Here is a 112,363-nt window from a genome sequence, read left to right as displayed (position 1 = left end):
CTCTGTTTCAGTCACAAATCTCTGCACAGTATGATGATCACTTTTAAGATTTCTGAAATATCTAATGTTTACATCCCTTGTCCAAGGCATTGCACTATTTAACGCTTTTCAACAGCAGAGCGATCCTTTTTATTTCCCATATTGCTTGAAACCTGTGGCCTGCTGTGGAATGTGGAAAATCATTTTCAAAGTAGTTTTCCTTTAATTAGAATCACTTGGAAAACTAATTATCACATGTGTTTAACCCCTTCCCGACATGTGACGGAATAGTACGTCACATGTCGGGACCCCCGCTTTGATGTGCGCTCCGGCGGTGAGCGCACATCAAAGTCGCGACATGTCAGCTGTTTTTTACAGCTGACATGTGCGCGCAATAGCGGCGGGTGAAATCGCGATCACCCGCCGCTATTAACTAGTTAAATGCCGCTGTCAAACGCAGACAGCGGCATTTAACTACCGCATCCGGCCGTGCGGCCGGATATGAGCGCATCGCCGACCCCTGTCACATGATCGGGGGTCGGCGATGCTCCTCCATTGTAACCATAGAGGTCCTTGAGACCTCTATGGTTACTGATTGCCGGTGGCTGTGAGCGCCCCCCTGTGGTCGGCGCTCACAGCACACCTGCATTTTAGCTACATAACAGCGATCTGATGATCGCTGTTATGTAGCAGAGCCGATCGGGCTGTGCCTGCTTCTAGCCTCCCATGGAGGCTATAGAAGCATGGCAAAAGTAAAAAAAAAAAGTTTTTAAAAATGTGAAAAAAATAAAAAAAACATAAAAGTTTAAATCACCCCCCTTTCGCCCCAATCAAAATAAATCAATTAAAAAAAAAAAAAACCTACACATATTTGGTATCGCCGCGTTCAGAATCGCCCGATCTATCAATTAAAAAAAAGCATTAACCTGATCGCTAAATGGCGTAATGAGAAAAAAATTCGAAACGCCAGATTTACGTTTTTTTGGTCGCCACGACATTGCATTAAAATGCAATAACGGGCGATCAAAAGAACGTATCTACACCAAAATGCTATCATTAAAAACGCCAGCTCGGCACGCAAAAAATAAGCCCTCACCTGACACCAGATCACGAAAAATGGAGACGCTACGAGTATCGGAAAATGGCGCAATTTTGTTTTGTTTTGTTTTTTGCAAAGTTTGGAATTTTTTTTCACCACTTAGGTGAAAAATAACCTAGTCATGTTAGGTGTCTATGAACTCGTAGTGACCTGGAGAATCATAATGGCAGGTCAGTTTTAGCATTTAGTGAACCTAGCAAAATAGGCAAGCAAAAAACAAGTGTGGGATTGCACTTTTTTTGCAATTTCACTGCACTTGGAATTTTTTTCCCGTTTTCTAGTACACGACATGCTAAAACCAATGATGTCGTTCAAAAGTACAACTCGTCCCGCAAAAAATAAGCCCTCACATGGCCAAATTGACGGAAAAATAAAAAAGTTATGGCTCTGGGAAGGAGGGGAGCGAAAAACGAAAACGGAAAAACGGAAAAAGCTCCGGGGGTGAAGGGGTTAAGATTGATTTCAGTGATCCATTGAGCCCTGAGACACAATACCATCCAGGAGTTTATTTGAAAAACAAAACAATTAAATCTTTTTGTACACTTAAATCCAATTTACATAATAATTTGGAACACAGTGTAGTGTAGTGAACGTCTGCTTTTTTTAATCCAAACTTTTTTTATAATCTGATTTTTCACATTTTTTATTCTACATTTTACCTCTCTACTTTTTTCTGTTTTGTTATAATAAAGATTACCCTATACACAAGCCCCACACATTACACGTGTAAAAGCACCACTTACATACACATTCCCAGGGTTTGGGAAAAAAATTAAAATGGCCCATTCGTCAACAAGGCACTATTCACCAGAGGAGGGTTACGCCATCCTTGCGTTTGATACAGATACAGCCAGTGAAGAAGATCCCACATTCCTCTATTCCTCCTCCTCCTCCTCCTGAAAATTTTCAGCCCGTCATTCCGGATTTCAGCAGCAGCTCAGTAATCCAGTTTGACACCACTGGCCTCACTGAAATTGACTTCTTCAAATTCTTTTTCAGTGAGGAAATAATAAATCTTATGGTGGCCCAGACGAACCTGTATGCCCAGCAATTTTTCACCCAAAATCCCACGTCATCATATGCCAGATGGACCCCCTTAAATGCAGCAGAGATGATGACATTTTGGGGAATTGTGCTGCCTATGGGCATAATAAAAAAAACAGATTCGTCAGTACTGGAGTATTATTCCGCATGGCCATGAAAAGGACACGATTTGAAGGGATCCAAAGATTTTTGCATTATAGTGATAATGTGCAGTGTCCTCCCCGAGACGATCCTAACTTTGATCGTCTATATAAAATTCGACCAGTGGTTGAACACTTCAGCAGAAAATTTGCTTAAGCGTACATACCCCAGAGGGACATCACCATTGATGAATCTCTTGTTCATTTCAAAAGGAGGCTAAAATGCTGACAATACCTGACCAGTAAGAGGTCCAGGTACGGAATAAAGCTGTACAAACTGTGCGAGTACCTCAGGGTACACCCACAGATTTAGGGTCTACGAGGGGAAGGACACCCAAATTAACCCCTCCTGAATGCCCCCCATCCTGGGGGTGAGTGGGAAAATTGTGTGGGAATTGCTGCACCCACTGCTGGATAAGGGTTATGACCTCTACATTGACAACTTTTACACCAGCATCCCACTCTTCAAGGCTCTCTCTGCCAGAGGTACAGCTGCATGTGGCACCATGCGAAAAAATCAGCGAGGCCTCCCTAAGCCGCTAATTGAGCAAATGCTGAGAAAAGATGAAAGCAGATCCCAATGCAGCAACAACATGCTGGTGGTCAAGTATAAGGACAAAAGGGTTGTCCTTATCCTGACCACCATACACTGCGACAACAGCACCCTTGTCACTGTTCGTGGGACCACAGCACAAGTCCGAAAGCCAGATTGTATCTTGGATTACAATCGGTACATGGGGGGTGTGGATCTTTCAGATCAGGTCCTCCAACCATATAGTGCCATGCAAAAAGCCAAAGTATGGTACAAAAAATTGGCTGTGCACATTGTACAGATGGCACTGTACAATGCTTTTCTGCTGTCCCGATCTGCAGGCAATACAGGGATCTTCCTTCAGTTTCAGGAGGAAGTCATCAAGGCCCTAATGTTTGGTACTCGGGGAGGTGAGGGCCCCAGTACTTCTGAATCTGATAGTGCCCGTATTGTCCCAGGTCAACATTTCCCAGGACAGGTTCCCCAAACAGCGAGGACAGGTCGATCACAAAAACGGTGCAGAGTATGTTCCAAGAGGGGAATCTGAAAGGACACAATTTACCATTGTGAAACCTGCCCTGAGAAACTTGGCCTTTGCATTAAGGATTGCTTCAAAGCATACCACACGTCCACAAATTAATAAAATTTGTTTATACCCTGTTGACACAACACACTTTAATCTGATGTACCCCGCACATCTTACATATAACACCACATTATAAATTCATACACCAGTAAAACAAAAAGCATTATAATCTATACAATAAAACTATGCCTCTAGATAAATAAATTCCGGGGTGTAGATTCCAAAATGGGGGTCACTTGTGAGTGGTTTCCACTGTTTAGGCACATCAAGGGCTCTGCAAACGCAACATGATGCCAGCAGACCATTCCATCAAAGTCTGCAATCCAAAACGGCACTCATTCCATTCTGTGCCCTGCCATGCACACAAACAGTGGTTTTCCCCCACATATGGGGTATCGGCGTATTCAGGAGAAAATGTGCAACAACCTTTGAGGTTTATTTTTTCCCTTTACCTTTGTGAAAATAAAAAAATTGGGGCTAAAATATCATTTTTGAGGAAAAAATGTGATTATTATTTTCACGGCTCTACGTTATAAACTTCTGTGAAGCACCCGGGGGTTCAAAGTGCTCACCACACAGCTACATAAGTTCGTTAAATGGTCTAGTTTTCAAAATGGGGTCACTTTTGGGGTTTTTCCAATGTTTAGGCACATCAGGGGCTCCGCAAATGCAACATGATGCCCGCAGACCATTCCATCAAAGTCTGCAATCCAAAACGGCACTCCTTCCATTCTGAGCCCTGCCGTGCGCACAAACAGTGGTTTTCCCCCACATATGGGGTATCGGCGTATTCAGGAGAAAATGTGCAACAACTTTAGTGGTGTATTTTTTCCCGTTACCTTTCTGAAAAAAAAATTGGGGCTAAAAGATAATTTTTGTGGAAAAAATGTGATTTTTTTTCACGGCTCTATGTTATAAACTTCTGTGAAGCACCTGGGGGTTCAAAGTGCTCACCACACAGCTACATAAGTTCGATAAAGGGTCTAGTTTCCAAAGTGGTGTCACTTGTGGGGGGTTTCCAATATTTAGGCACATGAGGAGCTCCTCAAACGCAACATGGCATCCACTCTCAATTTCAGCCAATTTTGCAGTCAAAAGGCGCTCCTTCCCTTCCGAGCCCTGCTGTGCACCCAAACAGTGGTTTTGCCCCCTCATATGGGGTATCGGCGTATTCAGGAGAAGTTGCTCAACAATGTTTGTGGACCATTTTCTCCTTTTACACTTGTGAAAATAAAAAAATCGTTGCTAAATGATGATTTTCGTGACAAAAATGTGATTTTTTTTTTTCACAGCTCTACGTTATAAACTGTGAAGCACTTGGGGGTTCAAAGTGCTCACCACACAGCTACATAAGTTTGTTAAAGGGTCTAGTTTCCAAAATGGTGTCACTTGTGGGGGTTTTCCAATGTTTAGGCACATCAGGGGCTCTTCAAACGCAACATGGCATCCACTCTCAATTCCAGCCAATTTTGCGTTCAAAAAGTCAATAGGCGCTCCTTCCCTTCCGAGCCCTGCTGAGAGCCCAAACAGTGGTTTTCCCCCACATATGATGGCCCCCTCTGCCCCCCAGTAGCTACGCTACTGCTCACAGGACATCATACCAAGAGGATTAAGAATAAAAAAAATCCCAACCACGGTATATAATGATGATTTTGTGTCTGACTGGAACACCATATCATCTGAGTACTCCAAAAAACTGATGCAACTTATAGTAAAGTATGAAAATAAAGAATGGTCTACTATTAAAACTAACCTGAATAAGGATCTAGTGTCTCTAAAATCTACTGTCACTGTGGAGGAATATGAAAATGTTCAAAAAGATCTAAAATCTAAGATACATTCCCTAGAAGAATCCATTATCGTAATAAAGAAAAAGAAATTTAGTAGGGATGTATTTGACTACACGAACAATCAAGTTTATGAATGGGGAAGATGGGAAAGGCTGCACCCAGATCGCTATTAAAGAAACGCACTCGTACTATTTTATCTTCTGCACATCGAAATCAAATAACTTTCTTCTTCGGACCTAGAATCAGATGTTTTTGCAGAGTCTTCTAATAATCCTGATGATAACATGCACCAAACAACTCATGGAAATAAATCTCAAATGAGTTATTATCACAAGCAAAAAAGATTTAATAATGTGTCGAAAAACCTACCAGGAGAAGCGTCAGGAAACACCGCAAACATTCCCTCTATATTCAAGAACCGACTGAGAAGTCATTCCAAGACGTCTCGTTAGACGTAATACATTTATCTTCTGTTGTTTTATCGGAAACTGAAACTAGAGTGTTATCATTAGGTTGAACTTTGCTCCCACAAACACAGATCCAAATATTTTTTTTTTAATTTGTTTATTAGTTTCAGAATAAATCAAGCAATGCACACATTTGCATTTGTGTCCATCATTAACAGCTAGAGCATGAAGTACAATAATTACAGTGCATCATCACATCTGAAATATTGAAAGGATAACAAATGGTGTATGTTAATCACTAATGCCTTATAAAGATCTAAATATTTTTTCTACTTTAAAAGACATTAATACATTTGTCAGGGATCGGACAGTGAAAAAACATTTCTTCACAGAAGAGAAGACGCAGGTCCCAACACCAGCTTGTGTTACTAATGAGTTTACTGGAAAGTGTTTTCGGAACAAAATGGACTGTTATCTCTCATGGACTTGGATACTACCGATATGATTGCAAAGGACATTAATTTAATTTCCACCTTTAAAACCAGAAATCCATCTTTTTATCCGGAACATACTAGAACTGAATCCATGGAACGTTTTCAGGACAATATATAATGGGATTTGCGTAATCTTGCATCAGAGGCTGCATCTCGTTCTCACAAATACAATCCGTCAAAAGAAGAACGAAATGCTTTAACTAAACTAAAGACAAATACTGACATCATTATTAAGATGTCGGACAAAGGTGGATCTGTAGTGGTTCTTAATAAATCTGATTACGCAAATGCCATTCATGATATGTTATCAGACAACGACATTTATCATTTGCTGTAATCGGATCCCTCAGTAGAATTTTCCAAAATTTGCAAATGTATGATCGATGAGGGACTCAGCCAGGGTTTTCTCACTGAAAAACAAGCTGAATATTTGCACATACAAAATCCAGTCATTCCGATTTTACATGCATTACCAAAAACGCATAAAAATATCTTCCCACCTCCTATGCGCCCCATAGTGTCGGGGATAGGATCTTTCAGTGAACACATAGGGGAATGGTTAGACACAATTTTACAGCCATTAGTTCAGAGAACACCTGGCTACCTGAAGGATTCCAAGGACGTACTAAGCATGTTCAATAGGGTGATTTGGGATCCTGAATGTCCATGGTTAACGTGTGATGTAGTTGCCCTATACACATCCATTCCACATAGGATTGCATAGCATGCTGTCCAGTTCCATCTACATAAATATAGTGCATATTATTATCATTTATAAATGTATATTATTTCAATTCTTGCTTTTCTTTTATCTCACAATTTTTTTTTGTTTGATAGAAAATTTTTTCTCCAAAACAACGGAGTTTCAATGGGAGCTAAATTTGGTCATGGCATGGTGGGAGGAGCAGTACATTTTTTTTCACAGATAACCCATTTTTATCAGTATTAAATGGTATTCTAGGTACATAGATGACCTGCTACTAGTGTGGCAGGGAGGTTTAGTCTCTTTAGAATTATTTCAAATTTATATTAATAACAATCCTTTCAACCGTTAAATTTACCCATACATTTGATAAAAAAAGCATAAATTTTTGAGATCTATGTTTGTCCAGTACTCCTTTTACTACTATCAGTAGTTGCACTTAGCGCAAAAAGACGGCAGGAAATACCATACTTCATGCACGCAGCTTCCACCCACCACATACGATTCATTCAATTCCAGTGGGTGAGGTCATTAGAGCAAAAAGAAACTGTAGTGACAATGTGACTTTTGTCAGTGAAAAAAGGAATATCAGAGAACGCCTTAAAAATAGGAAATATCCTGATTGGACTGTGAACCGTGCCTATAATATAGTTGATAAAAAATCGAGAGCTGAACTTATTACACCGATTTCTGAGTCAGATTCAGGTCAATTTCTGATACAGTTCACCGAAATGTGAACATTTTAAGAAACGATGACATTATGGACACTTTATTAAAAGATGGTATTAGGATTGTGTCCAGACGTGCTCCACCTTTAGCTAATTCATTATCCCCCAGCCTTGGTTGTCCACCACAGGGTTTTTCAGATGCGGGCAATTTCCCTGCAAAACATGTTTACGCTCCAAGAAAATGTTTTTTCCTGCTCAAAAAATCAAAAGAAGTTTAAAATAAAAAAATTTCTCAAATGTAACTCAGATCACGTAGAATACATAATAGAATGTTCAGCATGTGAACTATTATATGTGGGTTCTACAATCGGGAGATTAAAAGACAGGATCAGGGAGCATCTTTATGATATTACCCAGCCCACAACTCGTCATGTATCTAACGCATCCAACCATTTCATAAAATCGCACAACAGACAAATTGCACACTTTACTGTATTTGCAATAGAACAAGTGCATAGAAATATACGTGGTGGAGATAGAGAAAAGAAAGTGCGGGATAGGGAAGCTTTTTGGATTTACCCATTAAATACTCGAGTACCTCTAGGTTTGAACTTGAAGAAGGAAATTATGTTGCATTATTGATTGATTATAGTTAACATTATTTGTAATTGTGTGTGGTGTGTGTGTTTTTTTTTTCTCTTTGTGCACATTGCATGTCATGTTATTCAAGTGTTAATTTCATTCTGTGGAGCAATCATTTTCACTGTTCCCCACCTGTTTGGGGCGTAGTTTAACTTTTGGCAAGACTGCTCATTGTAAAACTGAGGACTAAGAACACTATACGTGTTCGAAACGCATCCAGTTATTCAAGACATTCTTCCCCCCGGTATGCACTGGTTTGTCAAGCAGCTTACTTTTTATTTTTCTCCAAATAAAGACTTTTGATTTTATTTCCGGAGCTGGATACCTTAATTTTCACGCACAAGTACCTGGCGTCAAGCAGAGACGTTTCCGTGCTCGGATCAAATTTCTCATGGGCTGTGACAATACCATCATAAGGGTGAGCTGAAAAATTTTCTTTTTTCTGTATACGGGTGTATACAGAGTACACAGGGGGGTCTGTGACCGAAGCTGGGGGTATACGGGTGTATAGTGTACATGAGGGGTCTGTGACGGAAGCTGGGGGTATACGGGTGTATACAGTGTACACAGGGGGGGTCTGTGACCGAAGCTGGGGGTATACGGGTGTATACAGTGTACACAGAGGGGTCTGTGACCGAAGTTGGGGGTATACGGGTGTATACAGTGTACACAGAGAGGTCTGTGATGGAAGCTGGGGGTATACGGGTGTATACAGTGTACACAGAGGGGTCTGTGACTGAAGTTGGGGGTATACGGGTGTATACAGTGTACATAGAGGGGTCTGTGACCGAAGCTGGGGTATACGGGAGTATACAGTGTACACAGAGGGGTCTGCGACCGAAGCTGGGGGTATACGGGTGTATAGTGTACAGAAGGGTCTGTGACCGAAGCTGAGGGTATACGGGTGTATACAGAGTACACAGGGGGGGTCTGTGACCGAAGCTGGGGGTATACGGGTGTAGAGTGTACATAGAGGGGTCTGTGACCTAAGCTGGGGGTATACGGGTGTATACAGAGTACACAGAGGGGTCTGTGACCAAAGCTGGGGGTATACGGGTGTAGAGTGTACATAGAGGGGTCTGTGACCGAAGCTGAGGGTATACGGGTGTATACAGAGTACACAGAGGGGTCTGCAACCGAAGCTGGGGGTATACGGTTGGTCAGTACACAGGAACCCATACAAAGAGGGCTCCGCTCTTTACACGACCGGCTCTACTCCGTACACACACGGCTCTGCTCCGTACACCTCGTACACACACGGCTCTGCTCCATCCACCTCGCACACACACGGCTCTGCTCCGTACACCTCGTACACACACGGCTCTGCTCCGTCTACCTCGCACACACACGGCTCTGCTCCATCCACCTCGCACACACACGGCTCTGCTCCGTACACCTCGCACACACACGGCTCCGCTCCGTACACCTCACACACACGCGGCTCCGCTCCGTACACCTCGTACACACGCGGCTCTGCTACATCCACACTGTAAACCCTTCCTGACCCCACACATAAACTTCCCCTCATCCAGCACCATGACAACCAGCACAGCAGAGTCCTGCATACACTGAGGCCCCTGATCATGTGACCCCTGACTCCTCCCCTCCTGTGACCTCATCACAGGTCCTGTGCGCACAGAGCAGCCGTAGAAATCTCAGGCCACGGTGGTCTCCCCCAACTTCTGCTCTTTCTCCTTCTTTTCTTGCAGAGGCCGCAGTGGATTTCGTCCTGGATCCATAGAGCCGAGTAGAGGAGCGATGTTCCTTCAGTCTGATGGTAATTGATGGTGATATTTGTCCAGCGGCCACTGTACCGAGTAAATCCCACCAGGACTGTAGCAGGTAAAGACCCCAATATCCACCGGTGTCCCTTCTAATGGGGGAAATGTTATGGTTCTCAATGGCAAGAGAACATAGCCCAGCAAACATAAGTACTAGCTCTTGGAAGGATGGAAACTAAACTGACCATGAACTAAACCTGCCGCACAACTAACAGTAGCCGGGTAGCGTTGCCTACGTTTTTTATCCCTAGACGCCCAGCGCCGGCCGGAGGACTAACTAATCCTGGCAGAGGAAAATATAGTCCTGGCTCACCTCTAGAGAAATTTCCCCGATAGGCAGACAGAGGCCCCCACATATATTGGCGGTGATTTTAGATGAAATGACAAACGTAGTATGAAAATAGGTTTAGCAAAATTGAGGTCCGCTTACTAGATAGCAGGAAGACAGAAAGGGCACTTTCATGGTCAGCTGAAAACCCTATCAAAATACCATCCTGAAATTACTTTAAGACTCTAGTATTAACTCATAACATCAGAGTGGCAATTTCAGATCACAAGAGCTTTCCAGACACAGAAACGAAACTACAGCTGTGAACTGGAACAAAATGCAAAAACAAACGAGGACTAAAGTCCAACTTATCTGGGAGTTGTCTAGCAGCAGGAACATGCACAGAAAGGCTTCTGATTACAATGTTGACCGGCATGGAAGTGACAGAGGAGCAAGGTTAAATAGCGACTCCCACATCCTGATGGAAGCAGGTGAACAGAGGGGATGATGCACACCAGTTCAATTCCACCAGTGGCCACCGGGGGAGCCCAAAATCCAATTTCACAACAGTACCCCCCCCTCAAGGAGGGGGCACCGAACCCTCACCAGAACCACCAGGGCGATCAGGATGAGCCCTATGAAAGGCACGGACCAGATCGGAGGCATGAACATCAGAGGCAGTCACCCAAGAATTATCCTCCTGACCGTATCCCTTCCATTTGACCAGATACTGGAGTTTCCGTCTGGAAACACGGGAGTCCAAGATTTTTTCCACAACGTACTCCAACTCGCCCTCAACCAACACCGGAGCAGGAGGCTCAACGGAAGGCACAACCGGTACCTCATACCTGCGCAACAATGACCGATGAAAAACATTATGAATAGAAAAAGATGCAGGGAGGTCCAAACGGAAGGACACAGGGTTAAGAATCTCCAATATCTTGTACGGGCCGATGAACCGAGGCTTAAACTTAGGAGAAGAAACCCTCATAGGGACAAAACGAGAAGACAACCACACCAAGTCCCCAACACAAAGCCGAGAACCAACCCGACGCCGGCGGTTGGCAAAAAGCTGAGTCTTCTCCTGGGACAACTTCAAATTGTCCACTACCTGCCCCCAAATCTGATGCAACCTCTCCACCACAGCATCCACTCCAGGACAATCCGAAGATTCCACCTGACCAGAAGAAAATCGAGGATGAAACCCCGAATTACAGAAAAAAGGAGACACCAAGGTGGCAGAGCTGGCCCGATTATTGAGGGCAAACTCCGCTAAAGGCAAAAAAGCAACCCAATCATCCTGATCTGCAGACACAAAACACCTCAAATATGTCTCCAAGGTCTGATTCGTCCGCTCGGTCTGGCCATTAGTCTGAGGATGGAAAGCAGACGAGAAAGACAAATCTATGCCCATCCTAGCACAGAATGCTCGCCAAAATCTAGACACGAATTGGGTTCCTCTGTCAGAAACGATATTCTCCGGAATACCATGCAAACGGACCACATTTTGAAAAAACAGAGGAACCAACTCGGAAGAAGAAGGCAACTTAGGCAGGGGAACCAAATGGACCATCTTAGAGAAACGGTCACACACCACCCAGATGACAGACATCTTCTGAGAAACAGGAAGATCCGAAATAAAATCCATCGAGATGTGCGTCCAGGGCCTCTTCGGGATAGGCAAGGGCAACAACAATCCACTAGCCCGAGAACAACAAGGCTTGGCCCGAGCACAAACGTCACAAGACTGCACAAAGCCTCGCACATCTCGAGACAGGGAAGGCCACCAGAAGGACCTTGCCACCAAATCCCTGGTACCAAAGATTCCAGGATGACCTGTCAACGCAGAAGAATGAACCTCAGAAATTACTTTACTGGTCCAATCATCAGGAACAAACAGTCTACCAGGTGAGCAACGATCAGGTCTATCCGCCTGAAACTCCTGCAAGGCCCGCCGCAGGTCTGGAGAAACGGCAGACAATATCACTCCATCCTTAAGGATACCTGTAGGTTCAGAGTTACCAGGGGAGTCAGGCTCAAAACTCCTAGAAAGGGCATCCGCCTTAACATTCTTAGAACCCGGCAGGTAGGACACCACAAAATTAAACCGAGAGAAAAACAACGACCAGCGCGCCTGTCTAGGATTCAGGCGTCTGGCGGACTCAAGATAAATTAGATTTTTGTGGTCAGTCAATACCACCACCTGATGTCTAGCCCCCTCAAGCCAATGACGCCACTCCTCAAAAGCCCACTTCATGGCCAAAAGCTCCCGATTCCCAACATCATAATTCCGCTCGGCGGGCGAAAATTTACGCGAGAAAAAGGCACAAGGTCTCATCACGGAACAATCGGAACTTCTCTGCGACAAAACTGCCCCAGCTCCGATTTCAGAAGCGTCGACCTCAACCTGAAAAGGAAGAGCAACATCAGGCTGACGCAACACAGGGGCGGAAGAAAAGCGGCGCTTAAGCTCCCGAAAGGCCTCCACAGCAGCAGGGGACCAATCAGCAACATCAGCACCCTTCTTAGTCAAATCAGTCAATGGTTTAACAACATCAGAAAAACCAGCAATAAATCGACGATAAAAGTTAGCAAAGCCCAAAAATTTCTGAAGACTCTTAAGAGAAGAGGGTTGCGTCCAATCACAAATAGCCTGAACCTTGACAGGATCCATCTCGATGGAAGAGGGGGAAAAAATATATCCCAAAAAGGAAATCTTTTGAACCCCAAAAACGCACTTAGAACCCTTCACACACAAGGAATTAGACCGCAAAACCTGAAAAACCCTCCTGACCTGCTGGACATGAGAGTCCCAGTCATCCGAAAAAATCAAAATATCATCCAGATACACAATCATAAATTTATCCAAATAATCACGGAAAATGTCATGCATAAAGGACTGAAAGACTGAAGGGGCATTTGAAAGACCAAAAGGCATCACCAAATACTCAAAGTGGCCCTCGGGCGTATTAAATGCGGTCTTCCACTCATCCCCCTGCTTAATTCGCACCAAATTATACGCCCCACGGAGATCTATCTTAGAGAACCACTTGGCCCCCTTTATGCGAGCAAACAAATCAGTCAGCAGTGGCAACGGATATTGATATTTAACCGTGATTTTATTCAAAAGCCGATAATCAATACACGGTCTCAAAGAGCCATCTTTCTTAGCCACAAAGAAAAAACCGGCTCCTAAGGGAGATGACGAAGGACGAATATGTCCCTTTTCCAAGGACTCCTTTATATATTCTCGCATAGCAGCATGTTCAGGCACAGACAGATTAAATAAACGACCCTTAGGGTATTTACTACCCGGAATCAAATCTATGGCACAATCGCACTCCCGGTGTGGAGGTAATGAACCAAGCTTAGGTTCTTCAAAAACGTCACGATATTCAGTCAAAAATTCAGGAATCTCAGAGGGAATAGATGATGAAATGGAAACCACAGGTACGTCCCCATGCGTCCCCTTACATCCCCAGCTTAACACAGACATAGCTTTCCAGTCAAGGACTGGGTTATGAGATTGCAGCCATGGCAATCCAAGCACCAACACATCATGTAGGTTATACAGCACAAGAAAGCGAATAATCTCCTGATGATCCGGATTAATCCGCATAGTTACTTGTGTCCAGTATTGTGGTTTATTACTAGCCAATGGGGTGGAGTCAATCCCCTTCAGGGGTATAGGAGTTTCAAGAGGCTCCAAATCATACCCACAGCGTTTGGCAAAGGACCAATCCATAAGACTCAAAGCGGCGCCAGAGTCGACATAGGCATCCGCGGTAATAGATGATAAAGAACAAATCAGGGTCACAGATAGAATAAACTTAGACTGTAAAGTGCCAATTGAAACAGACTTATCAAGCTTCTTAGTACGCTTAGAGCATGCTGATATAACATGAGTTGAATCACCGCAATAGAAGCACAACCCATTTTTTCGTCTTAAATTCTGCCGTTCACTTCTGGACAGAATTCTATCACATTGCATATTCTCTGGCGTCTTCTCAGTAGACACCGCCAAATGGTGCACAGGTTTGCGCTCCCGCAGACGCCTATCGATCTGCATAGCCATTGTCATGGACTCATTCAGACCCGTAGGCACAGGGAACCCCACCATAACATCCTTAATGGCATCAGAGAGACCCTCTCTGAAATTCGCCGCCAGGGCGCACTCATTCCACTGAGTAAGCACAGCCCATTTACGGAATTTCTGGCAGTATATTTCAGCTTCGTCTTGCCCCTGAGATAGGGACATCAAGGCCTTTTCCGCCTGAAGCTCTAACTGAGGTTCCTCATAAAGCAACCCCAAGGCCAGAAAAAACGCATCCACATTGAGCAACGCAGGATCCCCTGGAGCCAATGCAAAAGCCCAATCCTGAGGGTCGCCCCGGAGCAAGGAAATCACAATCCTGACCTGCTGAGCAGGATCTCCAGCAGAGCGAGATTTCAGGGACAAAAACAACTTGCAATTATTTTTGAAATTTTGAAAGCAAGATCTATTCCCCGAGAAAAATTCAGGCAAAGGAATTCTAGGTTCAGATATAGGAACATGAACAACATAATCTTGTAAATTTTGAACTTTCGTGGTGAGATTATTCAAACCTGCAGCTAAACTCTGAATATCCATTTTAAACAGGTGAACACAGAGCCATTCCAGGATTAGAAGGAGAGAGAGAGAGAGAGAAAGGCTGCAATATAGGCAGACTTGTAAGAGATTCAATTACAAGCACACTCAGAACTGAAGGGAAGGGAAAAAAAAAAAAAAAAATCTTCAGCAGACTTCTCTTTTCTCTCCTTTCTCTGTCAATTAATGTAACCCTTTTTGGGCCGGTCAAACTGTTATGGTTCTCAATGGCAAGAGAACATAGCCCAGCAAACATAAGTACTAGCTCTTGGAAGGATGGAAACTAAACTGACCATGAACTAAACCTGCCGCACAACTAACAGTAGCCGGGTAGCGTTGCCTACGTTTTTTATCCCTAGACGCCCAGCGCCGGCCGGAGGACTAACTAATCCTGGCAGAGGAAAATATAGTCCTGGCTCACCTCTAGAGAAATTTCCCCGATAGGCAGACAGAGGCCCCCACATATATTGGCGGTGATTTTAGATGAAATGACAAACGTAGTATGAAAATAGGTTTAGCAAAATTGAGGTCCGCTTACTAGATAGCAGGAAGACAGAAAGGGCACTTTCATGGTCAGCTGAAAACCCTATCAAAATACCATCCTGAAATTACTTTAAGACTCTAGTATTAACTCATAACATCAGAGTGGCAATTTCAGATCACAAGAGCTTTCCAGACACAGAAACGAAACTACAGCTGTGAACTGGAACAAAATGCAAAAACAAACGAGGACTAAAGTCCAACTTATCTGGGAGTTGTCTAGCAGCAGGAACATGCACAGAAAGGCTTCTGATTACAATGTTGACCGGCATGGAAGTGACAGAGGAGCAAGGTTAAATAGCGACTCCCACATCCTGATGGAAGCAGGTGAACAGAGGGGATGATGCACACCAGTTCAATTCCACCAGTGGCCACCGGGGGAGCCCAAAATCCAATTTCACAACAGGGAAAGTACCAAAGAAAACCATCATATCCGGAGAAAGAGAAACCCCGTACATGGAGACATTGGCCTCAGATATCTCCGGTCTTGTTCTTACCAACCCATACCTCCCAACCATCCCGTATCCCGCGGGACTGTCCTGATTTTGACAGTCAGCCCTGGGATACTGGACGGGACATTAGTTGTCCCGCACTACGTGCCTAGGGTGGGGACAATGCAGAGGGCGGCACCTGAGTAACTTAGGTTTGTGGATTTTTTTTTTTTTAATAAAAGCTGGGTCACCTCCCGACCGACCCCGCCCCCTGTGCGGCGCTGCGCTTCCACGGTGAGGGAGAGAGAGATCCAGCAGCAATCAAGATGAAAGGTCAGAGACTCACTACCTCCTGTGTGTGCACGGAGCTCCGGCTTCTCCTGCTCTTATCTGGTATCCCGGCAGAGAAGGAGAGACGGGGGAGGTGCCGGACAGTGCAGAGCTGTGTTGTGAATTAGACTTTTTGGCTCCCTCTTGTGGTCACTAGTGATATCACTCTGGGATTGTCTTTCCCCTGCTTGGCACCCACCTGTTCGTTAGTCCAGGGGTGTTCCTATTTAAACTTCCTGGATTCTCAGTCTGGTGCCTGGCATCATTGTAATCAGTTCCTTTCTGTTTGCTCCTGTCTGCTGGTCCTGGTTCTTTGCAAAATAAGCTAAGTCCTGCTTCCTTACTTTTTGGTTATTTGCATTGCTCTTATTTTTGTCCAGCTTGTACTAAATGTGATTCCTGCTATTGCTGGAAGCTCTGGGGGGCTGATATTCTCCCCCCGCGCCGTTAGACGGTTCGGGGGTTCTTGAATAATCAGCATGGAAACTTTGACAGGGTTTTTGCTGACCGTATAAGTCATCTTCCTATATTCTGCTATTAGTTAGTGGGCCTCTCTTTGCTAAAGCCTAGTTCATTCTTACGTTTGTCTTTTCTTCTTACCTCACCGTTATTATTTGTTGAGGGCTTGTATCCAACTTTTTGGGGTCTTTTCTCTGGAGGCAAGAAAGGTCTATCTTTTCCCTGATAGGGTTAGTTAGTTCTCCGGCTGGCGCGAGACGTCTAGAATCAACGTAGGTACGTTCCCCGGCTGCTGCTATTTGTGTGCTAGGATTAGGTATACGGTCAGCCCAGTTACCACTGCCCTATGAGCTGGTTTTTATGTTTGCAGACTTGACTATAACCTCTGAGACCCTCTGCCACTGGGGTCATAACAGAGACCCCCTGATGTACCTAAACAGTAGAAACCCCCCAATTCTAACTCCAACCCTATCCCCAACACACCCCTATCTCTAATCCCAACCCGATCCATAATCCTAATCACAACCCTAACCCCAAAACAACCCTAATCTCAACCCTAACCATAACCCTAATCAAAACCCCCAAATCTAACACGCCCCTAATCCTAATCTCAACCCTAACCTCTAACCTAACCCTAATCCCAATACACCCCTAACCCTACATGTTACATCGGCTCATCTTCTTCTCATTCAGGTCTCTACAATATCGGATCCTCTCAGTGAAAATCTTCTATATAAGAGAATTTTCCTGATTTACCCATCAAAGATGGATATGGACAGAGACAAGATGGCGGAGAGGATATTACACCTCACCCTAGAGATCCTCTTCCGGCTTACTGGAGAGGTGAGAGATTCTGATGACGTCACATTACATCATTCTTATCTATGGGAATAACAGATGGACAGAACTGGAGAGGTGAGGATTCTGGAAATGTCTGTAGTGAGATTTATTAATGTGTCTCTCCATAACCAGGATTACACAGTGGTGAAGAAGACCTCTAGTGAGCGCTGTCAGGACCCTGTGTCTGAGGGATGGGGAAGACCCCTGAGCCCAATCACGGGGCCTCCACCTCACCCCCTGATACATGAGGACATCAATGACCAGAGGATCCTAGAACTCACCTACAAGATGATTGAGCTGCTGACTGGAGAGGTGACACTGCTGGGAATGCTGGGATATTATAAAGTAACTCTATGAAGGGATCGGGGGATGACGGTATCATTGTATGTGTCAGGTTCCTATAAGGTGTCAGGATGTCGCCGTCTATTTCTCCATGGAGGAGTGGGAGTATTTAGAAGGACACAAAGATCTGTACAATGACGTCATGATGGAGGTTCCCCAGCCCCTCACATCACCAGGTAATGGACAGGACTAAATACATACGGCCTATAATTATCTGTATGTAAAGAATGAATTCAGTCCCTGTATGTGTTTCCTCCAGATCTATCCAGTAAGAGGACAACACCCGAGAGATGTCCCCATCCTCTTGTTCCACAGGACTGTAACCAAGAAGATCCCAATGTTCCTCAGGATCATCAGGTAGATGGAGAGAAGGTGTCATGAGATCTCCCTTAGGCCAATTTCACACGTCTGTTTATTTTCGGTCCCGGAAAAACCAATACCGGAGATATCCGTGTCCGTGTGTGTAATACTTGCGGCACATGTGTGGCAACCGTGTGCTGCCTCAGTACCACACAGACGGCCGCCGGGGAAGAAGCACTACTGTAAGCGCTATTTCCTCGGTGGCGGGTGCTGAAGACGGCTCTCATCGCTCTTCCCTGCTCTGCCGGCGATCGCCAAGAGCGGAAGAGAATGATGAGTTATATTAAAGTCAGAACGATGACCAGCAGTTGGGGGCTTTTGGGGCTCTTACTCCCATCATCTGACCCTTGCTGCCTCTAATAACAGTGACAGCAGGAGCAGATGATCAGGGTATTCCTCAGCCGCCACTTGCGATATAATGAAATAAATGAATGAAATACCTGGTGTGGGTTCCCCCCTATTTTCTTGAACCAACCAGGCAAAACTCACAGCCGGGGGCTGCAACCCTCAGCTGTCAGCTTCAGCAAGGCTGGTTATCAAGAATAGAGGGTGTGAAGATCTGAGGTTGTGGTTATAAAAATCACCTAGGCAGGTTATCAATGCAACTAATTTTTTTATTCCATACATCCATGGTTGTACAACAAATCCAAGTAGATGGCCAACATACAATGCCCTCAGTCCACAAGTTCCCAATCTGAGATCAGTAGTTCCACTGGCCCCATACCAGGTGATACCCACTGTCTCCCAACTTTTGGTTGGCCCACAGATTTTGTATCTCCAGCTGCTATAGTGTGCAGTCACAGCCTATGTTCCTCCAGACGATGGCTATCCTGACCATAGCTCATGGATACCCCTCCAGCCAACAATCTCCAAAGCTCCATAGATCATCTATCCATTCCAGCTTGGATCCTCTTCCATCGAAATCCCTTCAACAACTGCCTGATTCAACCCTATGTCTTTTTCTACCGCCCCCTTAAACATTTTCCTTTAGCTCACAGAACAAGGCATATTCCATCAGGTGGGACTGTATGTGAGACCTCCCGTGGTGATGGCTCCCCTGAGTCTACTATTCCCACCCACACAGTGGGCCTAGGTTTGGGAGTACAATGGGAATGAGACCTTGATACAAATGAGACTGATAGTCTATCCTTAGGTTTACATAAGCTCTAGCCTGCTCGTCTTCCTCTGCTGACTGCCACTGAATAGAAACATTGATTCCTGAGCATGAACTGACGAGCACAAATAAAACACACCAAGCAAATTAACTATTGAAGTACAATAATATTTATGTAACCGGTGCTCCATGCTGGAAAAAGTCTTAATGTCTTAGAGTGGTAGTCTCCGCTTTATGTCCATTTGTCCTATAGTCTTCAGTAAGCGGCCATATCCTCACACTGGGGTCCCCACGCTATGTTTGTTTTTAAATACTTTAATAAATAATTTAAAAAACGGCATAGGGTCCCCCGCATTTTTGGCAACCTACCTCGCTAAAGCTCACAGCTGGGGGCTGGTATTCTCATGCTGGTAAGGGGTCATTGCTTTAGGCCCCCTCCAGCCTTAAAACAGCAGCCCGCAGCTGCCCAGAAAAGGCGCATCTATTAGATGGTTCCATCTTGGCACCATCCAGGTTGAAAACTAATTATCCCCCAGACATGGATTACGGCGTGGAACAGAATGGCAGACAGTTATGGTATATTGTTGTTTTGTTATTTTATTTTTATTACAGGAGATCGAGGGCTTCGGTGGAATTAGGCTAGGTCGTAAGTATGGTTTAATTGAGAATATTAAAGGAGTAATTTTTTTAATTAAAGGACTTTATTCTGGCTTTTTCTTTATTTACCATATAACTATAGGAGTTATAGGTTAGTTGTCTTAAAGACACCTCTCCATTACTAAACTGTGGGCTTGATGTCACCCGACAATACAAAGATGAAATCAACCCCACAAATATTAACCCCTCTTGCCACCGCTACAGGGCAAGTGGGAAGAGTCTGGCAAAGCGCCAAAATTGGCGCTTCTAATAGATGCACCTTTTCTAGGCAGCTACAGGCTGCTGTTTTTAGGCTGGGGGGTCAATATCCATGACCCCTTACCAGCCTGAGAAAACCAGCCCCCAGCTGTGAGCTTTAGCAAGGCAGGTTGTCAAAAATGGGGGGGACCCCACACCATTTTTTTTAATTATTTATTTAAATAAGTTTAAAAAATAGCATGGGTACCCCTCTATTCTTGAGAGCCAACCTTGCTGAAGCTGACAGTTGGGGGTTGGAGCCCCCAGCTGTGAGGTTTTCTTGGTTGGTTCAAGAAAATAGGGAGGAACTCACACCGGGTTTTTCATTAATTTATTTCAATATATTGCAGGCGGCGGGTGAGGAATACCCCAATCATCCACTCCTGCTGTTATTAGCGAAAGCATGTGTCAGATGATGGGAGGAATAGTCCCCAAAGCCCCCACCTGCTGTCATCGTTTGGACTTTAACCCCTTCGTGACAGAGCCAATTTGGTACTTAATGACCGAGCCAATTTTTACAATTCTGAGAAAAGCCTCTGTGCGGACTGCATCCAAAAAACTATTCAGGATGAATCCCCTGACTTTGCCGCTAGCCTCAGGGCCATGATTAGAGCAGAGGTTAAAGGGTCTTTAAAATCAGTCCTAAAAAAGAAAAGTAGCAAGATCTTAGAGACTGTTTCAGATTCTGGTACCCCTCAATCTGAAGAATATCAAGAAGGACCTCTCTCCATGTTCGTCCTCTTCCGTGTTCTCTGGCTCCTCTTCGGATAGTGATGTTGGGGGCCGACCATGCTTCCTAACTGAGAATACAGATAAACTGGTTAAATCAGTTAGGGCTACAATGGGCCTTAAAGATGAGAAGGAGTCCAGATCAGTAGAGGACGTTATGTTTGGTGGTTTGGAGGAGAAGAGGAAGCGTACCTTCCCAGTAAATACTAGAGTTAAAACCCTTATAGAGAAAGAGTGGAAGAAGCCTGAAAAGTCTGGTAGTCTTCCCTCAGCTTCTAAGAGACGTTATCCTTTTGAGGAAAAGGATTCAGAAGTATGGGATAAGACCCCTAAAATTGATGGTGCGGTGGCTAGGTCATCTAAAAGGTCATCCCTACACTTGGAAGATTCAGGCGTCCTAAGAGACCCTTTAGATAAAAAAGCGGATGCTTTTTTAAAACATACCTGGGAGGCAGCCCCCGGAGGTCTAAAACCGGCAATAACTGGAACAGGTGTTGCCCGCTCCCTTATTGTCTGGCTGCAACAAATAGAGGATCAGTTGAAATCTAGAGTGCCGAGAGACGAGGTCCTAGCCAATATGGCAATGGCACAAGGGGCGGCATCCTTTATAGCTGATTCGTCAGCAGACTCTGTAAGACTTGCAGCTAGGGCAGCAGGATTGTCTAACGTGGCAAGACGTGCCTTGTGGTTGAAGGGGTGCCCAGGGGACTTACCCTCAAAAAATAGACTCTGTTCCATTCCGTGCGACGGCAAATGTTGTGAATTTACCTTTTTGGCTCCATCTAGTGGTTACTAGTGATTTGACTCTGGGAATGTCTGCCATCCCTTGTATGCTCACCTGGGTCGTTAGGTCAGGGGTGTTGCTATATAAGCTCCCTGGACCTTCAGTTCAATGCCTGGCAACGTTGTAATCAGAGCTAATCTGTTGTGCTCTTGTCTACTGATCCTGGTTCCTGCTAAATTAAGCTAAGTCTGCTTTCTTGCTTTTTGCTATTTGTTTTTGTTTGCATTTTTGTCCAGCTTGTACATAATCTGTATCCTAACCTTGCTGGAAGCTCTAGGGAGGCTGGAGTTCTCCCCCCGGGCCGTTAGACGGTTCGGGGGTTCTTGAATCTCCAGTGTGGATTTTTGATAGGGTTTTTGTTGACCATATAAGTTATCTTACTACATTCTGCTATTAGTAAGTGGGCCTCTCTTTGCTAAATCTAGTTCATCTCTGTGTTTGTCATTTCCTCTTACCTCACCGTTATTATTTGTGGGGGGCTTGTATCCTACTTTTGGGGTCTATTCTCTGGAGGCAAGAGAGGTCTTTGTTTTCCTCTTCTAGGGGTAGTTAGTCCTCCGGCTGGCGCGAGACATCTAGCGACCAACGTAGGCATGTTCCCCGGCTACTTCTAGTGTTGGCGTTAGGAGTAGATATATGGTCAACCCAGTTACCACTGCCCTATGAGCTGGATTTTTTTGTACTTTGCAGACTTACTTGTTCCTCTGAGACCCTCGCCATTGGGGTCATAACAGTTTGCCAGGCCAGTATTAAATGTTAAATGCATTGCAGAAGCGGGATTATAAGAAAGAAAATTCTGAGTTGTTTTTTTTTCTCTCTCTCATTTTTTTTTTTTTTCTTTTCCCCTTTACCTCTGAGTGGCTTGTGTTTGCTGCAGACATGAATGTCCAGACCTTGATTACAAGTGTGGACCAGCTTGCTACTCGTGTGCAGGGCATACAAGATTATGTTACCAGAAATCCTATGTCAGAACCTAAGATACCGATTCCTGAACTGTTTTCCGGAGACCGATTTAAATTTAGAAATTTCAGGAATAATTGTAAATTGTTTTTGTCTCTGAGACCCTGTTCATCTGGAGACCGCTCAGCAAGTAAAAATTGTTATTTCTTTTTTACGGGGCGACCCTCAGGATTGGGCCTTCTCGCTGGTGCCAGGAGATCCGGCATTGGCTGATATCGATGCGTTTTTTCTGGCGCTCGGTTTGCTTTATGAGGAACCCAATCTTGAGATTCAGGCAGAAAAAACCTTGCTGGCCATGTCTCAGGGCTAGGACGAGGCTGAAGTGTATTGCCAAAAATTTCGGAAATGGTCTGTGCTGACCCAGTGGAACGAGTGTGCATTGGCTGCAAATTTTAGAAATGGCCTTTCTGAAGCCATTAAGAATGTGATGGTGGGTTTTCCCATTCCCACAGGTCTGAATGATTCTATGGCCTTGGCAATTCAAATTGACCGGCGGTTGCGGGAGCGCAAAACCGCAAATTCCCTCATGGTGTTGTCTGAACAGGCACCTGATTTAATGCAATGTGATAGAATCCTGACTAGAAATGAGCGGAAAATTCATAGACGCCAGAATGGCTTGTGTTACTACTGTGGTGATTCTACACATGTTATCTCAGCATGCTCTAAACGTCTTACTAAGGTTGTTAGTCCGGTCGCCATTGGTAATTTGCAACCTAAATTTATTCTATCTGTAACTTTGATTTGCTCACTGTCATCGTATCCTGTCATGGCGTTTGTGGACTCAGGTGCTGCCCTGAGCCTTATGGATCTGTCATTTGCCAAGCGCTGCGGATTTGTTCTTGAGCCATTGGAAAATCCTATCCCTCTTAGGGGTATTGATTCTACGCCATTGGCAAAAAATAAACCGCAGTTTTGGACACAGGTTACCATGTGCATGACTCCCGAACATCGGGAGGTGATACGTTTTCTTGTTCTGCATAAAATGCATGATTTGGTTGTTTTGGGTTTGCCATGGTTACAGACCCATAATCCAGTCTTGGACTGGAAGGCTATGTCAGTGTCAAGTTGGGGCTGCCATGGAATTCATGGAGATTCCCTGCCCTTGTCTATTGCTTCTTCTACGCCTTCGGAAGTTCCGGCGTATTTGTCTGATTATCAGGATGTCTTCAGCGAGTCTAAGTCCAGTGCACTGCCTCCTCATAGGGAATGTGACTGTGCAATAGATTTGATTCCTGGCAGTAAGTTTCCTAAGGGGAGACTGTTTAATCTGTCGGTACCTGAACATACCGCGATGCGTTCATATATCAAGGAGTCTCTTGAGAAGGGGCATATCCGTCCTTCTTCTTCCCCTCTTGGTGCGGGATTCTTTTTTGTGGCCAAAAAGGACGGATCTTTGAGGCCTTGTATTGACTATCGGCTTTTAAATAAGATCACTGTCAAATTTCAGTATCCTTTGCCGCTGTTGTCAGATTTGTTTGCCCGGATTAAAGGTGCCAAGTGGTTCACCAAGATAGACCTTCGTGGTGCGTACAACCTTGTGCGCATTAGGCAGGGCGATGAATGGAAAACCGCATTCAATACGCCCGAAGGTCATTTTGAGTACTTGGTGATGCCATTTGGGCTCTCTAATGCACCTTCAGTTTTTCAGTCCTTCATGCATGACATTTTCCGGAAGTATCTGGATAAATTTTTGATTGTTTATCTGGATGATATTCTGTTTTTTTCTGATGATTGGGACTCGCATGTGGAGCAGGTCAGGATGGTTTTTGAGATTTTGCGTGAAAATTCTTTGTTTGTAAAAGGCTCAAAGTGTCTCTTTGGTGTACAGAAGGTTCCCTTTTTGGGGTTCATTTTTTCCCCTTCTGCTGTGGAGATGGATCCAGTCAAGGTCCGAGCTATTCATGATTGGACTCAACCCTCGTCAGTTAAGAGTCTTCAGAAGTTCTTGGGTTTTGCTAACTTCTACCGTCGTTTTATCGCAAATTTTTCTAGCGTTGTTAAACCGCTGACGGATATGACCAAGAAAGGCTCTGATGTAGCTAACTGGGCTCCTGCTGCCGTGGAGGCTTTCCAGGAGTTGAAATGCCGGTTTACTTCAGCGCCTGTTTTGTGCCAGCCTGACGTCTCACTTCCCTTTCAGGTTGAGGTGGATGCTTCGGAGATTGGGGCAGGGGCCGTTCTGTCGCAGAGAGGCCCTGGTTGCTCTACTATGAGACCTTGTGCCTTTTTCTCTAGGAAGTTTTCGCCGGCAGAGCGAAATTATGATGTGGGCAATCGGGAGTTGTTGGCCATGAAGTGGGCATTTGAGGAGTGGCGTCATTGGCTCGAGGGTGCTAAGCATCGTGTGGTGGTCTTGACTGATCACAAAAATCTGAAGTATCTCGAGTCTGCTAAACGCCTGAATCCTAGACAGGCCCGCTGGTCATTGTTTTTCTCCCGTTTTGACTTTGTGGTCTCATATTTACCAGGTTCTAAGAATGTGAAGGCCGATGCTCTGTCTAGGAGCTTTGTGCCTGATGCTCCTGGAGTCGCTGAACCTGTGGGTATTCTTAAGGAAGGAGTTATCGTGCCAGCTATTTCTCCTGATCTGCGACGTGTGTTACAGAGATTTCAGGCTGGTAGGCCTGACTCATGTCCACCTGACAGATTGTTTGTGCCTGCTAGATGGACCAGCAGAGTCATTTCCGAGGTTCATTCCTCGGTGTTGGCAGGGCACCCGGGAATTTTTGGCACCAGAGATCTGGTGGCCAGGTCCTTTTGGTGGCCTTCCTTGTCAAGGGATGTGCGGTCATTTGTGCAGTCCTGTGGTACTTGTGCTCGAGCTAAGCCTTGCTGTTCTCGTGCCAGCGGGTTGCTCTTGCCCTTGCCTGTCCCGAAGAGACCTTGGACACACATCTCTATGGATTTCATTTCTGATCTTCCTGTGTCTCAGGGCATGTCTGTCATCTGGGTGATATGTGATCGTTTCTCCAAGATGGTCCATTTGGTTCCTTTGCCTAAGCTGCCCTCCTCTTCTGATCTGGTTCCTGTATTCTTCCAGAACGTGGTTCGTTTGCACGGCATTCCTGAGAATATTGTGTCGGACAGAGGATCCCAGTTTGTTTCCGGGTTCTGGCGATCCTTTTGTGGTAGGATGGGCATTGAGTTGTCGTTTTCATCCGCTTTCCATCCCCAGACTAACGGACAAACGGAGCGAACTAATCAGACTCTGGAGGCTTATTTGAGGTGTTTTGTCTCTTCTGATCAGGATGATTGGGTGACCTTCTTGCCGTTGGCTGAATTTGCCCTTAATAATCGGGCTAGTTCCGCCACCTTGGTTTCGCCATTTTTCTGCAACTCTGGTTTCCATCCTCGTTTTTCCTCGGGACATGTGGAGCCTTCTGACTGTCCGGGGGTGGATTCCGTGGTGGATAGGTTGCAGCGGATCTGGAGTCATGTGGTGGACAACTTGAAGTTGTCACAGGAGAAGGCTCAGCGTTTTGCCAACCGCCGACGCGGTGTGGGTCCCCGACTTCGCGTTGGGGATTTGGTATGGCTGTCTTCTCGATTTGTTCCTATGAAGGTCTCCTCTCCCAAATTTAAGCCTCGCTTCATTGGTCCTTACAAGATATTGGAAATCCTTAATCCGGTATCCTTTCGCCTGGATCTTCCGGTGTCGTTTGCCATTCACAACGTATTTCATAGGTCCTTGTTGCGGCGGTACGTTGTGCCTGTGGTTCCTTCTGCTGATCCTCCTGCTCCGGTGTTGTTTGAGGGCGAGTTGGAGTACGTGGTGGAGAAGATCTTAGATTCTCGTCTCTCCAGGCGGAGGCTTCAGTACTTGGTCAAGTGGAAGGGCTATGGTCAGGAGGATAATTCCTGGGTGGTCGCCTCTGATGTGCATGCGGCCGATTTGGTTCGTGCCTTTCACACCGCTCATCCTGATCGCCCTGGTGGTCTTGGTGAGGGTTCGGTGACCCCTCACTAAGGGGGGGGTACTGTTGTGAATTTACCTTTTTGGCTCCCTCTAGTGGTTACTAGTGATTTGACTCTGGGAATGTCTGCCATCCCTTGTATGCTCACCTGGGTCGTTAGGTCAGGGGTGTTGCTATATAAGCTCCCTGGACCTTCAGTTCAATGCCTAGCAACGTTGTAATCAGAGCTAATCTGTTGTGCTCTTGTCTACTGATCCTGGTTCCTGCTAAATTAAGCTAAGTCTGCTTTCTTGCTTTTTGCTATTTGTTTTTGTTTGCATTTTTGTCCAGCTTGTACATAATCTGTATCCTAACCTTGCTGGAAGCTCTAGGGAGGCTGGAGTTCTCCCCCCGGCCCGTTAGACGGTTCGGGGGTTCTTGAATCTCCAGTGTGGATTTTTGATAGGGTTTTTGTTGACCATATAAGTTATCTTACTACATTCTGCTATTAGTAAGTGGGCCTCTCTTTGCTAAACCTAGTTCATCTCTGTGTTTGTCATTTCCTCTTACCTCACCGTTATTATTTGTGGGGGGCTTGTATCCTACTTTTGGGGTCTATTCTCTGGAGGCAAGAGAGGTCTTTGTTTTCCTCTTCTAGGGGTAGTTAGTCCTCCGGCTGGCGCGAGACATCTAGCGACCAACGTAGGCATGTTCCCCGGCTACTTCTAGTGTTGGCGTTAGGAGTAGATATATGGTCAACCCAGTTACCACTGCCCTATGAGCTGGATTTTTTTGTACTTCGCAGACTTACTTGTTCCTCTGAGACCCTCGCCATTGGGGTCATAACAGGCAAATTCCTCTTTGGTCAGAAACTGGAGGACATTTTAGAAAAAGCTGGCGACAAGAAAAAAGGGTTTCCTCGTTTTCCAGTGGATATCAGATGGCCTTATTTTCGGAGAGGAAAATTCAATAGAGGTCGACCCCCGGGAGATAGAAGAAACTGGGACTATAGAGATAGAAAAGGATCAGGGTACATGTTTAAGGGCCCCTCCACATCCACAAAAAAGCCCTCCCAATGACGCCAAGCTGGAAGTAGGGGGAAGGCTTTCTTTCTATCTTCACGCCTGGTTAAATATTTCCCCCAGTCGTTGGGCGTTGGATGTTGTCAGCGACGGACTAAAAATAAAATTTATTCATCCACCTCGACAGACTTTTGTGTTGACACCATGCAGAAAACTTCCAGAGGAACAACTAGCTCTGGAAACAGAGGTATTGGGGCTAGTTCTAAAAAATGTCCTAGTAGAAGTTCCAAAGGAAGAGGAAGGAGAAGGGTTTTATTCCCCTCTCTTCTTAATACGAAAGCCAGATGGCTCACTAAGGACTATTGTCAACTTAAAAAAACTCAACCGGTCAATAAAAAATTACTCCTTCAAGATGGAGTCGGTAGGCTTAGCAATAAAGATACTGTTCCCGGACTGCTTCATGGCAGCTATAGACTTAAAAGACGCTTATTACCATGTCCCAATTCATCGGGACTATCAAAAGTTTATGAGAGTAGCAGTGATTGTCCAAGGACAACTCAAACACTACCAGTATGCGGCCCTTCCATTTGGTCTATCAATAGCACCGAGAATATTTACAAAATTAATGTCGGAAGTCATGTCCTTCCTCCGTTCCCGGGACAGGAGTCATTGTTCCGTACCTAGACGACTTCCTGGTAATAGGCAGGTCAATAGATCACTGTCTTGCACAAATAGAAGAAGTGACTACGACCCTAGCAGTATTAGGTTGGGAGATAAATGTCGCCAAGTCGAGATTAACACCAGAGAAAGTTCAGTCCTTCCTGGGGTTGGTTCTGGACTCCACGCGTCAACTCTGTCTCCTGCCAGAGAGCAAAATATCCAAAATACAAAGTCTTGTGGAACTGGCGATACCTCAGCCTGTGATGACGCTAAGAAAGGCGATGTCTCTGCTAGGGTCACTAACATCCTGTATTCCCGCTGTAAAATGGGCACAGTTCCACCTGAGGCAATTGCAGTGGGAGGTCCTGTCAACACAAAGGTTGTTAAAAGGGCATTTGGAGGGAAAAGTTCATCTCTTGTTATGTGTCAGAGATTCCCTAGTCTGGTTATCAGTGAGGGATCACTTAAGCTCAGGGGTTCAGTGGCTAACTCCGGTAGAAGACGTGATCACAACGGACGTGAGTGGTACAGGATGGGGTGCACATCTAGGGACCCTTTCCATACAGGGGTCCTGGTCCCATACAGAAAAATATCAAACATCCAATATAAGAGAATTATGGGCTGTAGAAAGAGCAGTAAAACATTTCCTTCCAATCCTTCAGGGTCGTCATACCAGAGTGATGTCCGACAATTATGCAGTGGTTGCCTATATCAATCACCAGGGGGGACGAGGTCCCTTTCCCTCATGAGGGCAACATCGGCGCTTCTTCAGTTGGCAGAATCTCACCTACTGTCCCTCACAGCTCTGCACATAAGGGGGGTCGAAAACACAAAGGCGGACTACTTAAGTCGCAAAAAGCTAAGACAGGGAGAATGGTCGCTGAATTCCAGGGTGTTCCAACAAATAGTGCAGGCCTGGGGCGAACCGGTAATAGACTTGTTTGCCACGCTTCACAACAGGAAGGTGGAGAGGTTCTGCTCGTTAGACCCGAGGGGGAACCCGGTTTCAGTGGATGCCCTCCGAATACCGTGGAGGTTCAGCCTCGCTTACGTGTTTCCACCGATATCATTAATTTCGGTTGTAGTGAGGAAGATCAGGATGGAGCAGGCAAGAGTGATACTGATTGCTCCATACTGGCCGAAAAGACCATGGTTTTCTCTCCTAAGACAAATGTCGGTAACCGATCCATGGATCCTACCAGAGGTCCCGGACCTGCTTACCCAGGGTCCAGTATGCCACTCTCAAGTGAAGGGCTTCCATCTAGCAGCCTGGAATTTGAGAGGGCATTACTGAGCCGACAGGGATTCTCGCCAGGGCTAGCCTCCACCCTGCTGAAAAGTAGAAAGCCGATTACATTGAGAATTTATGGTAGGACATGGTAGAGGTTTCTAGAGTTTTTAGGACAACCTTTGTCGGATGAGGCTCCTGTGGGTGCTATTTTAGAGTTTCTGCAAGCAGGCTTACAGCTAGGATTGGCTACCAATACACTTAAGGTTCAAGTGTCAGCATTAGGAGCTTTATATCATTGTAATTTAGCCTCCAATAAGTGGGTTGCCCGTTTCATTAAATCATGTAGTAGGTCTAGACCTGTAGTAATTCAGAAAATTCCTCCCTGGGATTTAAATCTGGTTTTAGATGCTCTGACTAAGAGTCCTTTTGAGCCTTTGCAAGAATTATCGATAAAATTTCTCACTCTAAAAACGGTACTATTAGTAGCTTTGACATCCGCACGTAGGGTGAGTGACTTGCAAGCCCTGTCCATTTGTCCTCCATACACTCAGATATATGACGACAGGGTGATTCTAAGACCAGATCTGGCTTATCTACCTAAGGTAGTTTCTTAAATTTCATAGGAGTCAGGAGATTGTATTACCCTCTTTTTGTGTTAATCCAAAAAATCCAGGTGAGGAGAGGTTTCACACTCTTGATGTAAGAAGGTCTATGTTACAGTACATATCCTTAACCAGTCAGTGGAGGAAAGATCAGTCTCTATTTGTAGCTTTCCAGGGTAGCAGGAAAGGTCATGGGGTGTCCAAAAGTTCTATTGCTAGGTGGATTAGGGAGGCCATTAGCTTATCCTATGCTGCATGTGGCGTTCCGATCCCTGAAGGCATCAAGGCTCACTCCACCAGGGCCGTGGCTACTTCCTGGGCTGAAAAAGCAGAGGTCTCGATAGATCAAGTTTGTAAGGCCGCTACCTGGTCCTCTCCGTCTACCTTCTTTAAACACTACCGACTGAATTTATCTTCCTCTACTGACCTTACCTTTGGTAGAAGGGTGCTGCAAGCGGTGGTCCCTCCCTAAGGTGTTCCTTTCTCCAAAAATCTCTCATGTGTGCTGTCATGGGAGACGGGAAAACACCAAGGTTACTTACCGGTAGCCGGTTTTTCCGGAGCCCATGACAGCACCTGTATATTCCCTCCCTTCTTTTTTCACCCTTTGGTGCGCACTTTTAGCTGGGTGTTTTTTGTTGTTATTATAATGTGGTGGTAGATTGCCATATGTACTAACCAAGGGGGCCTCTCATGCTCTGAAAACCTACTGAAGCGAGGGAGAGGTACCGCCCTTTTATTTCAGTAGGTTTCCTGTCCTGACTGGGCGGATCCCCTCTCTCATGTGTGCTGTCATGGGCTCCGGAAAAACCGGCTACCGGTAAGTAACCTTGGTGTTTTACAATTCTGACCACTGTCACTTTATGAGGTTATAACTCTGGAACGCTTTAACGGATCCCACTGATTCTGAGACTGTTTTTTCGTGACATATTGTACTTCATGTTAGTGGTAACATTTCTTCGATATTACTTGCGATTATTTATGGAAAAAAACGGAAATATGGCGAAAAATTTTTAAATTTTGCAATTTGCAAAATTTTTATTTTTATGCCCTTAAATCACAGAGATATGTCACAAAAAAATAGTTAATAAATAACATTTCCCACATGTCTACTTTACATCAACACAATTTTGGAAACAATTTTTTTTTTTTTGTTAGGGAGTTATAAGGGTTAAAAGTTGACCAGCAATTTTATCATTTTTACAACACCATTTTTTTTTTTTAGGGACCACATCATATTTGAAGTCAGTTTGAGGGGTCTATATGATAGAAAATAACCAAGTGTGACACCATTCTAAAAACTGCACCCCTCAAGGTGCTCAAAACCACATTCAAGAAGTTTATTAACCCTTTATGTGCTTCACAGGAACTGAAACAATGTGGATGGAAAAAATGAACATTTAACTTTTTTTTGCAAACATTGTATTCAGAACCATTTTTTTTTATTTTCACAAGTGTAAAAACAGAAATTTAACCATAAATGTTGTTGTGCAATTTCTCCTGAATACACCGATATCCCATATGTGGGGGTAAACCACTGTTTGGGCTCACCGCAGTGCGTGGAAGTGAAGGAGCGCCGTTTGACTTTTTCAATGTAGAATTGGCTGGAATTGAGATCGGACGCCATGTCGCGTTTGGAGAGCCCCTGATGTGCCTAAACAGTGGAAACCCCCCACAAGTGACACCATTTTGGAAACTAGACCCCTTAAGGAACTTATCTAGATGTGTGGTGAGCACTTTGAACCCCAAGTGCTTCACAGAAGTTTATAATGTAGAGCCGTGAAAATAAAAAATATTAAAAGATTTTTTAGCCCCCAAGTTTTTATTTTCACAAGGGTAACAAGAGAAATTGGACCACAAAAGTTGTCCAATTTGTCCTGAGTATGCTGCTACCCCATATGTGGGGGTAAACCACTGTTTGGGCGCACGGCAGAGCTCGGAAGGGAAGGAGCGCCGTTTTGGAATGCAGACTTTGATATATTGGTCTGCGGGCGTTATGTTGCGTTTTCAGAGCCCCTGATGTACCTAAACAGTAGAAACCCCCTACAAGTGACCCCATTTTGCAAACTAGACCCCCCAAGGAACTTATCTAGATATGTGGTGAGAACTGTGAATGCCCAAGTGCTTGACAGAAGTTTATAATGCAGAGTCGTGAAAATAAAAAATATTTTTTTTTCCACACAAAAAGATTTTTTTAGCCCCCAAGTTTTTCTTTTCACAAGGGTAACAGGAGAAATTGGGCCCCAAAAGTTGTTGTCCAATTTATCCCGATTACGCTGATGCCCCATATGTGGGGGTAAACCACTGTTTGGGTGCACGGCAGAGCTCAGAAGGGAGGGAGCACCATTTGACTTTTTGAGTGCAAAATTGGCTGTCGTGTTTGGAGACCCCCTGATGTACCTAAACAGTGGAAACCCCCCAATTCTATCTCCAACCCTAACCCCAACACACCCCTATCTCTAATCCCAACCCGATCCATAATCCTAATCACAACCCTAACCCCAAAACAACCCTAATCTCAACCCTAACCATAACCCTAATCAAAACCCCCAAATCCAACACGCCCCTAATCCTAATCTCAACCCTAACCTCTAACCTAACCCTAATCCCAATACATCCCTAACCCTAATCCCAACCCTAACCCTAATCCCAAACTTAACCCTAATCCCAAACGTAACCCTAATGCCAACCCTAACCCTAATACCAACCCTAATCCCAACTCTAACCCTAACTTTAGCCCCAACCCTAGCCCTAACCCTAACTTTAGCCCCAACCCTAACCCTAAATTTAGCCCCAACCCTAACCCTAAATTTAACCCTAACCTTAGCCCTAACTTTAGCCCCAACCCTAACCCTAGCCCTAAGGCTACTTTCACACTTGCGTCATGTGGCATCCGTCGCAATCCGTCGTTTTGGACAAAAAACGGATCCTGCAAATGTGCCCGCAGGATGCCTTTTTTGCCCATAGACTTGTATTGCCGACGGATGGCCACACGTCGTGTCCGTCGTGCACTGGATCCGTTGTGTTTTGGCGGACCGTTGTCTCAAAAAAAAAAAAAAAAAAGTTCAATGTAACCTTTTTTTGTACGTCGCGTCCGCCATTTCTGCTCATGCGTGGCCATAACTCTGCCCCCTCCTCCCCAGGACATAGACTGGGCAGTGGATGCGTTGAAAAACTGCATCCGCTGCCCACGTTGTGCACAATTTTCACAACGTGCGTCGGTACGTCGGGCCGACGCATTGCAACGGCCCCATACTGACGCAAGTGTGAAAGAAGCCTAACCATACCCCTAACTCCGACTCTGGGGGGCGCTATTCACTTTTTCCACAGTGCCGTTAATTAATGGCACTGTGGTTTAAGTACCCTTAGCTGCCGCCGTTAAAAGGCGTATCGGCGGTCGTTAAGGGGTTAATATAACTCATCATTCTCCTCTGCTCACTGGCAGAGCAGGAGAGAATGATGAGAGCCGTCTTCAGCAACATGTGTTCTCCATGTGCACGTGTGCAGTACGTATTGCCGTCCATGCTGACAGTAAAAAAAACGGACATGTCTACGTGTGGGGCACACGGCCCATGGAAACACACTGACATGGGCACAGACCCATTCATTTGAATGGTTCTACGTGTGTACGTGTCTCCGGTACGTGTGAAAACTGTCACCACACATACCGGAGACACGGACGTGTGAAAGAGGCTTTATGATGTTGTGGTAGTTCACTCACGTGGCAGCACACAGAGGTAGGAAAAATGGGAACACCGTCTACATCATCGTTGATGTATTGTAAGGCAGCATAAACCAACTTGTGGGGAAAACAAACTCAGCCTTCTTGGCTAAAACGGGAACAAAACAACAAAAAACAAAATGCTGCAGCACAGTCTGGAGTCTGGAGCAGGACAGGTTCAGTCTGTGCTCGACGAGCCACAAAGCCTCTGGAGTCCTCTCTCCAGGCTAGCTGAGCCCAGACTGCCTGTAGAGCTCGGTTATTTCACCCCAAGCCTGTAACTTCCCCATCATGTGACTGATCACATGATCATGTCCTCATGCAGGTCCTGGCAGGTCTGCCAGGGGAGATAAAGTGGTCCTTCTCCCACCCGCTCTGTGAAGGTCCACATAAAACCAGCCCTATTTATGCAACTTAACCCTCACAACACGTAGTGTGCTGGAGAAAAAATGCTCTGGTTTCACATCACTGACGCCGATAAGCGCAGTGACACATATCTCCCCTCTGTCACCTTACCAGTGACTCTGTCACAATGTGTAGACGGCTGAGAAGGTCTTGTGTTCAGTGTTGTTTTATCCCCCAGTATTATATATTTTATACTTATGTAATGAGAACGGTGGAGATGGCAGGATTAGAGCTGATCATAGATGGGACTTCTCCATCTGTCTGTGACTTTTACAATATTTGTTTCAGGGTGAAGATCTGACCCATATTACTACTACAGAGACATATGTGAGGGGTGATGAGCGGTGTAAAGAGGAGATTCCTACATATGACTACCCAGGTGAGTAGTAACCACTAAATGCAGAGAAGTCACAGATTGTTCTCAGTCACCGGCTGTGGCTGCTTTATCAGTGGTGTAGTCCGGTCGTATCACAATCGTGTGATCACTATTTTACCTCTAGACCACAACATCCTCCTCCACCCAAAACTGTCCAAGTGACTTTGGGCATTGAAAGCCCTTTTCTATAGAACTTACAACCCGGAGGATCCACCTACCTCCTGAGATTAGAAGACTCTGACCGTTACCTGCCCAGATCTGTAAACTACAAAGCCAAGTGACAGCATACGTAGAATGTGCTGAGAAGGTAGAAAAATATTATGATGAGAAAACGGAGAGTAATGATGCTGTTGGCTTCCAAAATCCCTGATATGGGAAGAAGGAAAAAATCAGGGCTTTGAAAAGCGCTGCCAAGTGCCGAGCCATAAAGTTGGGCATCAAAACGAATGAACATAAAAAACCCCCAAACTTTTCATTTTAATATTCTACCCATTTCCGATGTGAACCAGCTCCTTCCTCAGGCATATACTAATGATACATTGTGGATGTTTTATATCCTCCAGAACGGCGTCACTGATCCAATTGCTTAATTCATTAATTAAACCGCGCCTATGGTGCAGTATTTTGTATAGAAACCTTTCTCCGTATACAAAACTATACAAATAGATGTAAAATACATATTGGATGCACAATAAAATCCATATAAAGAACAATATATGTACATGGAAAATCCTCCGGTTTAAGTGTGGAAAGTTTAAAAATCCAATAGGATTCTCTATTCACAAGTCTTTGGGACCTATTAGACACATGTTCTGATATTTGTTCTAATATAATGAGTCTTAAACTGGTGGGATCTCGTTTATATTCTACAACAAAATGCCGAAACAGACAGATTACACCTTTCCTAATATTATGTCTATGGCTGGTCATCCTATTATGGATCACTTGGGTCGTTTTTAGATCCCTGATATTGGATGGATCTACCTTCTCTCCCTTCTGTGCTGGTGAATGTGATTGCAGCGCCCCAGAGTCCTGGTCGTTGCAGTACTGTGGCTCCGCCACTAAGGGGAGCCATGGTACGTTCGATGGCACCGAAGGAGTTCCTCCAATCAGGTATCACAGACACCAATATGTTTCACAGCTGGGCCTCCGGGGGGAGCTAAGGGTGCTATTCATTAGGCCACTCCCCACCATAGTGGGTAAACTGGGGGTCAGGCAGGAAGTTAGAGGGAGAACGCTGACGGGATTGAACGGAGCAACACCCTGTGGCAGGGGGTGTTGTGAAGGGAGAGACTGTAGGGTCTCTGCCAGGGGTGGGATCCTGGCAGAGGCTTGGCATTGAAAGAACGTAACGGGACCGTGCCTGCTCAGCATAGCGGCGGTGCCCAAGAAAGGACTAGAAGCGAGACAGATTGTGCTGAGTGAGAAACGAGATCAAGCAGAAGGAGAATACCAGCAGGGGTTTTGTTGAAAGAGGCAGCACCTTGCTGAGGCGCAATACCGGTGGCCGGAACGCCGAGGGAGTGGATTAGAATACAGCTTCAAGCCATACTCCAAACAGCGGCAGGACAGTCGGTCTCAGGCGGGCTGTCTACCACATATCACCTATGAAGTCTTGGGGGGCAATTGCGGGAGAGGGGCGACTCTAGGGTCCCGGAAGAACTCCAGGCCTACCTGACAAACGGGTGCCATTCCAACCTGAATACAGGGAGGGGTGGATTACAGAGGAACATCAAATCGAGTTGTGAGGGAACTTAAGAAACAGACACAACCGTTGTGGGGTTACTTTCCGTGAGCACAGCAGGGAAGGACTACAACACATAGCGCTAGAAGGAAGGCACAGATTTCCACCTGAGAGGAGAACTCTGGAGGTGCCATTGGACCGGCCGGACTTGCGCAGCCTGGTGAACCGTATTCTGGACTGAGGACTCAGAGATCTCCAGTAAAGAGGTAAAGAGACTGCAACCTGGTGTCCTCGTTATTTACCGCGACTTACACCCCACAACTGCACCGCTACATCGCTACCATTACTACCACCTATTACACCGGACGTCCCCCACTGACGGACAGGGCCACGGACCGGGTCTAGCCACCGTGACAACCCCGAGACTGAGAACTAGAGGCCCGGCTCCGGGTACCCCTCGGCCCTGCGGTGGTGTGGGGGCGCTCCAAACTTGGCGTCACGAACAGGATCTACTTAAGCCTGAAGAATCAGGTCATGTGTGCCTTGGAACTGTGATTTGTTGTGCTTGGACTGTACTTTATTGCAAGACTGTGTGCTGTGCCAGTTACCGCCAAAATCCGCCGCCATTGCAGCGCTGAGGAGAGCGCAGGAAGAGAAGAGGGGCGTGGAGTGGGCGTAGACAAGCTGAAGAGCGCGAACAACTATGGCCGCCCAGTCTAAATATTATTGCATCTTAAGGGCGGGCCCGTCGACAGGGGAGATCCGCCTCCTGATCTTCTATGGCGGGCGGAGGCCGAAGAAACGAAACTATGACTCAGATAGGGTGGGACTGGAGACCAGAACAGGCTTACAGAAAAGGATGGCCCCGCATCGACCCCCATCACCAATGGATTATTCTGACATGCCTCCGTTGGAGGATTTGGATCCCTGGGAGTTGCCGACGGAGCACCCGGGGCCTGGGCCGTCCCCGGTTCGTGCACCCTTCCCGGGAGGAGCTGCCGCGAGTGGAGGTATCCAGTGTCGCGATCCCCGGGACGGTCCCCTCACTTCCGCACACGACCCGATCACCGCTGCGACCGGTGGCGCCCCGATGTTCCCGCCGTCTAGCACCAATGCACCGGGGGGGCATGACCTCGGGCCCTTCCCCTGGGGGGAATATCGAAACCACCTGATCGCGGAGTTCCAGCGTGAAGTGGAGCGGGAAGCGCGAGGTGAGCTGCTGGAGGGCTCCTTGCCGAAGTGGGGTGTGGTGGTTGTATATCTGCCCCAGACGGAAAAGGGCTTCGTGCAGGAGATCGGGACCGGCCTGAGAGTCCGCATCACCCGGGAGGAGGTGGAGCCTTGCCTGAGTGGAGACGGCGCCAAGTCCGTCCTAAAGCCGGGGGATGTAGTTTCCTACCGCCGGCACCTGAAGGGGAGCGGATGGTGGGCTCGGGACATGCAGCGCTGCACTGCCGTTCTGGCGGTATCCCGCACTGAGGGGGAGGAGCTTGCCGCTGAAGCCGCCGCTGCCGCTGCTGCTGCTGCCGGCCGCATCCATCGGCCCACACAGACCATCATTGCGGCGCACGACCTGGTCGTGCAGAAGACCCGAACCCACGAGGTATCCCTGGCTGCAGGAGTGAGCTTGGAGCCCAGTGAATCCAGCCAACAGAAAGCCACTTGCCAGGTCAAGCCTCGGTGGGGGCTGCCGCCTGAGTAAAAGGAATAAGCATGACCGCTTAAGAGGATGTAAATAGTTTCCTTTAACTGTTCCTGATTGTTTGCTGCTAAAACCCGTCCAGGGTTAATTCCCTAAGGATCCCTTTGTTGACCCGGGATCCCTGTGTTTGTTCCTATTTCCCCTGAAGTTGCACCAAGTTACACAAACTGCAGTAATCATGAACTGTGCATGATTCGAACTTTCCTGTAAATAGTTTGCACCTTCTTAAAGGTGCTCCCTACTGGTTTTAGTCAAAGACACTTTGCGAAGATACCTTTCCTACTGGTCTTAGTTAGAGACACTTTGCGAAGATATCAATGCTGGAACCTTTGCATGGACTGGTAGGCTGAGAGGACGAGCTACCTCAGTAGGACTTGGTCCCCTCTTAAAGGGGATGTGAAGAATTGAACTTGAAAGTGATACTGTGGTAGAACAGTACTGTGATAATGATGCTTTGAAAAGAAATGTAACTGTTTTACATGAAAAGTTAAATGTGTTTAACCTGTTTAAAATGTGAAGTATAGATAATGTTTGTAAAAGGAAAAGATGCAGAGAGCCCGTAGGGGTAGAAGTAGAGATCTGCATAGCTGAAAGTAAAGAAGTAATGATGAAGGTGAGGATAGAAGGTAAACCCTGCGTCCCCATAGAAAGTTACTTTGTTACTAAGGACAGAAAGCGAACCCGTAGGGGTTAGAGAGTGAGTCCTTAAAGGAGCCGAGTAGAGCGGGCTCAGAGTTCTTTAAACGAAAGGAATGTTATGTCTATACTATGTATAGTAGCGAAAGGCAGTAGGCCCTGGCTGAACGGGGCGGTCCTGTAAAAGAAAGGAGAGGCAGTAGGTCTGGTGCCATAGGGACAGGCGGTCCTGCAGGTTCAAAGTAGGAGAATGTGAAGTTACCTTACCCTGTAATGTGATTATAGGAAGGCCTTTGGTAAACTAAGAGTGTATGTTTCTTAAAGGCAATGTTAATTTATTGTTCCAGAATTTGCAATAAGTAGAATACCCGGTTGGGTAGCAGGAGTTATGTATAGCCTGTAATTTATAATGTTGACTATGTTTGTAACGTTAAAGTGTCCTCACCTCCCATAAAGGGAAGCCTGTTCAAGTATACTTATTGTTTTGCACTCAACAAAATTGTATGTCTGTTTACTAATCTGTATTGTTGTTTTTCTTCCCAGTCCCGGAGTACTGTGTTTAACCAGGGGGGAGTGCAGCGCCCCAGAGTCCTGGTCGTTGCAGTACTGTGGCTCCGCCACTAAGGGGAGCCATGGTACGTTCGATGGCACCGAAGGAGTTCCTCCAATCAGGTATCACAGACACCAATATGTTTCACAGCTGGGCCTCCGGGGGGAGCTAAGGGTGCTATTCATTAGGCCACTCCCCACCATAGTGGGTAAACTGGGGGTCAGGCAGGAAGTTAGAGGGAGAACGCTGACGGGATTGAACGGAGCAACACCCTGTGGCAGGGGGTGTTGTGAAGGGAGAGACTGTAGGGTCTCTGCCAGGGGTGGGATCCTGGCAGAGGCTTGGCATTGAAAGAACGTAACGGGACCGTGCCTGCTCAGCATAGCGGCGGTGCCCAAGAAAGGACTAGAAGCGAGACAGATTGTGCTGAGTGAGAAACGAGATCAAGCAGAAGGAGAATACCAGCAGGGGTTTTGTTGAAAGAGGCAGCACCTTGCTGAGGCGCAATACCGGTGGCCGGAACGCCGAGGGAGTGGATTAGAATACAGCTTCAAGCCATACTCCAAACAGCGGCAGGACAGTCGGTCTCAGGCGGGCTGTCTACCACATATCACCTATGAAGTCTTGGGGGGCAATTGCGGGAGAGGGGCGACTCTAGGGTCCCGGAAGAACTCCAGGCCTACCTGACAAACGGGTGCCATTCCAACCTGAATACAGGGAGGGGTGGATTACAGAGGAACATCAAATCGAGTTGTGAGGGAACTTAAGAAACAGACACAACCGTTGTGGGGTTACTTTCCGTGAGCACAGCAGGGAAGGACTACAACACATAGCGCTAGAAGGAAGGCACAGATTTCCACCTGAGAGGAGAACTCTGGAGGTGCCATTGGACCGGCCGGACTTGCGCAGCCTGGTGAACCGTATTCTGGACTGAGGACTCAGAGATCTCCAGTAAAGAGGTAAAGAGACTGCAACCTGGTGTCCTCGTTATTTACCGCGACTTACACCCCACAACTGCACCGCTACATCGCTACCATTACTACCACCTATTACACCGGACGTCCCCCACTGACGGACAGGGCCACGGACCGGGTCTAGCCACCGTGACAACCCCGAGACTGAGAACTAGAGGCCCGGCTCCGGGTACCCCTCGGCCCTGCGGTGGTGTGGGGGCGCTCCATGATCATATGGTCCCTACAAGACCAGGTCCAGTCTTTCTGACCAAACTTCACTTTTATGATCGACAACATTGAATGTGCAGTGAGGCCAAGTGCGAATTTCTGTACAATAACAGCAGAGTTTCCCTTTATCCTGACTTTTCAATTTCTTCTAAAACTGACTAAGTTCATACAGGATTGTGATAAACTGCATAGTAAACAGTACACCTGTGCCATGATATATCTCTAAGTTGTGCATGTCTGATGGCTGTAATATACACTGGGTACGGAAAGTATTCAGGTCCCTTTAAATTTTTCACTCTTTGTTTCATTGCAGCCATTGGGTAAATTCAAAAAAGTTCATTTTTTTTCTCATTAATGTACACTCTGCACCCCATCTTGACTGAAAAAAACAGAAATGTAGACATTTTTGCAAATTTATTAAAAAGAAAAACTGAAATGTCACATGGTCATAAGTATTCAGACACTTTTCTCAGTATTGAGTAGAAGCACCTTTTGAGCATGTACAGCCATGAGTCTTCTTGGTAATGAGGCAATAAGTTTTTCACACCTGGATTTGGGGATCCGCTGCCATTCTTCCTTGCAGATCCTCTCCAGTTCCGTCAGGTTGGATAGTGAACATTGGTGGACAGCCATTTTCAGGTCTCTCCAGAGATGCTCAATTTAGTTTAGGTCAGGGCTCTGGCTGGGCCAGTCAAGAATGGTCACAGAGTTGTCACAGAGTTGTTCTGAAGCCACTCCTTTGTGTGCTTAGGGTCATTATCTTGTTGGAAGGTGAACCTTCGGCCAAGTCTGAGGTCCAGAGCACTCTGGAAGTGGTTTTCATCCAGGATATCTGTGTACTTGGCCACATTCATGTTTCCTTCAATGGCAACTATTTGTTCTGTCCCTGCAGCTGAAAAACACCCCCATAGCATGATACTGCCACCACCATGTTTCACTGTTGGGATTGTATTGGGCAGGTGATGAGCATTGCCTGGTTTTCTCCACACATACCGCTTAGAATTATCACCAAAAAGGTCTACCTTCGTCTCATCAGACCAGAGAATCTTATTTCTCATAGTCTGGGAGTCCTTCATGTGTTTTTTAGCAAACTCTATGTGGGCTTTCATATGTCTTGCACTGAGGAGAGGCTTCCGTCAGGCCACTCTGCCATAAATGCCCGACTGGTGGAAGGTTGCAGTAATAGTTGACTTTCTCCCATCTGCCTACTGCATCTGTGGAGCTCAGCCACAGTGATCTTAGGGCTCTTCTTTACCTCTCTCACCAAAGCTCTTCTCCCACGATTGCTTAGTTTGGCTGGACGTCCAGGTCTAGGAAGACTTCTGGTGGTCCCAAACTTCTTCCATTTAAGGATTATGGAGGCCAATGTGCTCTTAGGAACCTTGAGTACTGCAGAAATTATTTTGCAACCTTTGCCAGATCTGTGCCTTGCCACAATTCTGTCTCTGAGCTCCTTGGCCAGTTCCTTTGACCTCTTGATTCTCATTTGGTCTGACATGCACTGTGAGCTGTGATGTCTTATATAGAAAGGTGTGTGCCTTTCCAAATCAAGTCCTGTCCTTGAGTCCTGTCACATGATCGAGGGTCACCGGTGTGTTGGCATGTCAACCTGAGGTCTCTTGGAGACCTCTATGGTTGTTAGTGCTGGCTTCCTGTGAGCACCACATAGTGGTCGGCGCTCATAGCAAGTGAGTAAATCTGCTATATAGAGGCGATCTGATCATCGCCTCTATGTAGCAGAGCCGATCGGGTTGTGGCAGCTTCTAGTCTCCTATGGAGACTATTGATGCATGCCAAAAGTAAAACAAAAAAAGTTTTTAAAAATATAAAAATAAACAAATATAAAAATTCCCCTTTCGCCCCATTCAAAATAAAACAATAAAAATAAAATCAAACATACACTTATTTGGTATCGCCGCATTGAGAATCGCCCGATCTATCAATAAAAGAAGGATTAACCTGATCACTAAACGGCACAGCGAGAAAAAAGTAGTTTTTTTGATCGCCGTGACATTGCATTAAAATGCAATAACGGGCGATCAAAAGATCGTATCTGCACCAACATGGTATCATTAAAAACATCTGCTCGGCTCACAAAAATAAGCCCTCACCCAACCCGAGATCACGAATAATGAGACGCTATGGGTATCTGAAAATGGCGCAAATTTTCTTTTTTTTTTTTAACAAAGTTTTTCTCCTTTGCCACATTGGGGGACACAGGACCTTGGGTGTATGCTGCTGTCACTAGGAGACAAAAAAAGTTAGCTCCTCCCCTGTAGTATACACCCTCATGCTGGCTTCCAGAGACCCAGTTCAAGCTTAGTGTCCGTAGGAGGCACACTGGATTTAAACCTTCTTTTCTGGACGAAGGGGCGACGGATTCTTTCATGTTCCGATCTCCCCGAACCAACAACAGGCGAACACGGGAGGTTTACCTCTCCGTATCCTCTCCTGTGACGTGGGATGCCACTGCCTGAGCTGACCTTTTGGGCGACAGGCCCCTTCAAGGGCACCGATCTACCCCCTACTTTACAGACGAGCACTGGTGTGTTACCTCCAGTATCCTCTTCTGCAGCCAGGCATTTTTTGCCGGACATCTGCCCTGCCCACCAGGTCTCACCCTCGGCTGTTCAGAGGCACTCTTCCACTGTGGCGTCCGTGCAGCCCCCACTGCATCACCACTGAAAAAGCGGATGATGGAAGGAGGCGGATGGTTCCTCTCCACCCCCCTTTCATGGGGATGGTGGATGGAGGCTCCCCCCACCCTGCACCGTCCTATTTTCCCCGGGCACCTTCATTTTGGGGTAAGTGCACTAGGGGTCGTTTTTTTCTGCCGGTCACATGTTTTTTGGGGGGCTCCATAGCGGCAGGATTTTCCCCTTAGCGCCGCGATTCTTTTCCCTGCTGTCCGTGGGTGTGCGCCGGCCGAGGCCAGAAATTTAGTCCCTGGCTTCGGCCTTGTGTAGGCCGCATTCCGGTAGGCTCCGCCCACCTCACGCATCATTTCTGCGGCTCCGCCCACGCTTCTAGCACTTCTCGCTCCCTGCGAGACTACCCACAGACTCTCGGCAGCCATCTTCCTTCGGCAGCACGCAGCGCCGGCCGGCTTCCCTTTCTCCACGGAGGTTTCCTTCTCCCACTCAGCACCACCTATCCAATTGCGGGGCACAGGACCGGGTAAAGAGACGGCACTAACTGCTTCCCTGCAGCGTTACCCTTCAGCTTCCATCTAGCAGCTTTTCATTACATTGGGGTACAACATGTCCCAGTCAAGGGGTAAAAAGTCCACTAAGGTACATACAACCTATTTCTCTGCATGTACCACCTGCCAGGCTCCTCTCCCTCGGCCTCAAAGCTCCCCCCTCTGCCCTGCCTGTGATGCCCAATGTGCCCAGGAGCCCTCTGCCGCTACCGACCCCAGTGTTCCTAGCCCCCCTGGGTGGGCCACGTCACTGTCACAATCCATGGCTTCGCTAGCCAAAGCGATTGAATCCCTTCATGACCCCTCTGGGGAGCGGGGCATTCATTTCCCTGGGTTAAGAGACCCCTCTATAACAGGGAAATCATCATCCAGCAGGGGCCGCTCTCACCCGAAGGAGGTTCGGTCATCAAAAAAACGGATCCGCACTACCTCTCCTGAGCATTCACCACACCATTCAGTCTCGAGTAGCTCCACTTCTCGCTCACCCTCTCCAGGGGCTCGAAGCGATCATGACTCTGAGTATGAGTCTGAGGCGTCCATGGACCCAGATTCTCCGGAGTTCCAATTAACTGTTGACTCCCTCATTGAGGCTGTCAATCATGCGCTAAAGGTTAATGATGACCCTAATTCAGCTCCGAATCACGCAGTTTACTTCACGAGAACCAAGCGATCCCATAAGGTGTTCGCCTCCCATCCGGATTTCCTAGAGATAGTTCGGCAGCACAGGGAGCGACCAGATAAACGCTTTACGGGGAAAAAGGTCATGGAATCAAAGTATCCCTTTTCCGCAGATCTGGTCAAGGATTGGACGGAACCACCGCTAGTAGATCCTCCGGTATCGCGTTTGGCTACCAAAACGCTGTTATCAGTACCTGACTGGGCTTCAATCAAAAATCCCACAGAACGCCAGTTAGATTCTCTGGCGCGCTCAGTGTATGAAGCCTCAGGTTCCTCCCTATCTCCTTCCTTTGCTGCGGCATGGGTCGCCAAAGCAACCGTTTTCTGGGCAGATGCTCTTGCAAAATCCATTCAGGACCAGGCTCTTCCGTCTGAGGCGGCGGACCTCGCCAAACAAATTGCTATGGCTGCAGATTATGTGATGTTCGCATCATTAGACGCAGCAGACTGTGCGGCAACTGCGGCTTCAAACGCCGTCACCATCAGAAGAGCTATTTGGCTTAGAGAGTGGCGTGCGGATTCCTCCTCAAAAAAGTCTCTGATTTCTCTTCCCTTTCAGGGCGGATGCCTGTTTGGAGAAAAATTGGACCAACTAATTTCCGATGCTACGGGGGGGAAAAAGCAAGTTCCTCCCTCAACACAGGCCAAAAGCTGCTTTTCAGCGCCAACAGCATTTTCGTTTTCGCCCCTTTCGCGGTGGCCCTTTCTGGTCCAACTCCACAGCATCGTCCAGATCAGAACGATCTACACGCACAGACAGAGACTCTCTGCCTTCTTACAGACCGAATCAGTCCTGCGAGGAAAACCTAGACAACCCAGAACCTGAGGTTCTAGGCCTTCCAGATTTCCTTCACAATGACTCGGGGAGAATTCCAGTCGACACCACCGAGGTAGGCGGACGCTTGCTTCTTTTTCGACACGCCTGGCTTTCCATCATCCACGACGAGTGGGTCAGAGACCTGGTGTCTTCTGGTTACAAAATAGAATTAATCGCCTTCCCTCCAGCTCGGTTTTTTCCCTCTCCCAAGTTCGGGAGCTCAGTCTCGCGCTCTTCACTGCGCCATCGATTCCCTTCGCCAAAACGGGTCATTTTTTTCGGTTCTGGAACGCGAGAGATTCAGAGGTTTTTACTCAAACCTCTTCGTCGTGCCAAAAAAGGACGGGACGGTGCGCCCCATTTTGGACTTGAAGCTCCTAAACAAGTATGTAAAGGTACGGCACTTCCCGATGGAATCCCTCCGGTCGGTCATCTCCTCGATGGAGAGAGGATAGTTCCTAGCATCAATAGACCTCAAAGATGCTTATCTTCATATCCCAATCTTTCCGCCACATCAAAGGTTCCTCCGCTTCGCCATCCTAGAGGACCATTTTCAATTCATGGCCTTATCCTTTGGTCTTGCCACAGCGCCCAGGGTATTCACGAAAGTCATGGCCATTCTACACTCCCGGGGAGTGGCCGTGTTGCCATACTTAGACGACCTTCTCATCAAAGGTCCATCTTTTCATGCCTGCGAAGCAAGCGTCCGCATTACTTTGGATTCCCTTTCGCGCCTGGGCTGGTTAATCAACTTGGACAAGTCCTCCCCTGTTCCAGCTCGAAGGATCTCCTTCCTAGGCATGATCCTGGACACGTCCAAGGGGCTGGTCTTACTTCCTCGGTCCAAGGCCCAAGTGCTTCAGCAGGGAGCCCGGACGCTCTGTCGCCCTTGTCCGCAGTCCATTCGGTTTGCCATGAAGATCCTGGGGAAGATGGTGGCCGCACTGGAAGCAATTCCCTTCGCCCAACTGCATCTCCGTCCCTTACAACAAGCTCTACTGGACAATTGGGACAGGAGTCCCTTAACCCTCGACCGGCCATGTCCTCTGCCCCCGCGGACCAGGCAAGCGCTCAAATGGTGGACTTTGGAATCATCTCTCAACCAGGGGAGGTCTTTTCTCCCGATCCATTGGCTGGTGGTGACCACCGATGCCAGTCTCCTCGGTTGGGGAGTGGTGTTTCACCACCACACTGCCCAGGGGCGTTGGACGATTCGGGAGTCGAAACTTCCCATAAACATTCTGGAGATCCGAGCTATCAGGTTTACCCTGAGACGCTTTCACTTCCTGCTCGTGGGTCACCCAATTCGAATTCAGTCAGACAACGTCACAGCGGTGCCGTACATAAACCATCAGGGGGGTACCCGCAGCAGGGCGGCGATGCAGGAGGTCTCACACATTCTCCATTGGGCCGAGGCCAACCACTCCACCAGTGCACATTCTGGGAGTCGAGAACTGGGCGGCGGACTTTCTCAGCCGTCAGGGTCTCGCCTCGGGTGAGTGGGAACTCCATCCAGAGGTTTTTCATCAAATCTGCCTTCGCTTGGGAACTCCGGACGTGGACCTGATGGCGTCCAGACTGAACGCCAAGGTCCCCAACTTCATAGCACGTTCTCGGGACCCCCGGGCCGTCGGGGTGGATGCACTGATATCCCCATGGCACCAGTTCCAATTCCCGTTCGTGTTCCCTCCACTTCCTCTGTTCCCGAAAGTGATCCGAAAAATCAAGATGGAGGGGGTTCCAGTGATTCTTATCGCCCTGGATTGGCCACGTCGCGCATGGTATGCAGAACTCGTTCATCTCGTATCCGACGTCCCCTGGCGGTTCCCAAACCGCCCAGATCTGCTGCGCCAAGGACCAATCTACCACCAGAGCTCAGGGGCCCTACGTTTAACGGCTTGGCTGTTGAAACCTGGATCCTAACTCAAGCAGGTTTCTCCCAGCAGGTCATCACCACCATGATCAGCGCTCGCAAGACGTCTTCCGCTTGCATCTATCACCGCACCTGGAAAGCCTTCTTCTCATGGTGCAGGCTCCGCGGTCGCCCCCCTCTCGTTTTCTCCATTCCTTCCATTCTGGAATTTCTCCAGTCCGGCTTGGATTCCGGCCTGGCGCTCAGTTCCCTCAAGGGTAAGATCTCAGCGTTATCTGTGTTGCTCCAGGGTAAGATTGATGCTAACTTGCAAGTCAGGACCTTTTATTCAAGGGGTCTCCCACGTGGTACCCCCCTACAGAATGCCGTTAGAGACCTGGGATCTCAATTTGGTCCTGAGCATCCTTCAGGAATCTCCATTTGAACCTCTGCAAGACGTCCCGCTGACCATCCTCTCCTGGAAGGTTGCCTTCCTTGTGGCAGTAACATCTATCAGGTGCGTCTTGGAGTTGGCTGCACTATCCTGCCGGGCGCCTTTCCTTTCCTTTCACCAGGACAAAGTAGTCTTACGCCCATCTCTGGCTTTTCTCCCTAAGGTGGTTTCATCCTTCCACCTTAATGAAGATATCATTCTTCCCTCCTTCTGCCCACAGCCGAGACATAGGGTCGAAAAGGCCCTTCACACCTTGGACGTGGTACAGGCCCTCAGGAGGTACGTTTCTAGGACTGCTCCTTTCCGCAAATCAGACTCCCTCTTTGTCCTCCCGGAGGGTCACAGAAAGGGTTCAGCCGCGTCTAAGGCCACAATAGCCAGATGGTTCCGATTGGCTATCCAAGAATCTTATCGGGTCAGGGGCAGGCCTTTCCCGGCAGGGGTTAGAGCACACTTTACTCGGTCAGTGGGTGCTTCCTGGGCCAATCGGCACCAGGCAACGGCGGAGCAGGTTTGCAAGGCCGCAACATGGTCTAGCCTGCATACTTTCACAAAGCACTACAATGTCCACACTCAATCTTCCGCGGATGCGGCCCTTGGCAGACGTATTCTGCAGGCAGCCGTTGTGCACTTAGTCAGATGGTACACAGAGTTATTTGTTTGTATTGTTCCCCACCCAGGGACTGCTTTGGGACGTCCCATGGTCCTGTGCCCCCCAATGTGGCGAAGGAGAAATAGGGATTTTTGTGTACTCACCGTAAAATCCTTTTCTCTGGGCCACTCTTTGGGGGACACAGCACCCACCCTGTTAGCCTTTGGCTCGTTACCTTTTTGGTTCTTCCCTTTCTCTCTTTCAAAAAACATGCCCTCACATGGCCATATTGACAGAAAAATAAAAATGTTATGGCTCTGAGAAAAAGGGGAGTTAAAAATGAAAACGCAAAACTGAAAAAGGCTCCGGGGGTTAATTAAACACAGCTGGCCTCAGGGGCGAACATACCGCCGGTTCAACCGGTGCAACTGCACTGGGGCACAGAGTGGGAGGGGGCCCCAACGGAGATACAAAGCAATGAGGTGAATGACAGCCGGCGGCAGTATTATTGCTAACAGGAGAAGCAGGGGGCCCGCTCTACTGCGCACATGTGATATGACGGTCAAAAGGGGACCTCTTACTGACCTCACCTGTTATTATTATTTATTATTATAGCGCCATTTTTTCCATGGCGCTTTACATGTGAGGAGGGGTGTACATAATAAAAACAAGTACAATAATCTTGAACAATACAAGTCACAACTGGTACAGGAGGAGAGAGGACCCTGCCCGCGAGAGCTCACAATATACAAGAGCATACATTACGCTGCTGTCCGGGCTAGTGTGTGTGTGTATACTGCTGTGTGTGTATATAGGGCTAGTGTGTATACTGCTGTGTGCGTGTATATAGGGCTAGTGTGTGTGTATATTGCTGTATGTGTGTATACTGCTGTGCTTCTATATAGGGCTAGTGTGTGTGTGTGTGTGTGTGTACTGCTGTGTGTGTGTGTGTACTGCTGTGTGTATATAGGGCTAGTGTGTGTGTACTGCGGTGTGTATATAGGGCTAGTGTGTGTGTATGCTGCTGTGTCTGTATATAGGGCTAGTGTGTGTGTGTGCTGCTATGTATATAGGGCTAGTGTGTGTGTGTGTATGCTGCTATGTATATAGGGCTAGTGTGTGTGTATATGTGCGGCTATGTATATAGGGCTAGTGTGTGTGTGTGTGTGTGTGTGTGTGTGTGTGTGTGTGTGTGTGTGTGTGTGTGTGCTGTTATGTATATTATTATTATTATTATTATTTATTTATATAGCACCATTAATTCCATGGTGCTGTACATGAGAAAGGGGTTACATACAGAGTTATAGATATCATTTACAGTAAACAGGTTTACAGTGACACACTGGTACAGAGGGGAGAGGACCCTGTCCTTGCGGACTTACATTCTATACATATATATATAGGGCTAGTGTGTGTGTGTGTGCTGCTATGTATTTAGGGCTAGTGTGTGTGTGTGTGTGTGCTGCTATGTATATAGGGCTAGTGTTTGTGTGTGTGTGTGTGTGTGTGTGTGTGTGTGCTGCTATGTATATAGGGCTAGTGTGTGTGTGTGTGTGCTGCTATGTATATGGGGCTAGTGTGTGTGTGTGTGTGTGCTGCTATGTATATAGGGCTAGTGTGTGTGTGTGTGTGTGTGTGTGTGTGTGTGTGTGTGTGTATTTTCTGCTGTGTATACACATATGTTATTATAGGCATTTTATACGCAGTGTACATGCATGAGGGGGCCCCCGACGTATTTCCTGCACAGGGGCCCATTGCTGCTTGTGTCTGCCCCTGGCTGGCCTCCAATGAAGGCGTAGAACCATCTCAAGGAGGATCACAAGGAAATGGACAGAATGGGACTTAAATCTAAGTGTCTGAGCAAAGGGTCTGCATACTTATGACCATGTGATATTTCAGTTTTTCTTTTTTTATTAAATTTGCAAAAATTTCTACATTTCTGATTTTTTTTCAGTCAAGATGGGGTGCAGAGTGTACATTAATGAGAAAAAAATAACTTTTTTGAATTTACCAAATGGCTGCAATGAAACAAAAAAGTGAAAAATGTAAAGGGGTCTGAATACTTTCTGTACCCTCTGTACATTTATTCACGCCTGCAGGAGATGTGTTGTCTCATAGCTCGTGCCCTGGTTTCATGGATTCACTTCACGTCATAAATTCCATTATGTTTTCGATCCTAAGGAATTCAGATTACTGCACAATCTCTCCTGAAATGGGGGCGCTATTAGTTTCTCTACTCTTCTGGTCAGGACTCAGTATCTCCAATGGTCCACCATAAATGAGTGCAGCTCTGGTTTAGTGTTGGAGTTCTCCCCTCATACATACGCTGTTGTTGAGGATGTAACGTTTTTTTACCTGTTCATTCTGTATGATAGTTTGATTGTGGTGGGATCGGCCTGTCTCACTTATCTGAGGCTGTAACTCCCTGGGAGTGTTTAAAAAAGGTTTCAATTACCAAATGCCTGAGATCTAAATTGAAGATCCCTCAGCTCTGCACTGTTATAAAAAGTTCTATTTAAATGTCTAATATTTCTTCTTGACATTCATCTGACAGAAAATACTGGTCCTTACGATAGTTTACATTGCTAAGGCTGGTTTCACATTTGCGGTTGTGTCCGCAGCATTTGTGCCGCAATTTTCTGCATGCGTGGTGTAATCCTATCTTTAACATTAGGGATGCAAGTGTCTGCGATCGGTTGCGTTTTGCCGCGTTTGACGACACATGCGTTGTTTCATTGTCTGCGACTTGGCGCGTTTAACACTACATGTTGTAATTTCAGAGGCGTGAATTTGCCGCCTCGAAACGTATGCGGTTGTTAGCGGAAGTAATGTGACGAAAAACACATTTCAGTCTATGTGAACGCATGCCTTCGCAAGCACATGCATTTGTTTGTGGAGCGCCCCCTCACCGCCGCAGGGCCGAGGGGTACCCGGAGCCGGGCCTCTAGTTCTCAGTCTCGGGGTTGTCACGGTGGCTAGACCCGGTCCGTGGCCCTGTCCGTCAGTGGGGGACGTCCGGTGTAATAGATGGTAGTAATGGTAGCGATGTAGCGGTGCGGTTGTGGGGTGTAAGTCGCGGTAAATAACGAGGACACCAGGTTGCAGTCTCTTTACCTCTTTACTGGAGATCTCTGAGTCCTCAGTCCAGAATACGGTTCACCAGGCTGCGCAAGTCCGGCCGGTCCAATGGCACCTCCAGAGTTCTCCTCTCAGGTGGAAATCTGTGCCTTCCTTCTAGCGCTATGTGTTGTAGTCCTTCCCTGCTGTGCTCACGGAAAGTAACCCCACAACGGTTGTGTCTGTTTCTTAAGTTCCCTCACAACTCGATTTGATGTTCCTCTGTAATCCACCCCTTCCCTGTATTCAGGTTGGAATGGCACCCGTTTGTCAGGTAGGCCTGGAGTTCTTCCGGGACCCTAGAGTCGCCCCTCTCCCGCAATTGCCCCCCAAGACTTCATAGGTGATATGTGGTAGACAGCCCGCCTGAGACCGACTGTCCTGCCGCTGTTTGGAGTATGGCTTGAAGCTGTATTCTAATCCACTCCCTCTGCGTTCCGGCCACCGGTATTGCGCCTCAGCAAGGTGCTGCCTCTTTCAACAAAACCCCTGCTGGTATTCTCCTTCTGCTTGATCTCGTTTCTCACTCAGCACAATCTATCTCGCTTCTAGTCCTTTCTTGAGTCCCGCCGCTTCCAGGAGCCTGCGCGGACCCGTTACGTTCTTTCAATGCCAAGCCTCTGCCAGGATCCCACCCCTGGCAGAGACCCTACAGTCTCTCCCTTCACAACACCCTCTGCCACAGGGTGTTGCTCCGTTCAATCCCGTCAGCGTTTTCTCTAACTTCCTGCCTGACCCCCAGTTTACCCACTATGGTGGGGAGTGGCCTAATGAATAGCACCCTTAGCTCCCCCCGGAGGCCCAGCTGTGAAACATATTGGTGTCTGTGATACCTGATTGGAGGAACTCCTTCGGTGCCATCGAACGTACTATGGCTCCCCTTAGCGGCGAAGCCACAGCACTGCAACGACCAGGACTCTGGGGAGCTGCACTCCCCCCTGGTTAAACACAGTACTCCGGGACTGGGAAGAAAAACAACAATACAGATTAGCAAAAAGACATACAATTTTGTTGAGTGCAAAACGATAAGTATACTTGAACAGGCTTCCCTTTATGGGAGGTGAGGACACTTTTAACGTTACAAACATGGTCAACATTATAAATTACAGGCTATGCATAACTCCTGTTACCCAACCGGGTATTCTACTTAGTGCAAACTCTGGAACAATAAATTAACATTGCCTTTAAGAAACGTACACTCTTAGTTCACTAAAGGCCTTCCTATAATCACATTACAGGGCAGGGTAACTTCACATTCTCCTACTTTGAACCTGCAGGACCGCCTGTCCCTATGGCACCAGACCTACTGCCTCTCCTTTCTTTTACAGGACCGCCCTGTTCAGCCAGGGCCTACTGCCTTTCGCTACTATACACAGTACAGACATAACATTCCTTTCGTTTGAAGAACTCTGAGCCGACTCTACTTGGCTCCCTTAAGGACTCACTCTCTAACCCCTACGGGTTCACTCTCTGTCCTTAGTAACAAAGTAACTTTCAATGGGGACGCGGGGTTTACCTTCTATCCTCACCTTCATTATTACTTCTCTTACTTTCAACTATGCAGACCTCTACATCTACCCCTACGGGCTCTCTGCATCTTTTCTTTCTGCAAAACATTATTTAGATTTCACATTTCAACAAATTCAACACATATAACTTAGCATGTAAAACAGTTACATTTCTTTTCAAAGCTTCATTATCACATTACTGTTCTATAACAGTATCACTTTCAAGTTCAGTTTCTCACATCCCCTTTAAGAGGGGACCAAGTCTTTCCGAGGTAGCTCGTCTTCTCAGCCTACCAGTCCATGCAAAGGTTCCGGTATGATATCTTCGCAAAGTGTCTTTAACTAGAACCAGTAGGAAAGGTATCTTCACAAAGTGTCTTTGACTAAAACCAGTAGGGAGCACCTTTAAGAAGGTGCAAACTATTTACAAAGGAAAGTTTGAATCATGCACAGTCCATGATTACTGCAGTTTATGTAACTTGGTGCAAAAACTTCAAGAAAAAGAAAAACAAACAAAGGGGATCCCGGGTCAACAAAGGGATCCATTAACCCTGGACGGGTTTAGCAGCAACAAGAACAGTTAAAGCAACAAAGTAGCAACTATTTACATTTTTCATGGTTTCCGAGGTTTATTCTTCTTCCGGTGGCTGGGGCTCCGGGCCCCCGGCCACTGTAGCGCCAGTGTCCTCGGTTCGAACATGCAGATGGACTCGACTGGCCAACTCTGGGGCTGCTACTAGACGTACCGTTGCGATGGTGACAAGTTCAGGTGCTCCCGGGACCAGGTCTGGGGTAGCAAGTGCCGCGGCTCCAGACATACACCGCCGAACATTCCGTGCATACCACCCGAGTGGGTTCAAGTGGCGGCTGTAGGTCACTGGATCCCCCTTTTGTAACGGTTCTCCGCTTCGGCCACAACAGGGAGCCCTCACGTTACAATGCGCAACGAAAACATCAGTATCCAGTCCCGGCTCGTGTATGAGGCCCCACCCCCTTTTTACATGGTAGGCCAACACAGTGCCCCGCCTTACCGCGTCTCTGTCATCCCATGCCGGGGGGGGTTGTTGTACTTTCGATGGGCCCATCGACTCAGCTCCTTTCCGTCCTTTCCACTGCAGAATCAAGCACTGTCTATATTGTTCCCATGTAAGCACTGCAAGAGTGGACCCGTTCTCCCGGGATCCATCTGCTCTAAACCAGGGGGTGTCCCACCGAAGAACTACTCCATCTAAGCTCACATCCACAGGCTCCCCCACTCCAGTCGACAGCGGTGGCACCATCCTCCCCAGGTCATCGGGGGATAGCACCATTAGCCCTGCCGAGATAAGTCGCTCCCTACTGCGATAGAGGTGGGTCATGGAAGCGGGCTCGCGGAGGGGAGCAGGGACGTCGGCCATACCTGCGCCTAATATGGTTCCATCGGTGTCGCTCCGGTCCGTTAACGAGGACGCTGGAGTCTGCTGCAGCCCGGACCGGGGCTCCTCCAATGGGATGCTCGGATTCGGCTCCGCTGGCTGTGGTTCCTCCTCCTCTAACTCCGAGGTCGGGATTGGTGGACGTAACTCCGCTGTCGGGTCCGCAGGCCTCCGGTCCATCTCCGGTGAAGAAGGGCAGGCCGGAACTGCTTCTTCCTCGCTCAGGCACTCGCCGTTCATCATCGCTGCCTGATAGTCGGTGGCAGTGCATGCACCTAACTCCGCCATTTCTCCGAGGTCGGGCTTCTCCGTCACCCGCTTCCCGCCGTTGCATATCAAGGGGTGTTTCTCTTCTGCTTTGGGGCAGGTCATTCCTCTGCAGCCAGAAGTGCAGGGGGCGGTAGCCATTTCTCGCGCCACACTGGGGGTCTCCGCCCATAACACGCCCTCCTTCCCCTTGGGTGTAGCAATGGCGGCGCCTTTTGGCGGGAACTTTTGGCGGCTAGTGGCGCAGCACAGTCTTGCAATAAAGTACAGTCTAAGCACAACAAATCACAGTTCCAAGGCACACATGACCTGATTCTTCAGGCTTAAGTAGATCCTGTTCGTGACGCCAAGTTTGGAGCGCCCCCACACCGCCGCAGGGCCGAGGGGTACCCGGAGCCGGGCCTCTAGTTCTCAGTCTCGGGGTTGTCACGGTGGCTAGACCCGGTCCGTGGCCCTGTCCGTCAGTGGGGGACGTCCGGTGTAATAGATGGTAGTAATGGTAGCGATGTAGCGGTGCGGTTGTGGGGTGTAAGTCGCGGTAAATAACGAGGACACCAGGTTGCAGTCTCTTTACCTCTTTACTGGAGATCTCTGAGTCCTCAGTCCAGAATACGGTTCACCAGGCTGCGCAAGTCCGGCCGGTCCAATGGCACCTCCAGAGTTCTCCTCTCAGGTGGAAATCTGTGCCTTCCTTCTAGCGCTATGTGTTGTAGTCCTTCCCTGCTGTGCTCACGGAAAGTAACCCCACAACGGTTGTGTCTGTTTCTTAAGTTCCCTCACAACTCGATTTGATGTTCCTCTGTAATCCACCCCTTCCCTGTATTCAGGTTGGAATGGCACCCGTTTGTCAGGTAGGCCTGGAGTTCTTCCGGGACCCTAGAGTCGCCCCTCTCCCGCAATTGCCCCCCAAGACTTCATAGGTGATATGTGGTAGACAGCCCGCCTGAGACCGACTGTCCTGCCGCTGTTTGGAGTATGGCTTGAAGCTGTATTCTAATCCACTCCCTCGGCGTTCCGGCCACCGGTATTGCGCCTCAGCAAGGTGCTGCCTCTTTCAACAAAACCCCTGCTGGTATTCTCCTTCTGCTTGATCTCGTTTCTCACTCAGCACAATCTATCTCGCTTCTAGTCCTTTCTTGAGTCCCGCCGCTTCCAGGAGCCTGCGCGGACCCGTTACGTTCTTTCAATGCCAAGCCTCTGCCAGGATCCCACCCCTGGCAGAGACCCTACAGTCTCTCCCTTCACAACACCCTCTGCCACAGGGTGTTGCTCCGTTCAATCCCGTCAGCGTTTTCTCTAACTTCCTGCCTGACCCCCAGTTTACCCACTATGGTGGGGAGTGGCCTAATGAATAGCACCCTTAGCTCCCCCCGGAGGCCCAGCTGTGAAACATATTGGTGTCTGTGATACCTGATTGGAGGAACTCCTTCGGTGCCATCGAACGTACTATGGCTCCCCTTAGCGGCGAAGCCACAGCACTGCAACGACCAGGACTCTGGGGCGCTGCATTTGCGTTTGTGAACGCATGCGTTTTACCACAGGAAAACCTGTCTAGACACTGATTAGCCTCCCCCACATACAAGGTGATAAAAAGAGGGAGTGGGCATTGTAAGGTTTCTCTTACTGAGAGTGTTGGGGGACACTCACTTGGCCGCGATATTCAAGCACACGGGCACGGGTTTATAAAACAAAGCAGTCCATGCGGTTTATTAAGCGTCATAAACCGGGTTACGCACAGTTCAAAACATGAAACACAACAGGCACCAACTGGTGATATTAACTTGCATCTTCAAACACTTCAGTGTATGGCTTTGTCTCACGGACACTAACGTGCTGGGCCTCTCACTTCGCCCAGTTACCAGGGTGTCCGTCGTACGCCGTACACTTCACCAACGTCCCAAGTCACAGACAGCACATGTGACTCCGGGTTGCCGTCTCTAAACACGCTGGTCCTCCCTTAACCAGTTCCCAAGGGAGACCACACAGTTCATAGGGCTTCACAAGCACTACCGGCCTGTATCGTACCTGACGGGAGCTCCGGCTCCACCTGCTGACTCCTTGCCAGTCCGCACCTCCGGGTAAGCTGCCTTACAGGGATCACCAACTTGCCTGGCCGGCACACACTAGTCAGTCCAGAGCCACTGAAGGATTGTAGCTTCCCCAGTTCCACTGTGCACTGCTCCGGGATCCTAGTCATTCCTAGGACGATCCCAGGCCAGCAGGTGCTTTCCAGGAAGCCTCCTCTCAGGCTTCCAACACAGGAACACACCGAGCCCTCAGGAACTCCCTCAGGGATTTTACACTTGGACCCTTCAGGTCCAAACACTGGAACCACACAGGAACATGTGACCCACACTCTGGTCATGTTATGTACCTGTAACCACACCCACAGTAATGGATCACATGGGCTGGTCACGTGATCCTGACATCACTGCAGGTCAATTCTCACGGCTTCAATACAACTCCGTGCACATCCCGGGGAGACCATGCAGCGCCCCCTACCTGTTACAGGGGTTACTGCATCACATATATCACATATCCCCCCCCTCTGTTCACACCTGTAGGGTTGAACACCTGTCATACACGTGGGATCACGGGATATGTCATGCACGTTGCCTTGCCCTACCTGTCGAGAGAACCGTCTCAGTCGGTTTTGAGCATCACCCAGACCCATCCAGTTGTTGAGTTTACCCCGCCCCCAGCGGTCAACATGTAGGCCTTGAGCTTTGGCCCTTAAGTTACAGTCTGTCCGTGACACCAAACCTTTAGTCAAGTTTGTCTCTTTACTCGACCTCTCTCTCCAGGGTCGCCACCCACGGTTGGTACGGACATTGGTCCCACTTACAGTCGAGACTAGCAACTGATCAGAGTCTGACCCTCCATCACTACGTCTACTACTGTACATGTCCTTTTTGTTTCCTTTTCGATGGGAAGAAGGCGGCTGCCACCTTGTGTTCTGCAGCTGTTTATTGACCTGCCGTCTGTACAGTCTCAGCTGCTCTATTTCTCTCAGGTAGGCCACGCGATACTTCAGGAGCATCCGGATATTCGCTAGACTCTCCTTGGACCCGACAACCAGGAATGACACCATTCCATCTTCACCCACCTGGGCCTCGTCTTCAGCCGGAATCCTCAGTCTCTTCACACCTGACACATCCACCATCTGCTGCATCGCTTTTCCAAATCGGCCAATGAGCTTCGCTACCAGAGCTCTGGGCACTTGGACTGTGTCCTCTACCAAGCCCAGACGACTTTGAGCTTTCCTGGCTTGCTCCAAACAACGAGTGGCCTCACCATTCTCCCACAGGACCCTCTGCTTCGTGCGGAGGCACCGTAGGTGCATGTCCCTCAGGACAGCCACCCTCTTCACTGTGACTTCCTTAGTAGACAGTACCACCAACTGTTTCGTCTCCAGTGCCCAGTGCACACTAGACGCTTCCACTGCCTTTTTAAAGGCCTCATGCACACCCTCGCGGGTACATGCATCTTGCGCCTCTATGGGTACATCTATCACGCACTTGAAGAGCGGAGTCTCACTTCCTTCAAGAACAGATGGCTCCTGCCTTGCCATGGACCTTTCCATCAAGACACCTGTCACAACCGGGTGACCATCTTGTTCTGCTTTTAGCGCCAACTCCTCTTCAGCTTTACTCTCATTACCACTCTGGTACTGGCACGAGAAGTCTGCGACCACCACCTCTTTTCCTTGTAGAGGGCCTTTCAGTGCTTCTCTAAGCACTACAATGTCTTCCTTTAGGGTCTGATACACACTTTGCCACCTGAACAGGTGGCCTCTGAGCTCCGAGACTTCCTTCTCCAGCTCATCCACTCTGCGCTCAGCCGCTTGTTTCAGGACCCTTTCTTGTTCGACATGGTCGTTCACCGTCTCTATAACCAATTCCATCTCGCTTCCCCCATCCTCCGGATTGGTGAAACATCCATCACTTGAGGAGGTATTCACTTCCGGCACCATCTCCTTGGTGGCCTCCTCCACTTCCGCACCCTCCGACTCTGCACTGTTAGGGTCGGCCCTCTCTTGGGTCTCAGCGGTGACGTCATTAGGTTCGTCCCTTTTCCCTGGGACTACAGAGTACTTCATACACCCCAGGTCCTCAGCATCTTCCGTCAATTCCTCACACGGAGCAACTGGTTCAGCCCCTTTGGCTCTTTTACGTCTCCGGCGACGGGAGGAAGAATTGCCTGAGTCAACCTTATTACACTCTTTTCCACTGGCGTCACCGTCTGAATGGGAGTCGCCACCAATCGTCACCACAGGTCCTGGACCCCGTCCTCCACCCGTCAGCACAGGTCCTGGACCCCGTCCTCCACCTGTCACCATAGGTCCTGGACCCCGTCCTCCACCCGTCAGCACAGGTCCTGGACCCCGTCCTCCACCTATCACCATAGGTCCTGGACCCCGTCCTCCACCCGTCACCACAGGTCCTGGACCCCGTCCTCCACCCGTTACCACAGGTCCTGGACCCCGTCCTCCACCCGTTACCACAGGTCCTGGACCCCGTCCTCCACCTGTCACCAGGGCATATGCGCTTGTTACTGGCCATGACTTGTCACAGTCACCCCCAGAATCTGTGTCACACCCCACAGTCTGATGACCCTGCAAGTCACTCTCTGTCTGGGTGTCAGCTCCACATGTTTTATCCAGCAGACCACTACCAGTCGTATTGTGGCACACTTCAAGTGACGTCAGGTCAGTTAGTTGGGCAGTCGAACCTTTCCCTCTGGTCAGGCCTGCCTTCTCAACCTTACTAACTGACATCCACATTATATCCACAAACACTTCAGCCTTTTCCCACAGTGCTACCAAATCTTGTCCTATTACCATAGGATACGGCAAGATCGGGTCTACAACCACCTCATGGTATGTGGAAACCTCCGCTGCGACAATGTAGATAGTGGCTACCTGGAGATATTCAGTGTCGCCAGGTGACACAGAATCTCCTGGACGGGTTCTCAGCACAGACGCTTCTCTCCCCGGGTCTATCAACCCTTGCACACACTTTCCATCCAGCCAAAAAGGACACAGTCGTGACACCTCACTGATTGCCGCCCCTTTTTTGGCTCCGCCCCCTTTCTGGGCAAGTGCTCCGCTTTTTGATACCACCCCGGTTCGAGATTCAGCCCCCCTTCGGGATTCCACCCCTTTTTGGGCCATTACCCCTATTTGGGTTACCGCCCCTTTTTGGGTCTCCGCCCCCTTTTGGGCAACCATCCCCGTTTGGGCCACCGCTCACTATTAGGGATACTCCCCTCCCTGGGATACACCCCGTGGACTCCCCCACAGCACTCAGGCCCCAGTTCGCACAGTACACCCCTTGTCTCTGGGCTTGTACTGGCCCTTTAAGAGTCTGCACAAAAAGAGAAAAAAATTTTTTTTTTTTTTTTCCTCTATGTCACTTCACCAGCTCCCGCTGCAGTCACACACAACCGGCACCTCCAGGTGCTGCCAACCACAAGACACTACAGCTCTGCCTGCTGTGGAACCTCTCGCTGCAACCACGGCTATGCTCCACACGGCTCTGCACGGGTCCACCGCTGTCGCTTGTCACCTTCGTGACCCCGCCGAGTCACAGTCGACGCTTGTCACCTTCGTAACCCCGCCGAGTTACCGCTGGACGCTTGTCACCTTCGTGGCTCTGCCACAGCAATTAACTCCACGTGTGCTAGCGGGATTGTTGCCAAAATTCTCCACCAATTGTAAGGTTTCTCTTACTGAGAGTGTTGGGGGACACTCACTTGGCCGCGATATTCAAGCACACGGGCACGGGTTTATAAAACAAAGCAGTCCATGCGGTTTATTAAGCGTCATAAACCGGGTTACGCACAGTTCAAAACATGAAACACAACAGGCACCAACTGGTGATATTAACTTGCATCTTCAAACACTTCAGTGTATGGCTTTGTCTCACGGACACTAACGTGCTGGGCCTCTCACTTCGCCCAGTTACCAGGGTGTCCGTACGCCGTACACTTCACCAACGTCCCAAGTCACAGACAGCACATGTGACTCCGGGTTGCCGTCTCTAAACACGCTGGTCCTCCCTTAACCAGTTCCACTGTGCACTGCTCCGGGATCCTAGTCATTCCTAGGACGATCCCAGGCCAGCAGGTGCTTTCCAGGAAGCCTCCTCTCAGGCTTCCAACACAGGAACACACCGAGCCCTCAGGAACTCCCTCAGGGATTTTACACTTGGACCCTTCAGGTCCAAACACTGGAACCACACAGGAACATGTGACCCACACTCTGGTCATGTTATGTACCTGTAACCACACCCACAGTAATGGATCACATGGGCTGGTCACGTGATCCTGACATCACTGCAGGTCAATTCTCACGGCTTCAATACAACTCCGTGCACATCCCGGGGAGACCATGCAGCGCCCCCTACCTGTTACAGGGGTTACTGCATCACATATATCACAGCATTTACAGGTCACAACTATGCAGACTGGGAAGAAGATCAGACGCTGGAAAGAACCTGGGAGGAATCACCACTTTGGACAATGTGAGTGTCAAAGCCAATGTCTGTATTTTCTTTTTTCTCTCTCTATATGTCCTAATAATTTCTGTCTCTTTTTTTCTTGCTGCATGCATCAGAATGTCATCTTCTTCTTCTGAGGAGCAACGTCTCGGGCCTGAACAAGGTGGAAATGACAGTGAAGTGACTACTCACCTCCTCAGATTGGTAAGTTTTCTGTCACATCTACACATGTGACAATTTTTTTTTTTTCTTTTTTAGAAGTTCTTCAACTGCGGCAGAGGCCGAGCAGGAGCAGCGTGTGGCAAGGAGGCGTGTAAGTATACCTGACTGATTGTACCCTGTTTACGGTATCCTGACTTTACTATTCTTGACTGTTCACTTATTTACTTTGCTCTTTCTTTACCTTTTTCTTCTTAACTCCTTTTTTTTTCTTTACTTTGAATATACTTGCCTGTTTTCTGTATCTGTTGTTTTCTATCTTTTGCTTATGTTAATGTCTCCAACATTAATGTATTTATTTATTTTCTAGGTTCCAGAACGGGATGAGGACCTCATTGATAACGATATCCTCATCTCACTGGTCCATGAGCGAGTCCCGTTGTGGGACACCCGGGTTCCGCAGCACTCGGACAACATGACGATCCAGCGGCTATGGAATGAGGTGGCCCAAGCGATGTGGCATGGCTGGGACAACGCCCCGGCTTGGGTCCACAAGGCATTTCGTAAGTATTGCAATGCGGTGTGATGCAGCAGTGACCTTGGCTGGGATCACACAACTGTGTGTGATGAGAGGAACTCCTGAGAGTTTCTCTCATCACACACAGTTGTGTGTTCCCGGCCAAAAGTGCATTGTCTAACCATTATTATTTTTTCAACAGTGCTCACTGTCAGAACACAATGGCGTTCGATGAAGGATCGTTTCAACAAGGACCTTCGTCAAGAGAGCCGGGTGCAAGGATCAGAAAAGATAAGCATCTGCTGGCATTTTTGAGACCAGTCCTTGCCCAGAGAACGTAAGTATTTTTGAGTTGCATTGGATTGTGTTGTATTGCCTAATCTGTATTTTTCAATTCCACAGGAGTTGGCGCTTTTACTATTATAAATGTTTTGTACTAATGTTTTTTTGGGTTTTTTTGTTCACAGCACCTGGAACAGCACTCTTGACCCTAGTTCTAGAGCAGTCCTTCATCAAACAGCCACGGACCCGTCACAGCCATCCAGCAGCGCAGCAGCAAGTGGGCATGAAACACAGACTGGAGACCAGGAAGCTGGTCCATCAGGTGTTTCCCAGTCCTCTGCCTCTTTTTTGGGGGCTCTTCCCAGCAGCGGCAGAGGGCCTCGGACAGTTTTTGCACCTGAGCTCGATCTTTCACGATGGACTCCAAGGTGATGGGTGATAGACTGGATCGTGGCTTAAACCATATGAATACACTTATTCAGGATGTCACCAGAGACCTTCACCAAGTGAAAGCCGACCTCCAGAGTCCAGCACATCATTTTTTTTTATCAAATAGAAAAGGGCATGTCGGAAAACCTTACTCCTGATCTCCTTCTTAGTGTCATGCATGAGTCCAATGCTGCTTACGTGCAGGCTATGCAGCAGACTCGATATTTTCAGCAGCCAGTGGTGGCATTTCCACCTATGCCAACACTGTCACGCTTGACCTCAATGCCGAGCTCTGCTGCATACCACTGCATGGCCACAACCATTCCAAGCACTGCCGGACACCACTACAGCGCCACCATCATGCTGAGTGCTGTTGGACATCCCACCGCCACCACCATGCCAACTGCTGCTCCTGCTTGGACATCCTCCCCTGCCACCACCATGCAGCAGCAACAGCATCCGGATCAGGACAGGTTGGCCACCATCACCAGGTCCCAGCTGCAGCAGCAGCACCCGGACCCTGGCATGCTTTTCACCATCACCAGCATGCAGCAGCAGCAGCACCCGGACCCTAGAATGGCTTTCACCACCACCAGGATGCAGCAGCAGCACCCGGACCCTGGCATGGCCTTCCCCACCAGCACCATGCAGGAGCTGGACTCTGGCATGGCCTTCCCCACCACCACCATGCAGCAGCTGGACCCTGGCATGCTTTTCAGCACCACCACCATGCAGCAGCAGCACACGGACCATCACAGGTCGGCTACCATGACCAGGCCGCAAGAAATGAGTCCACCGAGGCTCCCCAGACCGCATCGCCGATCCCAAAAATGGAAAGAGAAATAGAAAAAGCGGACTATTGAGGTCCCTCCCCCCTCACCTACCAATGTGTCTGTGATGTCAGGTTTGTCTCGCCCTTCTAGTGTCTCTGCCTTCCCATGCCTCCAGTACCATCCCTGAACTCCCTGACGCCACTAGTTTAATTGCCCCTTCTCCTGCAACCCCTGCATCGTCTTTAGTCAGCCAGGCCTGACAGCTACACACACCCCAGTTCCGTCACTCTACCCCAAGGCGGCGCAGTTAATTTTATTTATTTTTTAAATAAATGTTAATGTTTTTTGCCCCAATACTGTTTGGTTATTTGTGTTTTTCACCGCCGGCAACACACACCATGCGCTGAATACTTTGTTTTTTGGCCACCTCATAGCTCCAGGAGTTATTAAGTAGAACACTGCAGCTTTGTGTGTTTGGTATGGAGCTATGAGTTGTCAAAAAATAATATTACTTGTATTTTCTCCATAATCTCTTCACGCTGCTTAATCTATGTGACGCAGACTGAAGAGACAATGGCGGTAATACAAAGCAGATCTATACTCAACAGGTTGTGTCATAAATAGTGAGTTCATGATGCACAAAACTCTGCATCTTGAACTAATTATTTATGACACCTGACTTGGTGAGTAGAGAACTGCCTTGTATAACCTCCCTTTTCTCTTCAGTCTACATAATCTATTTTACACAAACTGAAGAGATAATGGAGGTCATACAAGGCATATCTATACTCACCTGGACAGGTGTCAGAAATAGTGAATTCATGAGGCTGGGTTTTGTGCATCATGAAGTCATTATTTCTCACACATGAACTGGTGAGTATAGATCTGCTTTGTATTATACCTCCATTGTCTCTTCAGTCTGCGTCCAATAGATACCGCAGAACAGATTCAGGATGTAAATGAAGTCAACTACCTTACCACTAACAACATAAGTGGTTTTTAGAGGATAGACATAGGAGATTCGGTACAGGTATCAAAACACGTTGTTTATTAACAAAAAATATTAGTAACATTTAAAACATAACTGGTACAGACTCAAACCCAACAGCACATTTTACACAATATTATCTTGCCATGCCACACGTCCGATGTCAGAAACAAAATAGGCAGCAAATTGGTCCCACATGTGGGCAACTTCAACACTTGATGCTGGTAATCTGGCAATGGGTTTGCAACTGGTTCATCCAGTTCAATGTTGGGTCGCTCCTTAGCCATTATGTAATTGTGGAGAACCACACAGGCTTTGACAACCTCATCGACTGTCTCCATTTTTAGATTAATGGCTGTCCCAAGAATGCGCCATTTTGAGACAAGAATCCCAAAGGTACACTCAACTGTTCTTCGGGCCCTGGTCAGTCTGTAGTTATAAATCCTTTTAGTGTGGCTCAAGTCCCGACTGGAATATGGCTTCAGTAGGTTTTCACACATCTGAAAGGCCTCATCCCCCAACCATAACAAATGGCATTGGTGGGCCTTGAGTGTTGGGGAGAGGTCGTGGCAGGGGAAAATTAAAAGTTTTGCCATACAAATGTTGGCCCATATCCGAGTTCTTGAAAGTCTGTGAATCATTGCCACGGCCAAAAGCTCCAATATCCATGGAGATAAAGTGACAGTCCGCATCTGCTATTGCCACGAGCACTACAGAAAATTATTTCTTGTAGTTAAAGTACTTGAATCCAGATCTGGCAGGTTTGATAATGCATATGTGCTTTCCATCCACTGCTCCCAAACAGTTATGGAAATTACACATTCTCCAGAATTTGTTGGCAATTTCTATCCACATGTCCGTGGTGGGTAGGGGGATAAATTCATCCCGGAGACTGTTCCACAAAGCCCGGCAGGTGTCCACAGCTATTCCAGACAAGGTGGAAATTCCAAGCCGGTACTGAAAGTGGAGCGATGATAAGCTCTCTCTGTAGCCAGGAATCTGCCAAAAAAAAGAAAAATTACAAACAATTACATTTATGATGGGGGTTTGCTAAACACATAAAGGAAAAATCAAATAATACATGGTAGAACAATAATAATTATGACAGGCATATGTTTAGAATTATTACAAACCTTATTGTGACCAGGAGACGTTCCTCTGCAGGAATCGCTCTATGGAGCTGGGTGTCCTGTCTCTGGATATCTCCTTGGACACGACCAAGGAAATCCTGAAAAGTCTCTGGAGACATCCTGGTATATTCTGGGAATTTGTCCGGGTTGGCATTAAGCTCGCCATATAGCGTGTGGTAGGCTCCATGGCTCTCCCGGAGTTCAATAATGTGGTGTCTCCAAAAACGCCGACGCAGTGTCCTTCTCTGCCTTTCTCGATTTCTTTGTTGCTCCCAAGCAAATGCATAGGAAAGAAACAGCTTGATACTTAAATCCAGGTTGAAATAAAAGCTCTCTATGTGAAGATCCATCATGACACAGGATACAGTAGAAAAATCTGAAGATTTCAGCTGTCCAAAGGTCTATATATAGATAACCCATAATACACGCCCACTGTAGTCCCATTGGCGGTGTCTGGTTATCTAGATTTTTCTCCTGTTAAATTTTTCACCATGCGCACAGAAAATGCAAACGCATGAAAAAGCGTGTAAACTTTGCGTTTTTTTTACTGCATGCGTTACCTTATGCGTCTAGAAAAACGCGTTTGCATGCGGTTTATCGTGCGTTTCAGGTTGCGGATTAAACGCTGTGGATTCTACCGCAAATGTGAAACTAGCCTTAGAGCCACAGAGTCCCATACCGATAGTTTATATTGCTTAGGGCCATCGAGTCCCATACTCCAATTACTCCAGAGAAGATTCACCACTACTCAGTTGTTTTTTTTCCTGAGGATGTGTTATTGTCTATAGTCACAGTTTTGCCCATTACCCTTCAACTTCTTTAACCCCTCTTCATGGATTTGAACTTGCACAGAGACCCCTAGCCTTGGAGCACAGTGTTACCTATTGTTCTGTGGAGTAAGATGGGAAGAAGAATAGACAGATAACCGTGTCAGAACCAAGAGGCCAGAGAAAATACTTACTCGGGAGACATAAGAGTAGTCAGTAAACAGGCTGGGGTCACAACAGGAAACAAATACAGAAGTCGGGAACTGAGCACAGAGGACTGAACAATAAGAGATCAAGGCTGTATCTGGCAGCTTCTGACAATATGCTTCAAGCTGTAGTAAGGTGTGGTGCTTTCGAAGTCCAACTCTGATTGCCCAAGGTGTTCTCAATCTCAGGCGGACATATTGCATGAGCTTTGGCATTGTCCCAGATTGTCTTCCTATTGGATTGTAGTATTGAGCCGCATCGGAGTGGTGTATGGGTACGTTATCCCTAGGGATCCATTGATATGTATATTAGGGTATGTGGAGGAAATATTAACTGACAATACGACTAAAATTGTAATTGCAAGATTATTGTTTGCTGCAAGGAAGCTGCAAAATATTGGGTTAGAGAGGAGCCTCCGTCCAGACGCGAATTCATTGCTGAAACGAACCACATAATTGAGCTTGAGAAAAGTATTTACACCAGGAGAGACGAGCTGGATTTCTTCCATAAACTATGGCAGCTGTGGTTGGATAGGATTAATTAATGTTATACCAGTATATAGTATTATAGAGTACAACTTATGGTAAACTGGAACTCTGTTTGATATTGTCAACTATGGACGAATTATTGTTTGCTCCTGATATGGTCTCCATCGGGGGTTAATTTACTGTAAAACATAAAATACGTATGAACATGTGATCTGTTGTAAATCTTGTTATGGTTAATACAAATTTATCTGATTAAAAAAGATGTGGTGCTTTCCAATTGGCTAAAACAGGGAGCAGATTACTGCAGCTGATAGCACACATACCCATACTGCCAGACTGGATGGTACTACAGATGCCAGGCACCCTAATCTTAGTGGCTGGGCAGAGCCTGCACCGCCAAGAGCTTCTGGTTCCAACCCCACCTCTGTTACCAGCATCGCCTGCAGAATGAGTAAGGCCGCGTCTCGTGTCTGAAGCAGACGTTGCAGGAGCAGATCCCAGAGGAGATGGGGCACACCATTTGCAGAATCCCTAATATGACAAAATTGCAGAAAACCAGAGCAGATGAAATCCCTTTAACCCCTTTCTGACCTCGGACGGGATAGTACGTCCGAGGTCAGAACCTCCGCTTTGATGTGGCCTCCGGTGGTGAGCCCACATTAAAGCCACGACATGTCAGCTGTTTTGAACAGCTGACATGTGCTCGCAATAGCAATTGCAATCCACCCTCCACTATTAACTAGTTAAATGCCACTGTCAAACGCTGACAGCGGTATTTAACTATTGCTTCCGGCCATCGGGCCGGAAATGCGTGCATCGCTAACCCGTGTTATGTGATCGGTGGTCAGCAATGCGTCGGCATGACAGCCAGAGGTCTATGGAAGACCTCTATGGTTGTTGATGCTTGATTGCTGTGAGCGCCACCCTGTGGTCGGCGCTCATAGCAATGCAGTAAATCTACATAGGAGCAAACTGAGCATAGCTCCTATGTAGCAGAGCCGATCAGGCTTTGCCAGCTTCTAGCCTCCCATGGAGGCTATTGAAGCATGGCAAAAGTAAAAAAAAAAAAAATGTTTTAAATATATGAAAAAAAATATAAAAATTTAAATCACCCCCCTTTCGCCCCATTCAAAATAAAACAATAATAATAAAAAAAATACACATATTTGGTATCGCCGCATTCAGAATCGCCCGATCTATCAATAAAAATAACGATTAACCTGATCACTAAAAGGCGTAGCGAGAAAAAAAAAATTGAAACGCCAGAATGAGGTTTTTTTGGTCACCGAGACATTGCATTAAAATGCAATAACGGGCGATCAAAAGAATGTATCTGCACCGAAATGGTATCATTAAAAATGTTAGCACACAATAAATAAACCAACCCAACCCCAGATCACGAAAAATGGAGATGCTGCAGCGAACGAAAAATTGTACTTTTTTTTTTTTTTTTTTTGCAAAGTTTGGAAATTTGTTTTACCACTTAGATAAATAACCTAGACGTGTTTGGTGTCTATGAACTCGTAATGACCTGCAAAATCATAATAGCAGGTCAGTTTTAGCATTTAGTGAGCCTAGCAAAAAAAGCCAAACAAAAAACAAAGTGTGGGATTGCACTTTTTTGCAATTTCACCGCACTTGTAATTTTTTTCCTGTTTTCTAGTACCCGTCATGCTAAAACCAATTATGTCGTTCAACAGTACAACTTGTACTGCAAAAAATAAGCACCACATGGCCATATTGACGGAAAAATAAAAAAGGTATGGCTCTGGGAAGGAGAGCTAAAAATGAAAACGCAAAACCAAATAAGCTAGAGTCATAAAGGGGTTAAAGTGACTCCATTTTGTACAATTATAATGCTCAATAAATTAATCTATTGGAATAGTGACTATTTTGACTCCACTGGCAATTTTCAGATATTAGCACGATCAGTGGATATTGCAAAGTGAAAACTGCAAATATCCCAAGTTATGACCCAACACATAGTGCCTAGATTGTGTACACGTGCAGTAAAATAAGTGGTTTCCTCTCACTATAGTAATGCCAAAAGCATGGATGCTTAATGTGGTTTGAGCATAGTCTAGTAAACTGTAAACTGTCATTATCTTGGTGAATAATTCAATAACTTTGCATAACTTGCCATTTTTACAGACCGTTTAAGTAGAAATGGTAAAAAATATAGAACTGAAGGATATTTTATTCTAAAATAATACTTGGTTTTATTATTGGCAGATAACTGTACCAGGAGATCAGCAGGACAGCTGACGTCTTCAATGTTTAAATCAGATGATTATGAGATTCCACAGGATACAATTGAAGGGAATGCCATTACTCCAAATATACCATCACCCCTTCACAGCAAAGATCTGTCATCTGATCCTGTGGAACAGGTCCTATCTTCTGATTCATTACGGACTACTAAGGAAAATCAAAGTCACAAAATAAGCATTAAAAAACGAACTGCTCCTAAAGCAATGAAGACATATTCATTTTCAGAATATGGAAATAGTTTTCCCCTAGAAAAGTCCTTTCTCAAACAACAAAACCTTCACAAAGCAGACAATAGAATTTCTTGTTCCGAGTGTGGGAGATGTTTTAACCAGAAATCAGATTTTGTCAGTCACCAGAGAATTCACACAGAGGAGAAGCCATTTTCATGTTCAGAATGTGGAAAATGTTTTATTCGGAAAGCGCAGCTTGTTACCCACCAAAGAACTCACACAGGAGAGAAGCCTTTTTCCTGTTCAGAATGTGGGAAATATTTTACAGATAAAAGAGGTCTTATCAGACATCATATATCTCACACAGGGGAGAAGCCTTTTTCATGTTCAGAATGTGGGAAATGTTTTAAGCGGAAATCAAATCTTGTTAGCCACCACAAAACCCACACAGGGAAGAAGCCTTTTTCATGTTCAGAATGTGGGAAATGTTTTCTAGATAAATCAAGTCTTGTCATACATCATAGATCTCACACAGGGGAGAAGCCTTTTTCCTGTTCAGAATGTGGGAAATGTTTTAACCAGAAAGCGCATCTTGTTAGCCACCAGAAAACCCACACAGGGGAGAAGCCTTTTTCATGTTCAGACTGTGGGAAATGTTTTAACCAGAAATCGAATCTTGTTAGCCACCAGAAAACCCACACAGGGGAGAAGCCTTTTTCATGTTCAGAATGTGGGAAATGTTTTACAGATAAAAATGTTCTGATCAGACATCATAGATCTCACACAGGGGAGATGCCTTTTTCCTGTTCAGAATGTGGGAAATGTTTCAACCGCAAAGCAAATCTTGTTAGCCACCAGAAAACCCACACAGGGGAGAAGCCTTTTTCATGTTCAGAATGTGGGAAATGTTTTAACCAGAAATCGACTCTTGTTAGCCACCAGAAAAACCACACAGGGGAGAAGCCTTTTTCATGTTCAGAATGTGGGAAATGTTTTACAGATAAAAAAGTTCTTATCATACATCATAGATCTCACACAGGAGAGAAGCCTTTTTCCTGTTCAGAATGTGGGAAATGTTTTTCAGATAAAAAAGTTCTTATCAGACATCATATATCTCACACAGGGGAGAAGCCTTTTTCATGTTCAGAATGTGGGAAATGTTTCAACCGCAAAGCAAATCTTGTTAGCCACCAGAAAACCCACACAGGGGAGAAGCCTTTTTCATGTTCAGAATGTGGGAAATGTTTGAACCAGAAATCGACTCTTGTTAGCCACCAGAAAACCCACACAGGGGAGAAGCCTTTTTCATGTTCAGAATGTGGGAAATGTTTTAACCAGAAATCGACTCTTATTAGCCACAAGAAAAATCACACAGGGGAGAAGCCTTTTTCATGTTCAAAATGTGGGAAATGTTTTACAGATAAAAATGTTCTTATCAGACATCATAGATCTCACACAGGGGAGAAGCCTTTTTCCTGTTTAGAATGTGGGAAATGTTTTCCAGATAAATCACATCTTGTCAGACATCATAGATATCACACAGGAGAGAAGCCTTTTTCCTGTTCAGAATGTGGGAAATGTTTCAGCCGCAAAGAAAATCTTGTTAGCCACCAGAAAACCCACACAGGGGAGAAGCCTTTTTCATGTTCAGAATGTGGGAAATGTTTTACATATAAAATTGTTCTTATCAGACATCATAGATCTCACACAGGGGAGAAGCCTTTTTCATGCTCAGAATGTGGGAAATGTTTTAACCAGAAAGTGCATCTTGTTACCCACCTAAGAACACACACGGGGAGAAGCCATTTTCATGTTCATAATGTGGAAAATGTTTTGTGAAGAAACCATCTCTTTTTAGCCACCAAAGAATTCACACGGGGAGAAGCTTTTTTATGTTCTTAATTGTTTTTACATACTCACATACAAGTGCTTCTCACTAAATTAGAATATTATCAAAAGTTAATTTATTTCAATTCTTAAATGCAAAAAGTGAAACTCTTATATAGAGTCATTACAGAGTGATATATCTCAAGTGTTTCTTTCTGTTGATGACTACAGTACAGACCAAAAGTTTGGATACACCTCATTTAAAGATTTTTCTGTATTTTCATGACTATGAAAGTTGTACATTCACACTGAAGGCATCAAAACTATGAATTAACACATGTGGAATTGTATATTTAACAAAAAAAGTGTGAAACAACTGAAATTGTCTTATATTCTAGGTTCTTCAAAGTAGCCACCTTTTGCTTTGATGACTGCTTTGCACACTCTTGGCATTCTCTTGATGAGCTTCAAGAGGTAGTCTCCGGGAATGGTTTTCACTTCACAGGTGTGCCCTGTCAGGTATAATAGGTGGGATTTCTTGCCTTATAAATGGGATTGGGACCATCAGTTGTGTTGTGCAGAAGTCTGGTGGATACACAGCTGATAGTCCTACTGAATAGACTGTTAGCTGCTTTTTTCTTGCCATAATACAAATTCTAAGAAAAACGAGTGGCCATCATTACTTTAAGAAATGAAGGTCTGTCAGTCTGAAAAATTGGGAAAACTTTCAAAGTGTCCCCAAGTGCAGTGTCAAAAAGCATCAAGCACTACAAAGAAACTGGCTCACATGAGGACTGCCCCAGGAAAGGAAGACCAAGAGTCACCTCTGCTTCTGAGGATAAGTTTATCCGAGTCACCGGATGGACTCTACATGCCTGGTTCCCACCGTGAAGCATGGAGGAGGAGGTGTGATGGTGTTTAAGTTTGTTCATAGCCATACAGATTCACAATTTTGGTCTAGTTTATATAGGCAATGTGAAGCAGAGAATCTTAAAATTGATAAGAGGTTTTTGTCAGTAAAAAAATTACAGAGAAAGCTTCAAAATGTCATGCACATGGTCCGAGAGTACAATAATTTAGTCTTTGAGAAAACTGAAACACAAACACATAAAGCATGTACTATCACACAAGACATTGATCATACTGACACACAAGGTGACACAAGAGTGTGACGGGGATTACTTGGATTGTCCAAATTGTTTGATATTGTCAGAACATATTGAACAAATTTAAGATCAAATTGATACTCGAACAGAGTTATTATCTAAATTGCACCAAGATATAAAAAAGGTTTCTGTTCTTACAAGATCAAACAAACATGAAGACAATGCGCCGCATCATTTGTACCAGACGCACAAGATCCAGATGTTTCAGTAGAAGATTTATAGGCAGATGAACTACAACGGAAAAACATTACTTGACAGAGCAGCACGAATTAAAAACATCTTCAGTTAATGAAAATTGTAGACGACATTCCAAACTTCCAGACCATACCTGAAGAAGGAGACAGGTGTCTCCGAAACGCGTTGTATTTTTTTGGTCCATATCGCCACCCCTACCCTCCGTCACGTGTGCGGTCACATTGCGTACTACTGCTCACAAGTCCTGCGCAGGCGCCGATCGCACTAACCGCACCGAGGGGGTTTGGGATCTTCCTCCGAAACTTTGCCGTGTTATCTATAAGGACATAACGTATTGTTACCTGCCTGGCCAGTGAAGTGACATTCTAGGAATCTTTCTGGCAGCAGATCCTCATTCAGGACCGTCAACATTCCCTCCACGGATCCGTGGTAAGGATGAGAACTGACTTTCTTTTTCTCTGACCAGGAACGCCGGTTGGTCTGTTCATCTGCAATATTGGACTTTGTAGCATGTCAATTCAGTCTTTTATGTTTATTATCTTAAAATTGCTGACAGTGTAGGAGATTTTTGTCGACAGGCAGTTATACCAGCGCAGGTTTTGATGTAATCATTTATATGTGATCATCTATTTTACTTCAAGATATAAAAAAGGTTTCTGTTCTTACAAGATCAAACAAACATGAAGACAATGCGCCGCATCATTTGTACCAGACGCACAAGATCCAGATGTTTCAGTAGATTTATAGGCAGATGAACTACAACGGAAAAACATTACTTGACAGAGCAGCACAAATTAAAAACACATCTTCAGTTAATGAAAATTGTAGACGACATTCCAAACTTCAATGACAAGATGGATGCCTTTTATAATGTGGGAAAGATATATATCTTGGTACCGTGTTAGCCAGTAGATAGAAAAATATTTAAAGTTGACAGTCCTCAGTGGTTGATACCTTTTAATGGCTAACTGAAAAGATGGTAACAAATTGCAAGCTTTCGAGACTACTCCGATCTCTTCATCAGGCACAGACTAAAGCAAATTCTGAAGAATCACATATTTATACACAACACAGCACAGAACTGTCATTATGGGAGAGTGATAAGTGATAAACAGTTGTGTCCATGTGGGGTCATCATAACAGATGTCAGATGTTGTCCTCTGATTGGGGTCCAATCAGAGGACAACAAAACATTCACTCCATATCTAGGAACTTTCCAATACTTATGGACACAACTGTTAAAAGTTAAAAGTGGAAATGTGTTTGTCAAATTATTTGGGAGTATGTTATACCACAAAAAGAAATTTTCTTAAATGAAAAGGGGAAAGAATATAATTGAAACAACCTAATAATTAAGAAATGGGAAGTTAAAACGCTGGAGCATACACCAAATGAGGATCTGCTCCAGAAAATAAAAAACAATTAAAGAGTTTATAGGATCCTGAATTAAACTGACGAGAGAAATAATTAAGAAAAAAAAAACCTTTTATAATGTGATTGCGCAAACAGCTTCACCGTGCTGCAGAGAAACGACTTCAAAGCCAGAAAACATCCTGAGCTGAGGAGACTTCTATATGAAGGTATGTCTTATTGATTCAGGAGCCCAATTAAGTGTTAAGGTACCGCCACATTCAGCGATGCTGCAGCGATATAGACAACGAGCTGATCGCTGCAGCGTCGCTGTTTAGGTCGCTGGGGAGCTGTCACACAGACAGCTCTCTCCAGCGACCAACGATCAGGGGAACAACTTCGGCATCGTTGAAACTGTCTTCAACGATGCCGAAGTCCCCCTGCAGCACCCGGGTAACCAGGGTAAACATCGGGTTACTAAGTGCAGGGCCGCGCTTAGTAACCCGATATTTACCCTAGTTACCATTGTAAAAGTAAAAACAAAAAACAGTACATACTCACCTTCTGATGTCTGTCACGTCCCCCGGCGTCCACAGGGTTATGCACTGCTGCTCAGAGCTTCCTGCACTGAATGTGTCAGTGCCGGCAGTAAAGCAGAGCACAGCGGTGATGTCACCGACATCAGAAGGTGAGTATGTACTGTTTTTTTTTTTTTACTGTTGCAATGGTAACCAGGGTAAATATCGGGTTACTAAGTGCAGGAAAGACTAGAGGCGATTGCTTCTCTACCAATTCCAACATCACAGAAGGCATTGCGACATTTCTTGGGTCTTACAAACTTTTGAAGGGACTTCATTGAAAATTTTGCAGACAAGGCCAGGCCTTTGTATTATCTTTTAAAAGATGAAAATAGTGATTACTTTGGTCCTAGGGGTGATGAACAACAAACTTCATTTGAACAATTGAAAATGAATTTATAAAGTGCACCTGCTTTGTCCACAGTAGATCCTTCGGCTCCATTTGCGTTGCAAGTACACACATCAGAGGTATCTGTGTCCACAGCGCTTTGATCAGTATCGCTGCTGATCAGAGACTGCGCCATGGAAATTTTTCATTTTTAGCTAGTTAGTGTAGCGGACTTCGCAGTCTAAGCGATGTCCAAGTTTTTTTAGAAAAAAATATTACCGTATTTTTCGGACTATAAGACGCACCGGACTATAAGGCACACCCAGGTTTTAGAGGTGGAAAATAGGGAAAAAAATATTTGAAGCAAAAAAAGTGGTGAAATATTTAATAACATACTATTATATGTGGTGTTATTATATATAATAGTATGTTATTATGTTGGAAGCTGCGGGACCAGTGTGGTGTCTGTGAAGTACTATATGAAGATGCTGGAGGGTGAGTATAAGAATGGGGGCACGGGGCTTATATTGAAAGCACCACTCCAGCACTGCAAAATAACACTGGAGTGCTGCTTTAAAATCCCATGGGAGAACTATAACTCCCAGCATGTCCTGCAGATCCTGTGACATGCTGGGAGTTATAGTTCACTAAAGGAGTGGCAGAGTGCTTTATTGTGTTTTGTAAAGACTAACCTCTTAACTGTGGCAGCCAGCCTGTGGTGAGGTAAAAGCATCCCATGACTGCACACACAGAGCCCTCCCTCTTGTTGCCTCTCCACAGCACAGGTTATGAGGAAGCTGCAGATTCTAGGGTTGGAGTCTGAAGGACCTGTGATTATGTCAAGAAGAGGGAGGGCTCTGTGCTGCCATGTGATGCTCCAGCCCGCCCACTTCTGACATCACAGGTCCTCCTTGTGCACACTGAACAGCACTCAGCTTCAGCCCAGGAAGGTACGCAGTGATCTCCTCTCCCCCAGACCCTGCTGCTGCCTCCTAGTCCCCTTGACAAACGGATCTCCCCAGCTGCTGCAGGAATCAGCGCTGAGGAAACTATGTGTGTCCCTGCTTAAGTGCAGTATTCATTTGCTGCTCCCGGCTCACCGCTCAGCTGATAGGTGGGCAGGGAGTAGCTAATGAATATTCACTGCACTTAATCATCGGGACCACATGGTTTCCCCAGCGCTGATTCCCGACAGTGGGGACATTTTTCCGCCTCCTGAAGTGGGATAACAGTGCGATCCCACTCGCTGCTGCCCCCCTCCCCACATGCTACATCCATACCATAAGACGCACCCACACTTTCCTTCCAAATTTGGAGGAAAAAAAGTGTGTCTTATGGTCAGAAAAATACGGTAGTTAGTATAGTGTAGTTTTAGATATAGCAAGGTAGCGTAGCCGGTGTCACAGCGTTAGTGACGACCGATCTTGCTTTAGAAATAAAAGTACAGAGTAGCTTTATAGGTAGGGAGGTAGCTTTTTTTTTCTTGCATAAAAAGTGCATTAGGAGAGCGTACATCGCATTGTTGGTGACGTCCGTTTTTCTTTTGTAAAAAAGAATTTTCGTTAGATAAATTTATAGGGAGGGCATTACACCATGTTCCAAATTATTATGCAAATGACATTTTTCTCAGATTTTCCTAAATGGTCGGTACAAATGACAGTCAGTCTAATAAAAGTCATCACCCGTTAGAGTATACATCAAATTTTATTGAAGAAACCTCCCAATGATAACAGTATAATCTCCAAAATGAATAAAAACTCAAAATGCACTGTTCCAAATTATTAGGCACAGTAGAATTTCAAAAAATTAGATGTTTTAAAGAACTGAAAGTGCTCATTTGTGGAATTTGCAGCATTAGGGGGTCACATTCACTGAACAAAAAAGCTATTTAACTCCAAAACATCCTAACAGGCCAAGTTACATGTAACATAGGACCCTTCTTTGATATCACCTTCACAGTTCTTGCATCCATTGAACTTGTGAGTTTTTGGAGAGTTTCTTCTTGTATTTCTTTGCATGAAGTCAGAATAGCCTCCCAGAGCTGCTGTTTTGATGTGAACTGCCTCCCACCCTCATAGATCTTTTGCTTAATGATACTCCAAAGGTTCTCTATAGGGTTGAGCTCAGGGGAAGATGGTGGCCACACCATGAGTTTGTCTCGTTTTATGCCCATAGCAGCCAATGACTCAGAGGTATTCTTTGCAGCATGAGATGGTGCATTGTCATGCATGAAGTTTGTTTTTGCTCCTGAAGGCACGTTTCTGCTTTTTATACCATGGAAGAAAGTTATCAGTCAGAAACTCTATATACTTTGTAGAGGTCATTTTCACACCTTCAGGAACTTTAAAGGGCCCTACCAGCTGTTTCCCCATTATTCCGGCCCAAAACATGACTCCTCCACCACCTTGCTGATGTCGCAGCCTTATTGGGACATGGTGGCCATCCACCAACCATCCACTACTCCATCCATCTGGACCATCTAGGGTTGCTCAACACTCATCAGCAAACAAGACTGTTTGAAAATTAGTCCTCATGTATGTCTGGGCCCACTGCAACCGTTTCTGCTTGTGAACACTGTTTAGGGGTGGCCGAATAGTAGGTTTATGCACCACAGCAAGCCTTTGAAGAATCCTACACCTTGAGGTTCGAGGGACTCCAGAGGCACCAGCAGCTTCAAATAACTGCTGCTTTGTAATGGTATTTTGGCAGCCGCTCTCTTAATCCAGTGAATTTGTCTGGCAGAAACCTTCTTCATTATGCCTTTATCTGCATGAACTCTGTCTGTGCTCTGTTTCAGTCACAAATCTCTGCACAGTATGATGATCACTTTTAAGATTTCTGAAATATCTAATGTTTTCATCCCTTGTCCAAGGCATTGCACTATTTAACGCTTTTCAACAGCAGAGCGATCCTTTTTATTTCCCATATTGCTTGAAACCTGTGGCCTGCTGTGGAATGTGGAAAATCATTTTCAAAGTAGTTTTCCTTTAATTAGAATCACTTGGAAAACTAATTATCACATGTGTTTAAGATTGATTTCAGTGATCCATTGAGCCCTGAGACACAATACCATCCAGGAGTTTATTTGAAAAACAAAACAATTAAATCTTTTTGTACACTTAAATCCAATTTACATAATAATTTGGAACACAGTGTAGTGTAGTGAACGTCTGCTTTTTTTAATCCAAACTTTTTTTATAATCTGATTTTTCTTCACATTTTTTATTCTACATTTTACCTCTCTACTTTTTTCTGTTTTGTTATAATAAAGATTACCCTATACACAAGCCCCACACATTACACGTGTAAAAGCACCACTTACATACACATTCCCAGGGTTTGGGAAAAAAATTAAAATGGCCCATTCGTCAACAAGGCACTATTCACCAGAGGAGGGTTACGCCATCCTTGCGTTTGATACAGATACAGCCAGTGAAGAAGATCCCACATTCCTCTATTCCTCCTCCTCCTCCTCCTGAAAATTTTCAGCCCGTCATTCCGGATTTCAGCAGCAGCTCAGTAATCCAGTTTGACACCACTGGCCTCACTGAAATTGACTTCTTCAAATTCTTTTTCAGTGAGGAAATAATAAATCTTATGGTGGCCCAGACGAACCTGTATGCCCAGCAATTTTTCACCCAAAATCCCACGTCATCATATGCCAGATGGACCCCCTTAAATGCAGCAGAGATGATGACATTTTGGGGAATTGTGCTGCCTATGGGCATAATAAAAAAAACAGATTCGTCAGTACTGGAGTATTATTCCGCATGGCCATGAAAAGGACACGATTTGAAGGGATCCAAAGATTTTTGCATTATAGTGATAATGTGCAGTGTCCTCCCCGAGACGATCCTAACTTTGATCGTCTATATAAAATTCGACCAGTGGTTGAACACTTCAGCAGAAAATTTGCTTAAGCGTACATACCCCAGAGGGACATCACCATTGATGAATCTCTTGTTCATTTCAAAAGGAGGCTAAAATGCTGACAATACCTGACCAGTAAGAGGTCCAGGTACGGAATAAAGCTGTACAAACTGTGCGAGTACCTCAGGGTACACCCACAGATTTAGGGTCTACGAGGGGAAGGACACCCAAATTAACCCCTCCTGAATGCCCCCCATCCTGGGGGTGAGTGGGAAAATTGTGTGGGAATTGCTGCACCCACTGCTGGATAAGGGTTATGACCTCTACATTGACAACTTTTACACCAGCATCCCACTCTTCAAGGCTCTCTCTGCCAGAGGTACAGCTGCATGTGGCACCATGCGAAAAAATCAGCGAGGCCTCCCTAAGCCGCTAATTGAGCAAATGCTGAGAAAAGATGAAAGCAGATCCCAATGCAGCAACAACATGCTGGTGGTCAAGTATAAGGACAAAAGGGTTGTCCTTATCCTGACCACCATACACTGCGACAACAGCACCCTTGTCACTGTTCGTGGGACCACAGCACAAGTCCGAAAGCCAGATTGTATCTTGGATTACAATCGGTACATGGGGGGTGTGGATCTTTCAGATCAGGTCCTCCAACCATATAGTGCCATGCAAAAAGCCAAAGTATGGTACAAAAAATTGGCTGTGCACATTGTACAGATGGCACTGTACAATGCTTTTCTGCTGTCCCGATCTGCAGGCAATACAGGGATCTTCCTTCAGTTTCAGGAGGAAGTCATCAAGGCCCTAATGTTTGGTACTCGGGGAGGTGAGGGCCCCAGTACTTCTGAATCTGATAGTGCCCGTATTGTCCCAGGTCAACATTTCCCAGGACAGGTTCCCCAAACAGCGAGGACAGGTCGATCACAAAAACGGTGCAGAGTATGTTCCAAGAGGGGAATCTGAAAGGACACAATTTACCATTGTGAAACCTGCCCTGAGAAACTTGGCCTTTGCATTAAGGATTGCTTCAAAGCATACCACACGTCCACAAATTAATAAAATTTGTTTATACCCTGTTGACACAACACACTTTTATAAATCTGATGTACCCCGCACATCTTACATATAACACCACATTATAAATTCATACACCAGTAAAACAAAAAGCATTATAATCTATACAATAAAACTATGCCTCTAGATAAATAAATTCCGGGGTGTAGATTCCAAAATGGGGGTCACTTGTGAGTGGTTTCCACTGTTTAGGCACATCAAGGGCTCTGCAAACGCAACATGATGCCAGCAGACCATTCCATCAAAGTCTGCAATCCAAAACGGCACTCATTCCATTCTGTGCCCTGCCATGCACACAAACAGTGGTTTTCCCCCACATATGGGGTATCGGCGTATTCAGGAGAAAATGTGCAACAACTTTTGAGGTTTATTTTTTCCCTTTACCTTTGTGAAAATAAAAAAATTGGGGCTAAAATATCATTTTTGATGAAAAAATGTGATTATTATTTTCACGGCTCTACGTTATAAACTTCTGTGAAGCACCCGGGGGTTCAAAGTGCTCACCACACAGCTACATAAGTTCGTTAAATGGTCTAGTTTTCAAAATGGGGTCACTTTTGGGGTTTTTCCAATGTTTAGGCACATCAGGGGCTCCGTAAATGCAACATGATGCCCGCAGACCATTCCATCAAAGTCTGCAATCCAAAACGGCACTCCTTCCATTCTGAGCCCTGCCGTGCGCACAAACAGTGGTTTTCCCCCACATATGGGGTATCGGCGTATTCAGGAGAAAATGTGCAACAACTTTAGTGGTGTATTTTTTCCCGTTACCTTTCTGAAAAAAAAATTGGGGCTAAAAGATAATTTTTGTGGAAAAAATGTGATTTTTTTTCACGGCTCTATGTTATAAACTTCTGTGAAGCACCTGGGGGTTCAAAGTGCTCACCACACAGCTACATAAGTTCGATAAAGGGTCTAGTTTCCAAAGTGGTGTCACTTGTGGGGGGTTTCCAATATTTAGGCACATGAGGAGCTCCTCAAACGCAACATGGCATCCACTCTCAATTTCAGCCAATTTTGCAGTCAAAAGGCGCTCCTTCCCTTCCGAGCCCTGCTGTGCACCCAAACAGTGGTTTTGCCCCCTCATATGGGGTATCGGCGTATTCAGGAGAAGTTGCTCAACAATGTTTGTGGACCATTTTCTCCTTTTACACTTGTGAAAATAAAAAAATCGTTGCTAAATGATGATTTTCGTGACAAAAATGTGATTTTTTTTTTTTCACAGCTCTACGTTATAAACTGTGAAGCACTTGGGGGTTCAAAGTGCTCACCACACAGCTACATAAGTTTGTTAAAGGGTCTAGTTTCCAAAATGGTGTCACTTGTGGGGGTTTTCCAATGTTTAGGCACATCAGGGGCTCTTCAAACGCAACATGGCATCCACTCTCAATTCCAGCCAATTTTGCGTTCAAAAAGTCAATAGGCGCTCCTTCCCTTCCGAGCCCTGCTGAGAGCCCAAACAGTGGTTTTCCCCCACATATGGGGTGTCGGCGTATTCAGGAGAAATTGCTCAACAATGTTAGTGGACCATTTTCTCCTTTTACCCTTGCGAAAATAAACAATTTGATGCCGAATAATCATTTTTGTGACTAAAAAGTTAAATGTTCATTTTTTCCTTCCACATTGCTTTAGCTCCTGTGAAGCACCAGAAGGGTTAATAAACTTCTTGAATGTGGTTCTGAGTACCTTGAGGGGTGCAGTTTTTGGAATGGTGTCACTTTTGGGTATTTTCTGTTATATAGACCCCTCAAAGTGACTTCAAGTTTAAGGTGGTCCCTAAAAAAAATGGTTTCCTAAATTTTATTGAAAAAATGAAAAATCGCAGGTCATATTTTAACCCTTATAACTTCCTGACCAAAAAATATTTTGGTTCCAAAATTGTGCTGATGTATAGTACACATGTGGGCAATGTTATTTATGAACTAATTTTTGTGACATATCTCTCTGATTTAAGGGCATAAAAATTCAAATTTCAAAAATTGCAAAATTTTTGCCAAAATTTCCATTTTTTTCACAAATAAATGCAAGTCAAATCGAAGAAATTTTACCACTATCATAAAGTACAATATGTCACGAGAAAACATTCTCAGAATCACCAGGTTCCGTTTAAGCGTTTCAGAATTAAGACCTCATAAAGTGACAGTGGTCAGAATTGAAAAAAATGGCCTCGTCAGGAAGTTGAAAACAGGCTTTGAGCTGAAGGGGTTAATATTTTATTATTTATTTGTAAATAATGAACTTCAAAAACTTCAGACCAAGCAGCTTGGTTTGAACACTTCTAAGGACTGATTTGGGTGAGATCGTCTTTCCAGTGCTAGATATATATTATATATACTTTGGGTGTTTATGGTGTCACAGCTGTAATAGCAATACATTTTTTATCCTAATTAAACCTATAGTATTCTATTCATTTAATTTTCCTAGTACTGTGAGAGTGCTGCTACATGAATACATCTATATTGCATCATGGAGTTTATTATGGTCTCTGTATTTATTATGGTCTCTGTATTCCCGGTCCGTACACAATTATTAGGGCCCCTTTCCACTTGCGAGGAAAACAGACGAGTGCAATCCGATAAAAAAAATCGGATTGCACTCGGACCAAAGTTATTCAATAGGTGTCTTTTCATTTGCGATTTTTTTCTCATCCGAAATCGGACTGAGAAAAAAATCGCAGCATGCTGCGTATTGCTGCGATTCTCGGACAAGACTCGCCAATGCAAGTCAATGGGTGCGAGAAAAAAATTGCACAGCACTCTCACCATGCGAGTCCTGTCCGATTTTTACACACCGGTGTCCTATGAAAAGCCGGCAATTCAGCGCGGTGTACAGTAAAATCACACTGACAGGTTAGAATAGAGTAGATATATACACATAGAATGTGTATATATACAGTTAAGTCCATATATATTTGGACGGAGACAACATTTTTCTAATTTTGGTTATAGACATTACCACAATGAATTTTAAACAAAACAATTCAGATGCAGTTGAAGTTCAGACTTTCAGCTTTCATTTGAGGGTATCCACATTAAAATTGGATGAAGGGTTTAGGAGTTTCAGCTCCTTAACATGTGCCACCCTGTTTTTAAAGGGACCAAAAGTAATTGGACAATTGACTCCAAGGCTATTTCATGGACAGGTGTGGGCAATCCCTTTGTTATGTCATTCTCAATTAAGCAGATAAAAGGCCTGGAGTTGATTTGAGGTGTGGTGCTTGCGTTTAGAAGGTTTTGCTGTGAAGTAAACATGCGGTCAAAGGAGCTCTCCATGCAGGTGAAACAAGCCATCCTTAAGCTGCGAAAACAGAAAAAACCCATCCGAGAAATTGCTACAATATTAGGAGTGGCAAAATCTACAGTTTTGTACATCCTGAGAAAGAAAGAAAGCACTGGTGAACTCATCAATGCAAAAAGACCTGGGCACCCACGGAAGACAGCAGTGGTAGAAGATCACAGAATAATCTCCATGGTGAAGAGAAACCCCTTCACAACAGCCAACCAAGTGAACAACACTCTCCAGGAGATCGGCGTATCAATATCCAAATCTACCATAAAGAGAAGACTGCATGAAAGTAAATACAGAGGGTTCACTGCACGGTGCAAGCCACTCATAAGCATCAAGAATAAAAAGGCTAGACTGGACTTTGCTAAAAAACATCCAGCACAGTTCTGGAAGAACATTCTTTGGACAGATGAAACCAAGATCAACCTCTACCAGAATGTATGGCGAAGGCGTGGTACAGCTCATGATCCAAAGCATAGCACATCATCTGTAAATCACGGGGGAGGCAATGTAATGGCTTGGGCATGCATGGCTGCCAGTGGCACTGGGTCACTAGTGTTTGTTGATGATGTGACACAGGACAGAAGCAGCCGAATGAATTCTGAGGTATTCTGAGACATACTGTGTGCTCAGATCCAGCCAAATGCAGCCAAACTGATTGGTCATCGTTTCATACTACAGATAGACAATGACCCAAAACATAAAGCCAAAGCAACCCAGGAGTTTATTAAAGCAAAGAAGAGGAAGATTCCTGAATGGCCAAGTCAGTCACCTGATCTCAACCCAATTGAGCATGCATTTCATTTGTTAAAGACAAAACTTCAGACAGAAAGGCCCACAAACAAATAGCAACTGAAAACCACCACAGTGAAGGCCTGGCAGAGCATCAAAAAGGAGGCAACACAGTGTCTGGTGATGTCCATGAGTTCAAGACTTCAGGCAGTCATTGCCAACAAAGGGTTTTCAACCAAGTACTAGAAATGAACATTTTATGTAAAATTATTTAATCTGTCCAATTACTTTTGGTCCCTTTAAAAACAGGGTGGCACTTTTTAAGGAGCTGAATCTCCTAAACCCTTCATCCAATTGTAATATGGATACCCTCAAATGAAAGCTGAAAGTCTGAACTTCAACTGCATCTGAATTGTTTTGTTTAAAATTCATTGTGGTAATGTTTATAACCAAAATTAGAAAAATGTTGTCTCTGTCCAAATATATAAGGACTTAACTGTACATATATATATGTCAATGAGACACCTATATATATTTATATTTAATGCAGCGCTAGATAGCATAAAAGCCGCTAATTCAATTGCCGGCTTTTGCTCTCTCCTTCACAAACCCGACAGGATATGAGACATGGTTTACATACAGTAAACCATCTCATATCCCTTCTTTTATTACATATTCCTCTTCATTAGTGTAAGAAGTGTCTGTGTGTCAAATTTGTGGGCTCTAGCTATTAAATTAAAGGGTTAAATCACGGAAAAAAATGGTGTGGGGTCCCGTGCAATTTTCTCCGCCAGAGTGGTAAAGCCAGTGACTGAGGGCAGATATTAATAGCCTAGAGAGGGTCCATGGTTATTGGCCCCCCTGGCTACAAACATCTGCCCCCAGCCACCCCAGAAAAGGCAGATCTGGAAGATGGGCCTATTCTGGCACTTGGCCACTCCCTTCCCACTCCCGTGTAGCGGTGGGATATGGGGTAATGAAGGGTTAATGTCACCTTGCTATTGTAAGGTGACATTAAGCCAGATTAATAATGGAGAGGCGTCAAATATGACACCTATCCATTATTAATCCAATAGTACAAAATGGTTAATAAAACACACACACACATTATTACAAAGTCCTTTAATGAAATAAAGACACAGGGTGTTGTAATATTTTATTATTCTCTTAATCCAGCTGAAGACCCTCGTTCTGTAAAAAAGTAAAAATAAAAAATCAACAATATCCCATACCTTCCGATGATCAGTCACGTCCCACAATGTAAATCCATCTGAAGGGGTTAAATCATTTTACAGCCAGGAGCTGTGCTAATGCAGTGCTCCTGGCTGTAAAACCCCGGGGAATGAATGGAGTGCAGGGGAATGTCCTGTAGTTACCTTGAGTCGCGGTGATGCGCCCCCTGCTGGATCCCAGAGACAATGAAAGATGTCAGCTGGAGAGTGTAAACGTTTGGGACAAGAGGGATTAGCCGATAGAGACATCCTAGATTTGACTTCTGGGGAAATGTAAGCCCTATGGAAAATCATGAGGGCCATAGTTGAGTAACTGTCATATGGCAATAAAGAGTTGAAACGTAGAGTGGCTTTCAAAAGATCAGTCAGTCTATAATTAGATAGTTGTGATACCCATCTGACCGAGCCTGGTGAAGAATCTGACCATGAAATAGAAGGTTTGATTGATTTATAGATTAGACTTAGCGAATAAACTCCTGCCCGAGCGCCATGGGAGATCAGATGGAGAGGACAGGTTCTGACACTGTCTGGTATGCCTCGGAAGACCGAGTCAACGTAATGCTTAAGTGGCAATGAAAAAATTGCCCACTAAGATTGGATATTTAGAGAAAATACCCTCCAGAGAAAGAGGACATTGAGTAGTTGTCAGAAGATTGCAGACCAGTCTGCACCCTTTCTCCCCCAGCACTCGGTAAATTGGGGGTGGTCTGCCTTGTAAAAAGAAAGGGTTACCTTGAAAGGTAAGGCTAGGTTCACATTGCGTCAAGTACATGGCGTTAAACAGATCCGTTAAACGCATGTACAGAAAAGGATCCAATTTGTCGAAAAATCGGCATCACGTTAACGCTTGCGTTAACGCAGGTGACCGCGTTTTTCTCATTTGGATGTCCGTTCGCGAAGTATCCGTTTGTCTGCGTTTGTCACTGTCAATAAAGTTTATTTACACTTTTTTTTCTCCTTTTGTCATCGTCGGGATGTAGGTGCAGACTCATTCTCCATTTTGAAAGCATTGACTGAACTTCTGCTAGCAAGATGTTTGTGTCTGAGCTCGTTCGATTTCGCTTGATGCGGTTGCGACTTCGGCAGAGAAAGCGTAGTTCGCAAACGAGATATTGGATCCACGAAGTGAATTTCTTGCGGAATACATATGGTGCCTTTCACACCCTGTATCTTCAGCTTCGGGATCACCCCTCCAAATTCCAACGCTATCTACGGATGTCCATTGAGACCTTTGATGTTATTATTATTATTATTATTATTATTATTTATTGTTATAGCGCCATTTATTCCATGGCGCTTTACAAGTGAGGAGAGGTATATATAATAAAAACAAGTACAATAATCTTAAACAATACAAGTCATAACTGGTACAGGAGGAGTGAGGACCCTGCCCGCGAAGGCTCACAATCTACAAGGGATGGGTGAGAATACAGTAGGTGCTCTCACATGTGAAGGATGAGATACATCATCATCGCAGCACTTTCCGTGAAAGCATCTGTGCGGAGGAACGTTTAGTAGTGACTGAGGTAATTATACATTTTTTTATCATTTTATTGACAAACACTAGATGTAGGTATCGTGGGGCATAATGTTCATTTAAGCAATAGTATATTCTATTGTATGTAGCCTTTTAGTTGTCCTTTAAAATCCTAAACAATGTTTTTTTTCTTTTTCAATGCCGACAGATATCTGGCTACCGGAGAATCTTTTGCGTCACTGCATTACCAATTTAGACTTGGAAAGTCAACAATTTGCCAACTGGTTCGGGAAACTTGTGATGCCATTTGGAACAACTTGCAACCACTTGTGCTACCAACCCCGACATCAGAAATGTGGCTAGCGATTTCCCAACAGTTCGAGGATGTGGCTAATTTCCCCAATTGTATTGGTGCCGTGGACGGCAAGCACATTCGGATTCAGAAACCAGCGCATAGTGGATCCCTCTACTATAACTATAAGAAATACTTTTCGATTATATTGATGGCTATTGCGGATGCAAGATACCGTTTTGTAGCTGTGGATATTGGTGCGTATGGCCGGACTAACGATTCCAGAGTCTTCAGAGACTCCAACATATGGAGATGTTTGTACAGCAACAATTTTAACATACCCTCATCACGACCTCTCCGGGGACAGAAGACCCAAGTTTGCCCTTTGTTTTAGTTGGTGATGAGGCTTCCAACTTGGACAAAATCTCCTCAAGCCGTACTCAAGCCGTAGTCTGAACTCCACCAGGCGCATTTTTAATTATCGCTTGAGTCGGGCAAGACGTTATGTGGAGTGTGCCTTTGGTATTTTGACATTAAAATGGCGAATTTTACTAACTTGCATGCAACTGCAACCAGAAAATGTGGACCGTGTAGTGAAGGCATGCATCTGTCTGCATAATTTTGTTGCCAGACATGAACCCCAGGTGGTTGACCTCGATGAATGTGAGTCGAACCTCATTAGCATTGAATCTACTGCTGTTCGGTCTACAGCTCAAATAATGAGGAATCGTGACCAATTTGCACAGTACTTCACACATGAAGGGCATGTTCCATGGCAAGACAGACACGTGTGAAAATTATTTAAAGTCTGAAGTTGTGTCCTGATGTTTTGTTTAAAGTGTTTTGGGTTTTTTTTGTTTGTTTTATTTCCCACAACCTTATGTCTTGTAAAAAATTACATTCATGTTGTTATGTTGTGCTAAAAGTTAAATTCATACAAGAATCGTAAATTTTAAACAGTTTACTAAAGTTTCCAAATTTGCATGAAAGAACTGTTGCTAGACATGTTTAACATATGATATCCCATAGGGATGTAAAAAAACACACACGAAATTGGGTGCAAAAATAATAATTAACCAACAAAACGTGAAACGCAGTAATTGCACCTAGCTGGGGACCGTGAGCTGTACTATAGACTCTGGTATTGCGCGGGCGGATTGTCTGCCCAACTGTATGATGGACTGCTACTTTGTCTCTGATGTTCCATGCTCGTTTCACACCGGGCTCTATATTGAGGGTTGTAGGCCGGCATGTCTATGCTTCTTGTTCTCGATGGAGCGGGTTCCCGGGGGCCCACAAATTCCTCAAGAAGGTCATTCAGTCTTTGCCTAAACAAAAGGTTTCTGTGTGCCGTGATATTTTGTGCTACAGGCACATAGGACAAAAAAAGTAGCTTCCACTCATTTGCAGAATATACAGACTCGCGGGATTGCAAGTCGGTAATTTCCCGCCTCAGGTCTTTGAGTTCACTACGACACATGTCCTCAACCCGTTGGAGTCCATCGACAATAATGGCATCAGCTTCATCTTTTTGTGATGCTCGCTTGCGTCCACGCTGTGATTGCAACCGGGCACTCACACCAGAAGCAACAGTGCTTCTCTCCACAGATCGTGGCTCGCTGATGCCAGGCACATCTTCAGCGCCTGTCTGCTGGCTTGGTTCCAGTGGAGATGGCTCCAGTTCCTCTGCCTGTCTAGGCACGGCGGTACTGCATATCGTGCTGTAACCCAAAAAAAAAAAAAAATTGTTTTGCTTGAATTAAAAAATTTTGTCTCGCACACAGACCTATTAGTACCTACGAGCGCTGAGACACTGTTTTTTGCAGAAAGAGCAATTGCTCGTAATGCACATACGGGGTCACCCGTTTGGCACCTGATCCGCTTGGTGCATTTTGACTGTTCCGGTAGTCACAGACAAAGCGGTCCCTTATTGATTTCCAACGGGTATGGACCGCATCCGCTTTAAATTTTAAAAAAAGTTTAAAAAAATATATATAAATAGTAGATAGATAGTTCTTATATTGATAGTTTAAAAATTGTGTATAGTTAGTTAAGATAGTAGATAGTTGATAGATAGTAGTTATTAGATAGCTGATAGAGAAATAGTTTAAGAAATAGTGTATAGATAGTTGAGAGTTGAGAGATAGATCGTAGACAATTTAACATCACCAATATTTACCAATTTTTTTCTTTGAGGCTGACGACTTCTCCATGTATCGGGGATCGAAGTGAGAGATAATTTGATCCCACAACTTGCGGTTCTTCACGATGTCATGGTGGGAGCTGTCGCTTTGGTCCCATATTGAGAGGTTGGCTTCCATAAGGTTGATCAGTGTCTCGTTGTGAATGGTCAATGGCTCTTCGTCAACCACAATCCTTTTCTTTTTTTGGCTCACTGACTTGGACTATGTAAACACAAAACGTTATGTTGAAAGGTTCAATTTCACTTTATTGGTAGACTGATAGATAGATAGATACATAGATAGATACATAGATAGATACATAGATAGATAGATACATAGAGCGAAAGATAGAGAGCGAGATAGATAGTGGATAGATATAGTAGATTGTTGATAAATATTGGATAGAAAATTTCTAGTTTTATATTTACCACTGGCAGTTGTGGCGACGACAGACGGACGAGGAACCTTCTTTCTCTTGTGTCCTCCTTGTGCCACAAGCTATTGTGTATGTAAATGGAAATAAATAAAATTACATTTCTTGGATCAATAAATTTATGCTTGCTAAACTAAAAATGTCTGCCATGTACCTTTGTGGGTTTTGCCAGTTTTTTGGGGGGGGCCTAGCAGCCTCGAGCTCCGAAGACTCCTATTTGCAATAAAAACATGATTATACACGTGCTTAGCTCAATACACTGGAGTTTCACACAACTTTTAGTGGTTTTTTAAAGTGCATGCCTTGCAAGCCTACCGATTGAGAAGAAAAAACCGCAGACACGCTGCTGCTGCTGCTTCCCTCACTATCCGACATCTGCAACAAAGCAATACATTTTTAGTACACACACATCCGACGGACAATACAGACTCCCATGATGTATACAGAGATATATTTATATACAAATGTACTTACATTTCCTGTGATCTCTTGCAAGACACTTTCTCTCTCACGTGCAGCAGGCCTCAGGAAAAATGTGTGGTAGGGACATTAATGGCCGAAATCATATTTCCTGTCACATGACCACATGGACCACCCTCAAACGCTATTAAAACGTATGGTTCTATTTGGAAATTTTTCAAGATTTGCGTCTGGCTGCGTTTGCCATAGCCATCAATGGCAGAATTAACTCTTCCGTTAGTATTGCGTTAGCTTGGCCGGACCCGAAAACGCTGCAAGCCGCGTTCCAAGGTCCGTCAGGAAAAAACGTTATGTGACAAACGCATGCCAATTTTGGCATGCGTCACGATGCGTCAGACAATGCAAGTCTATGGCCGCGTTAGTATGTGCGCTATATTGTGTTTTGAGTACTTAAAAATGTGTCCGTTAGACGGACTCGCCTAGCGCAATGTGAACCTAGCTTAAGGAAAACTGAGGTATAAGGATCTAGTCCATTGATCCTTCTAGCATGACACCATGCCAATACCACGGACCATAGCAGAGGATTATCCTTGATTGCAGCGGGAACTTTATTTTGTTGTAAATGGAGCAAGGCAGGAAGACTGATCGGTCCAGACATTGCTTCATCTAATGGGGTGTTGGTAAATTTAGTATGGGCCCAAATCTAATGAAGAGAATGTATACAATCTTAACTTTGGAAAATTGAGGCCCCCTCAAAGATTTAGCATGTTGCAATTTAAAAATACTGATCCTAGATCTCACCCTCGAACCCCATATCAATTGTCAAAAAATCTTAGGAGTTGATCGTCAGCTTTAGATAATAGAATAGGTAGCGTTTGTAAAGGGAAGAGTATTTTAGGGAAGGAAACCATTTTAATAAGGTGACCTTTACCTACGAAAGATAATTTAAAAGACGTCCAAGATTGTATTTCCTGAGTAATGGCAGATATTAAGAGTCGGATATTAAGTTGGTAAATAGTATGTGGGTTGGAGGGTAGAAGAATACCAAGATATCGTAAAGAACCATGCCCCCACTGAAATGGAAAAGGGAAGAGCCACCTTTGTTGAGCATTACTGAAGATCACTAAAGCCTTGGACTTGTTAAAATTTATGCGGAATCACAAGATTTCTCCAAACTCATGGAAAGCCTCCATTATGAAAGGAATGGACTCCTTAGGATTGGCTGTCATGAGTTATATGTCGTAGGCGAATGCCAAGGACTTGAGTGTAACGTGGCCTATCCCAATTCCCTCAAAGGAAGAAATCATCTCCAGATATCTAAGTAGAGGGTCTAGGGCAGGGGTGGGCAATTAATTTTGCCATGGGGCCGCATGAGAAATTGGGATGGTTTTAGAGGGCCGGACTAATATAATTAACTCATTTTTACCCAATACTGTAGTATACATATGCTATCTTTTCATAAGCAAACAGTATGTTAAACAATGCAAAGATTTACAATACAAAGAAAAGATGGAAGACATACTGGCCCCATATACTGCTGCACAAACAGTATGGCCCCATATACTGCAGCACAAACAGTATGGCCCCACTATATGGCTGCACAAACAGTATGGCCCCACTATATTGCTGCAGAAACAGTATGGCCCCACTATATGGCTGCATAAACAGTATGGCCCCCATATATGGCTGCACAAACAGTATGGCCCCATATACTGCAGCACAAACAGTATGGCCCCACTATATGGCTGCACAAACAGTATGGCCCCACTATATGGCTGCACAAACAGTATGGCCCCACTATATTGCTGCAGAAACAGTATGGCACCACTATATGGCTGCAGAAACAGTATGACACCACTATATGGCTGCACAAGCAGTATGGCCCCACTATATGGCTGCAGAAACAGTATGGCACCACTATATGGCTGCAGAAACAGTATGACACCACTATATGGCTGCACAAGCAGTATGGCCCCACTATATGGCTGCAGAAACAGTATGGCACCACTATATGGCTGCAGAAACAGTATGGCACCACTATATGGCTGCACAAAAAGTATGGCCCCACTGTATGGCTGCACAAGCAGTATGGCCCCACTATATGGCTGCACAAGCAGTATGGCCCCACTGTATGGCTGCACAAGCAGTATGGCCCCACTATATGGCTGCACAAGCAGTATGGCCCCACTATATGGCTGCAGAAACAGTATGGCACCACTATATGGCTGCACAAGCAGTATGGCCCCACTGTATGGCTGCACAAGAAGTATGGCCCCACTGTATGGCTGCACAAGCAGTATTGCCCCACTATATGGCTGCACAAGAAGTATGGCCCCACTATATGGCTGCATAAACAGTATGGCCCCCATATATGGCTGCATAAACAGTATGGCCCCATATACTGCAGCACAAACAGTATGGCCCCATATACTGCAGCACAAACAGTATAGCCCCACTATATGGGGCCATAATGTTTGTGCTGCAGTATATGGGGCCATAATGTTTGTCCTGCACTAACATCATGGACCACATATTGTGCTGCACACATGTTATGGCCCCAACATAGTGGCTGCGCCCGGGGCCCCCTGGATACGCCACCGCTGATACTCACCCGGAAGGACGGACACCACCAGCCAGCAACTCTGAATCTTCACCGCGGTGCAGCACATCTCGCGCGGCACTGGAGTGACGTACGCACGTGACGTTCGCACGTCACGTACGCACGTGACGTACAGGGTCAGTGCGGAGCTCTGCCTCTTGTGACCGGGGGCTTAATGCTGCCTCCGGTCACAAGAATGATTGACACAGCCGGGAGCCAATGGCTCCTGATGCTAGGTCAATCACTTCCTGACCCTGGAGAGGACTCCAGCCTGGATGAATTGTATGCGCTGCAATGCGCAGCGTGTGGGGCCTTCACTCCAGCCGCCAGCCCTCATAAGCATCTGGCGGCTGGCCGAGCGGTGCCGCGGGCGGCTGTCAGAAATGACAGCTAGCTGGCGGGCCGTTAAAAATCATCAGGCGGGCCGGATGCGGCCCGCGGGCCGCATCTTGCCCAGGTCTGGTCTAGGGCAATATTGAACAATAAGGGGGATAAAGGACATCCCTGCCTTGTACCTCTGAAAATTGAGAAAGGGGATCACTTGGTACCATGGAGACAAATTGAGGACTGAGGAATGGTGTAAATCGTCCGGATAATTTAAAAAGGAAAATCCAAACATTCTGTATTTAAGAGTTAGGATGAGGTGGGACCAAGATACCCGGTCAAAAGCCTTATCGGTTTCAAGGCTAACTAAGATGTTTCTTTTAGCTTTGGTTTGATGACTATGAATAACTGGCTAATGCTGTTCTAATATTGAAGGTGATGGATCGGCCATGGACAAAGCCCGTTTGGGATGTGGTGAGGATATTAGGAAGTATAGATTGTAATCTGTTGGCCATAATTTTGGTGAGCAATTTGAAATCTACGTTTAAAAGTGAGATTGGGCGGTACGAGGCAGAGGTCTTTACCTGGCTTTGGTAGTAATGAAAGGCTCACTTCATTGAAGCAGTCAGGAAGGGAACTTGAATCTATAATATGATTAAAAAGAGAGGTAAAGTGGGGTATGAGTAATGGTTGCAATATTTTATAGAATTCTGATGAGTAACCGTCTGGGCCAGGGGCTTTAAGCAATTTAAGAGACTGGATGACCAATCCAACTTCCCCAAGAGAGAGAGGTTTACTTAAAATTTCTCTTTGAGAGATGGAAAGTTTTGGGGGATCAACCTTGTGAAGGAAATTATAGCCTTCCTGAGAATCGTTGGGTGGGCCATAGAGATCTGCATAAAAATCTCTGAAAACAGCGCATATTTGAACTGGGTCATGGATAACGGGACCATTAGGATGCTTGATGTTGGTGATTTTAGTAGCCGTTTTCGTTAGTGATGCAAGTTGATTATGTGCTTGTGTCACGATAATGTGTAAAATAGTGTATGATTTTTCTCTTAATTTTCCCCTTGTTAGCACTCACACTGTGGGTTCCGACCCCCCTTTCTCTTTTCTCAAACCTTCACTTTGCAGGCACAATCCCTGGCTCTTGTATCTTAAAGCGCCAGCATGGGGCCTTCAAATTCCTCTCTGCTCTTCCACTCCTCCAAGCCATGAGTACTAATTAGCCAGGAGCGTGTGCAAACTTCTTTGTCTAAACTACATGAGGTTTGCTGAAAAGGGGAGAGATATTACATGAGCCATAGCTAGCCATCAGTGTATGATAGAGATATGCCAGGAACATATTTAGAACATGCATTGATCGAGCGTCGTTATGGCGCCTCTTGGTAAACTCTAGCTCTAACAGAACCAGAGAAATGGATTTCTCCTAAAACAAAGCGGAATAGCCAGACCACGTTTGGATGCAATAGAAAGTTAATTTTAATATAAGAGGAATGATGTGTGTGCCGTTACTCTGCTAGGTTGTCCAGGGAAGATATGAGAATTATAAGTATTGCTGGTACAATCTGTAAGTCTGAGGAGAGGGGAGGGTACAGGGAAACCAGCCTCTGTAGCGATGTCACTAGCCGGCAACTATAAGGCACAGCACTCAACCCCACCTTCATTCTTGCCTGGGATTCCACACTAGCCAGACCTTCTGATGAATTGGGACATTTGGAGCTCTGCCAACCAGCATGGTTAGCCTGAAATTATCTCAGCACATGTAAGTGTTACTTTCTGTTTTAATCCGTTTTTTTATAATTGCTGCACATACTTTAAAGTGTCTCATATTGCAACATCTTTATGTACCTGTTTAGCTGGTGGCAGCATACTTGTTCTGTGCATTTGTGAGTTGTTGTAGCGACGACGGCATTGATAATTATTGTTCCTGCCTGAGTGGGAGTAGTTATATCGCCCTCGCTGCAGTGTGCCCAATAGCCAGTACATAGCAGGCAGCCTTTCCAACGACTAATTACCCTAGGTGCAGTACCTAATCTGACCTGAGGGTAAGGAGGCGCAAGAGGGCTTAAAGTTTTCAAGTGGAACTGTAAAGCGGGATATACATAAATCCCTGCAGATCGTGTTATATTGTAGCAGCAGTGGGATAACTAAAATAAGCCCCTGCGGTAAATTGATAGGTCAATAGCCTTCTTTGTGTTTTCATCACATGTTCGCAGTGGTGGGATAACTAAGATAAGCCCCCTGCACATGTAATAGCCGTGTGTCAGCCAAAGGTCACCCCGATCTGTGACATATTGGTGGCAGCACGGTGGGATTCGTGACATATTGGTGGCAGAGCAGTGGGATCATAGAGCATTAGTGATCTGGTTTGAGCAATCATTCCTCTCACTAAAAACTTGCAAAGTTCTTGCGAGGACTCTGCGCAAATAAGTTTGGAGAATGAACTCAGTGTTTATTAGTCCTGAGACAATTGTGTGTACTGGTAATTATCCCCTCCCTTTCTCTGTTTTTCTGTCCTATCTTTTAGTTGGCAACCATGGCTGCAATGGGAGAAGAGTGGTATAAGCAGCTTAAGAAGGACGCTCTTATTGCCCTTTTCGGGGTGTGGCAGATCGACGCCACGAACAAAAACAAAGGCCAACTATTCGCTGCTCTGATGCAACGGGAAAACGGACAGAGCCCAGCGGGCACAGAACCCGGCCCAAATAGAGGTGGTGCTGCAGCAGAGGTCTAACCACTGAATGCCCGCCCTCCTAGCAACCAGGGCGAATTGGACCCCCACCTGCTGGCGGCCTTGGAACAACTCGCTGCTGACGACCGTGATGGACGTCTGCAGCTGATTCTGTAGTACCGGCAGGAGACCCAGGCCCAGCGAGCCAAGCGGGAGGCTGAGAGAGCTGAGCATCAAGCCCAGCGAGAATGTGAACTGGAGATGGTCTGGCAGGGGGATACCCTCCACCGCCCAGAGCCGTGAGCCCAACAGCACTCAGATACCAAAGCCCCGGCCAGAGCACTTTCCTGTGATGGAAAAGGACAGGGACCTGGACACTTTTCTGTGGGCCTTTGAGAAAGTCTGCAGACAGTACGGGCTGCCTGGGGACCAATGGACACGATACTTGACCCCAGGGCTGAGAGGTAAAGCCCTGGAGGCGTTTGCTGCCCTCCCTCAAGAACAAAAAGGTGACTATGAGGCCATCAAGCAGGCCCTGATAGCCAAATACCTGCTTAAACCCGACCAAGGTTTAACGTAGAAAGTTCCGGAACCTCCAATGTGGCCCACACGACAGCTACGGCAATGTGGTGCATGGACTCAGGACCCACTTTAACCAGTGGATCCAAGGACTGTCAGTGACCACCTTTGAGCAGCTAGGAGACCTGATGATCAAAGACCAGTTTTTACATCTTTGCCCAGCTGAGGTGCGACAGTTCATGATGGACAGAGAACCCAAAAATGTGACGAAAGCAGCGCAGATTGCCAATGCCTATGAGGCCAACCGTAGATCGGAAGTGCGGAAGCCAGTCACCACCAGCTGGAGATGGGGCAAGCCTGCAACCAACGCCAGTACCCCTGCCAGCCAACACACCAGAGTTCCTGTCCCCATGGCCAACAGCACCAGGCCTACCACCGACCGCCAGTGTTATGTTTGCAAACGGACTGGCCATATCAGTCCCCACTGTCCAGACAAGCAGAAGAACCCCCCAGCCAAGGCCCCAGGGCCAGGATGTGTGACAATGTGCAGCAAGTCACAGTAGGGGGCCATGTCGCTACAGGCCTCAAGGACACTGGGGCTAAATGGACCCTCATCCGACATGAACTGGCGGCCTCTGAAGAGATCATTCTGGGGAAAACCCTAACTGTCACCGGGATTGGGGCATCAGCTGTTCCTTGCCAATGGCCCAGGTTAATATTGATTGGGGTGCCGGGAGTTGGTTAAAGGAAGTGGGGCTGTCTGATAACTTGCCCACTGATGTTTTATTGGGTACTGATTTGGGGAGGTTGGTTGCATACTACGTCCCTGACAACCCTCCCCAATCTGCTAGGGTAACGTTAACCCTGGTGATGATGGGAAATCACATGTGTTACCTGACCATGCTTTATCTAGTAGTGATGCATCTGTTAACCATTTTTACCCTAGGAATGATGCTGAAAATGTGAATGTGCCAACTGAACCTGATAACCATGTTTCTGCAAAAGTTGATGTGTCCATAGGTACAGGAGTGCTCAGCCACGTCGCTCTGTGGAGTGAGATGGCTAAGGAACCCCTAGCAGGGGCAAGCGTCGGAAATGGGAAGATGCATGGGAACCGTGAGGAAGGTGATGCCATGAAATTGACCAGTGCCACCGAGGAAGGTAACTGGCCCATAAGTAGCACTGCTCCTGGAATGTTGAGGGTGGATGGGGAGGTAGTACCCATAGCAGCACCAGCTGATGGGTCTGTGGAAATCCCCGGGGAGACAGCCTATGTAGCTGCTGTCACCCGCAGTCAGAGTGACCGGAATGCAGATAACATTCTGCCTTCAGGACCCTCCTCAGTCATTGTTGTGATTAAACCAGAGATGGATACAGAGCAGGTCCCTGAGGGTTCCCTTGGTGAAGGGACCCTGACGTCGCTTCTGGCTTCCCCTAGCCAGGAGTTTTAGGTCGCTCTGCACGCAGATGCGAGCCTAGAGAATTTGAGACAACTTGAAATGACACCCACCTCCGTGACTGTTAAGGAGAGGGTGTTCTGGGAACGAGGGAGGTTGTACCGGGAGACAGTACCCGGAAAATTGCAAAAGGAGTGGTTGAGGGAAAGACAGCTGGTCGTCCAGAAGCAATTCCGGAGTGAGTTGATGTGGATTGCCCATGAGATCCCGCTCGCTGGACACTTGGGGATCAGCAAAGCTAAGGCCCGGCTGTCTCAACACTTCTATTAGCCTAAGATGGGGACAGATGTGTCAAACTACTGCTGCTCCTGTGTCACCTGTCAAAGAGTGGGGAAGGCGGGACCTGCTCTTAAGGCTCCCCTGATCCCTTTGCCAGTGATAGAGGAGCTTTCCAGAGGATCGTGGTGGACATTGTGGGCCCGCTGGCCGTCCCCAGCAGCTCTGGAAAGCAATACATCTTTTTTTTTTTTTTGCTCAAATTTTTATTAAGAATAACAAGATATGTGACATGTTACATTCTCATTTTCAATACAAAAATTTTCCCCTCCAAACACCCCCCACCCCCACCCAACAAGGCAGCTCACCTTGCTTAGCACCTCCATCAGTAAAACAATAGAATAAGTAATCCCCCAGCCAATAATGTAAGCCACATTTTACATTGCCATTAATTAGGGATCGTAATTCACTCAATTTCTATAATACCCCTATCCCATGGCAATCCACGGAGACCACAGTTTATTGAACATTTCAATTTTCCCTCTCTTATAAAACCCCTTTTCCAGTGTCAGGCCCTGCTTCACATATTGGAGGAATTCTCCTCTTGACGGCGGTTCTTCCCTGATCCAATTTCGAACTATTACCTTCCTAACCATGTATAACAATCTGGCAATAGCTATCTTTAGGTTGCTATCCACTCCAATCTCATCCACGCATCTCAACAAGCAAACAATTGGATCCCTTGGCACCGTGCATCCATACGCACCTTCCATACGACTCAGAACTACCAACCAAAAGGCAGCCAGTCTCGGACACGTCCACATCATATGAAATATATTAGCATCTGTAGATTTACACCTTGGGCATTCAGAGTCATCACGCAAACCTGCCTTATATAGTACTATCGGAGACTTATAAACCCTGTGTATTACATAGAGCTGTGACAGTCTATATGGTTCGCTCACTGACAGTCTTGGGACCCATTCTAACACCGATTCCCAAGTCTCTTTATCCATTGGCCCCAGATCCCTCTCCCACTTAGCTCTCGCCATTATCGGAAACCCCAACAGGAAAGTGTATAGCAGGTCTTTATACAAAGTAGATATAACCCCCCCAGTAGACCCTTCATTACACACATACTCCAGCACTATATCTCTTTGAATTCTAATACCTCCGTTCCTATTCTGAGCTCCAAAAGCATGCCTCATCCGCAAATACTGGTACTCCCCTGCAGTCCCAAGACCAAATTCCTCCTGCAATTGGGAAAATGATTTCAACTCACCTCGCTCAATTATTTGATACACAGACTGAATCCCTTTGACCTGCCATTCTGTCAGCATCCCCAGTGCCTCAAACTCCTGTAAATTATTGTTATGCCATAGCGGTGAGAACAACACAGTCGGATATAATTTCCCCAGAGCCCCCAGGGATCCATCTTCCAAACATTGTACTACTGGCTTTCTTTTTGTCATCACTTCCATCAACCGCTGTACTGCTCCAAGTGACCCTTCAAATGCCCATCCCTTTAGATGCTGACTCTGTGCTGCAAGAAAGTATATTTCAGGGTTAGGCATTGCTAGGCCCCCATCTTCCTTGGGTCACTGAAGTGTCTCCAGTCTAATACACGGATATTGTCTCCCCCATATTAAATTCCTAAACAGAGAGTTAATCTGTCTAAATTTCCCACGCGGTATCCAAACTGGCGCATTATGAAGAATATACAGTATTTTCGGCATCAGAATCATTTTGATAAGATTCACCCTACCTACCACAGATAATTGCAGCTTAAGCCAAGCGTCCACTTTTGCCTTCAGAACACCTAAGATTGGAGTCAGATTCCTATGTATATAATCAGTAACAGGCATAGATACCCATATGCCAAGGTACTTAAATTGGCTCGTCACCTTCAGTTGCCCATCTTCCAGTGGCTCCCCACCAGCATCGTCCACCTTAAACAAGATAGACTTACTCCAGTTTATCTTAAGTCCCGACACCGATCCGAATCGTTCAATAATCCCAATGGCTCCCTCCAAGGACACAACCAGATCAGCCAGGAATAACAGAATGTCATCCGCATACAATGCCACCCTTTCTTCAATCATCCCATATTTAAACCCAGTCACCTCATCAGACCATCGAAGCTTAGCGGCCAGTGGTTCCACAGCCAGAGCAAACAAAAGAGGAGAGAGTGGACACCCCTGCCTCGTCCCTCTAGTCAGTTATATGGTCCGTGATAACTCCCCGTTCACCCTCACCCTGGCCATCGGCATCGAGTACATCAGCCGAATCCAGGATATGAACTGCGGTCCAAACCCCATACTCCGCAACACCTGCCAAAGATACTCCCACTCCACACTATCAAACGCCTTATGGGCGTCCAAAGATGCAATAACTCTCTGGCCACAGTTATCGGATCTGAGCTGCAAATTCATATACAGCCTTCGTAAATTAATCGCAGTGGACCTATCGGGCATAAAGCCAGACTGGTCGGAGTGCACCAGGCTGGAAATGACACCTGTCAACCTTATCGCCAATACCTTAGCCAAGAGTTTAACATCTATGGTGAGCAAGGAGATTGGCCGATACGAATCCGGCTGTTTCGAGTCCTTCCCCTCCTTAGGAATCACCACTATTATGGCCTCTCGCATAGATGCCGGCAGACTTCCTCGATTCCTAGCTTCCTCCAGGACCGCCTTTAATCTAGGGATCAGCACTTCCCCCAAGTTTTTATAAATTTCGGCAGGAAATCCATCTACGCCAGGCGCCTTTCCATTAGCCATAGATCGCAATGCCCAACCCAACTCCTCCTCCGTGATGGGAGCCTCCAAGTCCTCTCTATCTATGTCACTCAGCCTTGGGAGCTCCAATTCCCCAAGGAACGCCACCGTGTCCTCCATTGACCCATCCACCCGAGAGGAATATAAGTCCGCATAAAAATCCGCAAAAACCTCCAAAATCTCTGAAGTCTCAGAGACAGCAATACCGCTTCCGACACCAGAGAATGGACACAGGAAGTATTTCTCTGGGCAGAAGCCACCAGCGACAGCAAATGACCCACAGATTCGCCCTCCTGGTAATAAGCCAGATTCATGAATTCCCTCTTCCTTTCAGCCTTACCCAGCAAAACTTCCTCCAGCTGACTCTGAGCTGCCTTTAACCTCCTCCCAGCTTCCAGAGAACCTGTTATTATCATCTCGTCTTCAGCTATCCTCAACCCATCAATCGCCAACTTCTCTGCCTCTCTCAATTTCCGCTTACACCTGCTAATATCCCTAAACCAGCCCTAAACAGCAGCCCTCTTAAGTATGCCTTCATGGCTTCCCACACAGTAAGAGCGTCTACACTTCCCTCATTTATCTCAAAAAATTCCACCAACTCCTGCTTTGTCTTTTCCAAGTCCATATTATGTAGCCAACAAGGGTGATTTTTCCACTCCCTCCTGCTCCCGGTTCGTGTCCCCACCGGTCGAAACTCCACTTCAACTGGACTATGATCTGAGAGAGCCCTAGGCAAATAGCTCACATCTCCTACCATCGTATCCATCAGACAGTTACCCAGCGCCAAATCGATCCTAGACAAACTACCATGAGCTGGCGAGTAACAGGAATACCCCCTTTCCCCAGTATGTCTAACTCTCCATAAATCAATCATACCTACTTCCTGGACATAGGTCCCAAACGTAGTGACATGTCCCACTGTCCTATTCTGGTTTTTTTTATTTTTATCCCAAAAGTCATCACATATTATTGAGATCGCCAATAATTAGAAATGGTAACGGACCCCAATGCTCTACCCTCTCCAGCACCTCTCTTATCTTCTTGCTTGAATATGGGGGCGGAATATACATTGCCGCTATACACATCAACACTCCATTAATTTTACATTTCACCACCACATACTGACCATCCACATCCTCCTTTACCGCTACCGCCTCATACTGCACCCCCGCAGGTATTAACACAGACACACCCCTAGAGTACGTAGAGAAAGTAGAATGATACGCCCTCTGTATCCAGCGCCTATTCAATACATTCACCCTCTCCAGCACTAAATGTGTCTCCAGCAAACATATCATTGAAACCTTCTGTTCTCGAACATACTGTAACACTGCTGCCTGCCGCGTTTTATCCGCCAGACCTCTCACATTCCAACTCAATATTGTAGTACAATCCCCCATCATGTGGCTCATCATTCCTCATAGTATCCAATTTCCCAAGTATGAGCTGTCCCAACCCTGTGGTTGTGAATGGTACTTTTGTGAGTTCTGCCCTTGGGCTCCCTCTGGTGGTTTCGAGTGGAACTGCTGCTCCTTGAGGTTCTGTAGCAGCTGCCTTCACTAATCGTCTTGCCTGGATTTTCTATTTAACCTGGCTTTGGGCTTTAGTTCACGCCAGCTGTCAATGTTCTGGGTTGGATTTTGATCTCTCCTTGGATTTCTCATATGGCCTGTCCACTTCAGCAAAAGATAAGTTCTTGCTTGTTTTTTGGTTGTCCATTTGCTGTGGACTGTATTGCTTAGCTCATGTTATGTTCCTTTTTGTTCAGCTTGTCATTATGATATATTCAGGCTAGCTGGAAGCTCTGGGGAAGCAGATTTGCCCCTCCACACCGTGAGTCGGTGTGGAGATCTTTTTTGCAAACTCTGCGTGGACTTTTAGTTTTTAATACTGACCGCACAGTATCCTATTCTATTCTGTCTATCTAGATTAGTATTGGCCTCCTTTGCTACAATCTGATTTCATTTCGGTATACGTCATTTCCCTCTCCACTCACAGTCAATATTTGTGGGGGGCTATCTTTCCTTTTGGGGGTTTTCTCTGAGGCAAGATAGCTTTCTATTTTCCATCTTTAGGGGTAGTTAGTTCTTAGGCTGTGACGAGGTGTCTAGGGAGAGTCAGGAACATCCCACGGCTATTACTAGTGTTGGCGTTAGGATTAGGAACTGCGGTCAGTAAAGATACCACCTCCTCAGAGCTTGTCCCATGTTGCCTTTTAACCACCAGGTCATATCAGTGTTGTTCTGTAACCACCAGGTCATAACAGAACACGCTATCGAATCTCCGACGAGGTGCAGCAGGTTATGCGCCAGGAGGTCGATGAAATGTTACAGCTGGGGTCATTCGACGGTCAAAGAGCGCGTGGGCCTCACCCTGTAGTCCTCATGTCAAAGAAGGATGGACCACCCAGTTCTGCATGGACTACAGGGGGCTCAACGCCATCACAGCCCCTGACACGCACTCAATGCTGTGCATCGAGGAGCTGCTTGAGAGGTTAGCTGGCGCAAAATACCTGACCATAATGGATCTAAGTCGAGGATACTGGCAGGGTCCCCTGAGCCCCGAGGTGCAGGAAATGTCCGCCTTTATTTCACCCTTTTGACTGTATGAGTCCACGGTCATGCCCTTCGGCATGAAGAATGCCCTTGCCACTTTTCAGTGGATGGTCAACCTCATGCTTCAGGGACTAGAGAAGTACGCAGTGGCGTACATGGATGACATTGCCATCTTCAGTTCCTCCTGGGATGAACACCTACAGCATCTCGAGGAGGTGCTCAGGCAAATTCACCGAGCCGGAGTGACTATCAAGCCGGGAAAGTGCCAGATGAGCATGAGTGAGGTCCACTACCTGGGCACCGGGTAGTCAAGGGCACCATGAAGCCAGATCATGGCAATGTTGATGGCTTGGCCCGCCAGGGTGAACCTGCTGAGGTGCGCATGGAGGAGCACTGAGAGGTCCTGCCTCCGTAGCGCAGTCCAAAAGGGGAGGTGTCACAATAATGTATAAAATAGTGTATGATTTTTCTCTTAATTTCCCCTTGTTTGAAGACAAACTGTGGGCTCTGACCCCCCTTTGTCTTAAACCTTCACTTTGCAGGCACAATCCCTGGCTCTGGTAACTTGAAGCGCCAGCATGGGGCCTTCAAATTCCTCTCTGCTCTTCCCCTCCTCCAAGCCATGAATGCTAATTAGCCAGAAGCGTGTGCAAATTTCTTTGTCTAAACTCCATGAGGTTTGCTGAAAAGGGGGGAGATATTACATGAGCCATAGCTAGCAGTCAGTGTATGATAGAGATATGCCAGTAACATATTTAGCAAATGTAGAAATAATGGTGTGCACTCAGGTCAGGGACAAGGAGGTGCTGGTAAAACAGACCGTGTGGTCTAGTCAATCATATGTAGAAAATTACCGCACACTCGATACTGGTATGATGCAAAAAAGGTATATGCCAAAATGTATTCAAAACAACAAACAAGAAGTTGCCACATTAATATTTGTAGAGAGAACCCAACGTTTCGACCCTCCCGGGTCTTATTCATGGGGTTACTAGGAAAGCAAAAACAACAGTATAAATAGCTGTTTGTCATATAGCAACATTCTAGACATTTGTAACAAAAATAACAAGAAATAAAACAACAATAACCAAGGGATTAACTAACACCAAAAATTAGGAATAAAATTAAAATTAAAAAGAGGCAGCCAGAGGTGGTGAAGGACTTGCAATAAGGAGCAACGAAAATAAATATCTGGCAATAAGCTAGGTCAGGTAAGTAATAACAGGTAGAGTGCATTTTGATTACCTCTGATCCTTGGTACATATATACAACAGTGGCAGTGGTAGAGGGTGTGCAAACAATCCCTTCCAGGCATAACCTGTCATTATGATAAGATATCGAATTTATTATACTGTATAGATAGACAGTTCATGTGCAAAAGTCTTGTTTGCATAGCAGGATAAGGGAAGGGACCCCTGGTGGTCCTAGGTGCTTGTAGTCATAGAGGATGTATTATGTAATTAGTATGGTATTAGAGTCCCCATATTAATGATCAAATTAGTGATGTATTAGGACATACAGGAAAGGTCCCATAAGGTGCGTCCTAAGTGGTCTTGTTTATTAGCGGCCCTAGATGGAGGATTGTTATGATCCTAGTGGCTAAGGGTACCGTCACACAGTGCAATTTTCATCGCTACGACGGCACGATTCGTGACGTTCTAGCGATATCGTTACGATATCGTTGTGTCTGACACGCTACTGCGATCCGGATCCCCGCTGAGAATCGTACGTCGTAGCAGATCGTTTGAAACTTTCTTTCGTCGTCTAGTGTCCCGCTGTGGCGGCATGATTGCATCGTGTGACACAGGTTGTATACGATGTGCGCACAGTAACCAACGGCTTCTACATCGCAAATACGTCATGAAATTATCGCTCCAGCGCAGTGTATTGCAACGTGTGACCGCAGTATACGAAGCTGGAGCGATAATTATACGACGCTGCAACGTCACGAATCGTGCCGTCGTAGCGATCAAAATTGCACTGTGTGACGGTACCCTTAGGATCACAAATCTAACCAGCTAAGTAGAAAATAATAGGACGGGCTCTGGGGATGTGGTAACTGGACTAACCGCAAACCTGATCCTAACCGCACACACTATAGGCAGCCGTGGAACGTTTCCTGAAATCCTAGACGTCTCTTCACGGCCTGAGAAACTGACTACCCCTAAAGAGAAAGTAAAGACCTCACTTGCCTCAGAGAAATCCCCCAGAGATATAGAAGCCCCCCACAAATAATAATGGTGAGTTAAGAGGAAAAGACAAACGCAGAGATGAAACAGGTTAAGCAAATGAGGCCCGCTAACGCTAGATAGCAGAAAATAGCAAGGGATCTGTGCGGTCAGTAAAAAACCCTATGCAAAAATATCCACGCAGAGAATGCGAGAACCCCCACACCAACTAACGATGTGGGGGGAGCAACTCAGCACCCCAGAGCACCAGCAAGCAGGGAAATCACATATTAGCAAGCTGGACAAAAACTCATCATATACTAAGAAACATCTTGAACACAGATGAGCAAAAATAAGCAAACAGAACTTAGCTTCTCTTGGAGAGACTGATAACGGATGTAGACAGGAGCAATCAGAATAGCACTGAATACAACGGCAACAGGCAAGGAATGAAGGACCAGGTGGATTAAATAGGAAACCTAACTAGCAGATGACGAGACAGCTGATCCTGCCAGAAACCTGCAAAATAACAAAAAGAGCCACCAGGAGGAGCCCAAAGAGAGAACTCACACAGTACCACTCATGACCACAGGAGGGAGCCCGGAAACAGAGTTCACAACAGAGGATGTAGTAAGAGTCTGGATATGTGTGGTTTTATCTGGTACCGGTCCCATGAGGTGTGTCAATAATAGTGTAAGTTATATTCCCATAAGTAAAAGATATAATGGAGTGTACTGCAATAAAGATACTCCCTTAGGATGCCAAAAAAGGGGGTTAAGGAGGCATGGAATACCTTGTTGCAGGGCCAGAAACAGTCTCTGTGTCCCGGGTGGATGGAGCCTAGTTGAAAGGGCCGTCACATTAAGGAATGGCCTGTTGGTTAGATGGGTATACATAGGTGAGTAAGGAGTAATGCAGGGTGACTAGCAAAAAGGGGGGGAGCGAGCGGCTCAAGTACCTGTGATATCTCGTATCCTGCTACGATGTCAGCAGCCCTTAGGGTATGTTTCCAAGGGGCGTATTGCTTGGGTTTTTGCTGGGGATTGGACGCTGTGTACATCCGCAGCTTCCAGATGTTACAGCATAGTGGAGGGGATTTCATGAAATCCCATCTCCACTATGCGTACATAGACGCAGGTGGCAGACCTGCGTAACCGGACATGTGGTGCGTCTTTCTAGACAGCAGCATGTCTATTTATCTTGTGGAGATGCTCAATCTCCACAAAATAAATAAAACAGTCTATGAATAGGATGCGGTGATTCCACCTGTGTTCAATGAATATATGCGGAATCACCGCGCGTACAACAGGGGGCAGTGCTTTGGGTGGAGCGGGGTATATGCTGCGCTCAAAATGCGGCCAATACACCTCGAGGACACATACCCTCACATATGATGGAGTGAATATCTCATAACATTAAACAGTATAATAATAATAATCAGCCCCCCAGTGCCCCCTCACCCACGTCAGCCCTCACAATAACCTCAAACTCTCCCATTCCCCCTCCCACAATACCACCATCCTCTCTTTCACCCCCACAGTGCCCTGTCCCCCTGCACACAATAACCCCCATCATTTCACATTTACCCCACAGTGCCCTGTCCTCCTCTCCCACTTCAGCCCTCACAATACCACAATCCTCTCACATTCACCCCCACAGTGACCATGATATGCCTGAATTACTCTAATAAATTCCATCCCCACTTAGGCCGGCGTCACACTCAGCGTAAGACAATACGGTCTGTTTTTTATGGCCGTAATACGTCCGTAATATGGAGAAATGTTCCCAAAATAGTGATCCGTAGTCAGGGTGTGTCAGCGTATTTTGCGCATGTCATCCTCCGTATGTAATCCGTATGGCATCCGTACTGCGAGATTTTCTCGCAGGCTTGCAAAACCGACATCTAATGGATTTATGTGCTCAAATGTTCGGTAAAACATATATACAGTATATATATATATATATATATATATATATATATATATATATATATATATATCATTGAGACACATATATATATATATTCTGTATGTATATTTCATTCAGCGCGATATATGTGAAAAGCCGGTAATTCAATTGCCGGCTTTTCATTTCTCCTGCCTAAACCCGACATGATATGAGACATGGTTTACATACATTAAACCATCTCATATTCCCCTTTTTTTTGCATATTCCACACTACTAATGTTAGTAATGTGTATGTGCAAAATTTGGGCGCTGTAGCTGCTAAAATAAAGGGTTAAATGGCGGAAAAAATTGGCATGGGCTCCCGCGCAATTTTCTCCACCAGAGTGGTAAAGCCAGTGACTGAGGGCAGATATTAATAGCCAGGAGAGGGTCCATGGTTATTGGCCCCCCCCTGGCTAAAAACATCTGCCCCCAGCCACCCCAGAAAAGGCACATCTGGAAGATGCGCCTATTCTGGCACTTGGCCTCTCTCTTCCCACTCCCGTGTAGCAGTGGGATATGGGGTAATGAAGGGTTAATGTCACCTTGCTATTGTAAGGTGACATTAAGCCAGATTAATAATGGAGAGGCGTCAATTATGACACCTATCCATTATTAATCCAATTGTCTGAAAGGGTTAAAAAACACACACATTATTAAAAATTATTTTAATGAAATAAACACACAGGTTGTTTTAATATTTTATTGTTCTCTCAATCCATCAGAAGACCCTCGCTTGGCAAAATAAGAAACCCAAAAGATACATACCCCCTTTTATGTGATATACTTAAATAAATGTCCCTGCGGTCTCGGATATGTGGGGGAGACTACCCAACATATCTGAGACCGCATCTCTCAACACAAATCTACCATCAGGTGCAAACGCACCATGTTACCTATCCCGTTTCATTTTATCTCGGCGGGACATTCTGTTTCACAGCTAAAATTTCAAGTACCTGAATGTATTCCCTCTTCTAGGCGTGGTGGTAATAGAATTCAGAAATTGAGAGAAAGGGAGGCGTTCTGGATTTTCACTCTCCAGACGCTGCATCCACGGGGTATGAATAGGGAATATGAGGCTATACAATATTAATTTGAATATGAGTACATGTCTATGTTTTGTATTCTGATTATACTTTATTTATGTTGATTTTGTCTCTATTACCCTCTTTTTTAGGTGCCATCATGATTACCATCTTCTTCTTGGGACTTTTTTTCTTGCTGGGTGATATCCCTTTCCACTTCAGTATGACATTCCTGTATTTTTGTATATGTGTTTTTTCTCCTATTGGTTCTTTTGGTCTTGGGTATTTAATTTATATTACTTTTAGTACACAATTCTTTTTGTTTCTTCTATTCCCCCATAGAGTTTAGTCAGTTGTACTTTATATTTATTGAGCCACTGTGCTTGATCCTTGGTCTGGGGATCATGCGGGTTTTTCTATGGTTCCTCATGGTTATGATGTATTTTTTACTCTTTATTTTCTGTTGCTTTCTGGCATTTTTTTCCCCTGTTTAGGGGTCACTTTCACATTTTCTAGATATAGTACCTACTGCCTCCTTAAGTTTTATACGTGCCGCACTAGCGTTGCCTTTTTCAGCCCCTTTTTTTTCCTGCTTATAGTGTCTATTTTGACACTCTGCGCAGGCGCCTCTTTTACTTTCGGCTTTCTCCGTTCTCCGTATGAACACCTTCGGGTCCCGGATATGATCTCACATACTTTTCGGCATTTATACCTGGTTTACGGCGCTTAGTGCGTCATCCTGCCTTGGAGCTACGGGACACACGCCGGCGCTTAGCTGCGCTTCGGTATGTATGTATGGCTTGATTTTATTTCATTTTATTTACAGGTGGCGCCTTTGTGAGCTTTTACTGGCATATAATATTATTACATCTATGTGGGCCGGTCACTATTTTCTTTTTGGATCTTTTTGCAGCCAGAACTGTTTATATTAGCCTTCATAGGCATATATCATTTGAGGATTCTCTCTCACTGTGTACAGGTATTTTCCCTTGGGGTGTTGTTCCCACTGTTTGCGGCCTGTTGGTTATTGTATATTATATGTATATGTTTTCATATACATGAGGTTGGATGTCAATATGGCGTTACATCTCTTGGGTGAGAGGGTCTCTCTCTCTTTTTTGGACCTAAACTCTTGGGGTTGTCTGTTTCTTTCATTTAAACTTTTTATGATGTTTTCTTCTTTTGTGCACACATTCTTCTCTGTCTATCCTATGGATGATGGACTTATTACTAATAAAAAAAAAAATTTCTTTTCTATCACTGTGTTTCTGAGTTACATGGTGTTTCCGGTGTCTTTTTTCTATTAAAGCATCTTTTTCCTGGTTATGATTTATTCAGCCACTGAGTTTGTTAAAAAATGTGTATATGTTACATTATATTGATATTTTCTTTCTGTCTTACCCTGTTATTATAGACTTCCTTGAAAAAGGCATTGTATGCCGAAACGTTGGGAATTTGTTTTTTGCTGGCTGTCTCCGTCAATAAATAAATAAATAACAATAAGTTGTGGACTAGTTGAGTGCCGAAGGTTTTCCTTTTCTATAATTGACGCCTCTCCATTATTAATCTGGCTTAATGTCACCTTACAATAGCAAGGTGGCAGTAACCCTTCATTACCCCATATCCCACCGCTACACGGGAGTGGGAAGAGAGTGGCCAAGTGCCAGAATAGGCGCATCTTCCAGATGTGCCTTTTCTGGGGTGGCTGGGGGCAGATGTTTTTAGCCGGGGGGGGCCAATAACCATGGACCCTCTCCTGGCTATTAATATCTGCCCTCAGTCACTGGCTTTACCACTCTGGCAGAGAAAATTGCGCGGGAGCCCACGCCAATTTTTTCCGCCATTTAACCCTTTATTTTAGCAGCTACAACGCCCAAATTTTGCACATACACACTACTAACATTAGTAGTGTGGAATATGCAAAAAAAAAGGGGAATATGAGATGGTTTACTGTATGTAAACCATGTCTCATATCCTGTCGGGTTTGGGAAGGAGAAATGAAAAGCCGGCAATTGAATTACCGGCTTTTCACTAACACCGCTGCGTATTTCTCGCAAGTCACACTGCTGGTCCGTGTGGAATCCGTATTTTACTCGCCCCCATAGACTTTCATTGGCGTTTTTTTTGCGCTATACGGTTACAAACGCAGCATGCTGCGATTTTCTACGGCCGTACAAGACCGTATATTACAGATGCGTAATATATACGGCTGATAGGAGCAGCCCCATAGAGAATAATTGGGCCATGTGTAATGCGATTTTTACGGACGTATTTTCGGCGCTCGCTAGTGTGACGCCGGCCTTACTGATGAAGTTTTCAGGCAGACAGTGAGGAGAACCAGGAAGAGTCCAGATAGATGAAGGAGGGCACTAGGGCCCAGCGTGCCTCAGCCAAACCAAGCGTGCACAGCCAGAAAGTTTCTGCAGCTGCTGCTGCCAGCCAGGAAGAGAGTCTTTGGGTGAGACCACATTGCACTCTGCACGGAGGGAGGCTCTGCAGCTGCCATTGTGCTGATCTCCCCCTGACACCAGACTCGGCTGTGGATCTCCCGGTGGGCCCCTTCAGGTGACTGGGCCTGGGGCAATGGCCCCCTCTGCCCCCCAGTAGCTACGCTACTGCTCACAGGACATCATACCAAGAGGATTAAGAATAAAAAAAATCCCAACCACGGTATATAATGATGATTTTGTGTCTGACTGGAACACCATATTATCTGAGTGCTCCAAAAAACTGATGCAACTTATAGTAAAGTATGAAAATAAAGAATTGTCTACTATTAAAACTAACCTGAATAAGGATCTAGTGTCTCTAAAATCTACTGTCACTGTGGAGGAATATGAAAATGTTCAAAAAGATCTAAAATCTAAGATACATTCCCTAGAAGAATCCATTATCATAATAAAGAAAAAGAAATTTAGTAGGGATGTATTTGACTACACGAACAATCAAGTTTATGAATGGGGAAGATGGGAAAGGCTGCACCCAGATCGCTATTAAAGAAACGCACTCGTACTATTTTATCTTCTGCACATCGAAATCAAATAACTTTCTTCTTCGGACCTAGAATCAGATGTTTTTGCAGAGTCTTCTAATAATCCTGATGATAACATGCACCAAGCAACTCATGGAAATAAATCTCAAATGAGTTATTATCACAAGCAAAAAAGATTTAATAATGTGTCGAAAAACCTACCAGGAGAAGCGTCAGGAAACACCGCAAACATTCCCTCTATATTCAAGAACCGACTGAGAAGTCATTCCAAGACGTCTCGTTAGACGTAATACATTTATCTTCTGTTGTTTTATCGGAAACTGAAACTAGAGTGTTATCATTAGGTTGAACTTTGCTCCCACAAACACAGATCCAAATATTTTTTTTTTAATTTGTTTATTAGTTTCAGAATAAATCAAGCAATGCACACATTTGCATTTGTGTCCATCATTAACAGCTAGAGCATGAAGTACAATAATTACAGTGCATCATCACATCTGAAATATTGAAAGGATAACAAATGGTGTATGTTAATCACTAATGCCTTATAAAGATCTAAATATTTTTTCTACTTTAAAAGACATTAATACATTTGTCAGGGATCGGACAGTGAAAAAACATTTCTTCACAGAAGAGAAGACGCAGGTCCCAACACCAGCTTGTGTTACTAATGAGTTTACTGGAAAGTGTTTTCGGAACAAAATGGACTGTTATCTCTCATGGACTTGGATACTACCGATATGATTGCAAAGGACATTAATTTAATTTCCACCTTTAAAACCAGAAATCCATCTTTTTATCCGGAACATACTAGAACTGAATCCATGGAACGTTTTCAGGATAATATAGAACGGGATTTGCGTAATCTTGCATCAGAGGCTGCATCTCGTTCTCACAAATACAATCCGTCAAAAGAAGAACAAAATGCTTTAACTAAACTAAAGACAAATACTGACATCATTATTAAGATGTCGGACAAAGGTGGATCTGTAGTGGTTCTTAATAAATCTGATTACGCAAATGCCATTCATGATATGTTATCAGACAACGACATTTATCATTTGCTGTAATCGGATCCCTCAGTAGAATTTTCCAAAATTTGCAAATGTATGATCGATGAGGGACTCAGCCAGGGTTTTCTCACTGAAAAACAAGCTGAATATTTGCACATACAAAATCCAGTCATTCCGATTTTACATGCATTACCAAAAACGCATAAAAATATCTTCCCACCTCCTATGCGCCCCATAGTGTCGGGGATAGGATCTTTCAGTGAACACATAGGGGAATGGTTAGACACAATTTTACAGCCATTAGTTCAGAGAACACCTGGCTACCTGAAGGATTCCAAGGACGTACTAAGCATGTTCAATAGGGTGATTTGGGATCCTGAATGTCCATGGTTAACGTGTGATGTAGTTGCCCTATACACATCCATTCCACATAGGATTGCATAGCATGCTGTCCAGTTCCATCTACATAAATATAGTGCATATTATTATCATTTATAAATGTATATTATTTCAATTCTTGCTTTTCTTTTATCTCACAATTTTTTTTTGTTTGATAGAAAAAATTTTCTCCAAAACAACGGAGTTTCAATGGGAGCTAAATTTGGTCATGGCATGGTGGGAGGAGCAGTACATTTTTTTTCACAGATAACCCATTTTTATCAGTATTAAATGGTATTCTAGGTACATAGATGACCTGCTACTAGTGTGGCAGGGAGGTTTAGTCTCTTTAGAATTATTTCAAATTTATATTAATAACAATCCTTTCAACCGTTAAATTTACCCATACATTTGATAAAAAAAGCATAAATTTTTGAGATCTATGATTGTCCAGTACTCCTTTTACTACTATCAGTAGT

The 112,363-nt window shown here is 45.7% G+C and overlaps 1 protein-coding gene across 1 annotated transcript; it reads left to right on the top strand.

Annotated features, from left to right (window-relative positions):
- Positions 1 to 9,843: 9,843 nt before the first annotated feature.
- On the top strand, positions 9,844 to 71,541 carry LOC143766476 (uncharacterized). Its single transcript, XM_077254192.1, has 7 exons — positions 9,844 to 9,861; positions 17,214 to 17,363; positions 17,493 to 17,672; positions 17,755 to 17,878; positions 17,962 to 18,059; positions 34,366 to 34,456; positions 68,581 to 71,541. The coding sequence occupies exons 1-7, from the start codon at positions 9,859 to 9,861 to the stop codon at positions 70,626 to 70,628; spliced, it is 2,694 nt and encodes an 897-aa protein (XP_077110307.1). The 5' UTR covers positions 9,844 to 9,858; the 3' UTR covers positions 70,629 to 71,541.
- Positions 71,542 to 112,363: the final 40,822 nt, after the last annotated feature.

This window comes from Ranitomeya variabilis, chromosome 4 (assembly GCF_051348905.1).
Source record: "Ranitomeya variabilis isolate aRanVar5 chromosome 4, aRanVar5.hap1, whole genome shotgun sequence".
In the NCBI taxonomy this organism is placed as follows: Eukaryota; Metazoa; Chordata; class Amphibia; order Anura; family Dendrobatidae; genus Ranitomeya; species Ranitomeya variabilis.
The sequence above is the reverse complement of the archived record's forward strand: the minus strand, read 5'-3'. Positions and strand labels throughout refer to the sequence as shown.

What these genes read in the sequence shown, in the direction of transcription:
- LOC143766476 (XM_077254192.1), top strand. An exon ending in TTGAGCTGCTGACTGGAGAG is followed by an intron (nt 17,673 to 17,754) that starts GTGACACTGCTG and finishes TGTATGTGTCAG; the next exon opens with GTTCCTATAAGGTGTCAGGA. An exon ending in CCAGCCCCTCACATCACCAG is followed by an intron (nt 17,879 to 17,961) that starts GTAATGGACAGG and finishes TGTTTCCTCCAG; the next exon opens with ATCTATCCAGTAAGAGGACA.